This window comes from Saccostrea cucullata, unplaced genomic scaffold, assembly GCF_032062105.1.
Source record: "Saccostrea cucullata isolate Sc308-1 unplaced genomic scaffold, CSIRO_AGI_Scuc_v1 ctg1227, whole genome shotgun sequence".
In the NCBI taxonomy this organism is placed as follows: domain Eukaryota; kingdom Metazoa; phylum Mollusca; class Bivalvia; order Ostreida; family Ostreidae; genus Saccostrea; species Saccostrea cuccullata.
Genome location: NW_026925859.1, coordinates 1 through 104,644, shown reverse-complemented (window position 1 = coordinate 104,644; position 104,644 = coordinate 1). Strand labels below are relative to the sequence as shown.

The 104,644-nt window shown below is 32.2% G+C and overlaps 2 protein-coding genes and 2 long non-coding RNA genes across 6 annotated transcripts; 3 read left to right on the top strand and 1 right to left on the bottom strand.

Moving 5' to 3' along the window:
* Nucleotides 1-7,332: 7,332 nt before the first annotated feature.
* LOC134269912 (uncharacterized) lies at nucleotides 7,333-8,818 on the top strand. Of its 2 annotated transcripts, none has more exons than XM_062752093.1 (2): nucleotides 7,333-7,565; nucleotides 7,859-8,818. In XM_062752093.1, the coding sequence occupies exon 2, from the start codon at nucleotides 7,863-7,865 to the stop codon at nucleotides 8,697-8,699; it is 837 nt and encodes a 278-aa protein (XP_062608077.1). In that variant the 5' UTR covers nucleotides 7,333-7,565; nucleotides 7,859-7,862; the 3' UTR covers nucleotides 8,700-8,818. The 2 variants fall into 2 exon arrangements, with proteins under 2 accessions (XP_062608077.1, XP_062608076.1); XM_062752092.1 differs by having other exon boundaries at nucleotides 7,844-8,818.
* A 1,262-nt stretch (nucleotides 8,819-10,080) lies between these two features.
* Nucleotides 10,081-33,529, top strand: LOC134269911 (uncharacterized). Its single transcript, XM_062752090.1, has 10 exons — nucleotides 10,081-10,142; nucleotides 16,613-16,981; nucleotides 17,975-18,119; nucleotides 20,838-21,037; nucleotides 21,803-21,924; nucleotides 25,428-25,563; nucleotides 31,280-31,399; nucleotides 32,334-32,403; nucleotides 32,873-32,911; nucleotides 33,123-33,529. The coding sequence occupies exons 1-10, from the start codon at nucleotides 10,088-10,090 to the stop codon at nucleotides 33,208-33,210; spliced, it is 1,344 nt and encodes a 447-aa protein (XP_062608074.1). The 5' UTR covers nucleotides 10,081-10,087; the 3' UTR covers nucleotides 33,211-33,529.
* A 4,673-nt stretch (nucleotides 33,530-38,202) lies between these two features.
* Nucleotides 38,203-41,805, bottom strand: LOC134269910 (uncharacterized). Of its 2 annotated transcripts, none has more exons than XR_009992676.1 (3): nucleotides 41,519-41,805; nucleotides 40,209-40,337; nucleotides 38,203-39,355 (listed from the first exon to the last, which is right to left on the bottom strand). It is a non-coding gene; the product is annotated as an uncharacterized LOC134269910 (long non-coding RNA). The 2 variants fall into 2 exon arrangements; XR_009992675.1 differs by having other exon boundaries at nucleotides 41,523-41,805.
* A 16,507-nt stretch (nucleotides 41,806-58,312) lies between these two features.
* On the top strand, nucleotides 58,313-87,503 carry LOC134269909 (uncharacterized). Its single transcript, XR_009992674.1, has 4 exons — nucleotides 58,313-58,444; nucleotides 80,455-80,514; nucleotides 81,151-81,251; nucleotides 87,400-87,503. It is a non-coding gene; the product is annotated as an uncharacterized LOC134269909 (long non-coding RNA).
* The last annotated feature ends 17,141 nt before the right edge of the window (nucleotides 87,504-104,644 follow it).

Sequence of the window (104,644 nt, the reverse complement as noted above, 5' to 3'; positions counted from 1 at the left end):
GTCATTCAGAAAAATGAAAAAATCAGCTTTTTCTATATCTCTTTTGTCTTTCAATATATACTTAATGTCTTTGCATCATTAATATGTACTTTTAATACTCTTTCAAATATTTTATTCTTGTCCCCAAACATTAACCCTTTAAATAGTTACATGTATTGCCCCTTGTGCAAAAATCCTTGTTATCGCTACTTCTCCGAAACCGTAGACCGTATAGACACTAAACCTTCACTAATGTCTTAAGGGTCTTAAGGCCTAACTTCACTATATAAATGCAAAAGGATCTGATGACCGCTTATATGAGTTATTGCCCTTTAACTTCTTTGTACTTCCTATTTAACCTTATAACTTGAAAACTATAAGTCGTAGAAGCATGGGGTCAATTGCATTGTGACCCTTGACCTTTGACCTTGAATATTTTTTCAAGGTCAAAGTTGAAGGTCATTTCAATTTTTTTTATTTTTGCTATCCTTTAAAACAATTTTGGTTTCTTATTCATGGAATTAAATTTAAAACAAACTTGAAATTCAAAGAAGGTGGAAAGACCTCTTATTGTTCTATGAACAATAAGTCTCCTAGTTATTATTTTTCCGCCGTGTGATTTTGAGTTTCAAGATATATCGAAGAGATTTATAGTCCATAAGAATGTACAATGTACTCTTTAAAAGATTATTGCAGTTCACCCTGCGTAAAAGAACCTTGACCCCTTTCGAAGTTATTTCCCCTTTTGCAAGAAATGCTTGTTATCGCTACTCCTCTGTAACCGTAAACCATAGAGGTATGAAACCTTCACCAATGTCTTCGTCTATTTTATGGGACTCATCAATATATTCATTGCGAAAGCATTCTGTGACCCCTTCAATGAGTTATTGTCCCTGAAACTTTTTGAATTTAACAAAAAATTAAAAATTTTCAAAACAACAAGTTGTAGAGACATGGAACAAACTGCATATGATTCATTGACCTTAGACCTTAAAATTTATTTAAAGGTCAAAGGTCAAGGTCATTCCAAAAATGAGAAATTTAGCTCTTTTTATATCTCTTTTGTCTTTAAACATATACTTAAGGTTAAGATCTAGTAAATTACTTTAACCTAATTTCTTGGTGCTAGATCCATTATGACGTCATAATCAATTTCAACTTTCTTTTTCCCGTACTTTACATCTTGAGCAGAATTATGTAGAAAATAGGGTATTTCCAAGACATTCAATTGGAAATCATATGAAAAGTAAACCGGATACCTATATAAAATTTGATATTGATTTAAAGAAGAGGCAATGAACATACTAATTACCGTTTTCTGAGAGACTGTAGGCAATCTGGATGCATTTCCTATGGCGAATATGAAAAAAAAACTCCCATATTCATGACTAGTTTTCTTAATTTTTCATTGAAAATGACAGTTTAAAATACAGTTTTTCATCTTGTTTACCTTCAATTTATGCCCGGAATCACCTCATTTGACCAAGCTTTAGTTGTAAAGCATCAATAAAAGAATGTATTTCTCAAATATGATCAATCTGTAGGCACCCTTCATTTACTAGATCTTGATCTTAACGAAACCCGATCTACTTGATCTGCGCATACGTTTTAACGCAGCGTCGACTCAGGCACGTCACAATACCCTTGACTGCCGTCACAATTGAACATAATAGCGTCACAATTAAAATGACGTCAAATTGCGCTAAAATGTTCCGCTGATCTTGCTTACCTGGTAGCTCTATAGACTATGCATTGAAAGCTGGCATTTCTGTTATTTTTTTTTTTTTTAATATTTAAATTAATAAACAACTTTGGAACCTAATTAACTTTAAGGGATCAATTTTTGGTACAGATTCGTTATATAAATTTTATTCTGTTTTATTTCAATTTCTGAGTTTAAGAATACAAACGCTGCAACTAAAAGTAAACGGTTTTAATATCTATCTTTGAACATGAAGTGTTTATACACACTCTTTTTATTGCGGACTTAAATATGCATGGATTATCTTCAGTTTTAAAAAATAAAATAAGTCCATAAATCATTTAAATTGAACACCCGAAATATTTTATTTTTCTATATATTACACGATATTAGTGAAAATCGCAATTTTGACGCCTTTACCCCCCCCCCCCCCCTTCTACCTCTATTTTCCACGTACATGTAAAACAACGTTGCGTGTTAAGAGAAAAATAAAGCATGGCGAGAAAATTATTTCATAATGTAAGAATTATTTATTTTTTAAGAAACTAATACAGTATTGCAATCGTTTGTTGGTGTTTTATATACCCATTGCGACCTATAAAATACGTAATTGGATAGAATAAATCTAAATTTTGTGTTTTGACATGCCCCCTTTTCACTGCAATAAAGGCTACCTCCAATTTTCTTTTCATTTTTTATGAGAAGAATGAAAATTGCATAATATATGTGAAAAACAAAGAATTTCATCATGTATTTTTTTTTTTTAATTTGTAAATGTCTTTGTTTATTGAAGAATTTTAGTATATAATTGTGTATAAATACACAAAAAAATGGCCCATATCTTGACAATGCCCCCATTTCACTACAATAAAGGAAAGGTAACAAAATTTCATTCTAATTTTTCAAAGCATAAAACACCGGTCACGGTAGCCTAGTGGTAGAGCGTTCGCTTCGTGATCGGGAGGCCCGGGTTCGATTCTCGTTCGCGGCGCCGCGTCATACCTAAGACGTAAACAAAGGTAGTGACTGTTCCTTCGCCAAGCACTCGGCACTAGAAGTGAAAGTCATGGATCTTTCGGATATGACCTTTAAAAAGTAGGTCCCGTGTCACGGTAGGCGCTGGCACGATAAAGAACCCTCACTGCTCAATGGCCCTGAGTGCCGAGTATAGGTCTAAATTTGAAGCCCTTCACCGGTATACGGTGACGTCTCCATTTGAGTGAAAAATTCTCAAGAGGGACGTTAAACAATATACAATCAATCAATCAATCTAAGCATAAAACATACAAGTATATTTCCAAGAATAAGAATTTTTTAGTATTCCGTTTTCGTAATTTTCAACTAGATGGGGCCTCCTTAATATCTATGCATCATTAATAAGTACCCTTAAAACTGTTTCAAAGATTTCACTCTTGTCCCCTAATATTTACCCTTTTAAAAGTTATTGCCCCTTGTGCTAAAAAACTTGTTAACGCTACTCCTCCGAAACCGTAGACTATAGAGACACCAAACCTTCACCAATGTCTTAAGGGTCTTTAGGCCTAACTTCACTGCATAAGTGCAAATGGATCTAATGACCCCTTATATGAGTTGCCCTTAAAGTTCTTTATACTTACTATTAAACCTTATAACTTGAAAACTACAAGTCATAGAAGCATGGGGAGAACTGCATTGTGACCCTTGACCTTTGACCTTGAATATTTTTTCAAGGTAAAAGGTCAAGGTCATTCATTTTTTTTAATTTTCATTTGTTCTATGCTTTAAGAGAGTTTTGGTTTCTTTTTCATGGATTTAATTTTTAGGAATCAGATATAAAACAATTTGAAAATTCAAAGAAGGTGGAAAGACCTCTTATTGTTCTGTGAACAATAAGTCTCCTAGTTCTAAATCCTTTTTCTTTATAATAAAGTCGATAAAGATTGTTGACCCCTCTCCTGCTTTGTGCTTGGTCTCGAGTGTCAAAACGAAATTACAATTAGCACATGTAGTTAATCCATATTATGATATTAGGTTTTTCATCATTAGATTCACTTGGCTTAGTATTTTTTATTTTAGTTTATATTACACCTTTAGCACTAAGGTTACATATTCTGAAATTTGTTTTTTACCTGTATACCTTTACTGAGTGTAATTTGTTTTAAATATACTTTCATCTAAATCACTTGAATCTGATTCGTTTTATTCATTTCAGATTTGATGCACGCACGGTTCACTGTTATATGTATTTGTATAAAACATTCAATATAATATTATAAATATTGCATGTAGTTGAGAGTTACATTAAAAATTTTCACCCCTCCAAAACTAAAGTCAACCTCGGCTGCGCGTCGGATGACAATTGTTTTCTCAGGTGAAAATTTTCAATGTTACACTCAAGTACATGCAATATCTAATATATTTAAATGATTGTTATATATAAATACATATAACAGTGAACCTTCCGCGCATGAAAATTTTCACCCCTCGAAAACCAATGTCAACCTACAATGGTTTTCTTGGGGTAAAAATTTTCAATGTTACACTTAACTTAACGCATTTTTTTTCTAATATTGGCTTTTTGTATTGAAATATTATCAATATTTTCAAAGTCTTTTGCGTTTTCTAGTTCTTAGGATTAAACATTATAAGAATTATCCTTTTTTTCTAAACTTGTAACTTGATATTAAGTCTCCTCCAAAGATAAAAATCTGTCCTTAATCTAAATCACAACCTCCAACTGCCCCCTCCCCTTATTAAATATTGAACTACCAAATGTAAAGTGCCCATGAAAGCTTAATTTGCAAGCATCAAATGTAGAGTTCAAACAATTTATTGTCAGGGAATTCAAATTCAAATCTTATATATTTTGGTGCATGATTTCAGCTCCTATTTTGTATTGTTTTATGCACTTAGATAAATTTAAGTTTACTTAAAAATTTTTATTGTAATCAATAAGTGTCCTCCTTGAATGTGAAAGTCTGAAATACTGTATAGCTGTGCTTTGTAATGTTAATTTTGTTCCATGTCTTACCGTGGTAGGAGAGGCACAGATTGACCAATCAAAATCTGACCAATTAATTCTAACAAATGAAATTCTGACCATGCGGTGCGTTACTCTGCCTTTTCTCCCATCTACATCCTTGGAGGACGGACGTTGTTTCAAAGTTTGTTATTTATTTTATCAAGATTTTGGTGAGTAAATTTATTTTAATTATGTCTTCTATGAGTAAAACTTCAGTTGTCATTCTTGGACACTCAATTGTGCGTCGTTTTCAAGAATTCTTGAAATATGGTGACATTAGGTATTCTGCGAGCCTTGGTCTGGGAGAAACGCATTCCGTTCTGTACAGGGGTGTGGGTGGAAGAAAGGTTCGTGATCTAATATCTAAGGATATGGAGAGCGTATTTGCTTTAGGTCCAGATGTAGTTGTTCTAATGATTGGGGAGAACGATATTAGTCCTAGTACCGACGCTACCTTGTTAGCTGCAAAAATTTAATCTGTGGTATCGGTAATGCATCGCCGCTATAAAGTTGCTAAAATAATTGTTTGTAAATTATTGCCACGATTTGGTGTTCGTTTTGGGTACAATAATATTGCAAACAAAGTAAACGCAATATTGAGAGAGATGCATTGCCAGCACTGGGTTACTGCGTATTTTGGGAACTTGGGAATTATTTCGTTTCTCCCCGTGAAGGAGACTGCAGTCGTAAATTTGTTCACGACGGAGTTCATCTGAACAGTCAGGGGAATGTTCATTTATATAGGAGTATTAGGGGAGCTTTAATTTCAGCGAGAAAATAGATATACATGTATCTAAGTCATAAAAGTTTGTCACAATTTTGTTACTTTTATTGTTCGTCAATTTTTCAGATAGATATTCTTTGAAATTATACAACATTTTGTTATTTTAACAATACGATAGGCATTTAGGATGTCTAATAATGTAAAACGGATTTATCCTTTTTCTGTGAAGAAAATTCGGTTGGAAAAAGTATCAGCAAATTTGATTGTTTCGTTGTTGGTTTAATTTTTACAGTACTTTAGGCAGATACTAAGTACAAGTTTCAGGCAGTTTTTGGGTACTTGCCAAGTTTCAACCCATTTGGGTTTTTTCATTTTGGTTTCGGCTTTTAAATTACCATGCAGATGGCGATTTTTTCCGTCGTTTTTCTATTTGATATCTAGGAATGTATTTTTAAGCATTCCAGATTAATCCTTTTTCTGTGAAGTAAATTCGTTGGAAGAATGTCTGCCAATTTGTTTCGGTATTAGTTGATTGCTAAAATATTGTGAATTTTTACAGTACTTTAGGCAAGTCCTAAGTACAAGTTTCAGGAAGTCTTTTGTTCTTGCCAAGTTTAAACCCGTTCGGGTTTTTTCATTTTAGTTTCAGTTTTTACCATGCATATGGCGATTTTTTCCATCGGTTTTTATTTGATGTCTATGAATGTATTTCAATGCATTCCAGATCGACTTATCCTTTTTCTGTGAAGGATTGATTGATTGTATATTGTTTAACGTCCCTCTTGAGAATTTTTCACTCATATGGAGACGTCACCGATGCCGGTGAAGGGCTTCAAATTTAGACCTATACTCGGCACTCAGGGCCATTGAGCAGTGAGGGTTCTTTATCGTGCCAACGCCTACCGTGACACGGGACCTACGTTTTTAAGGTCATATCCGAAAGACCCGTGACTTTCACTTCTAGTGCCGAGCGCTTGGCGAAGGAACAGTCACTACCTATGTTTACGTCTTAGGTATGACGCGGCGCCGTGATCGAGAATTGAACCCGGGCCTCCCGATCACGAAGTTCTGTGAAGGAAAATCGTTGGGAATTGTCTGCCAATTCGTTTGTTTCGGTATAAGTTGATTACTAAAATATTGTGAAATTCTACAGTACTTTAGGCAAGTCCTAAGTACAAGTTTCAGGCAGTCTTTTGTACTTGCCAAGTTTGTACCCATGCGGATCTTTTCATTTTAGTTTCAACTTTTACCCCGGCGATTTATTTTCCATCGCTTGTTTATTTGATAAGTCTAGAAGTGCATGTTGATGCCTTCCAGATTTATCCTTTTTCTGTATAAAAAAAAAACAATTTGTTGGAAAAATATCTGCCAATTTGTTTGTTTCGGTATTAGTTGATTACTTAAATATTGTGAATTTTTACAGTACTTTAGGCAAGTCCAAGGTACAAGTTTCAGGCAGTCTTTTGTACTTGACATTTAGCCGTTTTGGTTTTTAATTCATGTTAGGCCCACTTTTACCTTGATGATTTTTGTATCGATTTCACTTTAAGTTGATTTACCTAATCATGTTCGATTCAATGGTCCAGATTATGGAGGAATTAAAATAAAAAAAAAATCCGCATTTCATTTTTGAAGGTACAAGTTTACTGTTTGTATTTGCTATCCCCTTTATATGATATTGAGTCTTAAACAAATAGTTGTTTTTCATTATTCATTTATTAGGGTTTTACTGTTCTGCAACTGCGCTTAGATACATTACAAGCCCTTCAAGTATCATTGTAGTAGTGATGAAAACAATTAACAACAGCCGAACAGGTTGTTATCTGTTGGAAAGGCACTACAGCCTTCTTGGGAATTCGACAAGGTGCGAGGGTTGTCAGCTTCAAAGGTGGTGATTTATAACTTATGTCAACTTTTCGTTTTATGTGGCGGATAGTTCTTACTGATCAGCATCGGCTTAGTGATGTTGACTAATGGCTTTTGCAGTCGCACAATGGGTGCTTTTATTGGCTTACGGCAATTCGGGAAATACAGATCTGTTCCAAAACACTTTTAGTTCTACTATTTACTCTATTTCCGGAAAATTTTTGTCAACAACTGTAGGTGATACAGGGTGTTTTATCGAAAAGCGGCAGAATCAATGAAGGGAAAAATTAATTGTAAGAAAAGGTTCAATACCTTCTAGTTTGTTGTATTAGATTTACACATTGTACTGAGCGATGAAAGTGGTTATATAATGTAATGTTGAATATCAATATGCTCAAATACGTTGTCATGTAGGCTAACTGACTCTTACAGTTGGGGCCTACACTGGCTACAGTGAGGTCTTACAATTCTTGTTCATTGTCAATTAAGGCCAAAGCCTTTTACAGTTTATATTTATACATAACATAATATATTGGATACATACTTCTTCCTTAATTGTAAATCTATATAGGTATATATTTACCAGCATTATGCCAGGCAAAAGGAATAAAGCCCAACAGTCCAAAACAAGTCAGGTGAAAAGACCACGTCGTGCACAGAACGGAACTGGAGAGTCCACTACCAATGATGCTATGGCTGTCGATACAAGCACTCAACCCCTTGATGTTCCTCCTGAAACCTTGGCTGCATTAACCCAAACCATAACAAAGGCGGTCACGGAGAAGGTGTTAGCAGAGATAAAACCATTACTGCAACATCAGGGGAGTATCTCTGTTCATAATATGGGGGGAGAAAAGGGAAATAATGCTTCCACTACATCAAGCAATAGCTTAACAGCAGGTCCTTCTGGGTCAGTTTGTCAAATAACAAATAAGTCAGTGGATGCAAGTATCTCAGGATTGGTATCAGGTGCTGTAATCGAACACAGTTCACAGATTGTAGGTACTGAACTTCCACCTGCAGCAAATGTCGGTAAGAAATCAGGTTTTGTAAGCTCATCAGTACCGATAGAGGCAACTGTTTCTGACAAAATAAAATCTAAAATTTGGTCAAAACAATATGTTGATATGGCTCTGTTGTTAAAAAAGGAAAAGGGGAAAAGTAAGTATTCTATCAAGGTAGAGGAACAGGATCAGACAAGTAAGGTGGTAATCCAAAATATGCGATCCACAGATGACGACGAAGTTAGGGATGGTTTGTTATCCCTGCATGACTGGGTAACTGCGTGGAATAGGTATGTGACAATATATTGCATTAAAGATACACTTGCACAGCCAAAGCTTGCAAAACACATGGAATCAGTAAGGCAAATTGCAGAGGAAAGGGGGACTGGAGAAAATATGATAAGGAGTTCAGGGAACTCATAGAACAAGGTGAGGTAGAATGGGGTGATGTCCATATGGAGATATATGTTAATGCTCGCCTCAAACAATCAGAAAAGAAGTCAAGCAAAATAACACCAGACCATTCGTCATTTGGTACGTATCAGGAAGTCCCTCAGGGGTTATGCTTTGCCTATCACAAAGCTGGAAATTATTGTAGGCTTGGTTCATCATGCAAATTCCAGCACAGATGTTATAACTGTGGTGGCTTCCATCCAATCTATATATGTAAAAAACCAATTCAACGGCCATTTCGTTTCTTGGACAAATACAGAACCCAAAAACCATTTCAAGGAAATGGCACATCAACCAACACAGGTAATGCTAAATTCTCAAAGCCAACCTATCCCACAAAAGGGTCCAACTCCAGTAAATCCCAGTAGATTAGAGTACTGGTTGGTGGGGTATGATAAGGTAGAAACAGAATTTTTAGTTAATGGTTTTCGATATGGTTTCCACATTGGTTACACAGGGGAAAGTAGAAATACTCTTTCAAAAAATTTAAAATCAGCACTGGACTTACCAGAAGTTATTAGCAAAAAGTTAGAAAAGGAGATAAATTTGGGTAGAATTATGGTTCCTTTCAAAGAGAAACCACTGCCAATTTTAAATTGTTCCCCTTTAGGTCTAGTTAGCAAAAAAACAGAGGGTGAGTACCGTATGATCCACCATTTGTCATATCCGGAAGGTAAGTCTGTCAATGAGGAGGACACTTATTGATTACAATAAAAAATTTTAAGTAAACTTTAAAATTATTTATATATATATATATGTAATATTATGATATAATGAATATATCTCTTAAGTTAAGAACTCTATAACTAATTTGAACAAGTCTGTGTCCCATGGATGCTAAATGCTAAAATATGTTTTTGTCCCAAGGTTTTCTTCAATAAAACCTCCTTATCCCATGTCTGTTTGAACCGGTCCCATCATTGTAATTGCTCTTGTCGTTTCCCTTAATACAACCAAATATGATGTTCACCTTTCTCTGAATAGCAAATCTACACTAAAAAATATCAAAACCTAGACGCCTTACCTATATCAACGAGTGCGTTTAACTCTTTGCTTTTTAATGTAATAAATCAATCATATTTACCTTGCCAACTGTATTTCAGACAATTAGAAAAACTTATTTTTAAAGCTGACGTTTATTTATAAAAGACTTGCTCGCAGTTGGTTTTGATATTTAAAAATTCCATCCATTCAGTCCCAAGGTATTTAAATTCAAAAAATTACTCTTTTCAAAGAAAACAAAACTAAAATGTAATTTCCCATAGTTTCAATAATAAGAAAAGATAAAACAGAGTATATTTGAATCAAACAGAGTTTATTTGAATCATTTCAAGACTGACACTAGTATGTTTGGGCATATGTCTAATTTATGGTTTTATGTGCTTTGTTTTTTACAGCACTCAGCAGTCCAAGGTAAGGATGTCATTTTCTATTTCTTCTATTATTTTTAATTTGAATATAGAATAGAATAGTGTATTTATTAAAGCCCCAAACATGCTGGATCTAGAGGACGTCAGAGGGTTTGGACCCCCCTCCCCCTCGGACTTTGCAGTGTTACTTATTTTATATACTAAGAACGAGGGCGCATTTGATTTGCTTTAGGCAGGAATCTGGGCGTTATTAAAAAGTGAAAGATTTATAAACATGGCACATGAAATTGTAACATATTTTTTATTTATTGGGTTTCTTTGCAACAGAAAAGAAAAACATTTTCCCGAATTTGAGCTTCGATTTCCCCCCCAAAATAACTAGAAAATTGGCCAGACATTAAATACAAAATCCTAAATTTTTATACACTTTTAAAAAAATTCTATGTTTGGGTCTTCTGTCCATGAAGTTTAAACGTTATTTGTGTGTATTTTAATTCAAAGGAGCGAATACACATTTTCAAAAAAAGGAAAGAAGACTCAAAGACCACGAAAAATAAACTTTCCCCCCAAAAAATCAAAGTGTGTGACTGTGGTGCTTCTTTGTCCTTTTAAAATCATGTGTTTGTGTAGCGGTGATAGCTCAGTAAATTGGGTTACCTGTTCAGAGCAGTCCTAGCGATTTAAACCACAAAAGTTTTTGGTTCGAGTTTTGTATACAGTATACGGCGTTATTTTTTTTTTTCATGCAAACAATCATTTATTTTGTCAGTTTCGTTTTATGTACTGATGTATTAAAATTTTGAATTAGAAAAATTTTAGTTCTGTTTGGTTCTCGAGCGAAATCAATTCCAATGATCTTCTATTCTATAATGTACATGTGCATGTATCATGCATCTATGCATTAATTCTTTTAGGTGTCATTTTGTTGTAAAACATTAAGTAAGTACTATGTTATAGTACCCCTAGGAAAAACGGACATAAATGTTACAATCTCACAAAGTCTTTCAAACTAAATGAAAAAAAAAAACTTATGGTCGTGTTTGTAAAATCTGACCAGCGTATGTTTAGCCAACCAAATCAGGGACATTTAAACCACAAATGTTTCGTACAAATGATTCTTGCAGATCACACGCCAAATGCGCCTATCTTCTTTATAACATATTAAAAGTGAACTTGAACCCTCTTCTCGAAAACGCAGATCTGTGAGAAATTGGTATAAAACTAGTAGATTGGAAGCTTTATAAAAGTACAAATTGCCATGGATTTTGACCACGCTAGAAGACACAGACCCCTCTTCGAAAACTCGGATCTATATGAAATTACATGTAATATGAAATGTCATAGATAAGAAGTTTTATAAAAAGTTGAAGTCACCTGCTTTGTGCCCCATTTCGAGTACATGAATCAAAACGGAACAAAAGTATGTACGCCATATTATGCGTAAATAATGTTGGTTATGTACAGATAACCCATAGTTTTAAAAAGATGTGTTTGTGAAACACTATGCGCCCGGCGGCAACAAAGAAAAAAAATTATATATAGGTCAAGGTCACAAGATCATTGATCTTGTTGTAGTTTGAAAGAACTTGATTAATGAAGAAAGCATGACAAATATGAACTCTATATCTCTCATGGTTCAAAAGTTATGGCAAAGGTTAAAAAAAGCTATTTTCAGCATACAGAACACAGTCTAGGTCAAAAGGTCAATGACCTTGGTGTCAAGTGAAAGGGCTTCATTAGTGAAGTATGCTTGCCAAATATTAAATATCTATCATTCTTCCTTGTAAAGTTATGGCAAATGTTAAAGTTTGTCGAGAAAAAAGCTATATTTAGCATAAAGTTCACAGTCAAGGTCTCAAGGTCATTAACCATGGTGTCATCAAATAAATTTCATCAGAGGTGTATACATGCCAAATATGAAGTCTCCATCTTTTATGGTTCAAAAGTTATGACGAAGGTTAAGGTTTCCAGAAGAGAAATATTTTTAGCATATATAGGTCACAGTCAAGGTCAAAAGGTTATTGACTTTGATGTCTTGTGAAACAGCTTAATTAGTAGAGTATGTATACCAAAAATTAAGTCTCTAGCATTCACGGTTCAAAAGTTATGGCGAAGGTTAAAGTTTGCAGACAAATAGACAAACAGATAAACAGACAAACAGTCAGACAGACAGACAGGACAAATACAATATATGCCTCGGATGTTTAAATTCGGGCGCATAAGAAATCCCACCTAACCAGGTCTAGGCGGCCTCTGTTTTTGGAGGATAGATTTTATCCTCTAAAAACAGAGGCTAGAGGTGTCGCCACCTACCGGACTTTTCAAAACAAATTACAGTCTAAACCAAACATATAACGGCAACTCTTGCATTTCTCAGTTTAGGAACCGCACGCTGATTTTTCAACCAAAACAAATAAAAGGTTAAGTTTCATACGATGATGGTTAAATCTAGGTATTAAATCAATAAAACAAATTCTTGTAAATTGCTGTCAATAATTATTTCGTTTAAAACTGTTAAAAACCCATTCCCGTTTGAAAATTAATTATAGCCAAGCTCATTTTCCTGTGCCATTATGTGATAACAGTATAAATATTTGAAAAAACATATTTTTGAAGAATTCAGTTTAATTATTATTTCATTTAATGACACAACACCGTTGTTTTGGTGTTCTGATCGGGACTACAATGGGCGGAGCTACTTTCCGATTTGTATTAGCTTTGCTGTTGTATATGAGCCAACTATTCTTTATACATCTAAAATACAAGAAATTAAAAAAAAATCTGATTGAATTTATCAAAAGCACATACAAATATTGAATGCTGATATTTTTTATTATTATAAATGTTGGAGAAATATTTCCCTAACAATGTACTATAATGTCAAATTTTCTCAATCACTTTTAAAAAATTAATTATTCCACTAAGAATCTACACGTTATATTTCTGTCTAAACGAAATCGAAAATTCAAAGTTATTCAAAAATCCTATGTTGGATAAATTCCTGAAAACCTCTTTGCTTCCCCTGCTTTATCGTGTACTCTTCAAAAAAGTAATTTAAAAAGTCAATGGGTTCACAGATGCAGCACACTTTGGCGAAAACTTTGATACTTTGAAAAACTTTGGCGAAAACTTTGACACTTTGAAAAACTTTGACGAAAACTTTGACACTTTGAAAAACTTTGGTGAAAACTTTGACACTTTGATTTACTATAGTTAACTATAGTAAACTATAGTTAACTATAGTAAAGTATAGTTAACTATAGTTTTTTTTTGTTAGGGCTAGCTACCTATAAAACTCATAATGTACAGATTTATCCTTTGGCTTTTTTTTTGATGATTTCAATCCAATGGTGTTTACAGATAATAAAATTTCTGGTGTACGATGTTGGTTAAAATCTGTGCTTTGTTAACAGGTATTTTCCCCTTAATTTCTAAATCTCTTGAAGTAGATATTTCCCGAACAAGATGTTTTAAAACAAGAAGAAAAATGCAGATTTTATTGTCTGCCATTTTTGTTTACATTCTACACATTTTTAATTCTTAATCCCATGGGTACAAATTGCGCTCCGTTATTAGCAGACTTATTTTTATATTCATATGAAGCAGAATTTATGCAAAATCTTATGCGTGAAAAGAAGAAAACACTTGCTGTGGCCTTCAACTCGACATTTAGATATATCGACGACGTATTGTCAATTAACAATGCTAATTTCCATTCTATGTCGATACGATATATCATGATGAGCTTGAGATGAAAGATACCTCAGTGTCTGACACTTCAATTTCATACTTGGATATTTTACTTGAAAAAGACGCTAATGGTAATCTAACACCCAAACTATATCATAAACGTGATGACTTTAACATTTCTATCGTCAACTTCCCATACTTATCCAGCAATATACCTTCATCACCTGCATACGGAGTATATATATCTCAGTAGATTCGATACGCAAGAACATGCTCTACGCATGAACAATTTCTAAAAAGATGTAAAGATCAAAGTACGGTATTGGCCAAAAAATGCCGGATGTCAGACCTGCTCCGTTCAAAACATTTTAAAGAGCTTAGAATTTTTAGAATTAAATGATATATAATTTATATACCTTACTCAAAAGTATGCATTAAAAAAATAACGAATTAAACGAGGTAAATTATTGACAAGCAAGTTGATGAAACAAGAATATCAGCAGTCTCGTTTAAAGTCATCATTTCGTAAGTTCTATGGTCGATACAATGACCTTGTCAGCAAATAAAATTTATCATTGAGTCAAATGCTGACTGACGTATTTCATACCAATCGTTAGTCCATTATTTACACACTGAATTGACGACGGATTTTTTTTCCGTTATTTCCTGATCATGACAAGGAGCACGCGGTGGGTGTGACCGGTCGGCAGGGGATGCTCACTCCTCCATGGCACCTGATCCCACTCTGTTGTTTCGGGGGTCCGTGTTTGCTCTGCTCTTATTTTGTATTGTTTTATGGATTGAGATTTTTGAGATGGATGCTTTGAGACTGTTTGTTATCCCTATATCCTTCTTCAATGCCGAAATGCGACAGGAAATAACTCATATAATAATTTTTATATTTATGTAGGATTGGTATTACGTGCTACTTAGATTAAAAATTAAAGTAAGAAAAAATGCAACTAGATACATTTTCAATAACAGATGAAATTATCAATGTAAATTGTCATTGTGATATATAGGCGATCAAGGTATCAGAGCAAGTATTAGTATTGCATTTGCAAAAGCATGATTATGACATAAAAATGGGCTCTGACAATATACCAAGTTTCTTTAAACCGTAGGCGTTTTATACAAATCGTGTAGCGTTTCGTGCAAGCTCCGAAGCGTTTTGCGTAAACCGTGATAAACGTGCGACTTTCTTTCAAGAATCGTATGAGAAACGTGTAAAAAAAAAGTGTATTTCATTTTATATAAGGCTATCGGCAAGGATGACAAATTGTTTTAGTATTATATTGTACGGATATCGTATATTTGTGGTATTTTAAGAGTGAAAAGAAAACAGATACTTCAAATAAATGCATTTTTATGTTGATACATGTATAATTCGTTTTGCATTTCTATGCACCAGGATCGATAAATCCGAGGCGCATATCGTTTTGTCCTGTTCTGCTTTTCTGTCTTTATGCTTGTCTGTTTCTCTGTCTGTTGTCAACTTTAACCGTCGCCATAACTGTTAAACCATAGAAAATAAAGACTTCATCTTTGCTATGCATACTGCACTAATTATATTCTTATAAATGGCAAAAGTCAATGATCGTGGGATCTTGACTGTGAACAATAAGCTGAACTTTTTTCCGAACTTTCGCGATAATGTTATAACCATAAGAGATATAGACTTCATATTTGGTCTACATTTCCTACTAATTTATGCTCTATTGACACGGACAGTTTTATGCGAATTAAACGTAAAGTTACTGCGAATTATATTAGCTTCACTCAGGGCTCAGACGGAGAATTTAATGCGAATTAGTTTAGTTCGAGTTAATTAACTGCGCATGGGAACGCTAAGCGAAGCTAATTCGCATTAAATTTTGACGCAAGCGTAATATAAGACCAGAATTAAGTCACAGGACACATGGTGGTGGTTAGATATAGGTATCCGTGCTATATTTGGTTCAACAATCAAGGAAGAGTATTTTAATCATTAAATGTATACCTGTAGCCACTATGATTATTACATCAAATGGATGACTCTGCCCACATGACATGATTTACAAATGACGTCATAAGAGCCTCAATAAATAGTCTTTTTCAAGAGGTAAACTTTAAATTCGCATTGATTTACTTCGCTTTAGCTGTCGTGTGAACGCAATTTAATTCGCATTATTTTAATTTGCTTTAGTTTACTCCTCATTAATTTACTGCGAATTAAACTCTCCGTGTGAACAGTGCATACGTTCCTTCAAATAACACCAGGGACAAAATATTGCTACATTACCTACAGTGTATGTTGATAAGTTACAAACTCTAAATCCCAAACATGCATGTCAATATTATTGCCAAATGATTTGTTAAACATGCTAATTTTCTTATTTCTTTCAATCGAATTCAAACTTAACTTCCAGTTCTGATATAAAAGTCATTCAGGTCGTTAAATTACCGATACATACAAAGTTGAACGCATATAAACTTTTATTTTGATACAAAATTATATCCTATATATGGAGTAGTTTCCCTCTAAAATGGAATTTTATATATAAGTTCTGAAACCTTTATGTTTCGAAATTTAACAATTTCAAAATAAAAAAAAAAAATATGCAAAGATTCCCTTTTTTAATTCCTGAAATGGCGTCACAGTTATTGTATCGCTTTAAAATTATCGCTCAGACATTTTAAGTATCATGAAATGTAAAAAAAAATGACAATTTCATTAAAAAGAACTTATATTATGAAATATGTAAAAATATAATTATTATCATAGAATAATTATAATTTTGTGTATTTTGCTCTTTTTTAAGTCGATGTTGCTTATTTTTTCAGGTTCAACACCTGAGTTACACTCTGATAATGCATGTCATGGCATTGTTACAAAGAGTAACACCTTGGACCTCTATTGCAATGTTGGATTCAAAATAGTTGTGAAAAATATATATGCACATTCCAAACCGAAATCATCAAACTGCCCGCAACTACAAACCAAAAATGATGTAGATATGTCATGTTGTACATATGATGAAAACGACTGCAGTCTGCCGTACAACGGTTCCTCTATCGACTCCTATCATGATTGTACCGGCAAATCTGCTTGTAGCAAAAGAGCGTCTTGGATGGAATCATCTTCCATCTGCAACACATCTGTCTATATGGATAAAACAAATTACATGACGATCGACTACTACTGCATACCAGGTGTTGTTTATCTGAAAATTTTTATGCATCTTTTTTTTTTTGCTTAAAAATTTGGTTTTCCTTCCGTCTCTCGTTTAGTATCACTAGATTTCATTCACATTTTGAGGCGGCGCGTTATCACTCAATCTTGTCATTTAAAGCATTAAGGGAACTTCAAGTTGATTTAGCACTGCTATCTGAAAATCTGTTAAATGAATTAAGAAAAATGCCGCCTTTGTACCATGGTGAAATATATTTGAGAATTTCAAACTAGTATTTAACAGATGCGGTGACTCTTTCCAGTAAGACAAAATCACAATATTAGTCTTTCGATTTATAGGAATACATTTCTAACACTAAGCTTTAGTCTTTTTCTTCCGTATGAAAATATATAAAAGCGTATTCAAAATACCAAAATGGCAGAACTTCTGGCAATTTTGTGAGAAAATTTAGATTATGTGCTATTGTTTGTTGGCGGCTCATCTTTCATCATACAAAACTGATGAGTTAGCTATAAGACAGATTAATCAAGAATAGGGGCGTCATATTGAAATTCATTATTAAATTAAAAAAAATGTTTAGTATTAAAAAGGATTTATTACATGTAACCTGCACGCTTATTGTAAGTCACATATATGCTTCATTCTGCACAGACATCATCTGTTTCAATACCTGTTCTCCCCTTATTCATCAACAAAAGATAATTTTTAATTTTATCAGTATCCAGAATGGACTGTGTGAACATGACATAACACAAATCTTTTCCCATTGTATTTCTTTTCCAAATCGAAAAAATGTGGACTTATTTACACCCCTTATAATGTAAAGAAGATTGGAATTGTTATTGTATTTATTGTAACTTAAATTAACACAATTTTGATGTATATCACTTCAAGAAAATGTCAATTTCAATTCATTTTTGATTTAATAACTTATATTCATTCAATGAAAAAGCTATTACATTGACTTGGACTTCTTCCGATGAACTTTCTTAGACATTTACTCTTTTTTCAGATAACACCTTGGATCCTTGCTCAGATGTAACAATCTTCGCCCCGGAAATCTTTATATATAAACAACGTCAATCTAAGTTTCAGTGCAACTGTTTATTGGAGCCTATGTGTAAAATGAACTACATGATAAACATCCTTATGCTCAGGTCTGATATCCATTACAGTATTTCTAAAACAAAAAAGAATATAAAATACAGTTCCTCTTTTTGTGTGCTTTAGGTAGTCCGATCCTCATGTTTATAAAATTAGCAGTTTAGTAATAAATTATACTCAAAAAAGTATCTCTGAATCCACAAAGTTATGTACATGTAAATTTATCCACAGTATTTCTTTCAAGTTAAAGATTAAAGTTAATCATATTTTATAGGGAAAATATTCAATACTTTTGCAGAAAAAGCGAATGGGAATAACAGCAATGCATTTTCTAATTGCAAACTAATGAACAAATATGTTTAAGGTTAAAAAACGATAGGTATCCAGGCATTTAGAGAAAATATCATGATTTTCATACTTATTTGGTATTTTTTATCTTTTATTTCCGTCATGTATTCTATGATACATAGTGTAAAATGCTTTTGCTATCAGTGCAAGTCACCACAAATCATTTCTTATTACATATCATGCTAATAAGCTTTGGCATCTTAGGCTGATTTTTAGAAAAATCTTATTTCTCTAAAACTGTATAAATATTTTTCCTTTTATAGGGTACGAATATAAACTTTTGTAAGGCCTCTTCTAAGAATTCCAAAAACGATGAGTCTTAAATTATAAAGATGAATAAAATGAGAATTGTTGCATGAAAAAAATTCTTTTTCAAGCTTCTTTTAATGCATTTCATATAAGATATAATTATTTGAGTTATCGTTCTTGGCTGAGGATCGGATATCCTTTAAGTTAATTAAAAATATATATACATATAGCTTGTACAATGATTTTTCCCAAAACTTGAAGGTTTCCAGATTCCGAGTAATGCTCTGTAACAACTCACTCATGTGCTACATTTTGTTTTTGATTTTTTTAAAGAAAATATCTGATGGCTTAAACTCAAATCATTTGTTGCTATGTGTCAAAGTGACCTTGTCGAAGATCAGTGAAATTGAAATGGACAGTTTTAAACACGATGAATAGAGAGCAAGTTTGATGCTATGTTGTATGGAAACGATTCCATTACCATATTTTAAGTTTTTTTTATTTTAAAGTATGTATCTCGTGATATGAGTTACTAGTATGTTATGCCTTTTTGAGAGGTTTAATTTAGATACATGTAATTAGGAAAATAGCACGGCTTTATAAACATCTATTTAGGCAATGAAGCATTTTCTTATTTTATGCATTTAATTACTTGAGTACTGATCTTTAAAATGTATCATGTAGTTCAAAAATACGAAGGAAAAATTAAAGGTAAGAAATGTAAACTTTGAGATATTGATCAAAATGATTTGCAATTTTATTTACCCAATTTTTTTTATCTGGAATTTTTAAATTTATTTTCATTTTTTCAACAAACAAATTTGATTGAATAAGAAATTTTTTTGTTTTGAAATTATTAATTGAAAGCTATTATAAAAGTTTGATGCATTTTTAATTACGAAAAAAGTTTTGTCGAATGAAAATACATATATATGGGACTAAAATATTTAATCGAAGAAGTGTGTAGATATTGAGAATTTTCTTCTAAATATCTTTTTACCGGTCACGGTAGCCTAGTGGTAGAGCGTTCGCTTCGTGATCGGGAGGCCCGGGTTCGATTCTCGATCGCCTAAGACGTAAACAAAGGTAGTGACTGTTCCTTCGCCAAGCGCTCGGCACTAGAACTAAAAGTCACGGGTCTTTCGGATATGACCTTAAAAACGTAGGTTCCGTGTCACGGTAGGCGTTGGCACGATAAAGAACCCTCACTGTTCAATGGCCCTGAGTTCCGAGGATAGGTCTAAATTTGAAGCCCTTCACCGGCATCGGTGGCGTCTCCATATGAGTGAAAAATTCTCAAGAGGGACGTTATACAATCAATCAATCTAAATATCTTTCAACCACAAAATATAGCACTCTCCCCATGCCTTGTTTCTTTACAATTTGGTGAGCTGTTCTTCAATTGAATATATCATAATCTGCAGTATTTAATTCAAATATGTGGGGGAAATTGAATTGTATCAAATGATTTTAAAGTAAGATGCTCTGAGCAAACTTTTCTTTAAAAAAAAAAAGAAGAGTGGCATACCTTAAATACATGATAGATTTATTTTGGATATCAGCAATGCTTCCGTATTTGATCTAGTTCAATTTATTTAATATATATAACTGGAAATGACTTATTGACAGATTATATTTTTGGGGAGTCAGGTTGATAACAAATACACCATTAAACATAACAATGTTGATATAAAAAAATAACATTAAGAAGCTAGTTTAAAATTTGGTCATATTTGTATATCTTTTTCAAAGATTATCTTAAAAGGTGCTCAATATGATCTGAAAATGGACACAACCACTCAGCCCTCTTGATAGTTTCTGTATGTTTTTGTAGGGGACGTTTTGTTTGATTTATCTAGTCTTAATTATCATAAGGCTCAGTAAAGGTTCAAAGCAGAAGAAAATATCAATTCAGGTCACCAAAGAACAAAGTAACAAATTTTATGTGATATAATTATTTCTGGTGTCAAGTAAAAATATTACTGATAAAGATTCATGAAATCAATGATAACACATTTTATGTGTTGCAAAACAAGGTTGAGTGGTCTACAGAGAATATATCCTAAACGCTTATTTATTACCAAGACTCAAACATTATGATATGACTTTGACTCAAATATTAATATTTATCAAATACTTCTTGCTCTATGTAATACAACTTGTATCATTTCTAGTGGAGGGAACCAAGACGAAGATATCTGCAAACAAATAAATATCTTCACACCAAATAACCCAAAAGCATTAACCGAGTCTTGTAACATAACCAAGGAAACTCTTCCTTCTACTTTGTTTAATGAATTCGAAACGATGTTGTCCGTGAAGTTCATCAATAATAATACTGATCCTAGAGGACTTCTACTGATTCAGATTAATGGTACGTACAATGCTTTATATTCTTTAATAAACTCTAGAACAGTGGTTCAATATCAAAAGGAAATGAAAACACTGGGTAATCAAAAATAAAGACAAAAGCGTTTCCGTGTTTTCTTTGTGTGTATTTCTTCTGCAAATTTTCAATATGTTGGACTGCTTAATAAGCAAATTAAACTAAATCAAAGCATAGGGTCAAAGAACAGCACTCTTAGATTGCTTAGATTGTTCGGTACTCACCAAGTTTTATTGTGGATTAATGATCAATTGTTAGGCGTTGGACTTTCTGGCCATGGAACATTAAAATACTATTTTCGGAAATTAATATTCAAGTTTGTATAAATAAAGGTTCTAAGCGTTTTCAAACAACGGCAGAGTGCAAAATTCTACATGTAACTATGGATAAAAACTGCTAAGTTTATTTAAATGTATATCATTATGCGATCATTGTCCGGGAAAGGCAGAGATAATTTTAAATTGCGCAAATCATTGCAAACTGGCAAAATATAGGTCCACAAAAAGTAATCAAAGTTTTACAGAGATAATTACGGAAAGTCTTAAAGAATTTAAGTAGAACAGTAAACGGCAATTTTGTTAATATGGGAACATCCTTTGTTTGATAAATTCCTAAAGTTTCTGACTTAAGTTAATTGGTGTCACAATAAAATATTATGGTTGAATTTCGAACCAATATAACAGTCACTCCGTAGAAAATTTATGAAATATTTTTCTTTGAAGTTTGATATTTTAAATCCAACTTTTGTTCCAGGAATGTCGCAAACAGGAGAATTCAAGTTTACTTGTGGGAAGCCTGCGTTCAGTCGTCGTCGAATGACCTCAGGCAATACACCAAGTTGTAAAACACTGGATACAACAACTGTTGAAACTGACGTATGTATATTGCACCCATGTGTTGAATAAATATATCATTTTTCTCCATTAAACTCTCTGATAGGCTGAAACCTGTGCATATGATCAAGTTTATAATAGCATTGTGGCAACGCACTTTGAAAAAATTACGCACTTTGAAAATTTTTTTCAAAGTGCGTTAAATTTTGGGACCAGGTTAACGCACTTTGAAAAAATAATTTTTTTTTCAAAGTGCGTTAATATCGACCATATTAACGCACTTTGAAAAAAAAATTCTGCATGGCTTAGTCAATATTCCTACAAATCTTAGGTATGATAAATTATCATTTGAACCTGATTTGATACTTTTTTGTCCCCCGCTTGAAAAGTGGGAGATATTAATTTGGGTCTATCTGTCAGTCCGTCCGTCTAGCTGTCCGTCCATCCGTCTTTCTGTAACGCTTTCGTTTCCACACGATATCTCGCCAACCCTTTGAACATTTGCAATGAAATTTAACATAACAGAATCCCTGTGGCCTTAGGAAGACCCCTTTTGAATTTGGGGTCAAAAGGTCAACATTCAATGTCGTAAAGAACTACGAACGATAGTTTTGTTCTTCCGCCCATCTCTTAGTCAATTCTCAAATGTTAACATATTGGAATGATTCTAAAAACCAGAAGTCTCTGTCGATACTGTAGCTCTACTGGTTTATACATAAAACAAAGGAAGAGAAAAGTAGCAGCTGGGACTTGAAACTTTAAAATAGCAATTAATAGAAAAATGGTCCTTGCCGCTTATCAAAATAAAAACCAATGCACAGAATAGTGTATCTTAGTATAGCCTATTTGTGTGCCAAGTTATACTGAAATCAGGCAAAAACTGTAGGAGGAGTAGCATTTTGAAAGAATTTCACAAAAATTTCTATTTTTAGTAACCATGGCAACATCGTTTAGCAAAATCCAAAACTGATACACAGCATTATGTACCTTAGTAAAGCCTACTTGTGTGCCAAGTTATATTGAAATCAGATCAAGACTGTAGGAGGAGTAGCATTTTGAAAGAATTTCACAGAAATTTCTATTTTTAGTAACCATGGCAACATCGTTCATCGAAATCAAAAACCGATGCAAAGAATTATGTACCTTAGAGTATTCTATTTGTGTGCCAAGTTATATTGAAATCAGACCAAAACTGTAGGAGGAGTAGCATTTTGAAAAATTGTTTACAGACAGACAGACAGACAGACAGACAGACGGACGGACGACGGACGTATTACCATCGCATAAGCTCTTCTGGTCTCTGACCAGTAGAGCTAAAAATTATAGATATTTATATGAATTTTCATAAAACCTTATTTGGGATACCAAAGAGATATAACTCTATAATTTTGGCAAAACTTGTGATTTTAAACACCTGGAGTTTAACAGAGAGATTATCAGATATGGTATCAAATTAACATCGAAAAGCAGACAGGTACTGTAGATTCCTTAATATAAGCGAGGAATTAATTTCTGCGTTATTTCGCGAGAAGTATCACTCGCAAAAAAAATATTTCTCGCTTTTATTTTTCTGGTGCTTAAATCTATGTAAAATCTGTTAATAAACCGTTCATTCGCGAATTATAATTCTAGCGATTTGTCGTTTGAGAGCTAGTTTGCGATAAAAAAAACACTCGCGAAAAATAAGGAATATACAGCTAGTAATTAATATTCTGATTTTCCTGAAAATGAACATAAATAGACTTTGAGATTTAAAAGAACAAAATTTCGATTTACTACAGACTTCCTTGTACAGTTCTTATACTGTATTTAGAATGCTCTTTTTTTCAAATATCATTGACACTTAAGGTTACGAGTTATAGAAATAGATATATCTGGGTGGGAATGATAAAGAGTTTAGCTGATAGACCTTAATTCAGCCAGTCTTTTCTTCGTTTTCCGTTTCTTGGTTTTCTTCAATCCATCAGTTTTTAGAAAAAAACACATCAAAGTAAGGGCACCGCAAAGAGGAGCATTCCTTCCCAAAAAAGATCCCGATACAAATTACGTCAATTCCACACAGAAAAAACTAACATACACATAAAGTAATAACACACATAATAGCATCACTATATCCCATCATACGTTGCAAGGGGATAATACTGTTGTCTATTTCTAAAATATAAGTCTAATTCCTTTTGTTTCATGAAAATTTTTTCAAAGTGCGTTAAATGTTTACATGGTGTAAAATTATTATGTACAGTTTTAACGCACTTTGAAAAAATTTTTCAAAGTGCGTTGATTTGGTCCCAAATTCAACGCACTTTGAAAAAATTTTTCAAAGTGCGTTAACCTGGTCCCAAAACTTAATGCACTTTGAAATAATTTTTCAAAGTGCGTAATTTTTCAAAGTGCGTTGTAACATAGCATTTACACTTGTGTTACTCTTAATTGACTCTGAAAAGCATATTAACTTGATGTTCCTAAAATAATAAAAAAAAAACTGACTTACTTAAAAATAGTTGATACAGTTATCGACGTTATGCTTTTGAAAAAAAAAATAAAACGTGCACTTTTATAAATGGTTAAACATAATAAACGATGGCTTGAATAATAAAGATTAAGTACTCTGTATTAAAGCTCATTAGTCACATTGTTTATCATTAATCATTATAAAAGATAATCAAACAAATCTTGCCTGTTAAATTAGTAAATGGCCCATATCATTCTATCAGTAGAAAGGAAACAACAAAATTTTATCTCTAAGTCTCTGTGTATAAGTCGAGAGAGAAATTTTCAGATCTTTATAATTATTTTCTTTCGTCGATCACCTTGAATTAATATAAGAAATATAGCCCTTTCTATTGTTCAATCCATAGATATCAACATTGTGCTCGACCGATATGTTTTTCTGTGAAGTCGATATTATATCTTTGGATCGACCTCATGAAAGAGCTTTATATATATTACTTTTCTTTTATACAGGTAAAAAGTATAATATCATTATCGCACTCTGTGTGACGTTGCCTAAATATAACTGCCCTCACGAGTATGACGTCATAATGCACCCTGCTTATTTATAATTTTATGATGTGCCCATATGGGACAAAAAGTAAAGGCAAAAGTAATGTGTTTTATGCAAACAATAATCAAACAAGAGGTACTGTGAGCAATTAGCTCACTTAAAGATATCCCCGCCTCCCATATGAATATAATTGCAGTGTCCATGTTCTTATGTGGGAAACTCATAATATATATTACAAAAATAGAGTTTGGAGTGCACAATAGCAATATGTAATAAAAATTCTGCGTAAGTTTTATCAAATTTCATTCAGTGGTTTGAGAGGAGCTGTGGATAAGAGATAGAAATCCCAAAGCGTAACAGACGGACGGACGGACATCCCGTTTACTATATACTCTCCCGCTATTCAAGTTGGGGGTAGAAAAATTATTAAAAGAAGTCATATTTTATGAAGATTTTGGAAGGTGTTTATGACCTTTGAAGAAAAAGCTGTGCAGTATCCTTTATGTAAAACAAAAATGGAAATTGTTTCTTTTTGCTTCAGAAAGACAAACTTATGGAGGTCAGGAACTGCAACAGGACACACGCACTTGAATGCAAAGACCCTCTATGTTTGCCTGGATGGAATCTTGACCGCTTTTTCTACATTTGCCTGGACTTGGATATGACTATTTCTGAAGGTTTCACACATTTAACAAAACCTGTAATTTAATGTAGAAATTGTATATGAGAAATGCCTTAAAGTATGTGAAAATTAAGAAAATTGTTTTATATACATATAACTTAAAATTTTGTTTTTATTCACGTCTCTTATTGGTTTATTTCCAAAAACGAACGCAAATTATTTTGCCTAATCTGGGGACACGCCCCTTGACGACCAGCTAAATTATCTTATCCATCTAATCCCCTCATTTCCTGTATTCTGAATCCATGGAAAATTCAAGGTGTAATAAATAAACCTTTATCTTCAAACTCTTACTACCGGTCACGGTAGCCTAGTGGTAGAGCGTTCGCTTCGTGATCGGGAGGCCCGGGTTCGATTTTCGTTCGCGGCGCCGCGTCATACCTAAGACGTACATGTAAACAAAGGTAGTGACTGTTCCTTCGCCAAGCGCTCGGCACTAGAAGTGAAAGTCACGGGTCTTTCGGATATGACCTTAAAAACGTAGGTCCCGTGTCACGGTAGGCGCTGGCACGATAAAGAACCCTCACTGCTCAATGGCCCTGAGTGCGGAGTATAGGTCTAAATTTGAAGCCCTTCACCGGCATACTGTGACGTCTCCATATGAGTGAAAAAAATTCTCAAGAGGGACGTAAAACAATATACAATCAATCAATCAATCAAACACTTACTCGTTCTTACCTCATGTAAACAAACATCAGGGCTGTTAGATCTATATATTAGTGATTACCTCCCTCGCTTCAAATCACTTCCGTTACTACGGTTGTAATATTACGCGGTAAATTTGAACTCAAAAAAGCAACATAATTTTACATCTAAAGTTGTTTAATTATTTTAAATTTAAATGATAAGGAATGACTCTACCTCTTTGACACATTATCGAGTATAATCTGGTTTGGGCCAGTTTACATTTCATTATCCGATTCGGTTAACCTACCCAAACTAGATTATATTCGATTATGTGGCCAAGACAAAGAGACATTCCTGAAGTAATAATACGTATTTATAGAAAGACCAAATGTATTTCCAAGATCGGCATTTCTACTTTTTGTTTTTCAAATAGAAATCATAGCCAACTTCTTTCTGACGCTATGTACGGAAGCCCCAAAGTGCAAACCAAAAATAAATAGAAAAAACGAAATTATCAAATTAAGAAAAATGAAATTATTAAATAAAGAAATACAAAATATTAAATAAAGAAAAAACGAAATTAATATATAAAAAAAAATCAAAATTAATATATGAAAAAAAAACAAAATTATTAAGTAAAGAGAAACGAAATTATTAAATAAAGAAAAACGAAATTGATATATATAAAAACGAAATTATTAAATAAAAAAGAGCTAAATTATTAATTAAAGAGGAGCGAAATTGTAAGATAAAAAAACTGACATTAATATATAAAGAAAACACGAAATTAATAAATAATGAAAAACGAAATCATTAAATAATCGTTTCCTTTTTCTTTATTTAATAATTTCGTTTTTTTTAATTCTTATAATTTCGTTTATATATATATATATATATATATATATATATATATATATATATATATATATATATATATATATATATATATATATATATATATATATATATATATATATTATATGTCGTTTTACAAGTAGAAAAATGAAACTAAAATACGGAGTTTATAGATGTGCTTGGTAAGGGCCTGAACCCATGAATAATTCTAAACGTAGAAAAAATATGTGCACACAACCTAAAATTCCCATTTCCGCCTATCTCGACTTTACAAATGTGTGGTAGAAATCGAAAAAATTAAAGAAGATATACATATCAAATTAACAAACGTTGAAAAAATATCTGCATACAGCCTAAAATTTCTATTTCCGTAAACAATTCATAAACTTTTCAATTTTGTTTACGGGAATTTGTTGCCGTGTCATATCCCAACATTATTGTTGGAGTCTGTAAGCCTGGACTTAACGAGGATTTCTGTTTTTGTTTGCATAAAATTAATGACATTCCAATAAAGCGAGAAGGTCAAGACCTTGAGTATCGTATTACTGAATTCCAACAAACTTTATCTAGCGTCCTGTCTGTGTACATATAAATCTTAGGTTGTTGAAACTATAAAGAGAAAAATGATTTGATTATCTTGTGGGATTTGTTTTATGCAAGTGTGTGATTGTTTGTTCACAAATATCACTGACTTATAAATACATGTATGTGAAATCAAGTTCTATAGTAGTTATACACTACCACTGACTTATAAATAGTACAGATTGAGACTTTGACATTTATTAATACCAAGAAATCAGAAGTGTTTTGGTTTATTTCTTATATAGTGAGCAATTATTAAAATCTACTTATTGTAACTACTTTGACTTGATTTAATTTTTTAACTCGTTCTTTTTAAACATTTTTTTACAATATCAAACAAACCCACAAATTCCGATCGGTAATGTTTTATGTTACGGCATTTTCTAATGCATGAACTGTAAAGCCAAGTAGATTTGCTAAATGTTAAAAATTCAACCGTACATAACAACGGAATCTTAACCTTCACGTTTATCTTAAATATTTTGTGCAATTTATTAGGATAATCTCTTTAATGTTTCATTTCCAAAGTCATTATTTGCGTGTCAAGATTTATTATTTGCTGATCATTTGACCTTTCGAGGAGAGGGTTTAAGAAAGCTAATGTTATTAAACCAATTGTTAAAGGCAACATCTCATCGAATTACTGGCCAAATTATCAGACTGGTGAAAGTTTACATTGATCATGCTAATGCATGATAAAAACACAAATCTAAGTATTTTACTATTGATACCAAAGATTATAAATTCTCACCCATTCATATATTGTAATGGTTGTGTATTGGATGATTTATGGGTTCAGGCCGTTACCATGCGCATCTGTTAATTCCGTACTTCAGTTTCAGTTTTCTACCTGAAAAACAAAATATATATATAAAGAGAAACGGAATAATTAAATAAAAAGAACCAAATTGATAAATGAAGAAAAACGAAATTATTGAATAAAGAAACCCAAAATTATTTATTTTATAATGTCGTTTTTCTTTATTTGATATTTTAGTTTTTCTTTATTTAATAATTTCGTTTTTCTTCATATATTTATTTGTTTTTTTTTTTTTATTTAACAATTTTGTTTCTTTTTTATTTAATAATTTTGTTTCTCGATTTTTAATAATTTTGTTTTTATATATATTAATTCACTTTCTTTTTATATATTAATTCCGTCTTTCCTTTTTAAATAATAACGTTTGTCTTTAATTAATAATTCGTTTTTCTTTATTTATTTTTGGTTTGCACCATTGGGCTTTCGTAGCTATGATTTGTCAATTACAAAGGACGGCGATTTATAAAGAATTTTCTAAACTGTCTGACTTGATAGATAGCAAATTTTTTGCATGCAAATAATCAATAGTTAGCCTTCAATCAACGATGTGAAATCCATAATTTTTGTTCCATGTACAGGTATCTGTTTTCAAAGAGGAACTATACATGTAATTGGTAAAACTATGAATTTTTGGAAAGCTAGCTTCCACCCCTTCCCTTTTCAAAATATTTTAAAAGCACTTGCCATGGGCCTGCAAACGGGTGTAATATTTAACGCCTTTTTTACTTTTCATAATTATGCAATTTTAAGAGGTTAGATAACGCTCTTTTATTTTGCCTTATTAATGCGTTATTGTTTAAATAACGCTTTTTAAGCGGTTAGCTTCGCTAACTGCTTTATGGCATGTATCGACACCGGAAACTTCCATAAGGCGCTACCTATCGACAAAGCCTCTACCTATGATTTGTTTCTAACACATATAACATATGATAATTAAAATCAAGACTATCAAAACAACATAATCTTTCGGTTTTTGATTTTTCTCTGATTTTGTTTGTCAATGAAATAAATTTATAATTGTTGTATTAAAAAAGTTTATGTATAGGAGCATTTGGTGTCGAGATTAAATTTCCGTGACGTCAGCTGATGGCGATCGGGCCCTGTGACGAAATTCGAAGTCAGCATGAAGTTTAGCTGATAAAATTATCAACGCGTTGGATTTAAACTTAAGGAAGAAATATATAGCGAGAAATATCATATTTGAACCCAATGCTACACGAAAACCAGTAGGCATATCCGATTTATATGTTAAATTGAGGCCTGAATCGAACAAGGGGTCAAAATGGCGTTGCACGCCTTGTGTATTTATACTTTATATAGAGGGGGTAGAATGTTTCGATATTTGGCTAATTTAGAGACTTACTGATTAAAATTCAGGTGCCTGTGATTTATTATAAGGCACCCCTCGTGAACAATAAATATTTGACCGAATTATGCTACCGGCACAGGGAGGACGGGTTAATTACTGGCTAAAGGGGTTGAAGGTTATTACCGACTGCAAAACATCGGAGAATCTCTCGATTGAGTTTCCTTTTCCTTGCTAAAATATTAAGGCATCCCTTTAATTAACTTGATTAATACTAGTACATGAAGAAAGCCTTTATATAAAAAAACTGAATACATCTGTATTAGTTGTACAGTTATGGATTACTTCCATTATGAAACGTTTGTTTTCTTCTCCTTTTTTTCTCAATTGAAATTATGAAAGCTTTGTTTCCAGGGATAAATTCTGTACTCAGTCTAATTATTACAAACGATTATAAACGATCACATTTTTATTTAAATATTTGCCGACTCTTTTTTAAATAATTGTCATTTATTACTTATTCGAACATTTAATTGTATGAAAAGTCAATAATGTACATTACTTAAAACTTTATTATCTTGTTTACTTGTCTTTCTTCCTGTGAGAGAAATAGTTCATAATATTAATAAACAGATGTACTCAGTATCTGTATCAAAATACAGAATAAACAGCGATCGGTCTCAAAAGAAAAACGGATCCTTGAAAGTTCCGGTGCCTAGGAGAAGTAAGCATCCCCAATGACAGGTCACACCTGCTGACCCGCAGTGAGCCTACGAAACTGAAGCTCTCTGAAATTAATTAATTTACAAATTCTCTGCTCGTCCATCCGTTTTTCTCAGACTAGCCAGCTAAAGATCTATGTACAGTACATCAAATAAATTAATCTAAAGAATTTAAATTATAATTTAATTTTCTTTTTGAGTTGTTTGTTATAGTAGCCTTTATAGTTACCTAATCATGCTAATTTCAGAATCAATAGAGCATGAAAGACAATTAAATTTGCAACATCAGCATATTTTTTTTTTGTTCTGAGCACTTTTGGACGCCACCAATGGAGACAATTAGGAAGAAATTTTTGAAATTGAACTACCTGTCTTTCAAACTGAAAATCTCAGGTTGATATTTTGAAACATACATTTGTGACATCAATCTGGGATGTTATTGGTTTTACCATTTAGTTAAGTACTACAAAAGTTAGTGTGTCTGCTTCTTCGCTGATGACATTGGACAAAGATATGCATGCTTACTTTTATAGCATCACTCAATGCATTATTGTTATTCTACTCTGTACAGTCATATTCCATGAAAGCATGTTAACCGCTTTTCAGTACTTTCAGTACTTTGATTTACTTTGCCATATTACATTTTTTAAAATGACGTTATCATGCCTATTAAACTTTTCTTCCATAGATTAATCTTGCTTGACTTTTGCAAATTTTAAATGCAAATAAGCAATAGAAACACGGATACTTTAATTATGGGGTTGTAATTTACATGTTACTGTTTTTCTTACCAATATAGGTTTTTGCGCTGTATACAGTGAGCATGCAGGAATAATCTCATTCAGTGAACATTCTCTTTGCGAAAGATTCAACGCCAGCTGTCCAAAAAAGCCCTACAGTGTATCTGAAATTAAAAAATGTAAGTCGATTTTGAAATGGCGTTCCCAGATTTTCTTTTGAAGTGTTGGTATAGCAATTTGTAAACCAGTTTGTAGTTCTATCTAATATGGATGGCATTTAATTTTTCTTTAAGATTCATTTATATCATGCTGTTTAGAATGAAACATCTGGAGAAAACGAACATTTTTCAAAAACAAAAATCCATATATCAATACAAAACAGGAGCAGAAACAAACACGGACCCCCAAAACATCAGAGGTGGGATCAGGTGTCATGGAGGAGTGAGCACCCTCTACCGAACCATCACAACCTTCGTTTGCCCCTTCTTATGATCATTAAATAACAAAAAAACTTTGTCATCAATTCAGTTTTTAAATAAAGGACTAACAATTCGTTTGTAAAACTTCATTCACCATTTGATAAAATGATAAATAGCTAAGCTAACAAGGTCATTGCATCGACAAAGAACTTACGAAGTGGTGACTTTAAACGAGAATACCGAGACTTTTGTTCCATCAACATTATATAATATTGTTTTCAACGCTCTTGCGTATCGGATCAACAAAGATATATAAAGTCTGTTCACAGGTGCTGAAGGTATATTGCTGTACTAGTAAGGTTAGTTGGCGATAGAAAAGTTTAAGTCGTCATGATTATCTAAGAGCTTGGTTGGTAAATTACCGTTGTCACTTTTTGAGTAAAATATCGAAGTATAAAACAAATTCTGTGGTATCTTTTAGCTCAAGCTCAGAGGGATATATCGTATCGGTATAAGAATGGACATTACCATTATTAATTGACAATGCAGCGTTCGATATATCTAAATTTCGAGTCGAAATACAAAGCAAGTGCTTTTGTCTTTTAACAAACATGTACACAAATAAAACGAATATCTCAAAGTTTGAATATTGTGGATACTGGAAAATTAATAATTGTCTCTCTTGTTTTCATAGACCCAACCTGCATGCGAGTTGACACGGAGAACAAATGTTACCTCGATGCTCCAAATTGCTGGAAGTTAAGGCAAGTAAATGTTAGTTTAATCCAAATATAGGACACTTTTCTTTTAGAATTAGATTTTCTGAAAGCAATGTACATGTTAATTAATCACAAATTCTTTAGCAAAAAAAAAATTACGGTAACATTTCTTTTTTTTTAATCAAAATAGCCTTGCAAATACAGTATGACTGTGTCATGCATGTCTTTAAATAGACTCGAATGGATTGTATCTATCGCTGATGAACATAGCTATAGCATGTTTGTTCAAGGATGAATAGAATCATGTTTATTAACTTTAAGAAATATAGAATATTTGCAATGCTTTACAGAAAATGTAAAATGATCATGTTTACCGTCTATACAGGTATTGTACATATTTAAAATGAATTGAATGTCTCACATCCAGGTCAAATACGTATATGGTAATAAAAGATGACTTTCGTTTCAAGAAAACGCATTCCTTATTAAGAATCCCTTTTCATATTTCTTACAGACACGATGGTTCAGAATCTGAGAAGACTTCCACAAAAGAGTACGTATGGCCAAAAAAAAAAAACCAAAGGGGTGCATACACTAATTAATATATATTCTAAGTGTAAATTTGAACAATCCGTTTCTAATATAAATGAGATGAAAACCCGAACCTTTTTAAAATGTTTTTATCCAAATATATATCCCGTTTTCTTTCATACAATGTTCATTCAGATTGTAATTAAGGTCATTGAACTTTTACTTTTTTGCAGACACAAAACGAATGAGTGCAATTTACAATGGCCTAGAAACGGATGGCATTGTGCTGTGTACATTGTATTCCTATTAATAATATCCTAACCTCAGAGCACATTTGAACTAAATAAACATTCATTTGAATTTAGGATTATTCATTTTATAATGCACATTATATTTTTATTATAGGTAATAGGGATAATAAAATACATAATCAATTTATTCTATATTCCGAGAGCTACTGTGAATTATTTTTTTCGGACTTTTAAATTCCACACTAGTAGAAACTAAACATATGAAAAGTGTAATCAACCTTACCTATCTGGAATCTTTTAAAAGCTACTGAAATTTAAAGTAACAATAATGAAAAAAAGAAGTTCTGTCAGGTATTGAAAAATTAAATCAAACAAAATTAATGTGATATCTGCAAATCAACATGAAACAGAAATAATCACAAGTTTTCTTTATTCTATGTGAAAATAATCATCAAAATTTTAATGTCAATGCTTTTCTTTTTTCTTTATTCTATGTGAAAAGAATCATCAAATGTAAATATGTAATATAGTCTATCTGTGTGTTATTTGTATCATTGTTATTATCAATAAAAGAGAAAAAAAGAAATAATCACAAGTAAGTTTTCTCTACATTTGATGCACACGTAAACCAAGATTAATTGTAAGCTGATTAACGTCCCTCTCGAGAAATTTTCACTCATATGTAGACATCACCACTCGCCGATGGAGAACTGCATTCTTTGTAAATTGCTTTTTAACAAAGTCGATTTTAATGCATGCAACTATCACAAAGTCTTATCCCTAGACCCTTTTATGTAATACCTGATGTGTATATCATAATGAAAAGTTATAAATTGTTGAGATGAATATTTGTCCTTCCGTTAAGTATTACGAAAGCGTGATCGTTAAAGATTCCTTTATTAAACACTTTGGTCTTTCTCGGCCCCTGTTCACAGAAGTCAATGTCTTTTTCTTGAATCACCTTAAAGTTCTCCTAATTTTGAACATATTGTGTATAACAACTTATCAGAAATCCAATTCTTTTTCGTTTTGAAGATATTTAAAAATGTTAAGGGGCCAACCTTTTAAGTCTTTTGTTATTTCTTGTTTATCTTTTTTTTTCTAAAACTAGTAAATCATTACAAAGTAAATTTTGATATTTTAAGTTTTAAATATGTGGCATTCTGAACCCCTTTCACCCTTAATTATGCATCATACGAAAATTATAGTATAATATTTTGTTGAAGATTTCATGTAACTATAGATTTCCAAAATAAACATTTTTGCCTTCAGTTTTGCATATAAGTAAAGTATAGTATACCTGGTAATAAACAATAATGGAAAACATGGAATACATATGTACATGTAAGATGCATTTACTAAATATTCTACGCCCCCCCCCCCCCCCCCTCTTCCGTTGATGTCATGTCCCCGGCATAGTATACTAATTAGACAGTGATTCCTTATATTTCCATTTCATTATGAAATTAAATTCTAGATTACATTAAAAAAAAAAAGATTAATAGATTTCAATTACTCCAATGTCAATTGTTCTCATTTAATGAGGTCAAACACAAAGACAGCCGCACGAAATTTACATGCGAATTTGGCCCACTTAGCGTCAAACACAAGGAGAGACGCACACGAGATTTAATTTAATATAAAGCTTGACATATTGATTTGCGTAATTTCGGTAGATTTCTTAAAGCGGCACTGTGTTGCACAAAGGGGGAAATTGACAAATGTAGAATTTTCGCATGACCTCTGTAAATTTTGTTCAATTCCTAAAAGTATTCAGTTTCAGAAAATTACATGTTTCAAAACCTAAAAATGATATTTTTATGGGGAAAAATGAAAGTAAAAATAATTTCTGTCTGCCCCAGAACGAAAATATTGTAAAATACCCTTGTACTTCTTCCTCCCTACTGTACGCGTGCGCAGAAAACTGTTGAATAAGTGTCGATAGTTACCATGGTCTCAGTTATCCACGAATGAATGTAAGAAGACCAAAAAATTTGATTTAATCTTTTTAAAAAAGTTTTTAGAACATATTTCTCACCTTTGCATGCTCCAGTTGAATGTTGTTTACAAGTTTGAGCTAAAAATAAGAGTTGCGTGACCTTGACATAACCGAAACAACGAAACGGTAGATACAACCTTTATTTTTTCCGGCACTTATATTGTGCAGTCAATTCTTGCAGTTTAATTGTCATATATTCGCTAAATACTCATAATTTCATAAGTCTTTCTCTGTATGCTACAGATATCTTAAAATTACGATATGATTTTGACTCACTGTGCCGCTTTAAAGAGATGTTACAGAAAAAAAAACAAATCTCGTAAAAAAATAATTATACTAAAGTTTTAATTGTTATGGCTTAATAGCACAAAAAAATCCTTTTTCTTCCAAAATTCACAGTTTTATTTAATTTTGTACCGTCCTCTCTTTTATGCAACTTTATATTTGGCCAACCCGCATAATTTTGTAAATTTGCAATTTTAGGGTTCAGCGTATATATATTTTTATTAAATTTATGAAATGTATTGAGTTTTCTTGCTTCACAGTTTTGTGGACATTTTCAAGAGTGTGTTTAAACACGTCACACAAATAAAATTTATAAAATACATTTTCATTGAAAGATAAATTGAAAAAGAAGTTATTTGTAACTATTTGTTACGATTTCTCCTGCTCAGTTCTAATAAGCGTATGACGTTTTCTTCTGTCAACCTTAGGTTTCTTAAATTTTAACTATTATCATTCAATTTTTTTGTTGCACCTGTCATACAAATGAATAACAAGCATAGCGGGTTACTTAAATTAACGTTTGCGTTGTTTTCCGTCGGCCGGTGAGTATTAATAAATGAAACACACATGTACATTTTATATAAAAAGAGGCCAATGCACTTGAATGCAAAGAAGATTTTTTTTTTAAAAAGAATGTTCATCATACACACGAAATCAAATTCTGACATCCTCATTCAGAAATGACGACATTCCAAATTTCGTTACCGGTATCCTTAGATTTGTTTGCCCAATACATATGTACTTTCGTGGAATAGTGCCTTAGAATCAAACTGCTGTATATAGGTATACCCATGAATTGAAAAATATCGATTTAGTATCACGTTTTCTATCCTGAAGAATAAACAAGAACTCATGAATTTCATTCTTTTAATAAATAAGTAATATTTTTTAAGGCAATGGTACACCAAGGCGGTGCAACCTCGAACACGATGTTTTTGCGAGCAATGTTTATTACAGAAAATTCTTTTGAAATTCATATCAAATCCAACAATCCCGTTAAAGCCCGATATAATAAGCACGGCCTTCAGACTTCCCTGGTCTGTATTTCCCCTGTCAGTCAAATGAATTAAGGTCCATCATTTGGTACTAAAAATTTATTGACATTTAGCTACTAGTCCCTGTCTTTAACTCTTTCACCCTGTTTGACACTCCTGACCACCGTTTGGTCTTCTGAGAGAACAGGCAAAATTTATCACAATGATGGGAACGGTACAAATATGCATGGGACAATTAATTTTGGACTTTTTGTCATCGAAGAAAACCATGGGGCTAACACATTTTTCCATTAAATATCCATTCGACACAAACTTTTTTCCCAACAATTTACAGTACTCTATCCAAGAGAAACATTCATTAAATTTAAAAATATTATTTTTCCAAAAAAAAAGAATTTTTTTTAAAAAGTCATATTTTTAAAACTCAAACGAAGGCTAAAGCAACATGAATATCCAGATAATGGGAAATATTACAAAGTGACAAGCATTAAAAACAAGGATTATGAAAATGAACACTAAGAAAAACAATATCGATGTTTTAAATATCTGTATTCTTAGAAAAATCCTAAAGTTTTGAACCAAACTTTACTCTGTCCCTTTGAAACTTTTAAATAGTCTTCTTGAAAAGACCAAGGAACATCCAAATTTAGATTCCTCGACACCTGAATATAGGCTCGGTTCTGTGATTATGGATATTGCACATCATAGGCTTTTTAAACCCGCACGTTTCACAGAAGAAAATGCAGCTAAAACAATCCGTCTTTTCCTTAAACTTCAATATGCCAATAAAGGAATTGACGCGGTAAATATAAGTAATATTCTTAATCACAAAAGGGTCCAGTCTTGTATTCCACCATATTTCAAGTTAAAGACTACGCCTTGTATTTCCTACAAATATACATCGACCATTGCTTCCAAACTTTTCAATTACAAAAATACTTTACATGGCCTGGATATCGACTATCTGAAAAATAATCCCCTTTCGTGTTCGTGTTCTTCTTTGCCCTATAACTATAATCCTGCTGGACACGTTATTACAGGTGACGTAAATATAGTTCTTAACCCTTTCTCTACCGGCACATTTTCAGCGTTTTTGCAAACCTTTTGACGTATCCTTATAAATCAATTTATAACTTTTTTATTCAAAGAGTAATCTAGGCATAATGTATACCATTTTGTAGGGAATTTTCTGGAGATGATATTTCATAACTATGCAGGTACCTCACGACTGACCTTGCTAGTGGCAATTGAGGTCAAAGGTCAAATTAGTGCAGAATTTTATTGCATTTCTTGACACATTTTAATTTTCAAGTTAAAAATTAAGTGATACACATTGAAATAGGAAATTCAGAATTAACCCACAAAAGGTCATTATCCTGTACTACATTAATCACATTAACTTTTTTTTCAATTCTGCAAATAATGACTTTAAAGAAGTTGCTAAGCAACGGAGTATTTTTCAATTTTCAGGCAGTATTTCTTGTTTTTTGCTCATCCCACACACATTTATGCATTCCATTATATTGTAAAGTCAAATGTGGGGTAATGATACTGAAATAATATACATCAGATAATTGTCTTAAAGTTTGACCTCATCAGATTCACTTTTTTTGGAGGTCAAAGGTCAAATAAGTGCATAATTTTAGAAATTTTTCCCAAAACTTTTCATCTTTCTTGCTAAAATTTGTAACAATGGATGCTAAAGAAGAAAATTTTGAATTTACTCTTTAGAAGGCAGCATACTGTATTGCAAAATCCACATATTATTTTTGTTCAAATTTGTGTTAAATGACCTTTGAATGGTTGCTAAGCAACACCAATATTCAATTTTTGGGCTTTATAGGTTTCTTACTTCTCATTCTAGACAGTTTTCCATGGTATCATTTGTAAGATATAAGGTCAAAAGTAATGTATAAAACATCCAACAAATAATTGTCTTAAGTATTGACCCTGAAATTTCTGCTCTTTGGGGGTCAAGGTCATATCAGTACAGAAATCTGCCTTAAATTGTAAGTATATATCAAATTTGAAATGCTGCAATTATTATGGACATATTGTCCAATAACTGACACATAAAATTGTAAACAACAAAATCAACAGAGATATCACAAAAGTGAATAGTTTTGTTTTACTTTGTTTTTTTTTTCTTTTTTTTCAAATCTTGGTTGTCATTCAAAAAATATATATCTCTGACTTAAGTAAACTGGAACAAAATTTGTAAGATGTGATCTCAAGTATTTCAATCTTAGTGACAAATACTATAAAATCATATTAAGGTAAAAATGTATTGCAACCAGTATCATTTTTTAATTACACAAAAGAGAACTTATTTTGTCATTTTCAAAAACTTAGTCAAACACATTCTTTGTCATCTAGAATACATTGTTTAAGAAAACATTTACAATTTTTCTTTTCTTACAAGAATTATTTTACATTTTCAAGTCTTTACTGGGTCACTTGTTAAAACAACTTTTGTCATTTTATAAGCATATGAAAAAACAGCAAAGATGGACAAGCACAAAACTTCAGCTACAATCTTTCATTCATCCAGTTTATGTGGTGTATAATTAGTGAATTTCAGTATCCAAGGATTTCTTAAGTATTTGCTACTCTTCTCACAAACCCTTGACTTATGCTGTCAAAAGTCAGAATTCCTTATATCACATGACATGATCTTGAATAACCACTTGCATCACTGATAGAAATAAAGAGCATTCCTAAAAGTGAAGTATCCGGCAAAGAATAATTAACAAGCAGATAGGCTTATTTGCTAGTAAGTTTGCAGGTTTTTATCTCTAACTTTAGATTCCAGATTTTATTATGTGCACATCATCTTCATGTTGAATGAACTCTCTGCCATCTCTCTGAAAGACCAAGGAAACTCCTTTGATTTGACCGAGGCATGATCAGTTTCTAAATGTATTCTGTCCCGACTCCTGTAACAAATTTTAAAAAAAAGTTTTGAAAAAGCTTTTCTAATCGAATATGTACTTTTAATCAGATAATTCAGTTTATACAGAAATCTACAATTGGCACTTTCCTTTTATAATATTGTTAAAAAGTCTTTATAAAGCATATCATATACAATGTATATTTTATTATATATGTCATATTTTGTCATACTTGTAGTTAAATGGTTTGGGGAAGTCAATGTATTATGACTGAAATATTGTAAGCCTTATACAGTGTACTAAACAATCAAGGTTAATCAATTATAAATTTTAAAAAATAGCATAATTAACCATTAATTTTATCAAATGCATGAAGTATCCTTTTTAAGTTTCTGTTGTCAGGGTTCTTAAGAGAAAGGGCATGTTGGACTGAAAACTGTTACTTCAGAGAAAAATCCCTGGGACAAGGTGTTTATATATATGGACTTGTTTGTATGTTATTAAATGTCTCTCTCAAGAATTTCTCTCTCAGATGGAGACGCCACCACTTGTCGGTGGACAGATGCAAATTTTGTTCTATACTTGGCACTTACAGCTATTGAGCTGTGAGGGATCTTTTTCATGCCAGCACCTACTGCGACAAGGGACCTTAATTGGGTTATATAAGTATAAGTATAATATAAGATAAGATATTTTTATAGTGTCTTATCAGAAGAACGGGTCTCCATGTCTCAGAGTAAGATTCGAACATGTGATGTAAGGATCAACTCCTTACTTCATGACTATAGGGCAGAGGCTCTAACCACTGCGCCAGTCCGGCTACTCATGTACCTGGGAGTGTTGACTAATAGCCATCCAGTGGCAATGAGGAATTTTGACTGCAATAAAATTGACTTACTAATAACTAAGCACCTATGTCCTCCACATCATGGTCTTTTCTGTGCATGGTGGCCATTGGTGGGATTAGCAAGTGGGTCTTCATAGATGAAAGCTCTGAAGCCTAAATGGTACCAGCATACTACACATGCTAAAAAAATTTATGTGTTTGTGTTAATTATGTCATATTTCATTTTTCTTTGAATGTACCTAGAAGTGGTCATGAAAACTTACCCACTTCAAAAACAATACAAAAATAAGTCGAACGTATTCGTATCCATCATCTCAAAACACGGTTTGGATGTTCAGGCAAACAATACAAAAATTGATTTGTTTAATGTACTCTGACAGGTCCGGCACAATGTCTTGATTAAGCTATATAGCTTGATTTAGCTATATAGCTTTATTAAGCTATTCGGAATAGCTTAATTAAGCTATTTTATCACAATTTTTTCTCAAATGTTTTATTTTTTCAGCATGTGCAAAAAGTCGCACCTTGTTGCAGTGGAAATATTAAACTTTGAACTCTTTTGAATACAATGCATGTAAAAATCACTCACCAAATTGTGTCTCCTTGAGAGACTTTGTACTCAAATTTTTTAAAGTTTGGGGGCTATCGATGAGTGACCACACAGTTATTTCTTGAATGAAATTATAAAGGAGGTCAGTTATGGCCAACAGGATAACTGATTTGTAACAGTTCAACACAATGAGAAGCAATCATACTTATCCACGCCAATAATTTTTTCAGCACTGTAAACTTTTAATTTTCTTTTTAAATTTACTAAAATTGTTTCATTTTAAAGCAAAGATGTATAATTTCTATAGGATGCTTTTTGACTGAAAATTTTTATAACAAAAAACTTTAGTAGCTAACAAACATGTCAAATGTGTACTGCTAAGAAATCTGTGACTTTATGACAGTTATCAATTTTTCAGCAGTGTAAACCACACGAAAATTAACCACCTACTTACCCATCTTGAAAATGTGGATCGGAGGGGACGGAGTACATCAAACAAAAATATTTTATTGATCAGTCAACACAGTATTCAGATTCCATATTGAGAAAACAGTGACATTGTATTGTAAACAATTTTGTCATCGGAAAAAAAGGTTTTGTGATCGTTGAAAGAACCGAAAAGTATCATTTTTGGGTTACCGACGATGTCAAACCAGCGAACGGCTTCATATCACATGTACATGTGTAGCCAGGGTCCAGTCTACTACTATAGGCCTACAGTTTAGTATATAGGTCCTTGGTAGTCTATAATGTCTTTTCATTTCAGCCAATGTACTCTAAAATACTTTTAAACTTTTCAATCAATACTTACTCACATCTAATGCCAAAGAAAAGACCCGTCATATCTGATGAATTGACGTGTTCTCCATCGTAAAATATTAAATAATCCTGAAAATCCATGCTGTTGTTGTTTACTGCTAAAGCGGAAACACGTGTTAATCTCGAATAATATCAACTCATACCGTAATGAGTCGTGTAAATGCGAGATTTGTAATAAATCATTTTGTTTCCAAGTTTTTTAAATTTCATGTCAGTATATGTTTAATTGTATTTTATATTAAGAATATATTTTAAAGCAAACAGCAATAAATCTGATTTTTTTTTACGTAGACCTTTAGGAATCAAACATTATTTTTTTTTATCAACACTGAATGAACTTATTGCACATTGCATAAATAAATAAAAATACATATACATGTACTATATTTCTCTAAAGGTGTAAAGATAATTACTGTTATTTTAAACCATTTTTTAAAATAATGCATCTATTTAAATAAAAATATTTAATTAAATATAATAGTACTAAACATGTTGTTCCGAATGAGAAAAAGAAAACGACCTTGACGTTAAATATTGACTACATTCAATTTTTCTACAAAAATTACGCGGAGGTTCAAAATTCAAATTATGTAATTCAAATAATACCGAAAATAAAGAGACCAGTGAAGGCTTGTTGAAATGGAAATTTTCTCTACTTTTACCAGCTGTATTTTGTTTTCCCTATTTCAACACAGAAATAAAGGTAAAACTGCGTTTAATTTAAATATTACGAATAAAACCCAGAAAAATCACATGCGTGGAAGAAAATTCTTGTTTTTACAAAATATTTAAAAGTAAAAGCAATAATTTTTACATATTTTAAAAGCAGAAAAAATATCCTTTTTAAATATATTAACGCAGTACAGTTAAGGCAACACATGAAAAAAATATGGTAATGAAGTCATAATGAGGTCTGACGTCATGTCAGTTGCTCCGCCCTGATTGATCCATATAAGGAAATTGTGCTCAAAATAACAATTTACCGATATATCAAGAATTTGTAATAAACAGCAATATCTTCATGTTGAAATAGAAAATAATTAGTGATTTTCTCGTATATATAATAACACGTCTTTAAAATAATTCTCTTTTTAATGTGTCGTTTGTCTGCATTCGGCTTCAGTCAAGCGCTTGCACTCGGTGACACGGAATGTTGTTTACATCTAAAAACGTGGCGACATCAGCTGAGATTTGCAGTGGATTTAAATGCAATAACCACACAATCTTTAAAGAAAATAGGGATAAAATAAGAGACTAGGCATTGCTTCTTCCTTTTACGAGAATATGAGGACATTATTTCGGAGAATAGCAGAAAATTGAGACGATTTGCACCATCTCCGTAGATCCATCACTGCACTGATTCCAGGCCAGGTATGTATACGCATAATTTATGTAGGTACATGTGTAGATCTACAATATGTAGACATGCTTTTGTTAACATAAAAACCCCGAGTGTGCTCATATTCATTTAAATGTATTAGCCTATCACAGTCAGTGAAAAACTGTAATGCAGTGCCTTGTGTGTAACCCCCCACCCCCCACCCCCACCCCCTACTAAGTTGCACACTTTTTAGAATTATTAAAAATTAATTGCACTAAATATGTACTGAGTCCCTGTCAATTAGCTCATTTTCTTTGAGACAAAATGTGTAATAAATTATAATGGAGGTCATCAGTAACACAAATTTAAACTAAATTAAATGAGATGTTTTCATTGTTTCAGTCAATGATTCACTAGTAACTAGGCCTATACAAGCTATGATGTCTTTTGACATGCAAATATACACAATTTAAAAAAAAAATATCAGTATCATTGTGTTGAAAACATAGAAGCCCCACTTCAAATCTATGGTTGTAATTTTCTAGAATTTCTAAAGTAATGAAAAAAATATTCATTTTTTGTTTAGATTACATGTACATTAAAATATTTATATAATATTTTTATCATTGTAGCTGTCAAGAGTATCAGGCTTAAAGAATGAATAAATAAAAAATGCATAATTTCTCCAAAGGGTATGTATACTTCTAAAGCATTTCACATTTTTAAAGTTTGCATGTGCTTTACATTTTGTTTTTTGTTTTTTCATTTTGGTAAAGGAAAAACTCAGATTTTTTTTTACAAAGTTTTGATAATAAAACTAACAGAAGAATTGAAAACATGTATATGCATTCTATGTTAAATGTTTCAATGCATTTTTTTATTTCAATTTTTTAAAACACAAATTACTTTCAATAATGGTATTTCCTGATTTTCTCATATTTTCAGAATTCATTTTATCCAGTAGAACATGAAGTGATGGACATAATTTGCACCTGCCCAGCATTCCTAGGCCTACAGTCTATCATTGGATTTGAAGAGAAATGTTTATTTAATAAATTTTCTAGATAAATAATTATTTGACCTTTTAATTTATTTACTATACAGTTGTTGAAAAGACCATTAAGATTTGAAAATCTTTACTTGCATACTATTTTGTGTGGAGGGTACTAATGTTCATGAAGATCTTATGTCCAGCATGTGCATTGTGTTCATTTATTTTTTAATAATATGTTTAAAAAAAAACAGGAGACTAGCTATCCCCCTACTTGATTCAAAATAGGATAGGGGACCACCATTTGATTCTGAGAGAAGGGGGGGGGGGCAGGCGAGTTTTTCCAAATAAGTTTTTTTTTTCATTTTTATGTCAATGAAGGATAAATTAATATTTATTTCCGATTAATAAAATGAAGGACATATTATTTATTTATTTTCCCCTTCATTGAAAAGTCTAACATGCAAAAAAAAAATAATTAAATTCTGATTCGTGAGAGGGGGAGATCACTGATCTGCAAGTATTTATTTCTAAAATCTGCCAGCCCCTCTCCCTCAGAATAAAATGGCTGACCCCTTAACAAATACAGGAGTATAACCCAATCCTTTCTAATTAGTTCCTAAGTTTATTTACTTAGTTTATATCCCTTAATTAACAGTAAGCGGTCTGATTGAAAGCGATCGTGGAACATATGATCTCAGATGCAGAAAGAAAAAAAAAATTATTAACAAAAGTGTGTGTACGATAGGCGTCGGAAGCAAATGAAAGGGGGCTAATTGAAAGGGGGAGGGGGCTTGACCAAAAGAAAAAGGTAAATTCCAATGCCTACATTACGTATATAATTTGCAAATAAGTAGGGAGGCTAAGCCCCAGCCCCCCCCCCCCCCCCCCCCCCGGTTCCGACGCCTATGCGTACAGTAGTGAGAGCGGGGAATAGATATCTAATTAATTATTAATGAAGGCTATATTTTGATTAACCATTTGTGTTCTACATAAATATATCGGCAATATTTAGACCTGTTTGTGTGTAATACTACATGAATATACACATCTTTGAGAAAATGCGGGAGGTTTGAAAGACATTAAATGTATACAATATATGGAGAACGAATACACAGAAAAGAAGGAAATGTCAACGATTTTTATGCATACCGTTTGATTAAGTAAAAAAAAGAGTCCAGCCCTGTCCGCGTGTATATTTATTTAAAATTTACGAGGTAAACAAACTATCAAGTACTCAAGAGTTATCTCCCATGCTGGGTCTATGATGCGTTTGAAAACTAAAATTAGATTGACTCTTCCAAGATTTCAATTTTTAATCAAAAAGTGCAATGGCAAGGCGACAATCTAAAAAGTAGGTTTTTATTTTAAATTATTTATTTTATTGTATATTTTTCAAAAAGTGATGCTCATTTCTTTGTTATCCTTTAGTTAATTTATAATTCGCGATGAAATTAGGAAAATATCCTATTTTTCATACATTACTGTCTGTTTTAGCTGAATAACTTAATTATATCGAAAAACTAACTGAATGAGCATCACTTTTGAGAAAGTATAGATACATAGAGACAACATAAAACATTTTGCAGTTAATTTTTTGTTTACCGTGCCCTTGCACTTTTTGGTTAAATTTGACATCTCATTTCTTGACCTAAAATCGGAGCCCACGTGACTTCAGGGGGTCACATGATGTCAAAAAATACCGATGTGAAAAGCGATGGACATACTCTTCAAGATAAGAAACAGCTATTTTAACTAGAGTGTCTTTCTAAAAAATAAAACTGATAAACATAATATGTATCGGATTCCGTGAGTTTTTATAGAAAATGTTGCCTTAACTGTACTGCGAATTTTATTTAAATGATTTAATCAGGAAAAAATATACCTATCGTCAGGATATTCGTCCTTGCGTTGGAAAATTGCGTCATTTTCAAAAAGTCATGAATGTCTTCAAAACGTAAAATCTATTCATTACCGATTAATAAGGCTCGAAATTTTTATAGGGTCTGAAAGTAGAGAAAATTTCCTAAAAGATGATATATTATAATTTATATACCCTAATGCTATTATTAAAAATATACAGAGGTCCTGTTATCGCGATGTCGTGTTTTAACGCGCTATCGGTCATATTGACCGATGCGGTAGAGAAGGGGTTAATGATGACCTAAGATCACTTATTTTAAAAGGTCCTAAATATAGGGAACCCCGATCCTTCAACTGGCGTCGGAATTTCATAAATATTATGGATTCTGTTGAAAATTACGCCAGACGATGGGCTAGATATGAAAAAGAAGACATTGACACTTTGTCAGAATGGATTAAATGTATCAGATCCATGTTAAAGTCACGTATTAAAAGATTGAGGGGCAAAATGAAAACCATCTATCCTTCTGTGTTCAATAAACCAGAAGTGAAAAAAGAATTAGATAGATGACACGATCAGTACGTACTGGTTCCTGCCGACAAAGCAGGTAACAACATTGTCTTCGTTTGTAAGGCTCATTATATAAATTGCATTTTAGAAGAACTTGGATTTAATTCTACAAGTGGTAATCCTACTTATACATATACTACTCTTTCTAAGAAAGAAATTCTTCAAAATCATCTGTCAGTTTTGAATACTTTTAATATTCCACAGAGCCAAAATGAATTTGAACTACCTTATATATATTGGATTCCGAAACGTCATAAGAATCCTTACAAACAAAGATACATTGCAGGTTCCAGTAAATGTTCAACCAAGCCTCTTTCGTTACTTCTCACTAAAATATTGACAGTAGTGAAGGAAAAACTTCAAGAGTACTGTACAACTATATATTCAAGAAGTGGTGTAAATCAGATGTGGATACTTAAAAATTCTATAGAACTTTTGGACAATTTGAAATCACAAGACTATACAAAAATCAACAGAAAAAAACTTACGACTTTTCAACTTTATACACAACAATTCCGCACGACAAATTAAAATCCAGGCTTTTTGATATCATTGACAGCTGCTTCTTCAACAAAAATGGAACTCGTAATTTTACTTACCTCGTCATTGGTCATTTGAAAAATTATTTTGTTAAAACAGATTCTGATTGCACACATAAGTACTCTGAAGTTGACATCAAGAAGATGCTTGAGTTTCTGATTGACAATATCTATGTGGTTTTTGGAGACCAGGTATTCCAACAATCTATTGGAATTCCCATGGGTACAAATTGCGCTCCGTTATTAGCAGACTTATTTTTATATTCATATGAAGCAGAATTTATGCAAAATCTTTTGCATGAAAAGAAAAAACACTTGCTGTGGCCTTCAACTCGACATTTAGATATATCGACGACGTATTGTCAATTAATAATGATAATTTCCATTCCTACGTCGACACGATATATCCTGGTGAACTTGAGATAAAAGATACCACAGAGTCCGACACTTCTGCTTCATACTTGGATATTTTACTTGAAAAAGACACAAATGGTAATCTAACAACCAAGCTATATGATAAACGTGATGACTTTAACTTTTCTATCGTCAACTTCCCTTACTTACATGTATGCAGCAATATACCTTCATCACCTGCATACGGAGTATTTATATCTCAGTTGATTCGATACGCAAGAGCATGCTCTACGTATGACCAATTTCTTAAACGAGGTAAATTATTGACAAGCAAGTTGATGAAACAAGAATATCAACAGTCTCGTTTAAAGTCATCATTTCGTAAATTCTATGGTCGATACAATGACCTTGTCAGCAAATACAATTTATCATTGAATGAAATGCTGACTGACGTTTTTCATACCAATTGTTAGTCCATTATTTATACACTGAATTGACCACGGATTTTTTCCGTTATTTCCTGATTATGACAACGAGCACACGGCGGGTGTGACCGGTCGGCAGGGGATGCTCACTCCTCCATGGCACCTGATCCCACCTCTGATGTTTCGGAGGTCCGTGTTTGCTCTGCTCTTATTTTGTATATTTGTTTAATGGACGTTGAGATTGAATACTGTTCGTTATTTCCATATCCTTCATGCAATAATCTTATTAAATCAAGATATATACCGTATCAGTGGAAATTTTAGCAAGACGCAAATTTGGCGATTTGTCCTTAAAAAGAGGTTATTTCTTTAGGGAGATGTTATTTTAGCGATTTAAAAATGTTTATTTAAGAAAATTCTTAAGGAATGTTTTTCAGTTTTGTGTGAGTTATTGGTGTATAAATCACACAGACTTGTCACGGAGGCATATTTCATGAAGCGCGTTAGCGCTTCATGAAAAATATGCCTATGTGCAAGTCTGTGTGATTCACACACCAATAATTCACACTAAACTAAAAAACATTCCTTATATTTACATTTTTACATAATTGGAAGCAACTAAAATATGCTAAATATTTGAATTTCTCGCTGCCCTTTATCGTTGCGTTTTTACTAACGTCGCTGCAGACTCATTGTGACGTCACTTTAACGCACGTTTCTCCGTTTATATTTCTACGTGTGAGTATACACAAAATTGGTTTTCAAATCAATTTCACAGTAAGCTTACTAGAAAAACACAGCGAATGTAAATATTACAAATTAAACGCAATTAATATTAAGCAATATTCAATTTTTAGCGATCTCGAAAGCTTCGCTAATAATGCCAAAATTAAATCCTCGCTAAAAATTCTACTTATAAAAGGTATATCGGGGGTAACCATGGGACGGTAACTTTGTTATAAGTCTAAAGGCATGGGACATATATTTATTTTAATACGAGTGCCATGGGACATGTACTTTTTTGAAATGAGAATATTGATTTATACTGGTCCATCATTGTGATAATTTTTGCTTGGCCCCTGAAGTGTACATGCTCAATTAGGAAGCCATTTTGATGCAAGCAGTTTTAGCTTGATTGCTATTGATCATAATCATCTCTATTCCAAACATGTCACTGAAAATCAAAATTTTCTCATATTGTTTCAATAAAATAAATCAACATTATGTATAATTTTTCATTAATGAAAAGTGCTGAGGTTATTGAAATCTTGTATTTCAAATTACCGGGTACGAAGAAAATAAAAGAGAAAATAATATAAACTGGTAGTTAATAGTAAAGGTGAAAGCAAAATATGTTATTAGAAACAACTTAGCCTGGACAAATATTAGGACTTTCTCTCTTTTCTTTTCATATCTTTTTTTATAACAACGCATTTCTTACTACGTTGGTTGTTACCTCTATTCAAGATCACAGGTGCAAGAAATAGTTTCGAAAGAAACCCATAAATTAGTAATAACATACTACTTCGTTCTTAGTTATTGTATTACAATTTAGATTAACTTCAAATTCACACACACTTGTGTTTAATATTAACTTCTTGAAACCATCGTTATCGCGAATTTTTTACAATACCGTCAATAGAACACCATTACTAAAAATAGGACCATGCAACCTTTCATACAAACTGGAAGTAACCGTTACCATTGACCGTGATCGATACTCTATGCTACTATATTTACGATATTTATAAACATTTCTAAAAATACAGAAAGGGACAAGCAAAGATGAATATTTTTCATTTTAAATCATACCCGCATTTCATTATTTTTTGTTACAATGAACTCAGCTAATTGCTCCTGTGACGTACAATGTAATTTTTAAGGTACATCCCGTGGATTTTTTTTTTTTACAAAAGTTTGCCGATGGAGTTTCTGGTTGATATATTTGATATAAGTCTGGAATTTTTCAAATATCATTTATTTCTATTGACATTTTTTTAACGATGTCGAGTTTTACTAATTTTATGATGAAAAGTAGGCTAAACAGACTGTACAGGTAGTAAACATAAATTTCCTGTGTAAACTGTGTACGGGGATTTGGGCTTCGCAAGGTCTGCACGACCGTTGATGCCGATGATGGATTTAGTCCCTCCCCATACCTGAGAAAACCGTACGGTTAAAAATCTCGGCCTTTAATTCAGGTATATTTTCGGACTGTATTGTTCTCTAAAGTAAAATATGGACTTTTATCTGCATTCTGGAATTTCTATTTAATCTTATCGTATATTTTACATGGCGTGTCCAAAAGTTTACGTGGCGTGTCCCAACAAAAAAGGCCTTGAAAAGACGTCAAAAAGGGGGGAGGGGTTTCCTTTTCCAACATTCTATAAAGTTTTTCCCTATAACAAAAACTGGTATAGATGTAGAAAAAGTTTAAACTGGTTACAAAGGAAGTAATATGCACCCAGATCAAGAGTACTTATTTTGTATACCAATGTAGATAAAGAGAGAAAAGGGATGCACAATGAATTCAAATTAGTAGTCAATGTGTATAAAATCAGTGACGTCAAAAAGTGACGTTGATATGTGATGAGATATTGACCTCCTAAAAACAAAATATGCCAGCACAATCAAGCGAGCATCTCTCCCGATGTATAAATACATTGCATTATTGTATGCATCAAGATCCCTATTCATGACATTGTAAAGTCATAAAAATTAGCCGGACTTAAGTTCTTACTCTGTTCGGGGAATCTCATCAAAATAAGTGTACGAGGTAGAAGAAGGGGACATTGACAAACAATGACGTTGTTGGGCATCATGAAACTAAACGGCGACGGCATCAGGTGATCATGTAAAGCCGTTTTTATTTTATAATGATTTGGCAAATAATGAACATATCAAGATAAATTTTTCAACATTTCTTTATTAATTGTTGTCTTTATGTATTCCATATAAATATTTAAAGCACAGATTAGAGGATTTTTTCGTTATTTTCCGATCATGTTAAGGAGCACACGACAGATGTGACCGGTCAACAGGGGATGTTCACTCCTCCATGGCACCTGATCCCACCTCTAATGTTTCAGATGTCCGTATTTCTATTCTGTATTGTTTTATGGACTTTGATTTTGAATACTGTTCGTTATCTCCGTATCCTTCGCCATAGTACTATTCTACATTCTCAGTCCACGATCTTTTTGATAACCCTTTGTTCATAGAAATTGATTTTTAAAGAAATGATACATGTCAATTTGTAATTATTTTTTTTTTAGCTTCATGCCATATCTAATCTATAGAGTTTGGTTCACTTTAGGTATAAAATGGTTTTGTAGATATGCCAATTAACACTTTATGTTCCTTGTTAAATATTAAGATAAAAAAGAGACTTAGTGTTTTCATTTTATTAATTTTTTTCCCTAAACGTTCAAGTCTAGCAAAACTGGCGTTTTGAAATTGCGATGTTTTTTTTTTTTTTTATTTTAAAGGTAAACAGGTATATATCAGAACTTTCAGTAAAGTAACATAATATGAGCGCACCCTCTGCTTTGATTTCCTTTTTAATCCTCAGTTACAATTCTATCAAAAACTAGTTGCATATTTCAGATTAAATGTTGCGTCCATTATTAAATATCAAAAACAGCTTTAAAAATTCCGTGACGTAGCATCGTTTTTGAAGGGAGACCAAGAAAAAATTCAACCTATCTTAAAGAAAAAAGGGGAAGATGTCCAAACTCTAAAATCCTATTTGGTGGGGGTGGGATTGGGGTGGTGGCGGTTGGTGAATTATTTAATATTTGATTATGAGATCAATATAAGTTTCTTGAAAATAGTGTAACGAAGTTTGTCATTGTCCACGAACTTTCTGACAAACCCTGTATACATTTTAGACCCCATTCCCCACCAGAACACCTGAACCAGGCTAGAATAGGGTGGAAGGGGGTTGTGCCCCCTTTTCTTTTAAAATATGACAAAATGGTATTGAAAATATATTGACCTCCCACCTTACGAAATTAAACTTTTGAGACTATTTCCTGTTTTACGTGAAATGTATGGAGATAACGAATAAATCTAGAATTCAAGATCAAAAGTCAATACATGTAAAACAATGCAAAACAGGAGTAGAGCAAACACGGACCTCCAAAACATAAGAGTGCCATGGTGCCACGGACCTCCAAAACATCAGGTACCATGGAGAAGTGAGCATCCCGCGTAGACCAGTCACTGCCCCCCCCCCCCCCATCCCCGTGCTCCTTGTCGTGATATGGCCATAACGGAAAAATCCAACATCTATCCAGTGTAAAATCAAGGGACTAACTATTGGTATGAAAAACGTCAGTCAGCATTGTTAACTTTGTTAATTTGGTTGAATCCCCTTGTTTATCTTAACTATACAATATGTCAGTCAGATAAATAGCCCCAGAGGATATTTTAATTTTTTACAATATAATTTATAGAGCCTTAGCCTTAATTATGTAATTTTTAATTTTTTTTGATGATTGGTCACTGTTGATTTCAATGATGAAAACGGTTGATTTGGCTGTTAAAAGTTTAAATAATAACATTAATTCATTCAATAAAGTCTCATGTCTCAAGGGCACAGGGGACAATGAATTATATTTGTAAATTCCACCCATGCAAATTAAATTCAAATTTAAATTAAAATCCACCTGTTAATTTCAAAACGGAATTTGTTAAATTAGTTTTTCCCTTACTGAGTAAAGAATTTTGTAAATTTTTTCATTCATTTTCACACAAAGAAAATTATAATGTCCGCCATGTGAATCGAACCCGGGCCCCTCAATTTTGAAGTCGGGTACTCTTTCCACAGAGCCATCGAAGCTTTTGAAATACATTAGCTATAGTTAGAGCCACTTTTGGCCTTATTTGGCTCTGAGAATTTCTGAAATTTCAAAACTGCTCAGTTTAGGTTGCAAATGCAGTATTTATCACTTGGACTGTTGGTGACTACGAATCTATTAATCTATTTTGACGTAATTTCACATCTAGTCAATGCATTATGACGTCATAAAATGCGTCATTTTCCTCATATCCTGTAAATTCCTTTGAAAATGACCTAAAGTTGAAGCATTTTTTTCAATATTTCATATAAAGCACAACCTCTGATCCAAAATATGCCAATACATAATAAAAGGCCTATTTCTGAAGATCAAAAAACATGTTTTATTTTTTGGATCGTGGGCTGTGCTCATATTTTAATTCTTTGCTGAAGGTAGCCAAATAAGCATATTTTCTGCAAATTTCAAGAACATTGAAATTTCTCAAAGCTTGTTTTCAAATAATTAGATTCTCAAAACGAAATTTCATTATAGAACATGAAAGCACCAAGTGTCTACTTTATTTTGATATATAAAAATGTAAAGAGGGTGATAGTTAATTAATTGATATAAGTGCAGGGCCATTTTATGCACAAGATGGCTCTTGCTCTTTAGTACTTTTTCTATTGTATATATACATGTATGAATCTAATACTACTTAGATGTAAATACACATATTTAAAATGTATCACAGAAATATTCTTTATTATATATTAAGTGACATTAAATACATGTATTTCGAAAGGTGGATTTTACGCGGGATACTAGTAATGGAATTGCTCCTTTATTCATTGAATTTCATTGTTTCTTTTCAAGTGGAATGATTTTTAGCTCACCTGAGCCGAAGGCTGTCTGTCCGTCCGTCTGTAAACTTTTCACATTTTCGACTTCTTCGCAAGAACCACTGGGCCAATTTTGACCAAACTTGGTACAAAGCATTCTTGGGTAAAGGGAAATTAACATTCTTAAAATGAAAGGCCAAGTCCCCTCAAAAGGGGAAATAATCAAGAAAAGACAGAAATAGGGTTGGGTCATTAGAAAATATTCTTCTCAAGAACCACTGGGCCAATAAGGCTGAAACTTATATGGAGACACCCTGTGGTAGTGTAAATTCTAAATTGTTTAAATCATGACCCCCGGGGTGGGCGGGGCCACAATGGGGAATGAAACTTTTACAGGGAAATATATAGGAAAAAAATCTTTGAAAATCTTCTTCTCAAGAACCACTGGGCCAGAAAAGCTGAAACTGTTGTGAAAGCACCCTAGGGTAATGTAGATTCTAAATTGTTCAAATCATGACTCCCGGGGGTAGGGCGGAGCCACAATGGGGCATCAATGTTTTACATAGAAATATATAGGAAAAATCATTGAAAATCTTCTTTTCAAGAACCACTGGGCCAGAAAAGCTGAAACTGATGTGGGAGCATCCTGAGGTAGTGTAGATTCTAAATTGTTCAAATAATGACCCCCGAGGGTAGGGCAGGGCCACAATGGGGAATCAAAATTTTGCATAGAAATATATAGGAAAAATCTTTGAAAATCTTCTTCTCAAGAATCACTGGGCCAGAAAAGCTGCAAGTCATGTGGAAGCATTGTGGGGGTAGTGTAGAATCTAAATTGTTCAAATCATGACCCCCGGGGTAGCTTAGGCGGGGCCACAATGGGGCATCTATATTTTACATAGAAATATATAGGAAAAAATCTTTGTAAATCTTCTTCTAAAGAACCACTTGGCCAGAAAAGGTAAAACTGATGTAGAAGCACCCTGGGGTAGTGTAGAATCTAAATTGTTCAAATCATGAACCCCGGGGGTAGGGTGGGGCCAACAATGGGGCGTCAATATTTTAGATAGAAATATATAGGAAAAATCTTTGAAAATCTTCTTCTCAAGAACCATTGGGCCGGAAAAGCTGAAACTGATGTGGAAGCACCCTGGGGTAGTGTAGATTCTAAATTGTTCAAATCATGACCCCCGGGGGTAGGACGGGGTCACAATATGTATTACAAGGGGGAAATCTGGTAAATAACAATATGACAAAAGATTCTCAGGGAAGCGATGTGGCCCATGGGCCTCTTGTTTTTCGAGTGTTAGCTCTAGAGTCGCTAATTAATGAGTCTTATATAAAAGCCATTTCTCTTCTCAATGAAAATTAATAATCAAAGTAACAGTTTTAAAAAGTAAATCAAATTTTAATTTAAGAGTTTATGGAAAGATCTTGTTTCAGGTTATACATGTACATACATTGAATATTAAAGCCATTTTTCTTTTTAAACGTTATGGCATATTAATGTAATGTAAATCAAACTTCATGATTAGGGTTGCGGCGTTAAAATAGATATTTGAAAAGGTCTTGTCACAGGAAATGCACATGTGAAGTCCTATCTCTTATCATTCAAAAGTTATGACCAAGGTTGCAGTTTTTTGTGATAGACGGACGGCTAGACAGTTTGACAGACGGAAATGCCGTCTTGTTTAATGGAATATTTTAATCCTTTATATTTCACGTAAAATGGTAGGATTCAACGAGCCTTGCAATTCAAAAGGCAATTAGAATGGTTTCATGTAATAATAGATTCAAATGTCCTTGACTATGCAAGTAATAATGTAATATGAAACCCCTAAATAAATATAGGATGCCCTTGCAGTGCAAAGTCATTGTTAAGGGAATTATCATAAAACGTTTCTAGACTGTCTCCATATAAAGACCCAAAAATCGTTTGTTGTCTTTTAAAAGTTTTGCTTTTCCCAATGAGTATCCATTTTTCACCCACCCTGTTTACAGGTACATTTACGCAAGCAAAATTCTATATTCTATTTTAAGAGTTATTGTCAAGACTTTTAGATGACTCAAGCATATGCGAAAAGGTAATCTGGCATAAATCCGCATTGTGTTGTGATAAACATGTCAGTGGAATCGACTTTCAGCGGAAAAAAAAACCCGAAATATTTTATAAAGAATTTGCCTCGCGGTTCATAGAGTGTTAACTGCCACAACCCTGGTTATACATAAATGAATATAACATGGATAGCTATTCAATTCATTGCAATTTTAATTTTATATTTACGCAACATTCACGAAGCAAAACAAACCTCTGCATGTTTGCATATTTTTATTACCGAAGACTTTGATGACTTTCAACTAGAATTATCGTACGAGGTGTTATCAAATAGTTCGTGGACTGTGGCAATAAATTTCATTCAATTTAGTAGGTGATTAAAAACAGATACACATAGTAACAAAAGCTTAAGATATCCAGTGCTGCCGTCGTTGTGGTTCATAACGCTTGGCATTATTTCTCAATGCCCGTTCATTCTTCGAACACTTTCCACAATTATTCCCAAGAGCTTATTAATCAAAAGACTTATCAATATTAGTAGTCAATACACTACAACACTGATAAGTGTTTTCAGTGTATCATATTATTAAAATTATATCTATACAAATAGAAAAATATCCAATTGATTATGCATATGGCTTCATAATTTACTTGTTACTGACTTTGAACACCCTTACTACAAATCAGAATTCAGTATGCGGTCCTTCTTTCTGCATTTTGTCAATTATTTTAAAAACATATACTTAGATCCGCAAGCATTTTTATGCAACCTGTTTTAACATTTCCTAGGTCTATGTAAGTTTCTCCCGGGATAAGATTTTATATATTAAGATATATAGGAAAATAATATCCCTTCCCTTTTCTGGTGCCTTTTTTAATCCCCTGTACACTCCATGAATTCCAATCCCTGTACACTGCACTCGATATTCTCACAAAGCAAAGTACAAGCGGTTCATTAATGATATTATTCCCTTTTTGTTGGCAATTTTTTAAGCAGAATATGAAGAAATGGAGCGAGCAATTAATTATTTTTTCTATTTTTACTGACCTGCAGAGTAAGCAGATTTTAAATGCAAAACATATAGCAGAAATACCGTAGAGGCAGAATTTTTAGCAAGCAACTCATTCTGGCATTATAAAGGAGGGTTTTCAGATCGCTAAAATTGAATATCGCAAAAATCAGTTGCTTTTTAGTTTGTAATTGCTTCTTATTTGAGCATTTTAAAATCGGTAATATTTCTTCTCGCTAAATATTAAATACCAAATTCTAAGGACAAATAGCAAAATTTGCTTCTCGCTAAAATATATACTTATACGGTATTTATAAGGGAATTTTCCAGGTGCGGGAAATCTAAATTAATATAAATAATTTATATTTTTAGATTTGTTGAAATACGAGCGTGCAGGTCCTACGAGCAAAAAATAGATTTGTTTTGCTAATAATATTTTTAAAGAACAAAGCATACTTCCTTTGTTCCTTTTTTCGAGACAGTGACGTCAGCTCAGTCGGTCAATCTAGAGCGTTCGTTCCGTGTTCGGTAGGTCATAGGTCATATGTCATAGGTCGATAAAAGAATAGGTATATACTGTTCCCAACTGTGACATTCTTTCGGCAGTTTGAATTGATTGTTGCGGATCCTTCGGATGAGACAGTAAAAATAGGCATCGTGTAATAGTAAATGTTGGCATCATAAAGCTCCCTCACTGCTCAATGGTATAAAGAGCGACATAAGGGTTAAAATTGTAAGATCATCACTGGTGTAACCGTGAAAACTGTCGCTAGTGCTCAGTGTCGCTCTTAATAGAATATATAGGGAAAAGAGCGACACTGACCACTGGCTTCTGCGCATGCCTAGGGATTTCGGTCGCTTCAAATCGAAGCGGTGTCCAACTGAATTTAATTCCATGGTAATAGTATCCAAAGTCGTAGATTTTCATGTTTTCTTTGTTTATTTTAATCTTAGACATTCAATGTTTTTCAACATTATCAATTAATTTATTGAAAACTTGCATGATGCTGTTTATAAAGACAATATTTTGATACTGGTAAATTTGAAGAAGATATTATGTAAAAATAGAGCATACATATAAGTGTCACAATTGAAAATAATTCACAAGTAACTATGGTACACATAAAGTTATCTCACGAGAAATTGTATAATTCAATTGTTACAAAAACAAAATCAACAGAATGATTCCAAAGGGTCCCAAAATAAATTATGTCAAATTAAGGGAAATTGAACTGATAGTGTTAGATATTTCATCACAATATTTTATCTTTAACTTTTTATCTTTAACCTCTTGATATGACATTGGCCTTTACAGTACGTTAAACATCTTGTTATATATGTGTCCAAATATCAGCCCTCTACTATATATGGAACATAAGTTACACTGCATTTTGTAACAGACTAACAGTCTGTACTGCATTTATACAGCATTAAGCCATTATAAAATGTAAGCTACCAAGTGACCAATACATGTATATAGAATTCTCTGATATTTCCCCCACAAAATATGGTGTCGTCACTATATGGGTGAAAATTTATCGAATGGGAAGTACAACAACATAAAATCAATAATTTTTTTCTTTAAAAGTGAAGATTGCGAAATTTAATAGTGAAGTTACAGATGACTTAGTAACAAGCGGACCTTTCCTTCAGCCAGTCTTCTTTCCTCCAACGTCTTTGTTCTCATTTCATCAAGAAAAATGATGCAATATTATAGTTTTTATCATTTTTATCTTTAAATTACGAGTATTTTAAATCATTTTCAATTCGTCAATACATGAAACCTGCTAATCTTCTTCAAAATCTAAGCATTTCTTCTTTACTTCTTAACAATCGCCTATCAAGGAGCATAATTTTTTCTCATCTGAAGACAAATTTAGAATAAACCTAATTTGATATGAGAAAACACTAGAATAAGGAAACAGATATAATGATAAAAATCAACTTAAAGTCCTATAATGTATTGCGTAGATGCACAGAGATGACAGACACCTGAGCCTTTTGAATAGAAAACACTGTAAAATGTCCGATAGAATTTCATTTTCCCATTGATATCGATGTCAATAAAGGGGCGTAATGTACATGGTGTATATAAAGACACTGCATTACAAGTGAAAATTGTTATACTTGGAATTACAAATTCTCGGAAAAAATACTTTCTGATTCAGGTAGGAAGCTTCAATTTACAAAATGCAGATTGTCTCTTATGTGTAGAATTTTTCTGAATGAAAAAATAAATACATTTTGAAATAAATGCAGATGTAAAGCCACTATACACGTACATGTATTATCGCTTGATGCATGAAAGCAGTATTTGAAATTTATTTTTGTTTCCTTTTATAACCATTATTAAATTAACATCTTCTAATCTAAGTTTTTTGACATGTGCCCAATTCCCTTTACTTATTCAAATTAATCGAAATTAAATATGTTCAAACGAGATATTCCAATAGAATAGTTTAATCAAAATGAGCTGCACAGATTTTTTCTTGAAAAATTATGATTAGTTATTCTAATAATAGAAAATAAGAATATTTTAAAACTTCTGTTGCTCATATTTGTGATAGAAGAACAATTTATGTGCTTAAATTGCAGTAAAATTTTATCATTGTCGTGATGTACAATATGTATTTCCTACATTGTTCAGAAATCATTTTGCTGAAACAATCTGGTACTTTTTTTAGTTTAAATCAACAAAAGGTTTTAAAAACATACAAAGTTTTTCTTAACGGCACATTTTAACAGCAAATAAATTATCAAAAATGTATTATAAAATCCGATCTTATTTAAGAATATATTTAAGTTGGAAACGGAAGACCTTCTACTGATTCTGTTGTAAAGATTATATTCTTTTTTTTCTTCTACTTCCTAGACGCCAACTTTGAGGCCTCATATCTCACTCATTTATCAACGGATTTCGCTCAAATTTTCATACATTATAGACATTATTAAATTCTACAGAGTGGTATCTAACATTTCAAAATTCAGTTGCGCTTTTGAGTTATTTGCTTTTAAACGAAAATTTATAGGCTTTCGTTTCCGGATAAAGGCTCAGAGACCACAAAAACTGGAGCAGAATTTTTACTGATTTTAGGTAACAGAAGGATTGAAATTGTGCACATCGGTTTTTGTTTTCCGATTTCTGCATTCACAATGGCGCTATATAGGGGTAAAAAAATTAGAACGCCTAAAAGAGCGAAAATTTACACATATTTTCCTTTTTATCTTGAAAACTAAAAATAATTTGTTAAGACATAATGAACAAAAGTTGTGCATAATTGCAAGGGCTTTCATATAATAATATTCAAAAGGGGCTGGCTCCTATAGTTAGGGATCAAGGGGCCTTGAAATTTTTTGCTTTATAACTCAAAAACGGTAAATATTTCGAAATGACTATCGATTATAAAGGTGTGCTTTAACATCTTACTGATCTCATGAAATTATTATTGTGTTCGAGTCTTGTTTTAAATAAGCTGGTGCATGACCTATATATATGAACAGGTAATTCTTTTCACTCAAAAGATCAGCACGTAAACGAGAGCTCCTCATGCGTGTAACCAAAACAAGCTTACTATAAATAATAAACATGGCTACATTGGATGCTAATATTCTTCAGAATAAAGTTCCCGAAGTGTTTGTGCTTTTTTTCTAACAAATAATCATGTTTATTCACTGACAACTTTCCCTTTTATTTCATTTTTTTTTTTTATAAAATCGTATAAACCAAATCTACTAAAAAGGGAAGAAAATATCATCTTTTCTTCTTATCACATAAAAGCAAACAATATATTGAGAAAATAAAACATAACTAAAGAGCACATACATGTATACTATTCACAGCCATTAAGTGCACGGCTTTAACATTCACCTTGTTTGTTTACAATTATATAACGCGCCTTGTAGCAACCTCTAATGATGAAACGCCGCTTAATGATACAAATAGCATTAAGCGTTGCAATTTCAACGCTTAATGCCATAAATTATTGCATTTATAGCTGACATCATCAACCGCTAATGCTAAATCGCCGCTTAATGACAGAATTATATCATTATAATTCTGTGGCGTCGGTAGTCTAGTGGTTAAGGTGCCGGACTCCAAACCGAAAGGTTGTGAGTTCGAATCCTGGCCGCGGAAAGTCGACGATGTGTCCTTGGGAAAGGCACTTTACACGAATTTCCTCACTCCACCCAAGTGTAAAAGGGGTACCTGGCTATAGACAGTGAAAGATATTGTCAGAATGTTAGTGTTCTAGCGCTGATTACGGCAGCTTGCACTGAGAAAGATTCTGGATTGTTAAGGTCTGCTGGGGTAATAATGATTTTAAAGCGCTTTGAGTAGCATTTATGCTAGAAAAGCGCTATATAAATCCAATCATTAATCATTATTAATCATTATTAAGCGTCACAAATGCAGTGCAACACCGACGCTTAATGAAGCAAGCAAATATCGACATATTCGACGCTTAATGATACACACTGGTGTATCATTAAGCAGTGCAGTTGCAACCCTTAATGATATAAAATTTAGAAATCGCTTGTAATATCTAAGAGAAACACACATCCACCTTTCCTGAACAATGAGATATCACTTGTCAAAATATTTATATATGCCCTTGTGCTATATGGGTACAGTCCACTAATTGTTTTCCAATAGGCGACAATGTTAACGTTTCTTCTCATAGCGATGTCCCTAATTTATGTTCAGTAGTGAGTGACCCCTCAAATCAAAGCACATTAACTTGACTTTCCTTGGTTAAAATCTCGAGGTGGTATATTAGATTCGTTTTCCGGCAAAATGCGTCTGTCTGCGGGAACCTCTAAAAATGAAAGTGAAAGTAGGGGAATTCCAGAATTCTCACTGGCGTTATAATACACAAAATAATTCAGCTGATCTTCTTGATAAATATCATTTTCAAAGCTTTTTTGGTAGGAAAGATACTCCTTATCAACAAGTGTGAGGCGCAGTTCAGTACATCTGCCCAACTTTTTTATGCAAGTCTGCAAATTAAGGAACTTGTAATTTTTTCTGCACTACTTTCTTCTCCTACCGATTCTAAAATTAATTAGTGGGCTGTACCCATATAAATAGTAATTATTGAAGTTTTACTGTGTTTTCTATCTAGTCAAGGGAACGTCTCAAACCCCGGATGTTTAAGAATTAGCTGGAAGAAAGAGATACAAACAAAGGGATAAATAAAATGATATTCAAATCCTTTAAAAGAACCATTTTTTAAAAATGAAAATACAGAGGCAAATAAGCAATTCAATTCCTTTAAAATTTATACACTGATTTGAATAGTCAACGTGAAATTATATGTTTTTAGATTTGATACAGCTTAAAGTAAGTCACTCATCGGCTTTTTAGTAAAGTTCACGCAGAACCTCTTACTTAAAAAATATTTTTTTAAAATTCAATTTTTATAAAATATCTATATTCAACAATATAAATTTTTAAACATTCATCGAAAAAACTGCTTAAAAATCAACAAAGAAGCAAGATTTATGAGGAACAATTTCTTGTAGTGGAAGGATATTCAGCGGAAATTTCTACAATTCTGCACATTTATTAAATTAAATGTCTTGAAACTTTAGTCTCACATTTTACTCGGAGAATATTTATCACTTTGATATTGTAGGAGTATTTAATATAGGTCTTAATATATATTTTTAGAACAAGTTTTAAACCTTCCCTCAACAAACTTTGCCAAAAAATAAAGATATATTAAAGAAGTCAAGATAAAATTTACAAAATTTTTTGCCTGAAAATCACATTTTTTGACCAATATTTCAAAATTTACATCACTGACCCCAACTTTTTCTTTCATTATTTGAAACTACTCAATACTGAATGACTACTCAATGACTGATCAGCACTTAACTCCTAAAAAGCTTGATATAAGAACATATTTTATTGCCTATTTAATTTTTTATACCCCAAATATGTTATTTTTTAGTGCAAAAAGGTCACACAATAATAAACGCGCTTTAATTTGCAAGATTTGTTCAATGATAAATATTATTTAAACTTTTTTTATGTAAAATAAGATTAAGTTTATTAATGTAGTAACATCTGATAAAATAAAATAAGGGATAAAGTAATGAATCAAAGAGTTAAAATTTAAGTGCAAAAAGGTCAATTTAATTGTACCATAGATCAGTAAGATGTACACTGACCCAATATTATCTCTGAGATTTTGAGTCATACTATATGAGTACTGATCCAAAATATACTTCCCAAAAAATCATTGATTTAACAAAGGATGAGGTGACTTGCGGCCCCCGGTAAATTGACAAAAAATTAAATGTCCGAATTATACTCAAATTTTTGTATGTAACTAATCACTGATATGTATACCTATATGAAATACCATTTTTAAACAAAATAGAAAACGCAATTTGAAAGATATAGACCTTTTATTTGGGTAGGGGTATCATGTTTACAATTAATTCCTATTGAAGTTTGACCCCGCCCCACTCTTTGAAGCCCATAAAATATACGAGCGCAGGTAGGTACAATTTTCTCCTTTGGCTGGTCACTGTATTTTATTGAAATCTACCTATATGTGAAAGGAGAAAATTGTACCTAACTGCGCTTACATGCTATTTTAAAAAAAATATAAAATCTCGCTGGCCTTTTCCATTATGAACAGATCGACGGAACAAGATTTTCTGGCGTAAGAATAAATTCATATGCTAATCGAGGCACTGGCGATACTTTCTAACTGACCAATCAGCGGAATGAAGTTCGTTACGAGTGAGTACCACAAAAATACTATGGAAACATGCTTGGAATTTTACTGCTTTCCGATAATGTTTTAATGCATTTGAGTCACAGATTAGACACGGATTTACATATGTACAATTTCCAAGATTACAGTAAATTAAATTCATATACAATTACAAACAATTGATAAATATACATTAGTTTAAAGTTTTTGTAGCGTGTTTAGTGAGCAATTCGCTAGGTCTACACGTATTCTCGAGTATCAGTGGATACAACTTTCATGTGCATTTCTTGTCCTAAAACCGTAAATGCTGAAAATCCATGCGTTTTATTAAGTATAAACAGCCGTGGCTGACCATTATAAACGTTTGGAATGTAGAAAACTATAAAGGTAAATAGACCTAAACCACGTGTCTTTGATAAAATGTAAACGTAGTAAACCAGCATGTTTTGTTGTTCTGTAATGGATATATGCCGAATACTGTTCTATATGTAAAATTATCAGACTCTTTGAGGCCCGTTAGGGCCGAAAACTGTCTGATAATTTTACATATAGAATAGTATGAGGCATATATCTTACTTAAAACATTGCCATTTAAATGTCCAAAAGTTACCTGGAGGAGTCCGATAATAACACAATGGGAGTTCAAGCATCCATTGTTTTCTACACGTCTGATAAGTAGATAAAAGAATAGAGTGAACGGTAAAAAAAATGAGTGAACTCTTGTTTCATTAATTTCATTCATTCAATGGCAGTCGTTTCGTTTAGCAGGACAGGGGTACGGTGGTGAAAGATTGGGGTGGGGAAATTTTTATTTATGATGTGCATAAATTGACATTGATACTGACATAATTTTGGGTGATATTTTAACCATCACCATGGCAAGTGAAATGCGGATTTTTACCCTGGCTAAATTTTTAGCTTAGATAATGGAAATTCATAGGTTTTGAAAGGGTGACCATCGGGGAACAAACATAAAAGGAGATTGCAGAATTTTTTTTTCAGAAATGGATTTAAATTCGCTTATTCAAAGTGCTGAATCAAAAACTCTTTTAAAGAGTGAAAATTAATGTTGTGGAAGGTTTTAACTCGGATTTCTTTTCACGGATTTGCTGTTTTGTTTTGTGATCAACTTAATTTCCTTGCATTTGGTTTCCCTGATTTTTTTTCCTAACATTTTTATAGGGGGTTTCTGGAATTTCACTCTTCTTCTTGTTTTTTTAAATACCGTCCGATTTTGTTATCATTGCCGTCCGATAATATATTATCAGACTGGTAATTATTATTATCGGACGGCTACAGGTAAATTTTTAGACTGAAAGAACAAAGGCTTGACGTCACAGCAATGTTTTAAGTAATCGGATTGGACAATGACTATGTGCGAAATAATAACAAAAGCCATATAAGGTCTTTTCGGACACGCATAGCCCTCTATTGTACTAAAACCCGCCCATTCTCTTGCCATCAAAGAACATATTCTCACAAACCTGGCCGAATTTAGCTGCGATGGGGTCTAAAAAATCAAAGATAATGCAGTATTCCTTATAATTAAAATGTGTCTGAACTATTGAAACTATTCAAAAGGCGTCGTATCTATGCACTCATGTTTAAAAACTACAAACATCGTAGTAGATTAATTATAATTCGTCGTGGAAAAGGGGCCCCAGATAGCAGTTATGTCACCTCATCCTTTGACGAGTGACTTGCCTTAACACATATCACTGTTAACGTTTTTAGATATTCTTATCGAGATTTTCACTATTGCTTCGTTTCTCCAAATTCCGAAAAAGAGAGACATAAATATTGACAACTTATGTTTAATGATATATAACAAAGAATACAAGTACATGTAATACATAGAATAATATATGTTGTGTTGAGAAAAAGGTTCATTTATGCTTTAATAGTGAGGGGTGTTTCCTGAATACATCACTGTTGCATGATTATTTTAGAATCAATTTTGAATTCTAGTATTTATTAAATTACAATATACATATTGACTGAGGTTGAAGAGGCTGTTTTTTTTCAAAATTCTAAATATTTCATTTGTAGTATATTTTTTCTTTCGGTATATAAGACTAAGTTTACATCTAACTAATATTAAAATGAAGAAGCTTTAAATGAATATAGTTCTTTTTCCGGTACAAGAGAGGCCCTCTCTATTTATACTAGTATTCATCAGAAGTATTTCGTTCACTGCGAATGGGTATTGAAAGGTCGCATGAAAGGTCCGACTATGCTTTACTTGCATTGATTAATAATTTAATGAGCTACAAAATATTCTCGCCTCATGCAACTACGGCTAGATTGGGAGATAATCGTACATTTTGACAGCTAGTGGTTAACGACGTTCAAAAGTTTTCACTTTCGCAAATCAAAGTTCCAAAGTTTTTACTTTGCTTCTCTAGTTAATTTTATCAAACTATAGTAAACTATGTAGTTTTCTATAGTATTTTTTTGATAGGGACATGTCCGCTATCTAGCATCAGCCGTGAGTGAAGAAAAAACTATTTAAATTTCAGACTTATTAGCTCACCTGAGCCAAAGGCTCAAGTGAGCTTTTCTGATCAAAATTTGTCCGTTGTCTGTCGTTGTCGTTGTCGTCGTTGTTGTTGTAAATTTTCACATTTTCATCTTCTTCTCAAGAACCACTGGGCCAATTTCAATCAAACTTGCTACAAAGTATCCTAGGATATAGAGGATTCAAGTTTGTTCAAATGAAGGACCATGCCTTTTTCCAAGGGGAGATAATCATGAATTAGAAGAAAAATAATGGCATTTTTAAAAATTCTTCTTTTCAAGAACCACTAGGCCAGGAAAGATGTACTTCATGTTGAATCATCCTCAAGTAGTGTAGATTTAAGTTTGTTCAAATCATGACCCTCGGGGATAAGGTGGGACCAAAATGGCCGATCAAAGTTTTACATAAGAATATATATTGGGAAAATCTTTATAAATCTTCTTCTCAAGAACCGCTGGGCCAGGAAAGATGAAACTTATGTGGAATCATCCTCAGGTAATGTAGATTCAAGTTTGTTTAAATCATTGACGCCGGGGGTAGGGTGGGGCCAAAATGGCCGGTCAAAGTTTTACATAGGAATAAATACTTTATATAGAAAAATTCTTCTTCTCAAGAACCATTGAGACAGGAAAGATGAAACTCCTCTGGAATCATCCCCAGGTAGTGTCGATTCAAATTTGTTCAAATCATGATCCCCGGGGGTAGGGTGGGTTCAAAAGGCAGATAAAAGTTTTACATAGGAATAAATAGGGAAACCTTTTAAAATTTTCTTTTCAAGTACTTCAAAGCCATGCTTAGTGATATTTATAGGGAATCATCCTCAGGTAGTGTAGATTCTAGTTTGTTCAAACCATAATCCCCTGGAGGGTTAAAATTCAAGCCCTCTTCCCCACCCCCACCCCAGTAAACTTTCAGTTCTGATCTGATATGTGCTTTTTCCTAGCCAATTGCTCAGGTGAGCGATGTGGCCCCTGGGCCTATGGTACATGTATACCAAAATAGACCATTCTTTGCTGACAATTGCAGTGGAGACAGATTGAAATCTTTCTAGTTAGGAATAGAATTAACAACTTTTGAATAATATAAGACATTATTGTTTCTAAATATACCAAACATAAAGTACAATGATTTGATATGCTTGGACTCTTGGTATTTAAGGCATGGCATTCTTGGCGCTACATAATAAGATGTTAAATCGATTCCACATGGTCACTAGCTCATCTGATTCTATACATAAAAAGTATCACAAATACAAGGTAAGAAAGAAACACAGAAGTCTTCCTGTGTGTTGTCTAGTTGGCAAAAATAAGCACGAGCTAGAGTTTTTATTGCAATGACATTTACATAATTTTCATTTTTTATCGTTATAAAAAAACAATACTTGAATTGGAAATAGTGACCTTAAGACTCTTGGTAGCACATGTAATTAAGATGATAAAAATAAACGTAAGTTGCATATAAGCAAGTCTGTGGCAAAATTTTCCAAGTAAAAGGAGGGCCTCCAGAAATGGAGTATAAAAAATCCCTAATCTTTCCAAAAACATTAAAGAAATATTTAACTTAAGTATGACTCTTCTCTGGTTTCTGACTAGATGGAATATTCAAATTATATTTGTTGATATGTCATATATGTAGATGTAAGAGGTTTAAAAGACCATATTTTTCTTTCCTCATCACAGTTATACAACTTGAAATAGAAATGGTAAACTGCGTTTGAAAACTAGCAGGGACTATATTTTTGGCGTAATGGTGGCAATTGAAAATAACTTCTTTTCTGCCTCTCAAAATTATTATAGAACATTGAATTTAGTTATAATTTTTACGCAATCAAAGACTAGACGAAATTTTTTAATGCAAGTTAAATTAATAATAAGGGACTAAAGTTTCAAAATATATCAAACAATTAAGATATTTCACACATTCTAGAACTATGTTTGCTTTTAAATGCTTCAAATCCAAGTACAGATTTGAGCCAAAAATCCGTTAAAAGTGTTATCATAGTAAACGATCAAAACTTTAGTTTTTGTATCATTTTGTACCTTTATTCAAAAGCGAATAAAGTACGGCTAAACTCACTTTTCAAAACATCAGAGAAATATAAAATATAAAAAATATTAAATGCTTATCTTTTTACTTCACTACGTAAAATATGACTGTTAAAACACCCCACTCTCAGCCATTCAAGTAAAACGTGCAAGACTGTCCTAAACAATTATTGCAGCTTAATTTCTAGTATCGAGATCTGAGCGAAGGAATTATTCTTTGGCATTTTTGAATGCCCGTTTTTCAGATGATTGGGTCGAATTTTCTCTAACTGAGAGCGGTGTAGCCACCCATGGACCTCCGGTACAAGGACTGTCCTTAATGCAATCGATACGTAAGACCCTGTTGAGGCATAATGTAGTGATATTTCGCATCAGCAACTCTCCATCACCTTTACATTGAAATTTTCCAGTTAGAGCAATGGAAATGCGTACATAAGCCATTTTCAAGTAGCCTTAGCATCGTTATGGGAAACGAAAGAATAGTTTATTTTTTGAAAGATTGTTGCATTACTTATGATAAACAGTAAAAAACCCGTAAAACTCCATAATATTGCCAAATGTTGTGTTTAACATGCAATTTTTGATTTCTGTTAAGCAGACTCAAACATGACTTCCGGTATGGTATGAAAATCGTTCAACCGTTAAATTACCTATGTTTACCAAATTGAAGATATTCTTAATTTTAAAATACAAAATTCTTTACTTTACATAATTATTTCCCCCTAAAGTAGAGTGTTACGTTTCTTTTGCGTGTCAGTATATATGTGAAAATTGGAAAAAAATAAATACATGTTTAGGAAGCATATAAATATAACTAATAAATACTAAAAATTTAAGAAAAAAAGGGATATTCGGATTCACATGTGTCCATTTTATTTAAATTACCCATGTCTTTTTGGTAATACCATCTTATAGGCCCTATATGGTAGTATCTTTTTGTGCAAAAATAAAAAAAAAATTAATTTTTTGAACTACAAGTAGGGATTGCATTATTGGAAACAGTAACTTTTAGCTCTACTGGTCAGAGACTAGAAGAGCTTAATGCGAAGAGCTAATGCGTCCATCCGTCTAGCTGTCCGTCTGTCTGTAAAGATTTTTTTTTAAAACGCTACTCCTCCTACAGTTCTGATTTCAATATAACTTGGCACACAAATATACTACACAAAGATACATGATATTTCATAGATTTTTGATTTCGATGAACAGTGTTGCCATGTTTACTGAAAATAAAATTTTCTGTGAAATTTCTTTAAAATACTACTACACAAAGATACATAAAATAGTGCATCAGTTTTTGATTTTGATGAACAAGGTTGCCATTATTAGTAAAAATAGACATTTTTGTGAAATTCCTTTAAAATGCTACTCCTTCTACAGTTTTGGTCTCATGGTAATGGCTTCTTTTCTCATCCTTTGTTATAAGTACAAACCAGTAGAGCTACAGTCTTGACAGAGATTTCTCTTTAAATGTTAAGGTCAGAAGACACGTTCCTCAAAAATATATAATTTCACAGAAATTTCTATTTTAGTAACCACGGCAACACCGTTGATCGAAATCAAAAACCGATATCTTTAAGTGTAGTGTACATGTGAGCTAAGTTATTTTAAAATCAGACAAAAAATGGTGGATAATTAGCATTTTATTATATTATTTCTATCTTTAGTAACTAAGGCAGAAATCAAAAAACCGATGCAGAAATTAAGTATCTGAGTGTAATCTATTTGTGTGCCAAGTTATATTGAAATCAGACCAAAACTGCACGGTGTGTAGCATTTTGAAAAATTGTTTACAGACAGACGGACAGACACACAGGCAAATATACTATACAATTATGGACTTCAGTGTCGCAGGCTCGGTCGCTATCACTTTCTGTGTCTTCGGTCAATATCAATTGCCATGAGTCCTTATAACCACATATCGACCGTTCACTGAAGTCCATAATAGTTATATTATATAATCACTCAAAGTGAATGCATCGACACAGTCCTAACACAACGTACTTGGCTGTCATTACGTCACAATGGTTAAATTCACGTTTCTTTTATTATGACTTCACGTTCTACGTAACTTCAGTGCAACCGAACGGCGTGTCGTGCGATATCATGTTCCGCGGACGCGCTTTCTCGTCGCTATCGAAAAAGGAGGAATGTCACGTGACGTCCTTTCAGCCAAATAAAACTACGAAAATAATCCTCTTATATAATATTACAAAATGAAATATGCGTCATTTAGAACTTTAAAAACATCAGCTTCATCAACTTCATTCGACATATTTTGATAATTTGATAATTATATACATGTACTAGTTTTTAAAATTGATTATAAAATAATCATGCCACAGTAATGTATTCAAGTAAAGCTGATAACAAATAAAGGATGAATGAACCTTTTCTAAAAAATAATATATTACTCAATGTATTGCATTCATTCGTTTTCGTTGTGTTTAATATACTTAAACATAAATTGTCAATATTGATGTCTCTCTTAATCGAAATTTGGAGAAACGAAGCAGATTAAAAATACAATTATAGTGAAAATTATAAATTTATTTTCGATACGTATATATGAAATGTTAACAGTGACATGTGTTAAGTTGTATCAAATCTAAAAAACAGAGTTTGGAATATTTAAATATATTCTATATATTTTAGGTTGAGTATTAAAATCATTGTATCAAATAAAAAGGAATTTGATTGCTTGTTTGCTTCTGTATTTTCAGTAAAAAAAAAATGGTTCTTTTAAAAGGATTTGAATATCATTTTATTTTTCCCTTTTCTTTGTATCTCTTTCTTCTAGATATCTGACTATCTGTCTCTTAAACATCCGGGGCTTAACGAGGTTCCCTTGACTAAATAGAAAACACAGTAAAACCTCGATAATTACCATTTATATAGCACAAGGGCATATATGAATATTTTGACAAGTGATATTTCATTGTTCAGGAAAGGTGAATGTGTGTTTATCTTAGATATAACAAGCGATTTCTAAATTTTATATCATTAAGGGTTGCAACTGCAACGCTTAATGATACAGTAGTGTGTATCATTAAGCGTCGAATATGTCGATATTTGCTTGCTTCATTAAGCGTCGGTTTTGCACTGCATTTGTGACGCTTAATGATATAATTCTGTCATTAAGCGGCGATTTAGCATTAGCGGTTGATGATGTCAGCTATTAATGCAATAATTTATGGCATTAAGCGTTGCAATTGCAACGCTTAATGCTAATTATATCATTAAGCGGCGTTTTATCATTAGAGGTTGCTACAGCGCCTCACTCGAAAGCGGCGGGGCAAAGTCGGTCACCGGGATTCAATCGGCGTGTGATCCAGCGACTTACAGTCGGTGCTACAGTCATATACAAAAAATAAACCACCACAGAATGGTTAAATTAATTCTTGATAAAATTGTTCCTTTTTATACTATCTCTGTCCCATGAAATATTATTTTGTTGAGTCTTACGTATGGTAGGAAAGAAAGTTAGATCCTTATTCACCGTAAACAAGGCTCCGTTCTCATTTTGATATTGAAGAACTCTTTATGCGTATAATTGAAATAAACTTGCCGTATGTAATAGATATTTTACCACGCTGTATCATATCTCTTTTTTAAATTAGGTTTTAAACGTGTTCTTTGTTTCCCGTTCAGAGTATTCAATGGTATCATTTTCCTTTTATTAATAAAGATCTTTCCAAGAGAAAGAGTTATAGAAAAAAACAAGTATCTTTTATTCGTTTGAATATAAAATAAAGATCTTTCCAAGAGAAAGAGTTATAGAAAACAAGAGGCCCAGGGGCCACATTGCTCACCTGAGCAATTGGCTAGGAAAAATCACACATCAGATCAGATCTGAAGTTAATGGAGGGGGCTTGAATTTTAACCCTCCAGGGGGTCATGATTTGAACAAACTTGAATCTACACTACCCGAGGATGATTCCCCATGTAAATATCACTTAGCATGGCTTTAAAGTACTTGAAAAGAAGATTTCAAAAGGTTTTCCTAGATATTCCTATGTCAAACTTTTATCGGCCATTTGGCCAAACCCTACTGCCGGGGGGGTCATGATTTGAACAAACTTGAATCTACACTACCTGGGGATATATCAACATGGGTTTCATCTTTCCTGTCTCAATGGTTCTCGAGAAGAAGATTTTTCCCATGTATTCCTATGTCAAACTTTGATCGGCCAATTTGGCCCCGCCCTAGCCCTGGGGGTCATGATTTGAAAAAAAATACTTGAATTTACCCTACCTCAAGATGATTCAACATGAGTTTCATCTTTCCTGGTCCAGTGGCTCTTGAGAAGAAGATTTTTAAAGATTTTTCCTATATATTCCTATGTAAAACTTTGATCGGCCATTTTAATTTGGCCCCACCCTACCCCTGGGGGTCATGATTTGAACCAACTTGAATCTACACTACCTGAGGATGATTCCATGTGAGTTTGATCTTTCCTGGCAAAGTGGTTCTTGAGAAGAAGATTTTTAAAGATTTTTCCAATACATTCCTATGTCAAACTTTGAAAGGCTATTTTGGCCCCACCCTACCCCTGGGGGTCATGAATTGAAAAAAACTTGAATCTACACTACCTGAGGATGATTCCACATGAGTTTGATCTTTCCTGGCCTAGTGGTTCTTGAGAAGAAGATTTTTAAAGATTTTTCCTATATATTCCTATGTAAAACTTTGATCGGCCATTTTGGCCCAACCCTACCCCTGGGGGTCATGATTTGAAGAAACTTGAATCTACACTACCTGAGGATGATTCCACATGAGTTTCATCTTTCCTGGCCCAGTGGTTCTAGAGAAGAAGAATTTTTAAAAATGCCATTTACTTTTCTCTAATTCTTAATTATCTCCCCTTGGAAAAGGGCGTGGACCTTTATTTGAACAAAAAAGAATCCCCTTCATCCAAGGATACTTTGTAGCAAGTTTGGTTGAAGTTGGCCCGGTGGTTGCTTATGACTGGAGGTTTTGTCATGACCCTGATCAAATGTCTTTCTGGCAAATCAAGGTCACTGACAAAGAAAAAATGTTTAAACATAACTTTGTAATTCAAATTTATTGGAGGGTAGTGCTGGGAAGAAAGGTTAATGACATAAGAAAGTACAGTGACCTTGACCCAAGGTCTGTACTTCCTGCCCACAGCTCCAACGGAAGACCTACTCGTTGCTTTGAAACGAGCTCGGCTCTTGTTATTGTTGCTTTTGTTCAATTTTCTTTTCTTTTTTATTCATGAAGCAATTGAGAATCATTTCAACTGCCTAAAAAATGTGTAATTATGTTTTGCGTCTTGTATTTTCCAAAACCTCACCGCCAAAAGTAACAAAGCAAATTGTTATCATCCAAAAATTGGGTTATTACATTTTACGTAACTGCATTGCGTGTCGATCTAATAATTGTATCTTAAGAGTTTATCAGCTTGGTTTCTTTTCACATCACTCGTTTTTCACGTTTTACGAAAATAGTCGGATTATATTGGAATGCCTGAATGAAGACAAAAAAAGTTACCGAAACAAAATAAGATGCGTGACTAACTCTCGTGACACGGAGTAGGTAGTTAATATTTTAGGCCTGATACCTTAGCAGTGTCGAATGTAAACGAAACAAAGTGATTTAAAACTGAACATGACTCGTAAAAAGGCATTCGCTATTTTTGATATCATAAGTTACGAAATATCAACACCAGTGTATGTAAATTACATGTACTCTTCGCATTTGTTACACCTGTCTGCTTTATTGTCACGGGTATCACGGGTGTGAATGGCGACCCGTGTCTGTGCTGGTTATCTTTCATTAGCTTTGTTTATATTTTAATGTTGTTATAAATATTGTTGTCTTTGTTTGTATACTCTACTCACCTGTGCAACTGTTGTAAGATTCTTTTGTATCTTACTGCACAGTTATTCTTTACAACGTGACCATCTCTGTTTATAGCTAGAGGCCTGTAGATATAGCAAGACCATGAAAAATCTGACAGACAACTTCTTTCTACGAATTGTGTTCAGCTTTAACTTCTCATTTTAAAAATACAGTGGATAGGATTTTTGATAATACGTTTATTCTACTCGACTGTTTTTCCCTTTTTTCTTCTTTTCATGGAATATTGTTAATGTTGAAGGGTAGTCATGAAAATAGATAACTACTAGAGATAGTCTGAACAATGAGTTCACAAAATGATATGTGATACCTCGCCTTCCTTATGGTTATAATGACAAAGTTCATGTTTTGCTCTAGGAGGCCCAAACTATTTTAATTGTCATTTCTTATAATGAAATTAAACTACTGTAGTCGTATTTTTTCCACGGGGTCATCATTCCGCGGAAACTCAATTTCTGTTTAATTCGCGGGTAGAAAATTACGCGGATATCTTGGACTGGCACTATATGCCTAACATTTATATTAAGAACGCCGGAACAAATATCCGCGGAAAATTTGTATCCGCATACATAGCGTAAATTAATACCACGCGGAAAAAAGTACTTCTACAGTATACTTTCACAGATCCTTTATTACAAAATGCCTTAGACCACCTCCTATTATACGTTTTGATCTGATACTTATTTAGGGTCTCCGAGCGCAAAATGATATGTGTTACCCTGTGCAATTATATCAATATGAAGGGTGAGGAGGGGTTAGATTTAGTGAGTCTACATTGCTCACAATACCTTTAGTTTAATTTATTTATAACAATTGGTTCATTTACAAAAATAATAATGCAAGAAAAATCTTTTTAGGCCCCTATATCAAAACTAAATTAAAAAAATGGAATTTTATGCTATATTGAGAAAAACTGCACATGCAAAATTTCTTTTATCCTATTTCATGAAATAACTGCTCTGAATGAGATCTATCAAAACTTTTGTTAAATAATGCGAAAAAATTAAAAATATGTAGTCTTTGCTGACCAGATTTTAATTTTATTGAAGTAATGTTCAATATACAGTTTGTAATAAGGGTTGACAATTCTAACTTTATATGAATAGATGCCGTAAAACACTTTTTATTCCTGAGAACTTTATTTATTTTCAAGTGATTACTTGATTTTGTCTAACCGCAAAAATTTCATTCTCGCGCATATTTGTGTAACAAAGATTTATCAAAACAGAATTAAAAGTTCTTGTTAATTTTATCTCGCTTATAAAAACCAAATGGATTTTTCGTAAGAATAACGTTTTTAATGTTTTAGACGTGACATACTTTGTTAATCCTGACAACAAATCGACATCACCATGCATATTTCATCCCTCTAATTTTTTTGGTATTTCATAACAAATACTCTGAATGCATATACATGTATACTTTTCCTCTGCAGCTGCTTCAATACATATTTCCTAGGTCTTTGACCATTTTTGTAGAAGTCAAAATTTAAAGAATGTTAGAAAACGAATTTCCTTCCCCTGACGTTATTGCAGCCTCTTTTTATTTTAAATTTCATATAATTTTAATTACAATGGAATTCCATAGAACTTACAAATGTCTTTCTTATTATTAAATTAAAATTAAAATAAATACAGATTAATATTGTGTCATGCCCTACTATAAAATCAAAAGACTTTTTGTACAATTGTATAAAAAATAAATAAAACGTCATCTTCGGGGTTTGGCCGTCGGGACAAAAAAATCAAAAATTCATAAAAAAAAAAATATTAAGAAATTATTCATAATTAAATATAAAAACCTTTTAAATAAATAGATAAAAAGATAATGTCAAGTAAATGTTTTAAAATTCACTAATGTATGTTAAGCTGTTTTTTAAAACTATTCTTTAGCGGTTGTTTACGAACTACTGATAGCACCTCCTATAAAGAATAATCCAGTTCTGTTGTTAAACCAGTTCCGAACAAGAAACCGATTCAACTGTGCTACATGTATGAATATAGTAATTATTCTTTAAAATTCTATGTTGTTTGTCAAAAATCACTTGTGGAATTAAATATTGTTTCAAAAAAGTTCAGCATTTCAAACAAAATTTTAAATGTGTAATTTAGTACATGTAGGAGAATGGCGTTATAAGTTTTCAGAATTTGTGCACAACCCATTTGTTATTGAATTACAATTGACATGTCTGTGAAAACTTGAAATATTGTTCACCAGTAAGTATGTGGTATTTTGATTGTATAAAGAGAAATAAGACGTACTGTGAACACTCAGACCCGCAAAGGAGTCTGATTAAAAAAGTTAATTAAGTGGTCACATTTGTAGTCATGATTACACTATATGTAAGAAATAATCTGTGAAAGTATCATAAAATTTTATTCATTAGGATAGCAGAAGTTTCGTATTACAGATGCGTACTCTTCAATACCGGTATTACTGAAAGAATGATAGTGGCCATTTTTGCAATGGGAAACCGAAAATATTTGTCTGATCAGTAAAATAGGAAGTCACAATGGCACCGTGTAAAGTCAGTAGACACTAGACAGCGTTTATAACATGTATAATGGGTATTCGGAACGTAATTAAATAGCAAAGCCAAAATATATCGATATCTTCCAGTGTTTGATTTATTTATTTTCGACAAGCTTTTAGTGTTTGCAAGAGTACATAAAATTCTTACTTTTGATGTCTCGTATTTTGTTTTATGTGAAAGAATGAGTGCACTTAAGTACGTCATTTGGAACCTTTTCGGCTACCCATTTTAAGAGGCAGTCCACTGAAAATCAGGCAATGGGTGGCACATCGCATGTCATGGTTTTTTATTATTTTTTGCATATAGACTTATTAAAGCAAGTGTTTACACTTGACAACATCAAAAAAATTTTTAGTGCTCCACTAGTCCTATTTTTGGTAAATGTTCATTTTTAAGTGCAGAAAGGTCAACATGTGGGTAAAAAAAATACTACGTTTTTATTTTGTTTTATATGTTCCAGATACGCAAAACCTGGATGTGTCTATCAATATTATTTATACCATCTAGACTCTTATCTTTAATTCTAGTAATGAATAAGACTCCAATTTACATTTCTTTAGAAAAAAATATGTGGTCCAAAATTGAGTTTAGCAAGTAACTTTTTGAATTCATTATCCAATTTTCATTACGTTATAAAACCCAATACATTTCAATGACAGATTTTTTTTCTCATGTTATTATGAATACAAAGTACAAACTTTTGAGTCACTCAATAAAATCAGTGGGCACCCTTATATTGAGAGAAATAAAAGGGGTCAAATTTACCAATGTTTTACAATTTTTCACAATTAAACCGATCCCGACCGGAATTATATAAAGAAGGAAATACTATAATTGTAATGTTAAATTTGGCTCTTTTGTTGTAATATGGTCAAAAAAATTACTTGATTTATTTTTGTACATGTCTTATGGGTGGCAGTTGTCTTTAGTTTTATAACTTTACACATTTTGCATTATTTTCAATCGGGATCGGTTTTATTTCAATCGGGATCGGTTTTTACCGTAAAACTAGAAATATTCTGCATTTAATGTATCAGAAAAAAATATGCTTGTCTTTTATTTCTTTTCAGTTAGTCAACTGTTTTAAAATTATTTTATACATGGATTCAAACTTTTATACAATTTATTTAAAATACTAATGTCTTTTACGTACATGAAGATTACAATCATGTATAACATCTGTTCGATTTCTTGATACTCGGTATTAAAAAAAAACATTTGTACATGCATTATGAACAACCGAGAGTAAACAGCTTATCTTTATTAAATATCTTATTTCCAACTATAGTTTTTTTTAATTCTCTCGTGAATTAAAGAGTTCAATTCTATCATTGGCGAAAATATATGCACGTACCTAAATGCAAAAAAATATTGAAATGTGCACAGTCTCGGCTTTATCAAAATTTTTAAAACCTGTCATCTATAAAAACCGTTCCCCTGTATTTTCATCTTATGAAATTTAATTTTATATTAATAAGAAAATATATAGTATCATTATTTAAGAGCCTAGAAATCGCAGGAAAAAAGCCGGGACGGGGGGGGGGGCAAGGCGGCATATTAAAAAAAACTTTCATTAATGGGAAAACATATTAGAATTGGCCAACATGGTCACATTTTTTAACTTCATATTGAATGTGAGTATGTGATTGTTTCAATCACCAAATTTAACCAAAAAAAAAGTGAAGTGGGGAGTTCAACAGTAATTTTCCTCCATAAATATTTTTTAAATCTTATTTTTCACTTTTTTAATGAAATATTTTTAATCGTACCGCGGATCGTTTACTTTGGTTTGACTGCATAGATAAATATAATCAAGTGGTTTTTCTTTGTGTGAAATAATGAAATAAACATCTCAACTCAGTTGACTTGAATTAAATGTTGCGTAAATCTAAAATATTCATCTTTCCTTGATAATCAGAAGAAAATAAAATCTCTTCACATCCCAATTTTATAAGAAATATTCAATATAAACAATTAATCATTTGTACGCATAGTCTAGTAAATAAGTTTAGTTCTCGGACATGTACAAAATTACTTTTCAAAAGGGACTTCTAGCTGAGACGTCGCCCGTGAAATAAATACATTTTATATAAAAATATATGATTATTTAACATGTAGGATAATGCACTCTGAAAAGTAATTGAACAGAAAAAGAGAATTTATTTATTTTTAATCGTTTTATTTGCGCTTTTATGCAAAGAATTTACAAACTTCTTTGGAAAACTTGTAACTATTTAATTGTGACGCAATATAAGTCAGGTATGACGTCACTGATACATCAAAGGAAACGTGGATTCAACCTGAATAATACTGCCAATCTTAATCTAAATATTACGTTTGGAGGCGAAAATGAATTCTATTTTGAAAATGAAGTAGTAAGTTTTTGTTAAATAATTTTATTTTGTGTATATATTCTAAATATTTCACCAGGATTTCGATAGTAAGATGTTTAGCAGATTTACCGATGCCACGGGAGATAACTCTTACATCGCAAAATTTCATAAAAACGTCGATATATTTTGACAGAAAACTACTATCAAAAGTGTTTTGCCCACCAATTTTATTTTTGAAACTGAAAGACGAAATATTTCTAGATTTAGTTAAGCATGAATTATAGTCCTGTTAAATAAGTATTGGAAATTACAGTTCGTTGTTTCTGACCTAAATTCAATGGTTTATATAGGGGAATTCAAGAACACGAAACAAAAGGATATTTTACTAATTATGTAATTTTAAAACAAATCTTCGATTACATTATTCCATTTGGACTACATTGATATTGTTTTCAATAAAATTTCAAATATTCGTCACATTCGATGTGCCGCCTATTAATACAACCCTGCCTGGTTTTTCGGCGGACTGCCTCTTAAGCTTTACATTACAATATATCGCTTAATTAATCTATGATTAATGTGCAAGCATATGCTTTTGATATTTATTTCTAGAATTTTTTGTCATACACATTTCTATAATTATAGAAAATATAATTGAAAAGAACATGTAAAAGCCTTAAATTCCGGAAATTTGAACGGGACCACTTTCGAATCTAAGGTATCCGCAAATAGGCGGAGACATTTAAGAAACCGCATGGTTGTGGAATGTAAACATTAGCACATATGATTTTTTCGCATTTCGAATTGAAATGGAGAAGAGAGAGAGAGATCGTGTTGATTTGTTGATTTCATGGTGCACAATTATTAAATGATTCTAATGTTAAGGGATGGGGTAAATGTCTCGCTGTGCAGACCATAATACAGAGGCGACATAAGCCTAAACATGTACTTACTAATGACACTGTCAATACCAGAATTCTTTCAAAACACCCCTTATGAAAAGCATAAAGATAAATAAGAGACAGATTATCCTCAATCCCTATTAAAATTTGCGCAAAAATCTCCCATAGTTTGAAGTTGGAAGTACGATAGATAATGTCACAACAGAGACTTAAACACAATGAAATTTTCAATGAAAGCGTTATCGTATCGAACAGCAGAAGGTCACGTGAGAAAGGTGATTATAATATCAATCGTTGTTGCTCAGTGACCGGTTAATTTAGTAGCTATCTCGACCCTAGTTTGGGGACATTTTTTTTTTTAAATTAGATATGAGCCGCAACTTGGCCAACATTGTCCTTTGGATATGTATAAGTTTAAGTTAAAATACATATTCTGTGCAAATAAGAAAAATGGCCAAGTTGCGGCTCGATGTAAACAAAGTCGTTGAAAACTGGTATGCATATGAATAACAATAGAAATGAGACATAACTGTTAGAACCCCGTCTCAAAAGCTAGTGTCGTTCGGCATTATCTAATACTTTCATGTAATATAATATACCAAAACCTACTCTTATGACATTGTTTAATACCTATAAAACATAAATTTAATGGATTTTGGAATTTTATTTTGCGCAAAACATCGGGTTCCAACTCTCATAGCTTAAGTGCACTCATTCTTTAACGTCTTCACGTCCACGCGCATCTCCATCATTAAGATTTTTTGCATTGTAAAAGTATATCGACTGTTTCAATTAAAATGCAATCTGCATTGTATTTATACAAGCAACAAAAGGTAATGTTTTTAGGCTGCAACAAGTTGGTACTGCAATACTGGATATATTTACAGATTCTAGGCTGGAGGAAATTGGTTTATTATGCAGCGGGTTTTAATGTAATTTTAGTGTTTCTCGACAATTCAAGTTTGATCAACTCATTTCTATGAAGATATAATAATTATGCATTTACTTGTTTTAAAAACTCTAAGAAATTTAAATTTTAAACCACCATGTGGTCATTTGAATCATTGTTATTTATTGCGATATTACATATTTATTTCACGTTAAAATTAGATTCTTATTGAAGTCTTACATGTAATTGTGCAAATTTATTTTAACCATCTACATTGTCTTGTTATGTTTTTATTCAGAATTTTTTATTCTATTAATTTCATAATTTTTTATTTCTAATTTTTTTACAGAAGCTGAGGGACTAAACTTTGAAAACGATGTCAAAGAGTCGTAAACACCAAAATAAACTGGTGAATATTGCGTTTTATTTTGTTTTCATTTACATTGATTTCATGTGCATCTATATTGTAGTAAAATATGTATTTATGCATTAACTTAGTAGCCTAAAAATATATATATCATCTCCAAACATCGTCCATAAATATTTAGACTTTGCATTTAAAATGAAACGAATGTTTTCAAAAAAATGATATTTTGTCCCCGCTGAAAGTGGGGGATATTAGTTTTGGTACATCTGATCGTCAGTGTAGCTGTCCGTCTGACTGCAATTGCAATGAAAGTTTATACAACAACTGCTTATGACCTAAAGAGGAAATTTTGTTTCATACTTCTTATATAACTAATTTATTATGGCCTTGCTATTTTAAAATGGTCCTGCATGTAACACTAATGTCTTGACTTAATCAAAAGATATCGCCTTACAAATATCATCCTGTGTAGTGTTTGTATGAAGATTCTTCATGTTTACAGGTTCACAATTGAGTCTATGTATATCAGCCTACCAAATCTCCATTTTCAAATGCATATTCTATACGATACTCTGATATTTTCACATACTACTTCTAATCCTTTAACACCTTTCAAGAATTCAACATAAACTTTACTCCTGATTGAACCTAATTTCGGTTCTAATTGTGTCCCTTCAGCATTTTAAGGAACCACCAGCAAGAAGTTTTGTCCGCAGGTCAAGTCAACCATTACCAGTTACAGCAGGAAATGAAAACACCATTTCTTCGCAAACGAGAACGTGAGTAACAAATCTGTATTCAAAACGTTTTTTATCTTTCGTGTATCATCCTTTGACTTCATTTAATTTTTTTCACGTTTTCACAATGAAATTTAGTGCACAATATAATAAATTCTAATGTTTGAAATACAATGAAACAAATAAAATAATGTTTGAAATATTCATTACATGAATTTGAATTTTTTATAATTGATCAATTTCTTTCCTTTTAATAATTTTTTATCAATAGCGTACCCAGCAATTACCATTAACTCCATAATTCAAGTATTTTTCCTTTGAATTAATGCTTTTTGACATATAATTTCAACGAAATTGAGAAGGAAACAAAGGATTATACTAGTATTTAGGAATGACCAAAATTTCCTCCCTCCCAAAATCCAACTTTGACGGAGAAATATATTATTACATGTACAGTGTATGTTTGAAAACAGGGGAATATTTGCAGACTTCAAAAACTGAATATTGTCATAGCCATGACATCATATATTCGATATGACGTCAGGAAAATGACGCTGATTTTAATTTTCCTTGATTTCATGAGAAAAAAATGCATAAATTAAGTAAGTAATTTATTTATTTATAGTGACATGTGTACATAATTGAATTCGTTTGTATACAGACTGTATAAAACAACAATCAACACCCAGCCCATCGGGATTATATGCCACTTTAAACACGAAATTGAAATGCAGTATATTACGTCGATATACCGAGTATAATTGATCAAGCACAAGTCTGTTCCACCTCTGTCAATAATTTAATATAATGTGTAGAATAATAGTATCAATGAGATTTTTAAATATTGTTCTAGAGCAGGTCAGCGCTCTGTGATTTTATTTGAAAAATCAAGCAAATGTAGCCCATCTTTTTCCCCCTTTCTGAAAAATAAAGCAAAACCCGAACAGTTTTTAACGACAAAAACTTAATTTACAAAAATTTTCAATTTACCTTTTGTGAAACTGGAATATGTTATATTAATTCGGATTTCTCATGCAATATTTACAATTCAGTTCATCCTTTGGGGATCCGGGTTAGGGCAGTCCTTCGGATGAGACCGTATAAACCGAGGCCCCGTGTTACAGCAGGTGTGGCAAAATAAAGATACCTCAATGCTCAAAGACCGTAAGTGCCGAGAATAGGCCTAAATTTGCAGCCCTTCACCGGCAATGGTGACGTCTCCATATCAATGAAATATTCTGGAGAGGGATGTTAAACAATTAATCAATTCAATTCGATTAAAAAAAATTAAAAAAGGCTTTTGTTGGGGGAAAAAATATGCAACATAGACAATAATCTATTGGATTTTTTTTTGTCTTTTTATTCACCTAGATCGATAGATCTGGTGCGTATATTGCTTTTGTCATGTGTGTATGTCTAAAAATGTTTTTAAGCTTTTACCATAATTTTTGAACTATGTGAGATAGAAAATTCATATTTGCTATGCGTATCCCAATAAACAAATTCCCTCAAATGACACCAAAGTCAACTACAATGTGCCCTTTTTCTGACCTATAAGGAAAACAACTTTTCTCGAAATTTGATGCCGTCAAGTGCATAATGTTTCACAAACACATCTTGTTTTAAAATGTTTTTAGTAAATGGAATCATTTGATCGGTTCTAAGTTTCTAGCAATACTGCAAACAACGTTTTTTTTTTTGTTTTAATATAAGAAACCTTTGCTTGTGTGTGTGTCTGTCAGATGTCTAATAGGCTTTTGCTGACTTATTTTTTATTATTGGGTCTATCGTTTCTAATCCAATACATAAAGTGAGTATGCTGTTTCTTTTTATGTTAAGGTCTCAAACTTCAGTGGAGGAAACTTTCATTAAGGTCTTCCGTTTCCAACGAAAGACCTTTCTGTTATTCTTAGGTTTCTTTTCCACAATTTTTTTTTCTTTTTTTTCTTACCAATTTTGTGCACGCGAGTTCTCGGAAACGGCTAGCTCGATTTTCATGAAACTTTCAGGTCTGATGTAACATGAAAATATCTAGACATATATTTTTTTTATTTGATGACGTCACATGACGTCACGGTTCCGAGATTTTTGCATTATAGTGAATTTTAGAGGGTTATTTTAACCGCGAGTTTTCTCGAAAACGGCTTAAGATAGAATCTTGAGATTTTCAGCTATAATAGAGCAATATATGTAGTTGTGCAGAACGTATTTCATATTCACCGAAATTGCTGTGTATTGAAGCTCTTTATGGACCGAAAACAGTTGCATCGCGAATTTCAAATTTTCTAACATCTTTTCTACGATATCTTTTTACCTGGAAATATTTTGTAAAAACTTATAGAACAAAGGAAGTGTAGAATTTTAAAATCTTTTAAATGACATCTTCTAAAAGGTCTGGCCCTAAAATTGAGGGCCTAGAGGGGGCGAAAGTTTTTTGTTTATATCTCAAAACGTATCGAGAATTTGTAATACGACAAAGAAGCAAAGTTGTTCAAAATTTCAAGCTTAATCTATTGGAGTCATCAAAATAAATCCGGTATCTTCACTTCCGGCCAAACCAGAAGTAGTCGGAAAACACTTATGTTGGTCGTTCTTGACAAGATTTTGGGTAACATATATCTCTTGGAGTATTAGAATTAATTTTCCGTCTGTTGTCGTCACATCCGGTCAAACCGGTAGCAGCATAAAATGGCTTATTTTTGTTTTAATTAACAAAGCTTTAGAGGATTCAAACCATTTTCGGGCGTTATTTCTCATTCTCATTTTTGTTAAAAATGAAAGCTACTTCTGGTTAATCAGGACGGAATACCTACTCGTTGCTTTGCAACGAGCTTTGCTCTTGTTATCTTTATGTTTCTTTTCTTAACTTTTTTTTTGGTATTTAGCATTTTTACAATTTGCATTTTCAGAAGCATATCATCGAACTTTTCGGTCTTATACGGAATAGATTTTCGCTATTCTTAGTTTTACTTTTTTACCATTTTTGTTTTTAACCGATATTATGCATGCAATAACTCGAAAATGACTCGTCTGATCATTACGAAACTTTCATGTCTGAAAGAACATTAAAATTCTAATTATGTACTTTTGTGCTTTTATAAGATCACTTAGGGTTTGGAGATTTCAGCTTGTTACTGATATATAGGAGGTAGATTTGTCTGGTAGATTTAAAAAAAAATACGGAACGTAGAAGTATTAAATCTTCATTGATGATAGATGGAGAGGGAAATTTTGTATATCATAAGCATCGGAACTACGGATCGCCTATACGCGGTGTGGCCAAAAATATTTATATCGAGAATTTTTAATTTTTTAATGGCTTATAATATCTTTAAACCTTTTTTTAAAATTATATACAATAAAAGAAGTGTAGAAATACAAGAGTTTTCAAATGATATTTCGCAAAAAAGACTGGTTCTTAAAATAAGGGATCTAGTGGTTTTAATTTATACTTTTCCTAGAAGACTTCCAAAACATATTTCGGGACGAGTGCCGTCGCTTTTGACCTCTTCCGGTTATACAAAAGGAAACTTAAATTTATTTGATTTTGCGGATATTACCTGCAAATTAAATGGTTTATACTTCCAGCCAGATCAACCCGACCTCCAAGTATTCTAAGAAAGCAGTCCCTGCAACTACACTGGAACTTCCATGAGACTGCTCTGAGTCTGCGCTAGAAAGCAGACTCAGCAGTCTTTGGGACTGCTTTCTGGTTCTGGTTCTGCTATGATTATTCATGGGTGAAAAAGATTCCAAGTGATACGATATCGCTTTTTTTGTTGTGAATTTACAGAATCCCTGTTGTAATTTTTTAGTTTCTATACCTTCTTTTGAACGAATTCATTCTTTTAATTAACCAATCTGACAATTAGATCTTAAGAGAAAAGGACCCAATTTTTCCTGATTTTTGGCACATTATATTAGCTCTCAAGAAAACCCTGATCTATTTTTTTGAAAGGGTCATGTCTATTACATATAAAACTAGACAAAAAACTAGAAATATATATTTAAACTGGACCTTTATAACATATTTTTGCGAATGAGTAAATTTGGATTGATTTCTCGTGCCATATTATTTATTGTTATTTTGTACTCAGGTTATCCTATTACTTTCCTGAAATACAGATCAAGAACGCAATCTATAAAAGTTTAAAGAAGCCTTAATATTATTCTGAGATAAATCTATTAATTTAGCATAAAGCTGTAATATCTGGATGCTTAATATCCAACTTTTATTAAGCTATACCATGCAGAAACCTGAAATTTAGAATATGAATTTATGGTATCTAAAGATATCTTTGATGTTGATCTCAGCGTTATCTGTGTCTATTCTTTAAGGGGGTCGACTGTAGTTTCCATTGCGCAATATTTCTCGTATCATAGTAAGATTAAGCGAATTTACTGTTTTAAATAGAGATGTCAACGAGTACCCGGTTAACCGGATTCTCGATCGAACGTCCGAGTATTGAATACTAAACTCAGTATTCGGTTACTCGGAGGTATATGTTAAAATATTTCGAAGCTTATTTATTAGCGCATTAAAACAACGGTTTTAAACCCTAAAATATTCATTGCGCTTGTACATACAGTAATTAGGGTTTCCTGTGCCTCCTAATGACTGTTATCGCTTTTGGCAGTGTTTATACAGTAATTACCGTGACCAAGCACCTGCTACCTACCTGGCTTTTCTCACCTTCGGCTGTCGTCTACCATTATATTTAGTTTTCTCTAATTATTTGTTTTCATTAAACATCGTTTAAGGTCTATTATATTTAAATAAATTACATATTTTTTTCAATTCTCCAGAAGTCGTTAATTCTCATGGAAAGAGACAGTCGATATTGCATGTGCGATTGTTGATATGGATGCGTTTGATTACGCGCAAATTAATGCAAATGGTTGAATATAAATAAAAGGCTTTTAAAATCATATGTCCATCGTTGCACCAATCTACAACATGTCTCGTAATTTTATGAAATATAGAATCGAAAAGTGTACAAAATCGTAAATTTGCTCTGTTAAAGGAGAACTTGATCAAGTTGATACTGTACATGTAGCTCTGACGACTTATCATTCGGACGTAAAACGCATCCAAGAGTTACATTACAATTAGGGAACAAATCATTCTAAACAAACCCACTGTGAACCATTTATGATTTTATTTCTCGTATTTATCTGATAAATTTAACTTTAATAAAAAAATTTAGATTAAATTTCGTCGGAAACAACGTGGTCATACATGTAATTGTTACATTCACAGATAAACCTCCCATCAGACCATTTGATTTTATTTCTACAAAAGTTTACAATGTTTTACAGTTATCAATTAACTTTTTCATATTTAATAAGACTTTTACCGAGAAGCCGGGTATTCGATCGGAAAAAGGTCCGAGTAACCTAGTATAAAAAATTGACCCTTGTTTTAAAGCAACTTTTTTTCACTAAATTAAAAAAAACTAAACAAAATTCAGAAATTACGGGTCGAAAAATGTTATTAAGATTTTAAGCAACTGATTTTCAAAAGGATTTTTTTAAAGTGACTGGTAAATGGCGTCGTAATAGAGTGTTTTTGATGTAGGCGCTCTCAAAGATGGGGTAATAAAAATGTTATAAAAGAAAAAGGTAAAAAAAATATGCTCATAAATTTTAAAACATAGGAATTTGATAATTTCTCCGTCATATTTATAATTTTTTGAATATATCCTTTGTATGGGTCATATTTAATAGTACTCTATATAAAAAAAGGAAATTTGGGGGTTTTTTTGTTGCATTTTTGCGATATTCCCTCTGGTAACTGGGCGGTTAAATTTTATGTTTCTTACATATAATGTACAATATAGTATTATCAATCATAAATTATAGATTGAGCAAAAGGTCTATCGTAGTATTTGTATAATTTGTTTAAAGTGCGAATAATTGGCACTTTCCCATATAATCATATAGTATATGTACCTGTATTTTGAGACGGTTCCTTAACAATATCCGGGCGGTAGATTTCCCCAATCTTTGCGTGTACACTGAAGTTAATGTAAGTTATATATGGTATAAAATTGAATAGTTTAGCTATTATAGTTTTCACACAATAAGATCACAGTAGGCCCGCTTAAATACAAATTATTTCTATATTTAATAATGCATAGCTTCAAGGTATTTAGGGAAAGAATAAAGCATTACATTTTGTATAATTCAGGGAAGAACTTCATCGTCCACAAAGAAATGACATGGTCAGAGAAAGAAAAACATCTAATAGAACAGACGTACTCTCACATAGGGCAGGAAGACAACAAACTCGACCAGGTACATGCCACAGCTTACAGCTCTTATTTTTCCTTCAGATATAAGTGAATCACCTGATTTAAAACGATAAACCAATCTTTATTACTTTATATTACCGAAAAATATGAGGAAAACAAATTAAATATATAAATCATGAAGTCCACAAATAGAAAAAGATAAACGTACATTTTCTTTACAAATAATCTTAATATCTAAGTTATAAAGCTTATGTTAAGCATTAAAAATAAAAAAAGCAACATATTTTCATCAACCTTGTACTAGTAACATACTTGATATTTAAATGCACACGTGAAGTCGTTAAGAATCAATCTTGAAAAGGTCATTTTAAAATGGAACAAAGGATATAATATCCATAAAGCAACCCTAAAATTTGGTTCAAAAGATCTGAAAATATTTTCAGGAAGGGAAGTTGGAACACTGGTGATTTAAAAGTGTTTAGAAATGATTAAAACTTTTTTTTAAAGTAAGCAGTATGGATAATGTGATATTTAGTTTAAATGTCAATTTATTGCCGCTGACGAAAACTTGTCATAAAAATGCAGGATAAATTTAATTAACATTCAACATAATTGTGTAGAAATGAAACTTGTTTATGTTAACATATGCTGACATGCAAATTTCAAATCTGTTCAAAAATCTAATTTTAATGTTGATAGATTTACCTTTAACTTTATTTCTATATTTCATTAAGCAATATGCAATTATTAAAGGATTTTGTTGAAATGCCAATTATTATAACTAGTTTGTTAACGTGCTAGATAATGATAGAATATGCACTTATTTTCTGTCAAAAATGATGATAATTATATTAACATTCGAGTTAATTTTGACACAATGCAAAGTTGCAACTTTTTATCTTGCTTGACAACATAAATACCTAAGATGTTAAAATATAAATCACATGTTGATAAAAACCTACAAAGTGACGCTGTATGTCGACATAAATAAGCTGCATGTTGATATATATTTCTGCATGCTGATAAATTATTTTCAATGTTAACAAATAATTTGCATGTTAACATAATTATGTTGTATCTTTTATGCATGACGTCATTAGATGAATTTACTTGTACCAGTACATGTATAGATACTGAAACGCAAAAGCAGTAATCTACAAATGTTTAAATTTTTTATTCAATGATTTTCAAAAAGGTATACAGTAATACTAAAATCACTTTTAATAGCATTTGAGATTTGATGAAAATGTTAAATGATTATTTTTAACTTAGAAAGAAAAATATGTCTGTTGAAACACCCCCTAACAGACATAATATTAAAACCCAGAAGACTGCCCTACATAACAATTGTAGTTCATTTTCTACGATACAATAGATTCAATAATATCGAGATCTTAGCAAAGGAATTATTATTTACCAATTTTTAAATGCCTCTTTTCAGATGATTAGATAGAATTCTCTATAATCTAGCGCCGTGTAGTAAACCCTGGACTTTCAGTCCAAGAATAATCATTATTGCATATGATATGTCAGAGTGAGCTGCTGAGGCGTGATAAAGTAAAAGTTTGCATCAGCATCTCTCCATCACCTTTTTGATATTTTTCAACTAGGGCAATGGAAATGCGTACTTTACTCATTTTCAGGGAGCCTTAGCATCGCTAGGGGAACGGAACATTTTTTAAAATAATGCTGTATTACTTACGATGAACAGTTACAAACCCTTAAAATCAGTATTATTTCCAAATGTTTTGTTGAACATGCAACTTTTTTTTTATTTCTGTTGAGCAGAATCAAACTTGACTTCCAGTAATGGTATGAAAATCATTCAACCGTTAAATAAACGATTTTTCTAAATTGAAGATATAAATACTTGTAAGATACAAAATTGTTTATTATGTGTAATTATTTTCCCCCTAAATAGTATGTAGCGTTTCTTTTGCGTTTCAGTATAAATTTTAATTTTAAGGAAAATTTTTAATACATAAACAAAAGGAATAAAAAGTATCAGCTCAGCAGTATTAGATTATTTCTTCTTTTTGCTGCAGTTATTGTAAAAATCAAAGAATAAATTTTCGATGTGAATCTGCTTGTACAATTTTTTGTTGGCTAGCTTTCATTCCATTATTATGCACTATTAGCCTCTCTGACTGTCGTTACTCTGGGAAATGAGTGCGAAGCTAATGTCGACGATGGCTGGTAAAATTGCGCTAGTTGTTTTCATATTGAATTTTCACGGAGGCGATCTGGGATTAATCACGACTTTGAATTTTTTTCCCTTTTTAATCTTAATTTAGGTTTTCATCTATATAAATCATGTTTGGTAGTCTTTTTCTGTGAGAATTCTGAGTCGTTTCATTCAAAAAAAAATTCTAAGTACACTAGAATTTTTTTTAACCCCGTGACCTTGACGTTGTTGTTTGACCTACGTTTACATTAATGTGAATTTTTCCTAATTACTTTTGATTGAGAAGAGTTAGGGCTTTCATATATATGACATGTGCATTATCCGTGACAAGGTAATTCCGCAATGATTTCTGACACCGTGACCTTGACCTTCACGATTGACATAATTCAAAAAAATATATGAGTCATTTTCAAAATTTGTCCAAATTCCAACACCAGTATTTTGCAAAAATAAATGTGGCGATCTAAACTTTTTAAAGTTTAATTTTAGCATTCAAACATCATAGATGCATAAACAATGTTAAAGCACAAAGAATTCTATTAACATATACTAAGAAAAACATCATATGTACATGGACCCAACAATAAATGTCCATGGTGTTACTTAGTTAAAAGTCATAGTAAAATCATAATTAAAAAAAAAATTTAAGGTTTTTAGAATAACAATCTCAACATAATGATAAAATTATTCTATAGAATCAAACTGAAGTTTCATAACAGAAAATTATCAGATAAAGTATAGCTGGAAGTTGTAAGTGTTGTAACTTTTGTATATATCTTACACGTTTACTTAAGGCATACATCATTTACCTCAGCACAAAATACTTGCTTTGCAAATAAACTTAGTATTAGAAAACGACAGTATTGTGTTGCAAGTTTCGATAAAATTGTATAAAGATTTAGAACATAAATATAGGAAAACTGTGTTGGTAACACCAAGGATATTTGCATAACACAAAGGACATAAAGGTTACACTAAGGATATTTTGTGTAATACTTAGAAAGAAATAATAAAGTTGTTCTCCTTCCTTCCGAAAAGGATAGTAATGAAATTACCCTAGAGGTGAATATAAGAGTATATGGCTTTAACATAAAAAATTGGCGGGGGATTTCTTTCATTATACATTTTGAGTCTGACTAGTAACACCAAGGATAAAACAGTAACGACATAGACATAACTATCCAATCATAAGATATATGACAGTAGAAAAATGAAATCAAATTGTTATGCCCGAATAATAAATAATTACTATCACATGACTTTGAATCATTGATCAGTACTTGTTAGTGTATTTACATATCCAAGCAGAAGGTGTAACACCAATGACAAAAAATAACACAAAGGACACCTTTAAAAGATTCAAAGGTTTACATAGATGAGTCTTAGATCAGCTAGAACTAATTTTTAATGAAGAAATAATTGTGAAACTAGAACATGTACATGTATTTGTAATTGACCAGATTTCAAATATATAGAATGCATTAATCTTTTTATGGATTTTACATTTTCATGTCATTTATCTACAGTTAGCCTCTTTCCACAATGAGCTCTCTACATAATACACATCTACAAGATATGATGGTGACAATATTATTAAAACATTAGCAATGCTATACCAGCTTTTATCTTTTAAAGTTTTTGGCCTGTTAAAAAGGAACATGGGTTTAGGTTCTGTCTAATCCCGTGCATACATTTAAGTTCATTTTTTCTGTATCTTTATCCATGCAGTCTCTCTTCCAAAGGATCTGATTTCTCTTCATCTGTAGTCTGATGTTCATTATTGACTCCAATTCTTTCTCTTCCAGGGTGTCAGTCTTTTCAGTTTCTTTAGTCGGATTTCCTATCAGGAACTCTTGACTTTTTTTTAATCTGTACTCTTTTTCATTTTTTTCATTGATATTTTTCTGCCCTTTTTGCTCTTGTATCCACTGATCGTTTGCTAAACTTTCATTGACAGTTCTTCAGGGTAAAAATCCAACAAAGTGGCTTGAAATGTATGGTCTCCCACCATATCTGGCCTTGTTGTTGTCCAATGCTGCCTCGACTATATAATCTTCACCACCACTTTCCAAAAGCTTAATATGTACATCCAAGGTTAAAAACTTCTTTCAGCACCAACTTTTACAGGATGTAGAACACAGTCATGAGGGATTTCAGTTGGACAAATCTGAAGAACATCCTCAACTTAATGCAAAACTGTATTCTAGGGTAATGAATGGTACATTGTCTCCTTAAAAAATCTTTTGAAATCCCTTTAGAACAGTTATGAACAATTTGTGACTTTTTCATCTAAGGGTTTACATGATTAAATGACTTTAAATGCATTTGCAAAGAAATGTTCCGTATCTGATATAACTTTAAAGGTATTTTCAATTCAATGATATAAATCTATCTTTTACGTCTTGGATTCTATTGGCTTCATTGCAACTTTTTAATGTGTCTTGTTTACATCATCCTCATCAAGAGAACATAACTAGAATCCTCAGACTAAAGAAAACAAATCATATTCTGCCTTATTTCACATTCCCTTGTGTTACCTAAAACTTCCTTTGTGTTACCATTTTTAACCATCATATATTTTTAGCACTTCATTATTTATTGTTACTTGAATTGCAATATCCCACCACAATTGTTTTCTGCAATACAATGAACACAATTACCACTCCATATGCAATACGCCTGATTCATTTTTCTATCTTTAATCCTTGCTGTGTCCCTTGAGTAACTGAATTTGTCTATGGTGTTACCATAGGTTACTTTAAAGAGCATAAAAGGGGATATGATTGCATTACATAATCAATCTTGATATTTCAATTTATTCAAAAGGAATAAAAGTTGGATATTTTCCTACAGAAACAAAAGAACATGCAAGAGTATATTAATAACATAAATATTTAATCGTTTTTACATCCATTGTGTTACCAAACATTGTCCTTTGTGTTACTCAAATTATTTATTGAATTAATTTATAGCTCATGGAAACATAATATGAAAAATAAATGCCAGTTTGATAAAAATATTTCTGTTATTTTATATTGTAATAAACTTTACACAAATGTTGTATTAGAATTGGCAATTTAAAGGTTTTTTTTTCAATTGGTCCGCGGAGTTACCCAATTCTGTCCTTTGCATAACCAAGACTGCAAAATCATATGATTTTCAAATGGTAAAAACATTTAGTAAATAATTTGGCATTTTAAAACAAAATTAGTTACTGGTTAGTTTTGATTAAGGGAGGAAAATAAAACATATGACTCCAACTTTCATTCTTTTTAATTATTTTCTATGTAAGTTGTCCATGGAGTAACTAGATACATCCTTAGAGTAACTTTTCTTGCAGTAACAAAATGGACAGTAACACCAGGGAATTATTATATAAATAATTGGAAGTATAAAAGCAATAACTGACTTATGAACATAAAGCACAGCTCCTAGATGATAGGTATTTTGTTATAAACTTGCTCAATGCATCAAAGAAATGGCAAATTAATTCATCATCACAATATCGAAGTAACTCCAGAACTCAAAAATAAATTACTATTGCAATCAAACTTGCCTTCAACCACATATTGTGCCTATGGTATAAAAGATCTGTGTAAAGTGTCTCATGATATTTTGGCGGGAACAATACCAAAAGAGGGAGGCTAATAGTGAAGAGTTTCTTTAGGAAAGATAACTGTTACAGATAACTTTTATGTCCTGGTTACTCCAAGGACACGGCAAAAATAACACACACTTACCATTAAAAAAATCATATTCTTACTCTTTTTCAATGACATTTTAGCATGCATTCAGACAGTATTAAACATGTACAACACAATAAAGGTCATTTTACACTGCTATATTATATTTACTACAGCAATAATCAGAGTTGAAGTCAAACATCCGGCGAAATCACAAGCAATTCTCTTTAATTTTACTCAGGTTGAAGGACTTTTTTCAGTATTCAAGTCAATTTTTAATCACACTTAATTTTTTTCTACACTTATAGATTGTTGTTAAATTCATCGGGTAAAAAAAATTTGATTTTTATTGCAAAATTTTCAAAAAAAGCTTGTATAACAGGAATTTGGACATTTTTTGAAAATGACCCATATGTAGTTAAGGTGATAACTTTTGAATGACATATGAAAGGACGTTCATAAGTAACACAAAATGGCATTTCACCCACAAAGACTACGAAAGCGGTTGACCACAATCCCTTGCAATACTGCAAGTAAATTTGCTGAAATCACGTGACTGCTGCATCACGTGACAAGTCTAAAATTAATATAGAATCTTATCGTCTTCAATATGTAGTTTTTCACAATAACTACAATTATCCGATATAAATAAGGTACTAAAAGAATCGCCATCCCGATTTTGAATATATTTTTAACTGCAAAATATTTTCGATATTTTCATTGTGCACCTTAAGTAACTGTACTGGGAAGATAGTAAAGGGTGCAACGTAATCGATTTATCGTAAGGGCATACCCTCATTGATTACACATGAACTCAAGAGGCATTTAAATATCTGAAAAGTGCTTTGAACAAAACGAAATCTTGCAAATAAATTAATTATACCTATATTTTATATAGTTGTCCAGTTAAATATTCTACATGTAATTAGCAATTAAACAATAAGTTTGCAGCACTTTTGAATAATAGATATTGTGTTGAAAAGAATTACATTTTTTGTTTAAATTTAACTTGTATTTTTAACTTAGTTGTGGCCTTGCAATATTGATTCTTATAGATGATCCCAATGCTGCAATTAAATGTAGCTAATAATCATGTGACTCGAACATAACGTGACAGGTATATAGAGAATAGTACATACCCTTTTCCATATCACATCCTGTATGAGTCCGAGTCACCAATATCAGCCAGAGGGCTGAAGACCCGAGGGTTGATACAGGATGTGATGTGGAAAAGGGTATGTTTTATTATATTTTATTACATAGAAGACATTAAGTTGAGAGAAAAATAATTAAATGATCATGCACGGACTTCTTAAAATGTACACAGTCTATTGTCTCATACAGATTCGGTTTGTTTCTGCATGTACTTCTACTTCAAATGTCCCTAATCCGTAATTTTAAAATAATCTATTCATTATCAGTTAAATTATCATTTCATTCAAAAAGTTAATTTAATAAAATTAACAGAATTATGTTACCCCCAAAATATGTGTTTGATCACAATTACTGTTTTTTTAGGTTTAATTTACTAGGGGGGGGGGGGTGATATTGATCCGTATCAGCCATACACGCAGCAGGGCTGATAACCTATATCAACTCGGGAAATCCATATCAGCCTTGCAGGGCTGATACAGCTATGGTGACGTCAGCCATATCGCATGTGCAAAAAAAAGCTGTTTTTATTACTAAGTATGTAATAAAAATAAATAAATCTAATCGTCCTCAACATGTTGATATGAATCACATAGATTTTTCTGATATCAGTAAATTTTTTTTTAACCGCCCATCCTTGTAAAGAATGTATTTTATCTAACACAATTCGCCAATGTTTCCATTTGTCATTGTAACACTGCGCCTTGAACAGAGTATTCTCCTTCTTTTGGTATATGTGGTATTTTCTATAGTTGTTTGGCTTTTGCTATCAACAAAGTTCTTAATGCAATAAAACTCTTAGGTTAATTCTATTTTTTTAAAAATCAACCACAAATTAAATTTCACATATAAAACATAAAAATATTTTTCATAGCTCTTTATGTCCCACATTGCAGAATTATACATGGAGTGTGTACGTAAAATATAACAAATACACTGTAGGTCAGTCCAAATATTTCTGTACCAAAATATAAAAAATGCCACGGTGGTCTTAGAAACAATTAAGAGGTCATATGCCTGGGTAGATAGATAAATATTTTTTGAAAGACTCTTCATATTCGTTATGCGCATTAGATTTGAGCATTAGATATTTTTCCATTTAGTATTTTTTACTATGTGAATCTCAATGTTTATTTATTTTGCCTCTTCGAAAATCCATATGTTTCAGTTTATATTATGTTTGGCATTGTTATCAGGTTAAAATTAAGAACGACATTAGAATGACCCTATTCATTGTGATTTTAGATTAGAACAATACATTCGAAGAAGGACAATTCATTATAAGAACCTTCAAATATGAAACTCTACATTGAATGTTGGTTCATAATTTTTTCTGTCGAAAGCAAAAGCATTTGAATACCTTTAAGTATTTAAAATAAATCGACGAAAATATAGGAAGAGGAATTTCTTTATTTTCTTCAATAATAATTTTTTCCTGATTTCGGTTTTCAAGTTAATTCAATATAAACTCATAAAAAAGTCATACCTTGACCAATAGGTACTTTAATATATATAATTAACAGTCCTCATAGTAATTGTATAATAACGAGTTGAACTCGTTTTTGATATACATGTAATATTTATTATCTCTAGAAGAAAATATTAATTTCTTTTAATTTACAGGAAGAAGACGGAACATTTTCTTAATAACATTAGAAGCAAAAGACACGTCGAAAAGAGCTCAAGTTCACGTAATGAGTGATATGATAACCGATTCACTCAATCAAATGATGGACGAAATCAACAAAAAGTCAACGGAAGAAGATATCAGTGATATTCAAAGCAGTTTTGAATTGTACGTTGATGGAATCACATCTGATGACGAGAAAGAGTCTGCCATGCATTTGCTTGAAAGAATGAAAAATTTTATTCCCAAATATGCAGGGATGAATCCAGAAAAGAAGATTGCGATTCTAAATAAATTTGTAACGTTTATATCAACCCTCCGAAAAAATTACAAGCTTAGCGATATGTATATTTTGTATGGAAGTATGTTAATGAGCATGACATTTGCAACAGAAGATGGATACAATCACTTCATAGATGACTCAAAGAAAGGGAAAGTAAATCAATACTTGATGGTATTTTTTTATGATCCAGATATCCTGTCAGCAGTTGGTCTTGTAAAAGATGACATCTCAGTTTCTATTACAGATTTAAGCAGCGGTATGTTTTTATTTAGATCCTTTCTACTAAAATATTTTAATAAACAGTCATGTATCTTAGTTTCAGTCAAACATCATTCAAAACATGGAAATGGAATGGTTAACTTTTTTTGGAGAAGGGGAGTCGTGGGTTTTACGGTACTGCATACAGTAAAAAAAACCGTTCATCCTTATTTCAGCTACTTTTGATTTTCTCCAAAGAAAATAAAATAATCAAAACTTGATATTTGAGGGCATGCATCGTGTACAGTGCAACTGTTGAGGCGACGAAAGTCAACAAAGAAACTATATCTTCCATCTTTCTTCCTGACCAACACTATTGGCGAGGACCATTTTTAAGCATGTCATCTATATTTTTGTCGACTTTTACTGTCAGGTTTGCTGTCGCCCTTCGTGGTCTTTATTTAATAGGTCTACTGTCACCTGTATCGATATGATGTTTTACTATTCAAATAATGCCATAGTCCAAGCTATTTTCTGTAAACAAACATGTATACTTTAGCAACAGGTTTTCTGCGAAGGAGTCATAATGTCTTACTTTTATTACGTAAATCAGATAAATCCTAACAAAGCATTCTAGTAGTTGATAATTTCTCATTAACCAGTCAGTCCATCACAGTATCACTCTCTGCAGGTTATCCAATTACAGTGTACTTTCCAGAGTGCACCACATTTGACTCTTGCTCAACGTTCATAAGTCTAACTTGCACCGTTTCTTAGAGAGTTAATACTTTTCTTGCTGTTAATTAATGTGATCTGCAATTTGTTGTACTTGTCAACTGGTGCAATAATACTCTAACAGTATGGCAAACTTGAACCCTTTGGAACACACACTTTACCAGGTACAATCAACTCACTCCTTGGCGGAATTTTCACTGTATTAGCTGCTGTTATTCTAAAACGCCAGAGTGAACCTTCAATTGTCATTCTCCTATCAGGACCACTGTCATCAGGAACTTCATTACTAACATCGACGTTGCATTGATTTATTTTCATAATGTCAAGGATCAATATTTCATCTGATGTTAAATAAGCAACCTGCCGCATTATGGTATATTAAGTTGGCTATGTTAATTTTGAGTTAAATTTGACTTGTTTACTTCTTAAATAAACCATCTGACTGACGAGTTGCAAGTCCACTACCATTGCTTGGCGTTCTGTCATGTCCCCTATTAAAATGTAAAGACTAGTCAAAGATATACCTCTTTAGCTTCTCTTCCAACTTATCTAAGGATTCCCTTAGACTATCCTCAGTCGATTCATTACGTACATCAATACCTCCAGTAAATCCCGGCTCTGCCACCTACTTTTGTAACCTGACAGACCTGAGAGGCCAGTAGGTCCGTACTCAGATTACCTAGTTTAACAAGGGTAACAACTCAAAAATGTGTACTTTATTAATGTTGCATTTACTTTGAATCCTGTCTAAAAAGGTAACAAAGCGTAATTTTAATTCATTTACAAGTTTCTCGGAACAATCCAGTGTGAAAGTTGTAAGACTCTCTTCCTCTCCAAGATTAAGATTTTGTGCCATTTAATTAGTTTTAAAAATAAATTTATAATGTTAAATTCAAAAATAATTATAGAATATTTCTTTTAAAAAATACATTTTTTAGGATTTGTTATTTTGAAAGATCTAGTCAACCCTTTGATCTTAAACAAGGATCATAAATTTACAGTTATTTTATATAAAATGCCGTATAACTTAGAGCGATCTATATTTTACAATTTCATTTACATACTCGCCCACGTATATTTTCTAAGTAAGTACCGTCGTGTATTTGTTTGCCGATTCATTTAAAAAGTAATATTATAGTCCTTTTAACAGCCTGTCTCTGAGAAAAACATGCAAAATCTGAAAAATTGTCCAAAAGGGTGTTTAGAGCTTTTCATCTTGTCATATATTTTTAAGATCAGGGTTATATTAGGATATAAAAAATGAATTGTAAGAGTGTGTCACATGCATCTATTTTTAGTAACAACCCAATTTCTATATTTAGCAATAATTGGCATTATATAGAAGGAAAAATAGGAAAGTTTGAGGCCTGATAAAGTCACTGTATAATTATTCTAAATACAGTATTTCATTTTTTCATAAATACATATATGTCAAAAATTACAAATACCTATTTTCCATAATGATTACAACTATCTGCAGTCTATACTGAAGCCATATGTTAGGCGAAATTTGGAAATTCAGAATAATTATGGATATTTTTAGTACAGTGGTACAGCGGTGGGGGATAAAATAATTTGATCAAATAAGGTTTATTATAATAATTAATTTATGTTCTATCAAATATAAAAAAATTCACCCTTGGCTATTTAGTGCAGATATATTTTATAAATTGTTGAAATGATGACAATTAAGCATGTTAGCAAAGCTCTCATTTTGTACCATAGAATTAGTCAATTACTATTAATATGGATTCATTTGATGACCAATAAACATATTTTAGTCTGAATTTATATTTAGAAAGGCTGTAAAAATTTAAAAGTTGATAAAACTTAAAATCACTCCCAAATTGATCAAAGAAAATAAGATGACAAGAATGAGTAAGTGTGCATAAATGAGTTATCTCCCTTGTGGAAGTCTCTTGTGAAAAAAGGCGGAAATGACATTCCAATGTGTCAGGGTCGCCAAGAGGACAATGCAACTTCACTGATTTTTATCCATTTCGTGCCGTGTATGTCAAGTATTTTATTTGTATGACAGTATCAAGGATCCATCACAGTGTTTGCGCTTCTTTAAAGCTCCGACCGAGATCTATAGTATCAGGTTCTATGCTAAAAAGTTGTGGACACAGATACTGTCGGATTGATTGTAAAATCAGAAATGTGGATTTTTTTTCTCATGACCGTGTTGACCATGTACACGGTGGTATATTTATAGTTATGAATCTACCCAAGACATACGGATAATGGGGGGGGGGGGTTAACATGGTTTAAATGGCGAAAAAATAACAAACTTCTGCAAAGCCAAAACTTGACATTTTGACGATTTTGAAACTGAATCCATTATTTTCCATGTTGACAGGTAGGCCAAATATCTTATCTCTACTTCAAGTAATATGAGCTGCATTTTTAATAAATTTATTTTGCCATAAAATTATATAATGCAATTATAATGTTAGATTTGTATTTAAATTAAAACATGTATGCTTTTGAAATGTGTGCTTCAATCATAGGTTATGAAAAAGTTTTTCATCGCAATGCGGCAAAAACACTTCAACAGAAGATTATAAATATTATTTCTCTGTTCTTGAAATAATTCTGCAATAAAAAAAAAAAACTGGACATCCAAGTTTAAGTTGCAAATCCTATTTATTTCAATATCTACAGTGACCTATATAAAATTTGTAATAGAAATTTAAATAATGAATGAAAATGTTCTAACTAGGAACAGTCATGTTTATTGTTTGATATGTCTTCACATGTATACTTTTGAAAAGAAATTAAGAAAGTTCAAACAGTTGTTAAGAGATGGAGTAAAAATTATAACTTCTCTAATTAAAAAATATTCAACATTCAACTGCACATATGCTTTGTTTCGCATAGCCTACATGTAATTTATGCTTTTGAATTGTTGTATTGACACATGGTTAAATATTTGTACATCAAAATAAGTCTAAACTAAAGAGTATACATAAAAGTACCAGGCATTAATCAAGGAAAGGTTTTTTTGGATTGGGCCAAATATTATCACATATATTTTGCAAAATTGATATTTTAGAAAGGTAATGGCATATTTCTTGTGTAGTTACAAAATTTGCTGAACATTTAAGCATGCACAATATGATATTTAATTAGTATACCATATGTTTTCAATAGGTCCAAATTTTAGTCAAATTGTATAACAAACCTGGGAAAGTTATAAATAATTTACTATTAACTTTCACTTCTTGCTGCCATTTGTTAACATGCAGAGGATTTTTTTGGACCCCAATACATTAAAAGACAAGTGTCCTGATAAGAGTGAATGGTATATAATTGTTATCTGAAAAAAATATTTTAAAAGACTTATATGAAAAAAAAACTGGTTTGTCAAACTGCACATTTTTAGTATGCAAATCCGGGCCATGATGTTTTGTACAAATGATAAAGACTGCATTTCTTAGCTATGTTTGGTATTTAAAGAGCAAACACTTTTTGTATTCTCTTAGATCAAAAGTTTGAGCCTAAAGTGAAGTGCAAGATTCCTGCAATTAGCGTTCTGAATAATTTCTCTTTTACTGAAAGTGGCATATTAGCAAGGAAGGCATATAAAATTGGTCAAGGAAAATTGGTACCACCTTCAGCAATAAGTGATCCAACTTATCTAAGGAGAAAGCGTACAAACTAGAGGTATTTTTTCTTATGCAGTAATATCATCAAACATTTACATTTATTACATTAATACAGCAATTCACAAGTTATTTATAATAAACTTCATAGCAAAAATATTTCCTCACCTTCACTTTTTCAGTTTTCATGTGTCTAATAACCTGATTATTTGTCTGACAATGTTTATCATTCATAATATATGGTGTTTTCAACAACACATTTAGCTATTTCACCTGGAATAAGTATTTCAACTTGATCAGTATGTTGATCACATTTATAGGTATAATGACATAAAAAACTTTTTTCAGGTATTGCAACCCTTTACAGAGTGTCATAGTGGAGCAGGGAGAGTATCGGATCCAGATCTAGATCATGGTACAACATGTAACCCAACTACTGAAGAGGAGGATGACAGCAATCTGGAAACTTATTCACAAGAAAATGATACCTATTTTTCATGCCCAGATACTTCATGTCACAAAATTTTTGCTAGAGCATCTACTCTTGAAAAGCATACATGTATTGCTATTGGTAAACATTCCTACAGAACAAGTAAATCTGCCTTTGATTCGACTGTTGAGCTATATGCTTCTAGGTGTGAATCTGTACAACAAACACACTTGGACTTGATTAATTCAGTGAATGTAAGGGACAATAATGAATCAGAAACTAGTCTACAGGACAGAGAAGGTTGGGCTTTGAAAGGGAAGCGGACAAATGTTCGGTTTTCAAAAAAGGTGAAGGAATACTTAAATAAAATTTGTTTGACTTGTGAACGAACAGGGAAAAGACCAGATTATAATGCACTTGCAGATGAAGTAAGAAAAACATGCAATGAAAAGGGTGAGAGGTTTTTTCAGAAGGAAGAGTGGTTAAACCCAACTCAAATCAAAGGGTATATGGCTTCGTTCTTATCCAAACTCAAATGTACACCAGAGAAGAGAATGCCATCTACTGGTGTTGAATTTGCAGAAATTTCTGACATTGATTGTGATGAAAAATTGTCAGAGGCTGTGGCTATGATAGAGACAAATGAATATAATGAAAATGTTGAAAACATTGTTGAAGAGGTGTATACAGCTGTAAATTTATAGAAATAGTTAAGCATATACTGAATATTTATATTGTTTACAAATAGTTAACAAGATTTTGTTGATAAAATCAATGATTTCAAAAATTGTAATGATACGGTATAAATTTTGATGAAAATTTCATAAAGCATCAGGATGAACAACTTCTCTACTTACTAAATGGTATACTCATTTTTACCTCTCCTGAGCCAAAGGCTTGAGCTTTTTTGATCGGAGATTGTCCTGTTGTCAATAGTGTTGTTGTTGTTGTCTTTAAACTTTTTACTATTCATCTCTTCCAGACCTACTGGGCCAACTTCAACCAAACTTGGCACAGAGTATCCTTGGGTAAAGGAGGTTTAAGTTTCTTCATATGAAGGGCCACAACCTCTCCGAGGGGGGATAATTACCAATCTTATTAAAATTAGATTTTCCATCTGCTTCCCGATTTTTTTGAAATGTTGCAAGGAAGAGATCCTCTAGAGGTTGGGCTTTAGTCAGATTGGAAATAACAACATAGTGAAAAATTAATGGCATCATTGAAAAATCTGCTTCTCAAGAGCAATTGGACCAAGGAAGATGAAACTCATATTCAATATTTATTAAGAAGATAGAGTATTATTCACAGTAATTAAAAAAAAAAATGTTATTCAGTTTTTGTTTTATATTCAAACAACTTAGTTAAGAAAGGCTAACAAGCATTTCCCACCTTTTTAAAATCCAAAATGGCAGAAAAGTAATGTTACCTAGAAATAATTCATCCGTTCAACATTTTTTTTCCAAAATATTTTGCATATTTGATCTGTGAAATGTGCTTTTAGACTAGTTTTTTCATAGGTTTCTCAGAGACCTGGCGTTAATCCATGTAGTGGTTTATAAGAAATTTATAAATACCCCCCCCCCTTCCCCGCTTTTGATGTATATCTTGTATTTTAATTCATTATCTATTAAATTTAGTGTTAAATTCGGTAATACAGATATGAAGTATGCTAAAAATTACCTTTTTTTTTATTTTTGGACATGTTTTGAGGTACTTTATGAGTAGCTCTAACTGTATTCTTGAAATTTTTGATGTGGAAATTTCACAAACTTTGACGTTCAATATTTTCTAAAAAGTAAACTGGCCAAGGGTAGTTTTTTTAATATTTTGTTAGCATAAGCATCCTTAACAACAAGCAATAAAATTTACTGGATTAAAATATCCCCCCTATTTACTACAGTCGTGTCAATTCCACCTAAAATTGTCACTTTTTCCAAATTTTGGAACAGTGCCAATTTCATGACCTATTTGCACTAAAACAAAATGAATGTCAATCATTCTGTTTATGCATTTAAGTAGAACTAAACTTTATTCTTTTACTACAAAATAAAATATTTGAATAATTTTTAAAGTTATAATTTTATTTCTCCTCAAAATATGACTAAAACGTTAAAAAATTACCTCAAATTTTGTTGCATAAGAGCTATTTTTAGTAACAGGCCTTACAACTTATATGGGTTTGATTAGCTCAGTAAAAATTTGTCTGATTTCTTTTTATGCATTCTACATTTTGCTCACAAAATTTGAAGGCAATCGGAGAAACCTTCTTTCGGACTATTTTGTATGTCTTTGCAATATTGGAATTTATAAATGATCTCAAAACTGCAAGTATATTTGCTATACTCATGTCACTCCAAAATCACATGACAAGTCTAAATACAATTCTAATTATCCTCAACATGTGAATTTGAACCGTATTGCAGTATTCAGATACTAATTAAGTCTTAAAAAATCGGCAATCATTCTAAAACTAATAACCCATATCTCCATGCCGCCTTTTATGAAAAATATATATACCAAAATGGAAGAATTCGTTCAATGCTTACAATGAAGTTGAAATGTTCAAACGTTAACAAACAATGAACTTCGACGGAGTAGATACAAAAATAGCCATATTTGAATCGGGTGCACGTTTCCAAATATAAATCAAAGTACTGAAAATACTCATGGGAGTTGAACATGTAAAATAAAATCTTTGATCGGGAGGTAAAGTGAGTGAACAATATCATTATTTCAAATACAGACAACTGTTTCAGATTTTCTGAGTTGCAACATTCTTGAGAAAGACATTCAGAAACATTGAATAGCAAAAAACGCATGGGCCATAATGCTTGCCTTTCTACATTATTTCTTTTTTATACCCCCTGCTTGGTGTCCATTTTTAGTTTTTACATTTATAACAGAGAACTAGACTTATCGCTTTTGGCAAGTGATACTGCTGATTTAGCCTTGCTTTCGGATTTTAAATCAACAAAAATTACTGTGCATGTCAAATGCGTAATGACCATGGGAGATTGAACATAGTTCAACTCCCCAAAAGATTTTTTTTTATTGGAATCAAATTGAGGCAGAAACTCAATAAATCTTTTTTTTTTTTAGAAAGATTGGTATTATTCCAAAGGTTATTGAGATACATATTCTCACTATTCTTATAACTCTGTCATCCGTGACTTTTTAAAATTCTTTTTAGTTGGCCATGGCCTTGAAAATGAAGACAAAACTTCATTCGACCTGAAAGGGACAACTGCAGACTTTTCTCACCTAGATATGAAAGGTAAATGCA

Coding starts and splice junctions, on each gene's coding strand:
- LOC134269912 (XM_062752093.1), top strand. CDS start 7,863: ATGCCAGGCAAAAGGAATAAAGCCCAACAGTCCAAAACAAGTCAGGTG.
- LOC134269911 (XM_062752090.1), top strand. CDS start 10,088: ATGTCTAATTTATGGTTTTATGTGCTTTGTTTTTTACAGCACTCAGCA. Junction 31,400..32,333: donor TGTATCTGAAATTAAAAAAT/GTAAGTCGATTT, acceptor TTGTTTTCATAG/ACCCAACCTGCATGCGAGTT. Junction 32,912..33,122: donor GAGAAGACTTCCACAAAAGA/GTACGTATGGCC, acceptor ACTTTTTTGCAG/ACACAAAACGAATGAGTGCA.